The 144,179-nt window shown below is 36.5% G+C and overlaps 4 pseudogenes across 1 annotated transcript; 1 reads left to right on the forward strand and 3 right to left on the reverse strand.

The window, feature by feature from the left end:
* Positions 1 to 25,147: 25,147 nt before the first annotated feature.
* LOC149225409 (serine/threonine-protein kinase PEPKR2 pseudogene) lies at positions 25,148 to 66,659 on the reverse strand (annotated as a pseudogene). Its single transcript, XR_016248266.1, has 4 exons — positions 65,921 to 66,659; positions 65,499 to 65,798; positions 25,828 to 26,313; positions 25,148 to 25,699 (listed from the first exon to the last, which is right to left on the reverse strand). The product of XR_016248266.1 is annotated as a serine/threonine-protein kinase PEPKR2 pseudogene (transcript).
* On the reverse strand, positions 26,453 to 27,920 carry LOC149225410 (serine/threonine-protein kinase PEPKR2 pseudogene; annotated as a pseudogene).
* Positions 66,660 to 70,635: 3,976 nt separating the features above from the next.
* Positions 70,636 to 71,196, forward strand: LOC149225411 (molybdopterin synthase catalytic subunit pseudogene; annotated as a pseudogene).
* A 30,122-nt stretch (positions 71,197 to 101,318) lies between these two features.
* LOC149225412 (serine/threonine-protein kinase PEPKR2 pseudogene) lies at positions 101,319 to 103,033 on the reverse strand (annotated as a pseudogene).
* Positions 103,034 to 144,179: the final 41,146 nt, after the last annotated feature.

A 144,179-nucleotide genomic window follows, 5' to 3' on the forward strand; every position in this document is an offset into this window, starting at 1 on the left:
GGGCGAGCGAGAAGAAAAGTAGCTGGGAACCCTCAAAGAGAAGAGAGACCGGATCGAGGGACAAACGGAAGACACCGGTTAGTCCATCTATCTCTCTTCATTCTTATTTCATAAAGGAAGAATACTAGAATAGCTGTCTCTGTTTGTTGCTAAGGCACTGTCACACCTTAGGTGGATAGGATCGTCCTGCATAGGCATTTTTCCCCACAAAAAATTGGCGACTCCACTGGGGAGATCTTTTTAGTCATTTTATTTGTGTTTCTATCATCATTTGTTTCATAGACTCGACAACAACAATCGAACTGCATCTGTTATTCCCGAATGCAAAGTAGACAGTTGCTGCTTTGATCCAATCACTGGACTTGTCTATGATCTGAACCATGGACTCACAAATAATTTGATGATCCTTTGTGATAGGTCTTAGTACTCCCTCAAAGCATCCCTTTGATTGCACCTTGCTTGTTGCTTTGATTTGGCCTGAAACAGTAGATTAATCAGCAATCTATGACCCAGAACCCAGTGAGAAACTCTCGTTTCTCCTTCAGCGCGACCCCTGTGAAGAGGTTCTGCATTTCAACGCAGGTCCCATGAAGGCTACCTGCGTTGAATGTCAAAACCCCTGTGTTGAGGTTGCGCTGATCTAGTTAGGCCTTGTGCAGCTGGGGTTCTCTGCTCTGTTTTGCCCTGTTTTGATCTCTGATTTTTGCAGCCTGTAACCAGCATAGGTACCAGTCTGATAACTCCTTTTCTCTGCTTAAATTTTGCCTCCTTTTGTACAAAAATACTGTGAGTGTTTTTATGTGTTTTTGGCATCATTTACAGTTTTCCTTTGCATGAGTGAAATAATCATCCTGTAGCCCTTGATTCAGATCTGCTGATTGTGATCTTAGGAGAGAGTTCATTGGTTGTTTGCAGTTGATTATCCATTTACTTTTGCTTATTGGTTTGAGTTTGTCTCTTTTAAGTGTCGAAACAAGTATTCATTTCGAAAATCGTTAAGTGTTGTAATCTCTTCTACCCTCTCTGATTTCGAAAAAGTAAACTTGTTTGTATTTGTCATTTAAAAGCAAATTCAAAGTTGTACAAAAATCTTTCTTTGTAGGCATCAATACTAAGAAAGCGGAAAACAAACACCTGCATTGTGCATTTGCATCTTGATAGTTTGCATGTTTGATTTAGGAAAAGTGCATTAGAGTGTGTTGATTGCTCTTTGAGAAAAGATGGTGTCTTTCTTTCCCTTAGTAGCTAGGATTTTCATAAGTTGAAAAGATATAAAGCTTGCTAATCATCTTTAGACTGCATTTAGGAATTGTATCATACATCTCGTGGTGAACCTCAAAAGGCAAACTTCTAAAAAGATCAACTTAAAATAAATTGAATGAACTTAACAATGCTTTGCAACATAACGCACAACATAGAGGTCTAGGCTAGAGACGTGTTCCGGCGTCGTAAAGCCTGGTGACTGTCAATCTCGTTGATGGTGGGTGATTCCTCCTGAGAGACGATAGCGCCAGTACGGATTGTGCTCCCACGTACCGTCGCGTATATATTGGGAGACCCCTATAGGCATAAAACCTTTATCCTTAGGAAGCTGTGTCGGCCGCCCTACTGATCGCAATGCACTGAACACAGCATTCAGGAAGATCGACCGCCCGTACCCTAAAAAGTATTCTGCAGTTTTGCGAAAAGTTTGGCACACCCTCTGCCTAGAACTCCAGAGCAGTTCCTTTTGGCCTTTTTCAGACTCTATAACAGAAAAAGTCCATCCGAGCATTTGTCACTTTGGGCTCGTTAAAACATCGAAGGAGACTAGAGCCATCTTTAGCTTTTTCTCGACTCTTTAAAATTGAAAAAGCAAGTTGTGTCTAAAGCGTCGTTAAAATTTATTTTAAACGGAACAATCACCCTTATTCCTACGTTGATCTTTAGGTTGAGAAAATGGAGCCCACCAACCAAGGAATTCCCCTTGGCGGAAATCCTAGTCCCTTCTCCTCTTGGGGAGATGTTGGTGCGCCCCATATGGCCACATTGTTGCTTCCAGGACTGACAATTGGCTTGCCGGTCTGGCTCTTTTCAACCAATGTCGTTCAGAACACCACTATTCCTGAACAGTCGAGTCAACAGTTAGACCAGACCAGAGTTGCCCATCAGCCTTCTACTTCATCTAATTCTTCCTCTCCTCCTTCCTCTTCGCTTGACGGAACTGGTAAAACAAAAAACCAAGTTCCTAAGGAGAAGAAGGAAAAGAAGAAGAAAGAGAAGAAGAAGAAGGAGCCAAAAGCAACTGGGGGAAAACAAGTGTCGTCTGACAAAAATCCACACACAGCACTGACTATGCCTAAATCGCCATGTGTCATATGCAAGGGAGACCACTTCCACAGAGATTGTCCCTGCATCCCTTGGATACTAAGGGACTGGTCTCCCCGTTTGCACAATTCGGTGGCGTCAACCTCTGATAGCCATGTTGACTGCACACCGTCAACTAGTGAAAGTGAAGCCACAGGACAGAGAGGGAAAGCTAGATTTCCCTGCAAACTGTGTGAAGGCGACCACGCCATCCACCGTTGTCCCTTCTTAGACGAGGCTAAAAGAGTTTTGGAAGATCGCCCGATCTTACGAGCGCAACTTCCTCCTGGATATCAAAAACTCCTGCCAAGTCCTTCACTAGTTGAGAACCCGGCTGGCCCGCCCAGGTGGTCAGCCAAAGCACCTATCATTGAAGATGAACCATCTGGATCCATACCTGACGAAAATCAAAAGGTTGAGGTGGCAGTTGACCCGGTTTTGCCTTCAGAGGCTCTATCTTCGAATGATACCATCACAGAGGAGAATAAAGATGACACCGTCCAAATTCTCTTCATCAACACCGACTCCGACGAACAAGGGGGAAATTTTCCCATTCCTTTATCGCAGGAAGGAACTTCGTCAGAGTCATACCCGGCCGTCTATTCGGTCCCACCACCAAGCAACCTAGTTGTCTCGTTCGACTGGAACCAACTAGGCAGACCTCGGTTGCCAGCAAGCATACCATTCAGAATTATCGTTCAAATATACAGAATGGTCATGGCTGGCACTATCATTGATGAGGGGGCATCTGTGAGTATCCTTTCCTCTATTGCTTGGAAAGCGCTTGGTTCGCCAACGCTTTTGCCTGAAATGAGAAATCTATCAGGCTTTGATAAAGGAACCAGTCGACCTTTAGGGATCCTCCCCAATGTGCCCATAACATTGAAAGGGAAGACCGTTCAAATGAACATGATGGTCGTTCAAGGACCCTTGGATTATAACCTACTCCTTGGACGAGACTATATATATTGCATGAGAGCCATCGTCTCATCACTCTTTAGAGTAATGTGTTTTCCGCACGAAGGAAGAGTGGTCAAGCTCGTGGACCAACTTTCATTTCCCGGATCACGCATCGCAAATAGTCATATACCATCCCTAAATGGTCTCTTCACGCAAGAAATGTCTCAACCCACGGTCCGTCCTCCTGATGAGCGCGAGTAATCCGGGAGGATATGACTGGAACCCAGGGGGCATGCGTCCTGGCCTGCTTCGGCAGGAAAACTTTGGGTATAGGGTAGGTTTCCGCGGGAGAATATGACTAGTCTGTACCCCGCCCATGCTGGAAGAGGGTTATTCTAGAATAAGATTCTTTTGTCAAAGTTATGTGAGTTGGCGGGCATCGTCGCTCACCTTTGTCTATTCTGGTAGACATTTCCGAGGAAGTGTTTTGTTTGAATGATTAACGAGACAATCTCTGGGTAACCTGAAAGAGGTAGGCCTCTCTCGGCAAAACAATTGTTTTGCCGGACTAAAGTAGGGGTAATCTTGAAATCGTACTTTATGCCTGGGGGCATGCAAACCTTTTGGAGTGCAAGCAAGGGGCGGCTATTTATTTTTTAAATTTTTAGGTCCTCCCTTTAAACCTATAGGTCTAACCCTTTAAACTCGTAGGATTAGTCGTTTCCGAACTTGCATAACGAAAGGATGCGGGGCATAGCTTTATAAGATGAAGCTCCATAAAAAATAGAATCTTAATGAGACATTTTTATCATATGACTGGGTAATCGAGCAGTTTTAGCACACAGTTCATGCTCGTTAAAAAATAAACGCAAGATCCGAGCAGTTTTAACGCGGACTTCATGCTCGTTAAAAAATAAACATAAGCAATGAGCAAGTGTTTCCCCCAGCGTTTAAGCTCATTTTAAAATAAAAAATGAACCACTACCCGGTAAATAACCACCGTGAATGTAACCTTATCAGCCATTAAAGCCTTGGTCATGTTTGCACCGTCACCTCCACTTTTCCATTGGCCGATCGTTCACCTCCATATGTTTGTTTACCCATTTTGAGGAACAGCTGCGAAGAGTGATTTCACTAGCCATCCTTGTGACACTGTCGTGATTGGAAAATTCCAACCTATACCTGGAATCAGCTGCTAACCTGTTTTATCACTCATTCCTCAAAAGACGAGTCTTCTTTAAGCTCTTTTCTTCTGACTCGTAAAACATGAAAAGATTGCCGAGTCCTTGGCCTTCCAGCTCGTTAAAGGGACAGGAAGTGCTATCCCTCCTCTAGATTTTAATCTTTTTGGACCTGAGGGATTATTGCACAAAAAGATCGAGCGCTTGTTTTATTCGGCTCATTAAAACTATCGAAAACTCATCCCTTCTGTATTGTTTTATACTTTTTCAGACCTAAGGGATTAGATGACGAAAAAGGACTTTTGGAGTTAACTTTATGTACCTTTTCAGACTCTCTAAAAATGAAAAGGACCGAGTTATCCTTGTCGTTAGACTCGTTAAAATCATTAAATAGCGACAAACTTTTCTTTAGACGAGAACGAGTTTCACTATCGCTAGGCTCGTTAAAACATAGCGATGGGCTTGCCCGAAGGGCAGGTTATAGAACAAGCATATGTTATCCTCCTCAAGCTTGACAAAAATAAAGAGGTATTGGTCAGCAATGACTGGGGAAGAATTGGGAGAAACTCAAGAAAACTTTGATGGTAGCAAGTCGCTCTTGAACATGACACTTTTCCTCCGTACCACAATCGGGTTGGGTTGTTTTCATTCACCGGTCACATCCATGGTCTCGCCATACCATCCATATTTGGGTAATGCTACCAATCCATCGCATCAGTGTCGCCATATGTTCAAGAGAAGTCGTTCAGAAAAGTCAACTGTGTCCCATCCACTGCTGTACATTATCCTTCATCCTTTCATGACCGCCACCCTGAATCATATGTCACAGATCGTTTTCACCTCCATCAAAATCATTAGCTCCGTTCCATGTCACTGATGTGGGATTCATTAAGGCCCTCCTTTGACGGATCGCTTCTTGTCGACATCAGCTCATTATCCAAGAAGTTGATCTAGGAACAACCCCTTCAGTACTTTGAAGCTTTCATGCCTCAATGGCAAGTTTCTCACTTCCGGCGACAGGTATACATTAATGACCTTCGACCGAAAGATTTTGCGTGGTGTTCGACGCCAAGTCTTTTATTCACACCACGTGAATTTTACTGTAGTACCTTGAGGGTCATTATCATTATCGGTGATTCCTCTCGCGCTTGTTAACGGTTTACCTCATTGACCAGTAATCAAGCGATGTCTTTCCATGTTCGACTTCAGAACATTTCTCACATGGATCGACTTGTACTTAGAGTGAAGATCGAACGCGTTTGAAGACCCCGGATCTAGTTTCATCCATCTGGGCTGCGATATATATTCAGGAAAGATAAAGACATTGACATGTACATCATTGCAGCAGATAATCATCCTACCCAAAGGATGATAATTTCATCAAAATTATCAATCTACCATCAGACGATTGTCTGTTCTATGTACAAAAAAATGAATTTATAAAGCTGAGCATGGGAATGCCCGCCTCAGCTAGATCATGAAAGCAGTATGAAAAATAATGTATTGTATTGTATTTTATTACAGGTCTCCTCCTAGCATTGGATGAACTTCGGATCCCCCTGATAAAGCATTTCACCCGATAAACGGCCTCATACTTTAGGGGGCAACTGTTATAGACATTTTTGTGCCTTACAACATTGAGCATGAAATGTCCATAATCTAAGGGATCCAAAGTCCCTAAACATGTTTTTCCTACCCCTAGAGGAACAAGGCTAACAAACCACAACAATTCACAGAAGTTCTCCACTAGAAACTGCTCAAAAACAAGTCAATTCAGGATCAATTCAGTGGCTCCACTAGCTGTCTGCGCTGAATGTCAAAGCCGACACTGGCTACCTGCGCTGAATGTCAAAGCCAACACTGGCTACCTGCGTTGAGCGAGAATTGCCAAATGGCAAGTTCATTCCAAGAGGTGTCAAGACCCAGGAAGCTTCCAGAATCTTCCTCAATGACACTTGCCTCAGTGAATTCGACTAGTGATGAGTAAGAGGTTCCTAATCTCCAAGTGGAAGCAAGAACCTCCAAGTGGAATCAAGAACTGACAAAGAGAGAGGACACTAGTCAGATCTCAAGCTGACTCATCCTCTCTCCAAACATCTATATATGGATCTCTCCTCCATGAGATCGGGGGGCGGGAATTTTGTTATTGCAAAGAATTGTTGTTGGTTTGAGATTGGAATCATTGGGTGCTTAATGCTTTGAAGGGGGTGAAGATAGGAATTCTATTTGCTGGGAAGGAGATGCTGGATTGGAGCCCTCTGGGTTGTATCTCTTCCTGAACCTTGTTATTCATCAATAAAGCTATCTTGGTTTCTCCTATATACTGATGTATTTTTGATGTATGATTGCATTAGTATGTTTAGTTTACTTCTAATCCTGAACTAGTTATGAATATGAATCCATGTCTTTTGTAGTGTTCTCTTCTTGTGATCTCGCAGAAACCTCTTGAAGCTGGGCGAGCGAGAAGGCAAGTAGTTGGGAACCCTCAAAGAGAAGAGAGACCGGATCGAGGGACAAACAGAAGACACCGGTTAGTCCATCTATCTCTCTTCATTCTTAGTTCATAAAGGAAGAATACTAGAATAGCTGTCTCTATTTGTTGCTAAGGCACTGTCACACCTTAGGTGGATAGGATCGTCATGCATAGGCATTTTTCCCCACAACACACTTGTTATAATTGGTTCCACAAGAGAGGGGAATTGGAGATGGTTTCCTAATTCTATTGGACATCCTTGGGCGAATTCAGAGAGGCAAGTGGCACAACAGAAGTTTCTAGAAGATTCCATGAGCAACCAACTAACAAATTGTCATGGAAATTTGTCCATCCTTGCCCATCACACCCTATAGAAGACCTAAACAGTATGCATCACACTTTGACAGTGTAGCATTCATTATGCATCACACTTTGATAGTGTAGCAGTCAGTATGGTTTATTTTAGGCACTTTATGGATGATTTCTGAGATGGAACTTTTGGGGAATGATGTATTTAAATGAATAAGTTTCTTTAGGGTATGGAACAACTCTTTTAGGGGTTGGTGAGCCCTAGTACATCGACATATAAGTTTGGGGTTGATGTTCCCAAATATGTCTATAACACCTCTATGCTAAGAACAAGGGTGAGTGGTAGTCCCTTTATGCCATATGTGGAGAGCAATGGGATGAAGTGGTTTCATGATATCTCATGTTGATGGCCTCTGTTTCAATAATCTGTCATTGTCCATGCTAGTGACACCCTGTATCTAGTCTCTTCATTCCTTTGATGTTTGAGAGGTGGAGTTGTCAACCAAGTAGGCCTTGAAGGTCCTTGTAGGGCACATTGTCTATTAGTAACTACAACTTGCATTATTGGGGTAAGCATCTATGGTTTGGGTTTAAAAAAAAAGGTCGCAAGGGACTTGCTAGAGTCTCTATAGAAGCAATGCAATCTCCCTAGTATCTTGTATTAGATGGGGCACTTGAAACATGAAGTGCTCTTTAGTCTCCACCTCCTATAAGGAGGAGTGTCGACAAATCTTGTCCTCTTAGGGAATCTAATGATACATATCTTGACATGTAAATGGTGGTAGCATGATCTTAGTTGATGATGGGAATCTTGAGTCCAAGGGATTAGTGCCTTCATATGTAGTTGGACAAACAATTGACTCTTAAGTTGCAAAAAATTCTTAGCATAAAATGCTAGCTTAGATCTAAGACATTGTTGGGAGAAAACTAGGTGATTAGAATGTACTGTCATTAGATGTCCTCCTTGATTGATTCATTATTCTATGCCTTGCGTGGGAGAATTAAAGGGAACCTATAAAGTAGGGAGTCAATAAATGGAGATAATGGAAAAATGAAGAAAAATAGTGGCCTCAAAGTCTCAGTATTTCATTCAACCAGAATGACCCAAGGAGACCAGATATTTATAGGAAAGGAACCTCATGGAATAGTTCCTAGAGTCATGGATTTGACCCCTAAGAGTGGGGAGATGTTGTTTTGGTATTTATGTATTAGTTTCTCAGTGATAGAATGGGTTGGATTTCAGAGGAGAGAACTATGGTAGCTTGTACTTGGACATTTTCTGGAAATCAAAGGACACAGTTTGCAACTATTATCTAGGAATTCGCGTGCAGTAAGTTTGTGATGTTATTTTTTTCTCTGTTATAGCTTTATATGAAAGATATTCATCTTCTCTTTCTATTCATCAATTCTTCAATGGTTTTCCTTACTATTTATAAACAAAATTATTTGCATAAAGCTTTATTTTGATGGCAAAATCATTATCGTATGTTGCTTTCTTTCTTGCTTAATGAATTCATGTTTCATGCTCATTAAGACCTTTTGCTTCTTCTAAACACTACACTACACTAACAAACCCTAAGTTCCATCACAAAAGTAATTCGACCTTGCTCCTTTATATCTTTTTTGTTGTAACCCTTTGATCCTCTGACCTAGCTACCTAGTTTTTCTCCCTTATCTAGCAACAAAACCCTAAATTTTCCAAAACCCACCTAAGCCTACCTATCTAGCCTTAAATAATTTACATTCTAGTCATCTCTTTGCTTTGATTTCATAGAGAGAGCCCTCTCTGGTTTAGTAGGGCTAGCTACCAAACTAAAATCTTAGTATGTGGTTACCTCTGTTGATCTCCTCATCATGTTGGGACATTGTGGAGGATAATAGAGGGCATGCAAACTAGGGAATTCCAAGGTGTTCTAGTGAATGTAAGGTTCCAAAGTCATGGAAAAATGTAATTCTAGTTGTGAGGTCATGACTGCCAAGGTGTGTAAGGGAATTCTAGGGCATGCTAACATGATCCAGATAGTACAAAGACATTTCAAATAAGCTAAGATGTGCCAAGTGCTAAGACATGCCAAGATGTACAAGGGTGTGACAATGCATGCCAGGGACTGTCAAAGAAACAAAATGGAGGAACAAGTTAAACTACAAGGAAATGAGAACATAATAGGGTTAATAAGTCATCAATTTACCTTTTCGATGAGGGGCATGCTAGGCACACCAACACTAGGTGCCAATAGGTTCCAAGTGCCAAGTGACAATGTATTCTAAGTGCCAAATATTCCTCCATTTCTTCTCATCTAGTTTCCAATAATTTATCTCAAATAATGTTATTATTAAACCATGCCAAAGCATACCAAGTCATCTCAATGCATGCCAAACATGATAACACTTTCCAAGTGCCTGCAACACGTGCCAAGTGTCAATTTGCGTCAGGGAGTGTGATACATGCTATGAATTGGAAGAGCATATCGAAGAGTGCTAAGGTGTGCTAGAGAGTGCCAATGAATTTTGAGGAGTGTTAGCGAGTACTAGGACAACACAAGGGAGCACTAGGTCAAAATGCGTGGAAGTGAATAAATATGAGGGTGTGTCGGGGAGTGTCAATGAGTGTTAGCTATCATGCCAAGGAGGGAGTGACAAGGTATGCTAAGCACACGTAAGGCATGCTAGGGAATATCAGGGAATTTCAATAAGTGCTAGAGTGTGCTAGTTAGTTCTGGGGTGTGCTAACATATGCCAAGTAGTGCCAAGGCATGCCAGGTGCTAAGACATGCTAGGATGTGCAGGGTGCGAGAGTATGCCAATATGCATCAAGGATTTTCAAGGCAATAAAAGGAATAACCAAGCTAAAATGCAAGGAAATGAAAACATAAGAGGGTTAATAAGTTAGGACTTTATCTTTTTCAAAAGGGGCATGCTAGGCACACTAATAATATGTTCCAATACATGCCAAGTGCCAATGTGTGCAAAGTGCTAATGTTTGTTAATGAAATATTATGCCAAGGTGTTCTAGGGCATGTTAGGGACTATAGGGCATGCCAACACATGATAGGGGAGTGTTATTATATACTAGGGCATGTCAACATGTGCTTGGGCATCCTATTCATGGACATATGTTCTAGGTACAAAGATGATCCAGGTACAAAGATGTTCCATGACATGCGAGGTGCCAAGGAATGTTAGTGTATTGTTCCAAAACATGTTAAGGTGTGCCATGAGTGTTGAGGAGTGTTAGGTCTCTCTCATTAATAAAATTCGCAGAGCTTGATTATGTATTAAATAATATAGTTCCTACACACACTAGTGGAACTTTAGTTAAAGGAAATTTGCTAGATAATAAATCTAATAGAGATGAATCATGTGTTGACTCATAGGAAAACTATATTCTTATGACTTTAGGGAAATGATACACACTAATTACTTCGTAACAATTTGACTGACTATTATAACCACTATGACCTTGGACACATAATGAAAAATACTCCACAACAATGGTCTTAAATCATTATCTTTTGACAAAAAATATAGTAACAAGTACATAGCATCATAAAAAACTCATTGGAATGATCAATGATAATGAACATTTTTTTACCGTCACCAAAAGCAACCAAAAAGAGCATTGGTGAGGGTCAATAAAATATCGTCACTAGAAGTGTTACCAAAGAGCGAATTAGTGATGGGCCTTTAACGACCCTCACCAAAAGTGTCACCAAAGAGAGAATTAGTGATGAGCCTTTAACGACCCTTACCAAAAGTGTCATTGAAAATGACTTTGGTGACCAACCTTAAAGGACCATCACTATATACACTTACAACAACAATTTTTTAAAGACCACCACCATATGAGACATTGGCGACGGACCTTAAAGGTTCGTCACAGGCATGAAGCGTCATAAAAAACTCATTGGAATGATCAATGATGGCGAACATTTATTGACCGTCACCAAAAGTAACCAAAAAGATCATTGGTGACGGTCAATAAAACATCGTCACTAGAAGTGTCACCAAAGAGAGAATTAGCGATGGGCCTTTAACGACCCTCACCAAAAGTTTCACCAAAGAGAGAATTAGTGACGGGCCTTTAACGACCCTCACCAAAAGTGTCATTGAAAATGGCTTTGGTGAAAAACCTTAGAGGACCATCACTATATACACTTACAACAATGTTTTTTTAAAGATCGTCACCATATACGACATTAGTGACAGAGCTTATAGGTCCGTCACAGACATGACCCTCACCAATGACCTTTTTGCTTGTAGTGTTAGGGCCTGGGAGAGTCACGCTTTGCAAGTGATGAGCAAGCAGCACATCAACATCAAGCAGTTGGGCCTGTAGCACAACGAGGCAGTGCAATAGAATAAGAAGATCATGGAGGTAATGGAGGAAGCCTATCGAAGGGTCCCAGAGTTAGACATTCAGGCAGAAGAATCGGTGGAGGCGTGCATCCGCAAGTTAGCCATAGGGGTGCGCGACACTCGAGTAGAGATGGCTAGGGTTTAGCTAAAGCTGAACCTGTAGATCACCAAATTGCAGTTGAGGGCTTAGCCTTCAACTTCGCCAGAAGTTAGGAAACAATGTACCACTGCTATTACAACAGCAATAGCGGCAGTCGACAGTACAGTAGCAGAATGCATGCAACTTTTTGAATAGTCATTCGAGGTCCTAACCACCCTGTAGGAGGAACCGAATGTAGAGCACCTGGAGATAGAGGCGCGCAAGCTACAACAAAGGTATGATGAGGTCAAAGGGACCATATATACGGTCACCCTTACACAGGGGCTCGCACGGATGCAGGAGGCAAAGGCACTCAAGGAACAGTTGGATGCCGCTCGGCACAAAGAAGTGGTCTTAAAAGTGCACCTATAGCCATGGATAGACGAGGTGTATACAATCACAACCTCCATTGAAGGAAAGCTTGCGAAACTATAGGAAAGTCAGCAGAAGGTTCAGGGCAATAGTTTAGTAGCAGTCACTGAGCAGCGAGTGGAAGAAGTCCAGAAAGCGACCGCTCAATGCGCTACCAAGGTTGCGGTTATCTAAATGGAGTTGGGAGGTCTTCACACTAAGATCTCCGCACTTGTAGAGTGACTCGAGGGTGAGTCACAATGTTTTTGTTGGCAACCTGTTGGGCACGGGATCCCCCAAGGGCATTTTTAGGGCTAAAAGCCCATATTTTGATCAAATTTTGTAATCCAAGTGTAAAGACTCCACATTTTGTGGTCGTGGAGTGCATAGGTGATAAAGAGTCATAGGGTTGTCCGACCTTATTTTGGAAATGTAATGTCAGCTATAAAAGATCTACCCATGGTCCCTGGACCATGGGATTGTAGAGCTAAGCTCTAAGTAGTTTAAGAATCAATCAATGAAGAATGAAGATATGATGTATGAGAGATAGCTCTGAAGTAGAAGTCTAAGTTTGGGTTGTAGCATAGGTAGAGGCTCTGCAGCTGAGTGTGCAAAAGCCTAGATTTCTGCAGCTGAGTGCACGAACCCCTGCAGCTGAGTGTGCATGGTGGTTTGAGTCTATATTTGCTCAAAAATATCAATAAAGATAAGCATTCTACAATTTCTGCGTCTTTATTTCTTGTTTATGCATCTGGTTATGTTGGGTATGAATTTCACTTATAATTCTTATATGATGCATTAATATATGTAATTGTGTTGGTTAAGTGAACGCAAATAAGAACATTTATTTACACGAAGCTAACCAAGATCTGTGAATAAGATAAGTAAGACACTTAGCATAGTTTGGGAGATATCGTAACTCACTTCCCTGACAGCGTGAAACTACCTTAGCCCTAGGTTAGGGCTACGTAAAAGCCTATTGTACCTTTCGCGAAGGTGTTGAAGGGTGGAACAGAGGGCTAACCAAACTGCGTGCAGGTAGGTATAGCCAGGATAAACCGACATCACATCCATCTCAAGGGTGTGGAAACTTGGTTCCAACATCCCCCCATACTACTTCGGGTGAGACTTCAGTCTGCGCTTCGCGGGCTGATGCTGAAGAGGCCAAGAGTGTAGGGGCTTTTTTGGCTAACTAACGTTGAACCTGGGTCAGGCCCCCTCAAGCCAATAATAAGGTAGACAGTTAGTTAATTAAATTTTTCTTTTTTGGATCATGAGAATTCTTGTTTACATGACTTTTTGGAAATTGCACATGTTTGATATAGAGCAAGTGCTTCAGAAGTAGAAAGAGATCTCATAGAAAGCAACCACCTTCCAACTTCATCCACCCATATTCATTCCTTGTTTTCATCAATACCTTCACCAATTTCATCATTTTACATGGAAATTCACCCAAGCATGTTGAACAAATCCAACCATCTCTTAAACTTGGTTTTCAGTTCTGAGTAATCCTAAGCCTTTTCTCACTCCATTCCACCCATCAACCACCTTCCCTAAGCCTTCCATCACCTACAAGACCCATCGCTTTGCTCTCGGTTGTATCCTATAGAAATACAGGGAATCCTATAGGTTTCCAGTACGTCTAGTAGGTTTTCCTGTAGTGGCCAGTTTTGAGGCCAAATTGAGGGAAAACCACTAGGAAGCCACCAAAGGTCACCCAAGGGTCTTCCAAACCTTCCAACCATCCACCAGCTTCCCTAAGCCACCTGCCACATCACCAAAAGAGATTAGCTTGCACACTTGATTTTTCATGAACAACATAAAAAGACAAAACAAATCTATTACAATCCTTTACATGCATAATAGTGACATTTGATGTTTTTAACTTCCATGCTTAGGAAAATAGCATTTTGTTCATGTTAATTTAGCATTATTGCAAAGCATAGCTCTTAACAATTAATTAGGAAATGGTGTGCCTTATCATTGAATTTAAGTCTTTTTCATTATTACGGTAGATAAGCTCTCCCTTAGAGTATATTTCTATTTATTTCATCAAAGAACCAAGCTTCTTTTGAATCCATAGAAGTCTAGCTTGAAAACACTAGTGGTCTCTTGCCAGCTGAATAGTGAAAAAAAGAAGAACCATCACTTTTACTTGTGTATACAACATTGTCACCTCCAAGTTTGTGCAAATCCTGGGTTGATAAAGTAAAGTTGGTAGCCGAAGAGTTGCAGCATTCTTGCTATAATATTGGTGCTCATCAATTTTTGTTGCTTTTGTCGGGGAGGTGTCTAAGTAATACGTGATTATTGCTTCTTTCTTCTATTTCTTGTTTCTAATATTTTTCCATTAGTTTCATTTCTGCAAAAGTTATTTAGTTGCTTCCTTTTTCATTCTACATTCTCTGCTTTCCTTTCCATTTTTCAAGTAAGATTTCAATTCAGCAATTAGTTTTTTATTCATTCAATAGTTTTCATTCAATCTGCAATTTTAGTTCTATAAATTACTTCTCAAAGTTTGAAAAAAACACAAAACCAAACCAAAAACATCTCCTTTCATGCCTTGTAGGAATAGGGATAACTTAGGGAAACTTTTTCCAAATATCCCCACTGCATCAAACAACCAACCTTCCCTCTTCTTCGGTGGCTGTGAACTGGAGGAACCCTTAGGTGAGCAACCAGACATATTTGAAGAACCTACAGGGGAAGAAGAAGAAGAAGAAGAACCCATTCCTACCGAGCCAATGGCTGAAAACAGAAATGACAGAGGGAATAGAGAGAGAGTTGAGGGTGCCTTCCCCATCAGGGAAACCAATGGGGACACTAAGATGAAAAATATAAGCCCCTCTGCCCTTCCTCATTTCCATGGCCTGACCATAGAAGATCCCGACACTTTCCTATTTGAGTTTTTTGTTATATGTCGAACCTATGACTACACAAATGATGAGCAGAAGTTGAAACTATTTCCATCTACCCTCAAGGATGCAGCTTTGCACTGGTTCATGGGTTTACCTGGGGATAGCATCACAACTTGGGCTCAGATGCAGCAAGCCTTCAACAACAAGTATCGAGACTACTATAGGTCTAAAGATACTAAAGAGGAAATTTTTAGGATGACCTTAGGTAATGATGAATCCCTAGAGGATTATGAAGAAAGATTCCAGCTTAGTTACAAAAGGTCCAGGTGCACACTTGACCCTGAGTCACTAAAGTTGGTCCTACTTAGAGGAGTAAGGGAATGCCTTTTAGGTACCCTATACTTGTTAGAAGGAGGATATATATACCAGTTACCCTATGAGGATATCAAGACTATCTTTAGAAGCCATTCTAGGGAAGCTAGGAAAAAGGGTAGGGGAAGTAAACCTATGGTCAGTACATCCTCTTCCAATTCATCCATCAAGGGTGAAATTGGAAACATGCTGGAATATTTCAAGAGTGAGATGTTGCAAACCCTTGCAAATGGACACTATGCACATTAGGAGAAAGCATGGGGAAGTAGAGAGAGCATTGGCCATTCTATGTCATAGATGCACCTAGAGGCACCCTAGGAATGAATGTCCATTGAATTCTATTGAATTTTCTTAGTTTGTGAAGAAAACCACTCCACAGACAAGTGCCCTTCTTTGCCTGTACTCAAATTTTTATATCAAGGAGCTGAAGGTGTCACTGAGCAGCTCTGCTACATAAACGAAAGGAAACCTCATGGGCCTAGGCCATACCAGCAAGGCATGAAAGGGTCATCACATGCATATTACAACCCCAACCAAACCACATCCATACCTTCTTGGGGACCTCCTGCTCATCCTTCCTGATATACACCTCCTCCTTGTTCCTTTTCATCTCAATATCATTCCCAGCTAGCCAGCTAGTCATTTCAACCATATGCTCCGCCACAACCTCAGTGGAATGCACCACCCTAGGGGTGGTGTTGTGGGGAAAAATGCCTATGCAGGACGATCCTATCCACCTAAGGTGTGACAGCGCCTTAGCAACAAACGAATACAGCTATTATGATTTCTTCCTTTATGAAATGTGAAAGAGGGGAGATCGGCAGACTTACCGTTGTCTTCCGGTTGTCCCTCGAACTAGATCCTCTTCTCTTTGTGTGTCCACAACTACTTGCCTTCTCGCTTGATCAAGAGAACAGCTACTTGAATCCCATGAGATCACAAGAGAACAGCTACCTGTGACAAGAGAACAGCTACTTGCGACAAGAGAAGAACACAATACAAAGGCAAATATACATATTCATAAATGATTCAGGATTAGAAGTAAATCAAATATACTAATGCAATCATACATTTTACATCAGTATATAGGAAAGAATCAAGATAGCTTTATTGATAAGTAACAGGGTTCAGGAAGAGATACAACCCATAGGGCTCCAATCCAGCATCTCCTTCCCAGCAAAATGGAATTCCTTCTTCAGCTCCCTTCAAAGCATTAAGCACCCAATATTTCCAGCCACAAACCAACAACAATTCTTTGCAATCACCAAATTCCAGCCCCTAGATCCCATGGAGGAGAGATCCATATATAGATGTTTGGAGAGAGGATGAGTCAGCTTGAGATCTGACTAGTGTCCTCTCCCTCCACTTGGAGGTTCTTGCTTCCACTTGGAGATTTGGAACCTCTTACTCATCACCAGTCGAATTCCTTGATGCAAGTGTCATTTTGGAAGCTTCCTAGGCATTGACACCTTGAGGAATGACTCTGCCACATGTCCAAACTCGCCCAGCACAGGTAGCTAGTGTTGGAGTTTACATTCAACGCAGGTAGCCAGTGTAGCAGTTGACATTCAGCGCAGATGCTCAGTGGAGCAGTTGACATGATCAAGAATTGGCTTGTTTTTGAGTGTTTTCAGGTGGAGAACTTCTGTGAATTGCTGTGGTTAGTTTGCCTTGTTCCTCTAGGGGTAGGAACAACATGTTTAGGGACTTTGGATCCCTTAGTTTATGGACATTTCATGCTCAATGCTATAAGGCACAAAAATGTCTATAACAGTTGCCCCCTAAAGTATGAGGCCGTTTATTGGGTGAAATGCTTTATCCAGGAGGGTCCGAAGTTCATCCATCTGCTGGGAGGAGACCTGTAATAAAATACAATACAATACATTATGATTCATACTGCTTTCATGATCTAGCTGAGGCGGTCATTCCCATGCTCAGCTTTATAAATTCATTTTTTGTACATAGAACAGACGATCGTCTGATGGTAAACTGATAATTTTGGCGAAATTATCATCTTTTGAGTAGGATGATCATCTGCTGCAATGATGTACATGTCAAATGTCTTTATCTTTCCTCAATATATATCGCAGCCCGGATGGATGAAACTAGATCCGGGGTCTTCAAACTCGTTCGATCTTCACTCTAAGTACAAGTCGATCCATGTGAGAATTGCGCTGAAGTCGAACATGGAAAGACATCGCTTGATTACCGGCCAATGATGTAAACCGTTAACAAGCGCGAGAGGAATCACCGATAATGATAATGATCCTCAAGGTACTGCAGTACAATTCACGTGGTGTGAATAAAGGACTTGGCGTCGAACACCACGCAAAATCTTCTGGTATACCTGTCGCCGGAAGTGAGAAACTTGCCATTGAGGCATGCAAGCTTCAAAGTACTGAAGGGGTTGTTCCTAGATCAAATTCTTGGATAATGAGCTGATGTCGACAAGAAGCGATCCGTCACAGGAGGGCCTTAATGAATCCCACATCAGTGACACGGAACGGAGCTAATGATTTTAATGGAGGTGAAAACGATCTGTGACATATGATTCAGGATGGCGGTCATGAATGGATGAAGGATAATGTATGGCAGTGGATGGGACCCGGTTGAATCTTTCTGAACGACTTCTCTTGAACATATGGCGACACTGATGCGATGGATTGGTAGCATTACCCCAAATATGGATGGTATGGCGAGACCATGGTGATGTGACCGGTGAATGAAACAACCCAACCCGAATGTGGTACGGAGGAAAAGTGTCATGTTCAAGAGCGACCTGCTACCATCAAAGTTTTCTTGATTTTTCCCAATTTTTCCCCAGTCATTTCTGACCAGTACCTCTTTATTTTTGTCAAGCTTGAGGAGGATAACATATGCTTGTTCTATAACCTGCCCTTCGGGCAAGCCCATCGCTATGTTTTAACGAGCTTAGCGATAGTGAAACTCGTTCTCGTCTAAAGACAAGTTTGTCGCTATTTAATAATTTTAACGAGTCTAACGACAAGGATAACTCGGACCTTTTCATTTTTAGAGAGTCTGAAAAGGTACACAAAGTTAACTCCAAAATTCCTTTTTCGTCATCTAATCCCTTAAGTCCGAAAAAGTATAAACAATACAGAAGGGATGAGTTTTCGATAATTTTAACGAGCCGAATAAAACAAGTGCTCGACCTTTTTGTGCAATAATCCCTCAGGTCCAAAAAGATTAAAATCTAGAGGAGGGATAGCTCTTCCTGTCCTTTAACGAGCTGGAAGGCCAAAACTCGGCAATCTTTTCATATTTTACGAGTCAATTGAAAAGAGCTTAAAGAAGACTCGTCTTTTGAGGAACGAGTGATAGACAGGGATAGCAACTGATTCCAGGTACAGGTTGGAATTTTCCAATCACGGCAGTGTCACAAGGATGGCTAGGTGAAATCACTCTTCGCAGCTGTTCCTCAAAATGGGTAAACAATCATATGGAGGTGAACGATCGGCCAAATGAAAAGTGGAGGTGGCAGGTGCAAACACGACCAAGGCTTTAACGGCTGATAAATTACATTCACGGTGGTTATTTACCAAGGATAGGTTCATTTTTTAATGAGCTTGAACTCTGGAGGAAACTCTTGCTCACAATCGCTTTTCTATTTTTTAACGAGCATAAATTCCGCGTTAAAACTGCTCGATCTTGCGTTTATTTTTTAACGAGCATGAACTTTATGCTAAAACTGCTCGATTACCCAGTCATTTGATAAGAGTGTCTCATCAAGATTCTATTTTTTATGGAGCTTCATCTCACTAAGCTTTGCTCCCCATCCTTTCTTTATGCAAGTTCGGAAACGGCTAATCCTACGAGTTTAAAGGGTTAGACCTACAGGTTTAAAGGGAGGACCTAAAAATTTAAAAAATAAATAGTCGCCCCTTGCTTGCACTCCAAAAGGTTTGCATGCCCCCAGGTATAAAACAGAGTTTCAAGGTTACCTCTACTTACCCTCCGCCAAAACATTTGTTTTAATCGAGAGAGGCTTACCTCTTTCAGGTTACCCAAAGATTGTCTCGTTACTCTTTCAAACAAAACACTTCCTCGGCAATGTCTACCGAAATAGACAAGGGTGAATGACTCTGGTGCCAAACACGTAACTTTGACAAAAGAATCCTATTCTAGAACAACCCCTCTTCCAACCACGGACGGGGTACGGACTAGTCATATTCTCCCGCGGAAACCTACCCTATACCCAAAGTTTTCCCGCCGAAGCAGGCCAGGATGCATGCTCCCTGGGTTCCAGTCATATCCTCCCGGATTACTCGCGCTCATCAGGAGGACTGACCGTGGGTTGAGACACTTCTTGCATGAATAGACCATTTAGGGATGGTACATGACTATTTGCGATGTGTGATCCGGGAAACGAAAGTTGGTCCACGAGCTTGACCATTCTTCCTTCATGCGGAAAACACATTACTCTAAAGAGTGAGGAGACTACAGCTCCCATGCAATATATATAGTCTCGTCCAAGGAGTAGGTTATAATCCAAGGGTCCTTGAACTACCATCACGTTCATTTGAACGGTCTTCCCTTTCAATGTTATAGGCACATTGGGGAGGATCCCTAAAGGTGATTGGTTCCTTTATCAAAACCTGATAGATTTCTCATCTCAGGTAAAAGCGCTGGCGAACCAAGTGCTTTCCAAGCAATCGAGGAAAGGATACTCACAGATGCCCCCTCATCAATGATAGTGCCAGCCATTACCATTCTATATATTTGACAAATAATTCTGAATGGTATACTGGCTGGCAACCAGGGTCTGCCTAGTTGGTTCCAATCAAAGGACACAACCAGGTTGCTTGGTGGTGGGACCGAATATACGGCCAGATATCGCTCCGATGAACTTCCTTCCTGCGATAAAGGAATGGTGGCATTGCCCCCTTAATCATCAGAGTCAGTGTTGATGAAGAGAATCTGGACGGTGTCGTCTTTATTCTCCTCTGTTATGGTGTCATTCGAAGATGGAGCCTCTGAAGGCAAAACCGGGTCAACTGCCGTATCAACCTTTTGACTTTCGTCAGGCATGGATCCAGACGGTTCTTCTTCAATGACAGATGCTTCGGCTGACCACCTAAGTGGCTCAGCCGGATTCTCAACTAGCGAGGGACTTGGCAGGAGTCTTTGATATCCAGGAGGGAGATGCGCTCGTAAAATCGGGCGATCTTCCAGAACTCTTTTTGCCTCATCTAAGAAGGGACAACGGTGGATGGCGTGATCGCCTTCACACAGTCTGCAGGGAAATTTAGCTCTCCCGCTCTGTCCTGGAGCTTCACTCCCACTAGTTGACGGTGAGCAATCGACATGGCTATTAGAGGTCGATGCTACCGAATTGTGCAAACGAGGGGACCAGTCTCTTAGTATCCGCGGGATACAGGGACAATCTCTATGGAAGTGGTCTCCCCTGCATATGACGCATGGCGATTTAGGCCTTACGAGTGCGGTGTGTGGATTTTTGTTAGATGACACTTGTTTGCCCCCAGTCGCCTTAGGCTCCTTCTTCTTCTTCTCTTTCTTCTCCTTAGGAACCTGGTTTTTAATTCGACCAGTTCCGTCAAGCGAAGAGGAAGGAGGGGAGGAAGATGAAGTTGAAGGCTGGGAGGCAACTCTTGGCTTATCTAACTGTTGACTCGACTGTTCAGGAATGGTGGTATTCTGAACGACATTGGTTGAAAAGAGCCAAACTAGTAAGCCAATTGTCAGTCGTGGAAGTGACAATGTGGCCATGTGGGGCGCACCAACATCTCCCCAAGAGGAGAAGGGACTAGGATTTCCACCCAAGGGAACTCCTTAGTTGGTGTGCTCCATCTTTTCAACCTAAAGATCAACGCAGGATTAAAGGGTGATTGTTCCGTTTAAAATAAATTGTTAACGATGCTTTTAGACACAACTTTCTTTTTCAGTTTTAAAGAGTCGAGAAAAAGCTAAAGATGACTCTAGTCTCCTTCGATGTTTTAACGAGCCCGAAGTGACAAATGCTCGGATGGACTTTTTCTGTTATAGAGTCTGAAAAAGGCCAAAAGAAACTGCTCTGGAGTTCTAGGCAGAGGGTGTGCAGAATACTTTTTAGGGTACGGGCAGTCGATCTTCGTGAATGTTGTGTTCACTGCATTGCGATCAGTAGGGCGGCCGACACGGCTTCCTAAGGATAAAAGATATATGCCTATACGGGTCTCCCAATATATACGCGACGGTACGTGGGAGCACAATCCGTACTAGCGCTATCGTCTCTCAGGAGGAATCACCCACCTTCTTCGAGATCGACAGTCACTAGGCTTAACGACGCCGGAACACGTCTCTAGCCTAGACCTCTATGTTTTGCGTTATGTTACAAAGCGTTGTTAGGTTCATTCAGTTTATTTTAGGTTGATCTTTTTAAAGTTTGCCTTTCAAGGTTCACCACGAGATGTATGATACAAATTCCTAAATGCAGTCTAAGATGATAAGCAAGCTTTATTATCTTTTCAACTTTGAAAATCCTAGCTACTAAGGGAAAAGAATAACACTATCTTTTCTCAAAGAGCAATCAGCACACTCTAATGCACTTTCCCTAAATCCAACATGCAAACTATCAAATGCAAAATGCACAATGCAGCTGTTTGTTTTCCACTTTCTTAGTATAAATGCCTACAAACAAAGCTTTTTGCACAATTTTGAATTTGCTTTTAAGATGATCAATACAAACAAGTTCACTTTCTTCGAAATCAACAACGGTAGAAGAGATTACAATCACTTTGCGATTTTCAAAACAAAGACTTATGCTGCTCATAAATCGATTATGCACCTCATGGGGAAGGGAATCATGGATACCTGGATGATTTTATTCAGGCATCGAAACACCATCTGCACAAGTTGTTATAGGGCAGGTCTCGACTAAGGGTTACAACCCCATTTCCAGTAGCATCCCAAATTATACGCAAAACCTTTTTGTTCTAGTGTTTAAAAATATTGAGGGCTTTGAATCTAGGGGAGGTGAGTAGGATGTTCAAAGAATTGAGGGTTTCAAAAAACCTCATTCAGTGGATTCAAGCCAAGCATCTAAGGGAGAAAAAGATAGGGTCATCAAAAGAAAGAAAACTCACACAAAATTCATCATTAGCTTAGAGGTGGATGTGCGGATACAAGAAGTGACAATGATGACAGGCAAAACCCTAGTTAGTAAGATGCAAGGCTAGAAGTTCAACATCAAAATGTTGGAAGCTTGGGTGGTTGTCGAAGTAAGTCCAATTGTTTCAAACCCCCATGATGTTTTTCTTTTGGCCAAAAGGTGGATATGGATATGGAGTATAGACTCAACTCCAGTTATATTCAAATTTTGGACACCCCTTTTCGATGCGAGTAGGGAGAGGTTGGACGTAACACCAATCTAGGTGTGGCTCCTTAGTTGGCTGCCAAAGTTATGGAAAGAGGAGATTTCCAAAGATGTGGGGAATAGTCTAGATACCTTCCTAGTGGTAGATTACTCTTTTCTGCTAACCAAATACAAATTGATGGCAAGGGTTTTAGTAAATATTGACTTGCGAGAGGGCTGATTAGAAGACCTGGATATGGGGGATGGAAGAAATAATCTACAACCTTTGGACTATGAAGGGATTATGTTCAAATGTTGAAGATGTCACCAATATGGACATAACCTAGAGAGCAAGGCAACTAGCATAGAAATAAGTTATATTAAAAGCCATGGATGACCAAAGCTCAATGGAATGGAAAATTATAGAGTTTGTTACATATAGTCAAGTGGAAATTACAGTTATCTAAAAACTTTGAAAAAAGCCCTTGACAATGCATTCCTGCAGCTCTTGGACCATCTACCCAATATTTTTATGCTTTTTGGAAATTACATTACGAAATCTGAATCACATTCAATGAATGGTTGCACAAGGGTCATAGCACCACAATGATTGAAGGGTTTTGAAACCCTATAGAATGTTTGCTAGCCACCAAAACTCATCAAGAAATTTTTATTATCTTATCTTATCCACTACAAAAACTAACAAGTAATGGGGACACACATTGGAAGCCTCTTCAGCATGGTAGAGCATTCTGCTCAATTCAATAATGTCACCCCAAGTGGATACCCTAACTATAGGAAACATACAGGCCCATACGAAGAACATATGTACACAAATCCATAATACAATTACATAATATGTTGGAAAGGAGCACCCACATGGATTGGCATTCCAACATGGCAAGCAAAGGAAATTCCCTTTCATAAAGTTGGTAGGTACCCTGCAAGAGAAGGTTATCATGTTCCTTCCATATCAAATGGTCATTTATTGCTTTATTTGTATAGCGAAGAGAAGGCACTTTCATGTATGTTTTTAGGAAATGGAAGGTTGAATTCATTATTACTTTCTACACACTGAAACAAGTCTTGTTGAGAGAATCCCGGCAACTTCCTTTGCCATTCAACTTCATCAACTTTGGATACCATAGGAATGGACTTGTTGTCTATTATAACAATATTCCATCTCTTTTTACCAATGTTCCATTGAGTTTTTGGGATGGGGAAATGCGGGAGCGGGGATAAACACAAGGGGGGCATATATAAGCAACCCCAAAATTTAAGGAAATTTTGGGGAAACGGGGGGACATCAAAGTAATCAAAAATATAAAATTATTAAAAATTTAATATATAAAATAAAAAATAAAATCCCAACAATGTAAAATTGACATTTCTGAAATCATCAATGTAAACTTGTAAATGTAAAAGTAAATTACTAAATTGAATCCATCATTTGACATTATGCAATGTTCCATCTAAATTCATCATTTGGCAATGGGCAGGTGTATCAAGATTAATAGCCCACTCTGTGTTCATTTAGCACTTTAAATGAACAACATTGTCTAGCCATAGCAAGTAAGGACACAATACAAATTATGAAAGTAAGTGTCTTCATGGGAGGAAATCCCATTGACTTCTATAGCAATTTTATAACAGAACTTATACCATCAACCAATCCAAGAAATGAAAAATGGGAAGGTTGAGCTGCATTCAAATAAAATTAAAGCTTGAGTTAATAGTAACAAAAAGATGGTAAGTTCAGACAATTCCATTTAACTATGATACATGACCAATTGGTCCAAGCTAAGAATTTCTGAGATTTAATGGAAGATTCCTTAGAGATATTTGATGCATATCCTAAGGGGTTTTTTGTTGTTCCTTTCTCAACAAACTCCACACATGCTAAAACCAGGTATAAAGTCCAGCAAGCTACGTTATCAGAAATTGAATATAAGGTTCAAAAACCATCAAAGACTAACTTATGGAAGTTATCTGTTCACTGAGTCATTAATAAACATTGGTATTAAATTGTTTGCTAACATTTACCAATACTATACAATCTATAAATACCAAATCTTAGAGAAAATATATCAATGACATTCTAAAATTTCCAATTAAAAATTAAATTGCATTATATCATTCTAACCCATTCATTTTTCTCCCTGCTAAAATCCTCATAAGCTCCAACATGGAAAATCCATGGAGCAACAATATCTAACTCAAATAATGTCTTGAACACACAGAAGAATAAATCTATAATGAATTACAACAACAAAAGAATAAATCTATGATGACTTACGGCAACAATGAATTATAGCAACAATAAACCTAATGAATTGTTAAAGAAGATGCAAAAGCTCCGTCAAGTAAAAGACTAAATGACTAAATGCAATATAAATATTTTGAATTTTCCCAAATCTATTGGGAAACGATATGTATAAATGATAATATACAAAAATGCAATTCTGATATCTTGCATTTTTCTAGCTGCTTTCTCACTTCATTTAAGTGAGACTTATGTATAAATGACAAAAACAAACTATTCAATTCCTGTACATATATTGATATCAGTGGGCTCAATAGCAGGGCACTCCTTAACCTGGCACAAGCAACGGAGTCATTCATGTTAAGATATTTTTTAGTTTTCACTTCTGTTAGTCAGTGAATGGATCAATCAACATCTTAAGCCGCGCAATCAACATAAATAATGATCACTATCTGTCAGTAACAGTCAGCAATGGCACGCTTTCAAATGCTGTACACAAGCTGTAACTTAAGCACTGGAGTGGAACAGGGCATGCAGGAACACAGGGTCTACTCCATTTAGGCTCAAATAATTCTATAACTAAAATGGCAGATGCGAGAGCATCTACAAGATCATATTTCCCTGCTGCTTGGACATCAAGTGCTAGGTGTTTTGGATGTGGGAAACCCTGCAAAGGCCAGAAGAAAGATCCATGTTCTGTGTGCTGTCTCCTTTTTCTAAATGGAGGTAATGGAAGTGGAGATTAGTCTAGCCATTCACCCTTAACAACCAGGATAAGCTTTTTTCTTTTTGACAAGCTCGCCGGAATCTATACATTAGAATCTTGATCCCAGGGTGGCCTGTAGCAGTAGAGGAAAATATTGTCAGAATGATTGAGTCGTATATTGATAATTGAATTTAAGAGAAAATAAAGATAGCACATATATGCAGAATGTTTAGTGCCCAGCAATTCAACAATTTTACTTACTGTAAGGTCAGCAACAGTCATCAATAGCAATGGCATGCTTTCAAAATGCTGTACACAATCTGCGTTTTAAGTGAGACGACCACTGCTGCGGAACAGGGCCTGAAGGAACACAAGGTCTGCTCCCTTTTGGCTCAGATAATCTCATCTGTGAAATACCAGCTGCAAGGGCATCTACAATTTCACATGTCCCTGCTGCTTGGATATCAATTTCTGGCTGTCTTAGACGTGAGAAACCCTGCAAAGGCCCAACGAAAGATTCATCTTCTCCATACTCTGTTGGAATTGAATTTGCAAAATGTGCTCTTTTCTCCCTTTTATATGAAGACAATGGAAGTAGGGTTTCTTCTAAGCATTGATCCTTCACAGCAAGGAAACAGTTTTTCCCTTTTGGAATGCTGGCTGGAATCTTTACATTAGACTCCGTGTAAGGAATGCTGGCTGGAGTCTTTACATTAGACTCCGTGTAAAACTTGATCCAAGGGTGGCCTGCAGCCACAGATATGAAAATATGATCAATATATTCATAATTACATTTTAAGAGAAAATGAAGATAACAGATAATACAAAATATTTAATTCTCAGCAATGCAACAATTTTACTCACTCAGTACTTCCTGCGGAGAAAGTCACTTTTCCACATCCCTTGAAAGCATCCTTGATAGCAAATCCCTTGCTAGCCCTGATATGGGCTGCCACACTTGAGAATGAAAATCTAACTGTACTAGTTTTATTGCCTCAAATATGGCTTCAATAGATCCTCCTTGAAATGGTAATATGCCTATCAAAAGGGCATGTAGGAGGACACCAGCCCCCCAAACATCAACCTTTTCTGAATAAGTCGTCCCTGCCAAAACTTCAGGGGCAACATATGAAGGACTCCCTACCACTCCAGATAGATTTTGACCTGTTTGAATGTGAAAATGTACTCTCAGTCAAATACATAAAGAAAACTGGTGAATTATTTAATAGTGATGATATGTTCTTGTGTACATGTTTAGTGAGCAGAACCAAAGGACAGACAAATACCTTTTGCAAACCGCGTGGACAAGCCAAAATCAGCTAGCTTCAGTTGTCCAGAACTGGTTCTGAGAACATTCTCAGGTTTAATATCCCGATGGACAACACCCAACTCATGACAGTATTTAATGACCATTATTAATTCCTTGATCAAGTTTGCTGCCTGATGCTCAGAGTAGCGTCCAGTCCGAGACATCTCGTCAGTGAGGCGTCCACCAGTGCATAACTCCATCACAAGATGCAAAGATTCTTCATCTTCATACACCGCTCGCAGTGTGACAACATTAGGATGGCCTGACAGATGCTGCATAATCTCAATCTCCTTATACACATTTTCTTCAGTCTTTTTTGGGAGAGTCTTACAGGCGAGCTCTTCCCCAGTAGCTTTGCTCTTGCATATTCTCACCAGACCAAATTTGCCTCGTCCTAATTCGAGGCCGAAATCATAATCTTTTTCAATCTTTCGCTTCCTACCAGTCCGGGTAGAAGCAAGAATACATCCAACCTTTCTCTTCAATCCTCTTTCTGGTGAATTAGGGAAACAACCCCTTCTTGGAGGAGGAGGAGCAACGGAAGCTGCTGTAGGATGCAAATCTAAGCCCTTTGTCCGCTTCCTCTGTTGTTGGAAAGAAAGGTGCGAGGCTAATGATGTGGAAGACTCGCCATCATCGCGTAGCCGAGGTGTGTTTTCTAAATTGGCACGGTTTACTGCTGCTCCTCTGTTCCGCTTCCTTGGTAATGAATCCATTTGAACTATGGACTTTGCAAAAAGAGTTTAACCAAAAGATCTGGGGCTACTCTACCAGACGAGATGCAAGGAATTGTTATGGCAAAGAGGAGTTTAGACTGATTGACTCCAATTAATTGCTGGGAAACGATAGCAAAAGATCTGGGGCTGCTCAACCAGATCGGATGCAAGGAATGTCTAGGGCAAAGAGGAGTCTCCACTGATGGACTCCAATTAATTGCTGGGAAACAATACAATCTGCGCACACAAACAAATAGCCTGTAAATAAAAACTAAACCACCTGCGCATACCATCTGAAAACGGCTTCGTCAACTACAACATGATAAAGAGTCTTAGCTACCTATTATATGCCAATACATGCCAAGTTCACGCAAATCAGAATTATTGTTCTATCGCAGCATTCTGTTCACATTCAGCTTCAACTGCTGCCATTCTTACAATCTTATTGAAGAAAAGTTACAGTAATATGGGTTCCTAATTTTGGCCCTCAAAATACATGACGGTGATGTAGCATGCCAACAAAAAAAATAGATATCAAATTTTAATTTAATATTAAACAAATTCTTTAATGATAATAATTTAATTTAAAATTTGTCAATATAATTTTTTACTTAGTAATAAAGGCTTAAAGCATAACTATTTTAACATATGAAAATTAATATAAATTTTAATGGCTAATTTAATATATTAATATAACTTTAAAGTTTTTAAATTCAAAGTTTTCAATATTTAAAATTTTATGAAATATTTGTAAATTTAGTTTTGTCAAATATTTGTTAACTTTATGAGAAAAACAAATATTGTTTTTGACTGGTAGCATGTGTGTTACATATGTTCAAAAATATAAATGGTATCATTTTTTAATAATAATTTAGTTTTATAAATTTATAAATAAAATATTAAATTATGAATGGGCCAAATGGTTAAGAGCATGTGTTTTCTCCTAAGAGGTCACATGTTCAAAATGTGTTTTTTCCTAAGATTTCACATGTTCAAAACGAGAGGGGGTAGAGTATGTATGTCTTAGTAGTCAAAACAAACAAGGGGATCTCATACACCAATTTGGTAATATAGAATTTAAATAATAAAATAAATTAAAATATATGATATGATTTTATTGTTGTATTTTTAAATAATAATAATAATATTCGTTTTATGACAATAACATTTTTATTTAAATTAGTTTTTGAGTTTTTCAACCAATTTAATGGGTAATAGTGAATTTAATTGGTAATGGTTTTGTAAGTTTAGTGATAATAATTATGTTATGGATTATTATACTAATTATGAAATGATAATAATAAGTTTAATTGATAATGGTTTCAGAAATTTAATAAATAATAATTTTGAGATGAATTATTATGTAATTTGCTAATAACCAGTTGGATTGGTAATGGCTTTGTCAATTTAATTGATAATAGTTTTGACATGAATTACTATATTAACTATGAAATAATAATAGTTTAATTGATAATGGTTTTATAAATTTAGTTAATATTAATTTTGATATGAATTATTATGTAAATGACGAGATTATAAATTTAAATTGAATGCATGACAAGTCTATATTAATCCAACTCACTTATTAATTAATAATAATTTATATAATTTTGATATACATTGTTATATAAACAATGAGACTAGAAATTTAAATTGGACGCTATGCCAAGGGCATGCTAAGCAAGTGCACTTACCCATTCTTACATATAAGGAAAAAGACTTTTTAAAGTTTTACTTTTAATTGATTAAAAACTCATCTAAAATCCAAAATGTATTTATGATATTTTACCAGCTCACAAAAAACATAATAACCAATTTATAAAAAGAATTTTCCAACTTGAATAATTTGAAACTATGGTCAAGAAAATATCACACATTTCTTCAAACCCCAATCAGATTGCGTAGCAAAACCATGAATGATAGTTTTAGAAAATGTTGTTGGTATGGGATTGTAGTTTTGCAAGCTTTTCAAAATTTCATTGTTCAATTGGGTCTCCTTGCCAAACTTTGGGGTTGGATTTAGATTAAGGTTCAGATAGATAGATGGATAGTTCCCGCAATGCTTCGCTCTCTTTGTTTTGTTATGTTTGATTTAAAGGGAGACACCCGTTGAATATTCGTGACATTTCTCTTTGTTTGGTTATGTTTTATTTAAAGGGTGACACCCGTTGAACAATGGTGATCAAATTAATGAGACTTGCATTGACGCATCGCCTGGGCGTTGTACCTCTTGGAGAAGAAAGTCCTTTTGTTGCAGTGTCCTATGTCCACAGGAGAGATTCTCTTGAACCCTGTGAGTCAAGTCTGAAACAACATAAAGCTCATCAACATTCCAGGTGTTGTGGCTGTAAAGAAAAAGTGTTTGAGAATGGTACTGATGACAATAGCCATTACAGATTAGAAGTTGTGTAGGAGACTGAAAAGAAACCAAACAGAGATTCACATTGTGCAGGGGATGTTATTTCAAACAATCATATAGAGAGGCAGCAAATTGATGCTCTTGAACTCGTAACTCACTTACTGCCGCAACCCTTAAAGACATTACAGAAACCAACTTATTGGACGCCAAGGATTCCAACAAATTCGGTGTACCAGAAATCGACTTATTGGACGCCAAGGATTCCGGCAAGTTCGCTGTAATACATGTCACTCAACAGGCAAAAGGGTTGACTCGCAGTAGACAAGTTAACGGTGGAAAACCAATTAGGAGTAACAACTGTACGGTAGCAAACAAAAGTAGACCATTTTAGGCATCTATCTGATTCAAAAAGGACACCTTTCGTGTAATTAAGATAGGGAATACTTTTTTTAATTTTATTAAAAATTAAATAATTTTAAAAATAGATAACTAATAAATAATTATTTTGTTGGTTAATGAAAATGGGAGATTCAGTAAATTGGGGTTTTTTTCTTCCCGACCCAGGGGTAAATCACTATTAGTAATATGATAAGTTATAATGTTTTGATAAATATTGTTGTAACAGTTGCTCCTATTGCAGCGATTGCTATGGTGTGAGTCATAAGGTATTAAAAAAAAGAGTAAATGGAAAAGGATAGATGACCTAAAGTTGTCTTTAATGGCATATTGTACAAAAGAAAGAAGACTTGGATGCCTAAAAATATCAAATGGTTTAGTAAATGGGGTATTTGCTTGAACATGTGTCCCACAAACAATAAAGAGACAATAAAGAGATAAAAACTTTTGTTATGGATAAGTTCCATCAGCATAGGTGGGATAAGGAGCTAGGGAAAAAGAGAAAGTATTATATTGAAGAGTTTAATCCCACTCATAATCATCAACAAAAAGAGTACATAGGGACCAATATCTCTTGGAGAGCCAAAATTCTTATTGCTCAGTTAAGGACTAATTCTCATCAACTCAACCCTGAAAGAGGGCGCTAGGAAAGGCCAAAAGAAATGTGAGAAGAAAGAGTATGTATTTTTTGCTCTTCCTAAAAACTGGAAAACGAAAATCATTTCATTTTAGAACATGAGGCCTTCAAAGGAAAAGTTAGGCAGATATGCTGGTAGCTAGCTCTCAGGATAATTTATTCAGCAAAGGGTTTGTCCACAAGCTGAGAGCGTTTATTGGATGACTACAAGACTCAGATGGAAAAGAAATCCCTAGTCTTCGAGCATTTATTGGGTGTCCCATAGGCTATTTTTAGCCTCGAAAATGTTAAAATAATTTATTTCTTGTTTTTTAATTAATTAAAATATTACAATAATTACCTAGTAAAAAAAATTGATATTAATACAGGCCTAAGATAAATGTGGGTAGTGTTTATATTTAAATTATTGGGGTGGTATTTATTTTAATATTTAAATTATTGTTGTCCACAGGGTCTTGGATAGATGGTGATCATGCGCTTTGTTAAGGCACTCCATGATGTGAAGTCACTGGTTCAATTCCTTGATCGAACACAAAGCACTCCATGATGTGAAGACACTAGTTCAATTCCTCGATCGAACACAAAGCACTCCATGATGTGAAGTCACTGGTTCAATTCCTTCATCGAAGAGGGTGATATATTGGACATGATGAAGATGTTCCTTCATCGAAGCACTCCATGATATGTGAAGTCATTGGTTCAATTCCTTCATCGAAGAGGGTGATATATTGGACATGATGAAGATGTAGTCCAGCCAAACTTACAAAAAAATATATTTAAATTATTGTTTTGTATATAATTTTATATCATTAAAAAATTACTTTTCTGATGTATCATTCAAATTTGAAATGAAAAGTTAAAATACTATACTTTTAAGGAAATTTTTATTTATATTAATTAACTAGAAAATAATATTTTGATTAATTAAATTTCAAATACAAATGATTGTTTACTTTTATATCAAATTTACATATCAATTAGAATTTTGTTCTTTTTTGAAAATTTTAATAAAAATAGAAAGCAATAAAAACATTGCATTATATAATAAATAAGTGGAATAAAATTATCTATTAATCTTCTAGTTTGTGAATCACATCCATCTATTTGACACATCTACTTTTTTCATAGTCAAACTAGCATGTAGAAGAAGATCAAATGAGGGCATCCCTATTAGAGTTTCTTCCTTCCTCTTCCTCCTCCCCTTCCCCCTCCACATTTCCCCCCTCATTATCCTTCAATGTTCATGCCAAAATTATTAATCTTTCTTCCGCTAGCCATTCCTCCCCTACCTTGAAGCTTTTGGAAAAAGGTTTCAATTTCGCCTTGGCTCCTAAGCATATTCCCTTTGAATACATCTTTTGTGTTATTAAACATATCACTCATTACCTTCCCTCTCAAGAAGCAGAGGAAAATTGTCAAGAGTGTGATAGGATTCTGAGGCATACTAAACCCTCGAACCCTAACCTTTCCATTGAAGAACTTCGGGCCATTCAGGATCTTAACAATAGCATGGACATCCTTGTCCTTAAAGCAGATAAAGGCAACTCTACCATTGTCATGAATTCAACTGATTATGAATCTAAGCTCTTTGAAATTTTATCCTCATCCTCTTATAGGCTGCTTTCCAGAAATCCTATCAAATCTATTACTTCTGCAATCACCAAAGTTATCACAGTTGCTTCTCCCCCCTCCCCCGCCCCCACCTAAAAAAAAAAATTAAAGCATCTCATCCCATCCCTCCCTATCACTCCTAGGATCTATGGATAACCAAAAATTCATCAAAATGGAATCCCCCTTCGATCCAATAGTCAGTGCCACTAGAGCACCTACTCATGCTCTCTCTAGATTTCTTCTTGATAAAATTCAACCCTTTGTTGCCTAATCCCCTTCATTTATTAAAGAATCAACCCATCTCATTCAAGAGACTACTCATTTTTGCCTTGATTCCAATAACGTCATGGTCATCTTTGACGTGGTCCCCTGTTTACAAAAATCCATGTTCCAAAAACTCGTAATCTAATCGGCAACCTTGTTGATCCTGAAACCCTTAACCTCATAAAAAATTGCCTCAACTCCACATTCTTTTCCTTCTGTGGAACATGTTACAAACAAAGTGAAGGCACCACAATGGAGTCTTCTTTGTCTCTTGTTGTTGCTAACATCTTGATGGAACATTTCGAAGTTAAAGCTATCAATTCATGGCAACATAAGCCAAAGTGTGAAACGTTTCGTAGACAATACCTTTATTATCTGGTCTCATGGGATTCTTTCCCTCCATGATTTTTTGAATGACCTCAACAACTTATCCCCCCACATCCAATTTACCATGGAATTAGAAGAAAACTCATCTTTACCATTTCTGGATGTCTTGGTCTCTCGTGATCATAATGGTTCACTTTCTCATCAAGTGTACCGCAAAAGACCCATACAAACCAGTACCTCCATACCCACTACCATCACCATCCAACCCATAAATTTGTTGTCTTAAAAACCCTCTTTTCAATAACTATTCACATCTCTAATCCCCAATTCCCCTCCCAAAAGAAATATCATCTTAAAAAAGCCCTTAAAAAACAATAGTTATTCCTCCACCCAAATCAATAAAGCTTTCCATGCAGGTTGCCATCCTTCCTCCAAACCCCCCAGAGCCATGATCTCACTTCCATATATAAAAGGAACCACTGATCACATCTCTAAATTTTTAGCCAAGAAAAACAATAAAACTTTATTCAAGTCTTCCAAGACTCTAAAACATTTATTTAAATCTCCTAAAGATCAATTGGATCCAATGACAGACCCTGGAGTTTATAAAATTCCATGCTCCTTGGTCATTCTGATATAAACCAAATTAGCAGATCCCTTAAAACTTGTCTAAAAAAACACATGGCAAATACATTCCTTCAAATCTAAACATCTCATATGCTTTTACCAAGTGAAAATCTTCGCCCCTCCTCTCTTCTATTCCATTCGGAGAGTATCAGCGAAGCCCTTGAGATCGAAAAACCTCAAAATAACTTTAATTGTGAAGATGGCTACAAAAATTAAGCCAATCTTGGAAACTTCTATTTCATAAATTTGAACACTAATTTTTGAGGTTTCCTTCCTTACCTCTTATTTATTCCTCCCTATTGTTAATAATTCTAATAATAATCTTAATTATTTCCTTTGATCATCTTCTTTATTTAATTTTCCTCCCCATACCTCCTAATATTTATTGCTTCCCATTCATTTTGCCCCGGTCTTTTTTTCTCTCTGCTTTAATTAATTTGTTTAATAGATTTTTATTTTTAAATCATTGGTTTATTTAATTCTTATTTAAATCAATAGTAATAATAATATTAATCTCTTCTCTAAAGTAATCATCCTTAATTTTTTTATTTATTTCCCTTGATTATATTTCTAATCAATAAATTACTTAATATTTATATATTTCATTTTTGGCCGATATATATTTTTCTTTATTATAAAAGTTTAATTTATTTTCGTATCATTAACAATAATTAATAATTATTGGATTAAAATCCATTATAGTACTTAATTTTGAATTGTTTATTTATTAATTACATTATTATAATTATTTCTTAACTAATTTGTTATATTCTAATATATTTTTTTTGCCTTGGCATTCCTAAAATCTCTCAATCTTCGCACCTTTAAAACTTTACATGCTCACTCTTTTTTAATCACTTAGCTTCATTGGTCCCTCAAGATGAGTGAAAGGATATTCCCAATCCACTCACATAGTAACAAAATCTAAAAATGATATCATATAAATATTAAATTATTAGTGTAGATGTCATTTTAATTCCGAATCTATGAGGTGTCTCTTTTTACTCTAAAATATGTTTGCATTTTAAAATATTTGATCCCTCTAAACCCTTGAGAGATATCTAGATTTAATTATTAATTATAATTATAATTATAATGATAAATATAATTTTATTTTGACGTAATCTAAATATTTAACAAAATATTACGACATTTTTATCATACTTAACTAAAAAAATTTAAAGATTTTTCAAAACCCATTTCACATGAGTGAAATATATCAAAAACCCTAATTAAAAATTCAAATAAAAAGAATCTAAATTTTTTTCCATTCCATCTTTTCAAATTCTATTCCTCAACCCTATGTCTTCATCCACTTCCCATATATTTCAATCCTCCTCTTTCCACCCCAGAAAAACATAGGAAAAAAACCCTCAGAAAACAAAACGAAAGATAAGGAAAAAATGCTCATGAATCTAATACGTTAAAGAATCGACTTCCCATATATTTCAATCCTCCTCTTCCTACCAAAAACATAAAAAGAAGAAAAAGAAACCCAGCAAAACAGAACCAAACATAAGAAAAGAAGTTCATGAATCTAATACATTAAAGAACCATTTACATATCACTGTAAATGAACAGAATTTCAGTGAATAAATCTGAATTTCTTCACCTCCAAAATATGAATGAATAAATCTGAAATTCTCGTGCAGCGACTGCTTGCACATGGGTCGCTTAACACCAAAGGAATTTAAATCCTCGATGTTTACAGAGATTTATTGCGATGGCCAGCATTCGTAAAGAATACTCGTTCCTCTTGGCTCCGAACGGCGCCTACCGGTGTCGACGCTGGAAACCGTACAGAAACATAACAGCGCCTACCGGTGTCGACGCTGGAAAGCGTGGAGAAATTCAACGAGACGGTCGTGGGGAAGTAAGAGTTTGTGACAAAATGCAACGTGAACTGAAACAGGGCGATAAAATGGAACGAAGGAAAGCCGCAAAGTTAATATTTTGTGGACGCCGTTGGGTATTTATGATATATTGTGTGTGTATCTCACATCGTCTTTTGGGTTGGCATGCAAAGTTTTAAAAGTCTTAATTGGTTAGCAATAGATTTGAGTTCTTAATTTTGGTCCAAAATTTCCCTCAAATTACACATTATGCACATCACAGTTGATTACTTTAAACCCCACGTTAATTTTTATGCACATCACAGTTGATTATTTTAAATTCCAGATTAATTTTGCTAAAAATGACGGTAGATATTAAGTTATTAGTCTAGGTTCTATTTAATTTTATCAAAAATAATGGTAAATATTAAATTACTAGTTTAGATTTCATCTTAATTATGTATTTATCATGTATTTATCGCAAGAGTGAGATGGATCAAATCGTTTTTTCTCTCCAACATGTCTGTGTTTTAAAAGATTTGATCCATGTAGGCTTGGGTAGATTTAGAGTTAAGATGTATCAAGATTTAATTATTACTTATAAATATAATTTTATTTTGACCAAATCAAAATGTTAAACTAGATATTACAACATGTACTATAATAAGCTAGAAAAAATAATTTGTTTTCTTTTAACCTAATATAAATATTTAACAAAATATTACATCTCTACCATACTACCATATTAAACTAAAAAACACTATAAACCTATAAGTTATCTTTAAACTAATAGACTTACAAGAATTTCTGAATTTCTTTCTTCTTTTTATAAACCCAACAAAACTTTAAAAAAATTTCAAAACCCACTTCAAATTTGTAAAACATATCAAAAACTCTTACCTAAATTCAAATAAAAAAAATCTAAAAAAAATTCTATACCATCTTTTTGAAATCCCATTCGTCAACCCCACGATTTGAAATATATTTCAATCCTCTTTTTCGAAGAAAAAAAAACACAAGTACCCAAAATATGATATATTAAAGAACCAGTTACATACCACCGTAAATGAACTGAAGTTGAGCGAACGAATCTTGACCTCCAAAATATGAATGAAGAAATCTGAAAATCTCATCCAACGAGTGAGTGCACACGGGTCGCGGAACACCAATGCAATTTGATATCCTCAATGTTTCCAGAGATTTATTGCGACCGCCAGCACTGGTAATTGGTTATGAATAGATTTGTGGGCGACTAATAGTCGATTCGTTTGTAGTTGGCGGGAAAGTCCACAATTTCCATCCAACGTGCCACGGCCAGAAATCTGAAATTCTTTTTGACCTCCAAAATATAAATGAAGAAATCTGAAATTCTCGTCCAGCGAGTGCGTGCACTCGGGTTGTAGAACACCAAAGGAATTTGATATCCTCGATGTTTACAGATATTTATTGCGACCACCAGCACTCGTAAAGATTTATGAATAGATTTGTGGGCGACACACAGTCGATTCGTTTATAATTGGCGCGGGAGTCCACAATTTCCTCCGAAACTGTCCATCCCTGCCAACTCAGCATTTATTCACTCAATTTCTTTACCACCTAAATGTATTTAATACCCTCATTTTTTAGTTGATTGACTCATAAGAAAAGCGTACTTCCTTCTGCATGGGTCACATTTGTAGCTCAAACTGAAGTGCTTCAAGAGAATAAGATCAAGTTTATAGTTCAAATATTATTATGAGACAATAATATTTGACTTTTCTATTTTTGACAGCCAGTCTAAAAATAGACTTTGATCACTCATACTGTGATCACTCATACTGTGATCACCCACACTGTGATCACTCATATTGTGATCACCCATACTGTGATCATCCCTGCTGGGATCAAAAATAAAACTTGCGCCATAATTTGCCTGCGGGCCCACTTAGTGAAGGCGACTCTTTTCACTAACCTCCATCATCTTGTTGCAATCTCATCATGTACAGGTCATAGAGACAGTGATATGCTATTCATAGAAACAATGATACGCTATTCATGATAAGACATTATACATTGTGTAAAGGTGACCGTAATAAGCCCTAGCTGCAGTCCCAAATGGAGACACCTAGCCGCAATAAGGGAAGAAATTCATACACTACAATGGAGACTATATACACACAACATGGAGAATATATACGTTCATGGAAAACACAGCATGGAAACTCTATACGTTCATGGAAACATTTGTATATAGGCAACTATGGAGACTATATACATACAACATAAAGACCTCTCTACGCAGTTAAACATTGATACACAATCAATGTAATGCCCTCATCATTTATATGCAGGGCAGAGGAACTCCACACGCAGTCATGGAAACTCATGCATATAATGTAGACTATATACGCATCAATGGAGAAAACACACAACTACGTGATGCCCTAATCCGTTGACAATGGAGCAAATGCACAGCTACATGAAGACCATAATCCGTTAGTCATGATATACGCATTGAGAACAAAGATCTCATGATATACGCATGGAGAGAACTATATACGTTGTTAAGAAATATGCAGCAAGAAGGCATCTTACTTTTTGGGCCAAAGCATATTTTGGCATACGTATAGATCAGTATATATATGTGTGTTGATCTGAGCTCCTGTTAGCTCGTATACCCTCAACAGTAATGAACGTTATTCTTCGTTATAGTATCAGAACTCAATCCTAATCATAATAATCTCGTCTCGGAATCAATTTAAGGATTAGCTTCTCAAACGTTGTCACAACTTTAATGGAAGTATATTCATTATACTAATTGAAGTCTGTTAACAGAGTGAGGTAGACTAGATGGACAACACGTAAACCTTTGAGTATTGTAGGTGACAGTGTGGCACATAAGGTAGCCTTAAGGCTTGAAGGGTTGTTAGCAAGGCTCGAAGTTACAGTCATAAAGCGCAGCATGATGATGAATGAGATCATGAACATGGGAAACATGATGATGAATGAGACCATGGAAGATGCAGCATAGTGAACATGATAAGTAAGGAGCAGCATCATGATGTGAGCAGATGAGAGCAGCTCGATCATCTAGGTCCAGCACTGTGATGGGGCAGCATGGTGCTACACAGTAAGGTGCAGCAAATGGATGAGATGTAGCACCTTAATAGGAGAAGGAGTCATCTTAGAGAATCAGTTGAAGCAATATGTCTTCAATTGATCTCCGCAAATATGAAAATTTAAAGTGTTGACTTCTATTGTAAATGTACTATCTCTCTCAGTTTCTCTGCTGAACTTTTAAGAACATAAAAGAAGAATTGATCAAGGGATTCCCCACATTGTGGGGTTTATCCCTGGATAGTGCCACATCTTGTGTCCTCTTTGTCTTGGCTTGTCTTCTGCGATTTATATTCATGTTCTATCCGCAGTTTACTTTAATGTTAAAGTGAATGCCAAATTGAGCTAACCGTGAAAATTGAAATAAATTGCTCTAGCATAGAACATACCTAAAATTTAACACTTCCCACCCGCCTTATCACATCGCAACCCTTCCTTGCTCGGAGGCCGAATTTAACGCCAACCTGCCTGTGATTGCAATTTGCGACATGCAGGGGCCAATACTGCCATGTGTCCAAGTCAAACCCCAACTTTGACTTGATCTAACTTCTGCATATGAGCTTGGATTTGAGTGTCGTTCACACCGTTGGAATCAGAGTGAAGAGCTATTTGATCTGAAGCTAAGTTTATCAAGATTCAAACACTTTGATTTTTGAGCCTAATTTTGAGCACGTGATCAGGTATCAAGAGAAGCCACACATCCGAGGGACTTGATTCTAAAAATGAATTCCATGTGCAGACAAATAGAAATGAATTGCAATGGTTCGAGTTGATCCCAACCTTGGGGTTTGATGTAAAGTAAAAAAAAAGAAAGGCAACAAGGAGACGTTAGGGGATCTTTATGATACCTAACTTCGACATCTATTTTATATAAATTTCATAGTTTTTCTTTATTTGTGTACATAAGTCATAAGGCTTATATGACCAAATGATTCAGGAATCTATAAAATGATTTTGTTCCTTATAAAATTACGGTTTTTTTTTTTTTTTTTTACGGATATATATATATATATATATATGACAAGTAAAAAAAATTAAAATAACTTTTAAGTTGTTTCATTAGTCATATGTTGTTATTATTTTATTATTATTGTTACTTATGAACTTTGATTTGTTTCATTTCTTGTTTCTATTTTCAATTCAATTTTGCAATAAGATTTCAATTATTTTCACCAGTTGAATGATAAAAAATAAAATTTTAATATATCATTAAAAAAATAAATAAATAAAACACATATTTGTATAATGTTTTACATTAATAAATAGTTATATATTTATAGTCAAGCATAACCAATGCAAAGTCAACGATGATGAATTGATTACTATGGTTTTTTTAATAAAAAAAACTAATAAGTTATAGACACATTAAGATGAGGCAAAAAAAAATGTGACATCATCTTTGATTTAAGATTGTGATCAAACTGCTCACGGGGCTTTGGATTGACAGTGAATGGGTGCACTGTTAAGGCACTCCTTGTGATAGCTCACCGGTTCAAATCCCCCGTGGGTACTTAGGTTAGTCTTAACTAGAAAAATAAATAAATAAATAAATAAAAATAAAAATTGTGATCAAACTCAGCACCCACATTAAGTGTGTTGTCTTTTTCAAGCAAACATCTTATCCTTAGTAGTGCATGGATAACTTAGATTCAAATTGGATATAAAAAAATGTAAATGTAACTTAGTTATTACCAGTGTTTCCCTTATACAAATACATAATTTCAATAGAACATGCATTTCTATCTTATATTGTGGAGAATTCTTAAATTTTTGTACACTTTAAAAGTGTTGTCAACCTTATCAATACAAAATAAAAGATAAAATGATAGAGGAAGAAGTCATAAAGTATTGACAATAAACCAATATTCACTAATAATAATATATTTAGCATATATAATATAATAAAGTATATATGTAATATAACGATACAAAATTTGATAGTCATAAATATTTTAGGGAATTAGATTTAGTCAAAATGACAATTAATTGAGTTAATGATAAAATAATAATAGATTTTAAAAAATTACCAGTGTAGCTCTATTTTAACTTTTGATCTACCAAGTGCCTAGAGGGATCAAATCTCTCCCTTGAGGTGTAAAACTCTTTTAGAGTGAAAAGAGATTAGATCTCTATTTGTGCTTGGTAGATTTGGAGTTAAAATGTGTTGTGTAGCAGAGGGCCTGTGTAATGGTTTTGGGGCTCAAAGCCCGCAATTTTGGGGAAAGGTATGGTAAGGACTCTGCGAAGTGCGCGGAGCGCGAACTGTAATGAGTCAAGTCAAAGGGTTGTCCGCCTAAAGATAATGTAAAATAATAGGAAGTGAGTTGGCCTGCCACCGTGAACCATGGAAATGTATAAATAGAGCGAGGCTCTATGGTTAGAGGGCAATGAGTCTTTGATATGCATTGTGGATCTAAAATGTAATGGATTTATAAGGCCAGAAGTTTTGGAACGTCTGTAAGTTTGAGTCAAGGGTGTTGGTGGGTAGATAGAGGCTCTGCAACTATGTGCGCAAAGGCCTAGTAGAGTCTGCAGCTGTGTGCGCGGACCCCTGCAACTGAGTGCGCAAGATAGATCTGGATGTACTGGCAAAAGAGTTGAATAAAGATAAGTTGGTTCTGAAATATTGTGTTGAATCTAAAATATTGTGGATATGGTTAACTTATGGTTGATATATCTGTTTGATCTGTATGCTTATGCTTATGTTATGAGTTTATGAAAATCTATCCCTTTCTTAGATGCACGCACTGGTTATTTCTATTCAATGTTTGCTTAAAGACCGTAAAAAGTAGATCTGATCTATAACAACTCATTAATAATAAGTATTAATGGATTGCCTTGTTCCGGATCTATGCAGAAATAGAGTGGCGCAAGGCCACAAAACGACACTTGAACCCTCCAGACCACATCGCGACATCCCAAGGGTGCGGAAACCTGGTTCCAGCACTCTCCCCTACTACCTCGGGTGAGACCTCAGTCCGTGCTCCATGGGTTGTTGTCGAAAGGGCCGGTAGCTACGGGATTTGTTTGGTTAAATAACTCTTCCGAACCTGGGTCAGGCCCCTATAAGCCAACAAAATGGACCTAGGTTGGTTTAATTATTAGCCTTTAAATAGACCACAAAGATGAATACCATAAGAAAAAATCATGGGCTACAAAATTTTGTTTTTTATTTTGTTTTATTTGGGTTGAGCCAAAATGTTAAACATTACAACATCTCTACCATACTAGGCTCAAGAGCCTCGAGAGTAAATATTATATTGTATTATATTAAGGGATGGAATAATCACTATAATAAAAATATAAAATAGTATACCAAGGTTATGGAAAAAATTGATATTAGGGTTTATGTAAATGGTTTTTATAGTGGGTTTTGACAAAAATCAAAGATCCATCACAAGTTGATTATTGTGGGTGGATGGATCTTCTCCCTATAGTTTACTCGCACATTCTAACAAAATCTTGTGCTTCTCAAGATAAAGCCCAAAATTTCAAGTGTAAGAGCCTATGTACGCATAGTCATGAGTATTCTTGTTTATCAGATGAGTGATAATGGCCATCACTTAAGTACATAGGGTCTTACGGTTGGATTTTGAGAATGTTTCATCGATTCTTTTGGAAATATCTCATGCCATTTGCTACCTATTATCACTAGCAGTTGGGGGCTCATTGGTCACCAATGTTTAGAATTTAGAGAAGTTTCATAGGATACTATCAAGTGGTGGGGCCATTTGTTAATGCGAGATTTGTGTTATTGTAGCTTTAGCAAAAGTCCATTTTTATTAGTATTATTTGATGCACTTGGGTTTTCTAAGAAGTGGCAAGGGTTGCAACCCTAGTTTAGAAATGGCGACCAATTTTAACATTGAAGGGGACTATTATTTTCTTAGAGATGATGTCAAAGGAAGAGTCATCCAAAAACAACTTGGGATCCTCCCATCATTTTTGAATTTTCTTAAAGGAATTGATGGGTGGCCAATTTCTTTTTGGGTGGCTAGATCTAATTTGTGGTAGTCCTTAAAGATGGATTGGAATAGAGTTGTGGATTATTTCCTTTTAGCAATGCCTTGTCTATAAGTGGAAATAATGGCAAGATTATTCCCAATTGTTAGATTAAAAAAATCTATAAGGATGTTATAATTTTTCTAGTGTCGTGTGTGTGAGGAGGAGTTATTAGGTTCAGAGCATTGTCTCCTTAAAGCCTAAGTATTACAAACATACAACTCATCTTAAGGTTAAAGCGTCATCAACTCAGTGTTTAATTTTGCCTACTCCATATGTTGTTGAGAAGCTACATGAGTTGTTAGAATTGGAGACAAAGCATGTAGAATTAAACGAACTCTTCGTATCCCTTAAAGCTAAAGCAATGATGTGTAGATTTAATGAGGTTTGGCCTCTACCAACCTCAATCAAATGATTTTTACTAGTGGATGCATTCCAATTGGACTTAGCATTGTGAAATACACTGTGCTTCAAAGGGTATTTTTCTGTTCAATTTGATACTTCTATTGAATATCAAAAAAATCTTGGACATGGTCCCTCATTTTAAGGCAAAGTGAGGATCGTTATTACCCCTTGGTTTCCATATTTTTATTCTTCTTCAATAGTTGTATTGAAAATGTCAGTTTGAGTTAGACTCCCAAATTTGGCTCTTCCATTTATGCACCCTTTAACATTTAAAGACATCAAAAATGTTTTGGGTGGAAAAAAAGTATGATATGGAGTAGACTGCATAAGCTTCTTCACATATCCTCAAATTTGTGTGTATATTGATCTTAGTAAAGTTCTTCTAGATGGAATGGTACTAAAACTTGACAAGTTTAGATGAATCACTTTTGATTATGGAAATACAACATTTTTTTTTCATATGTCACGATACAATACATTTATATCACTCATGTCCTCAAGCCTTGTGGTCCCAAGAGGAAAAAGGGACATTCCTTTAAATCCAAAAGCTAGCAGCATTATGAACCTCCCATTGTGAATGATGAAGATGATAAAAGCTAAACAAATTTGCAGGTTTCATTATTTGCATTTACCATCTCTTATCAACACCTGAAGGTTACATTAGATAAATTCCTGGTTGTGGAATGTGATCTAAAGGTGCACAATCCTTCTTTGGCTTAGAAAAAAGTGCCATGTTAGAGAATACATGGCATCACTCTTTGTCTTAGTCTATTACTTTATATGGCTATCATTGAGTGTAAAACTATGTTCCTCCTTCTTGTGTTTGAACAAGTGGTTTGCTCAAATGTTGATGGTACCACACTTTGTCTTATCTATTGCTTTAAATCAATTATTGTAAAGTGTGTGGCCATCTGCCTTTTTATTGGTATGGAAAATTATGGATTACACCTTTGGAACCCTTACTTTTAAATTCCTTATTTAAGTTGTTGAGGCAAATAAATTGATGCCCTAATTTTCTATCAATAAAGCATTTTCTTCCTGATTAGTGGAAAATGATTATTGCTCATCCTCTCTCTTGGTTGTTGTTAAGATAGGTGTCAAAAGTAGAACCAATGCTTAAAAAACAAACAAAATAACTTTTTCCACCACCATAACAAATAGAGCTACAAAAAGAAAATCATTAGCAAGCACATCAAACTAGTGAGTGATAGAAAAATAAAGCATTCTCACAAAACAGTCCTACAAAATGCAACCAAAATAGACGATTGCAAACTACGAATCGACACGAGTATATCATTAGCCACATAATTGGTCAATTTAGTAGATATGAGGCTAAATAATGGATAAATTGCAAGCTTATTATCTTTGAATACCAGGTTAGATTATCTTTGCAGATTCTCCAATCTGTGAAGCCATCAAAAGAATACATGATGAAAAATACCACAGTTACATCTAGTCAGACAAAGCTAAGCCTAACCAAGAAACACATGAAGAAATATGAATATGTGCATCCTTCTGGTTGGTTATGAGTTGATCTTTCTATGCTCAAGATATACTTTGTATCACAGGGTTGAAATGTCAGCGTCAATTTCTTAAACATAGTGAATCTGGAAACGTAAAATATCTATACACCACACTGATTTCAGAAAGCTTTGAATGTTCTCAAAATCTTAGATGAGAATAATTTAACTTCTGTGGATTCAGATGGTTAATTTATTCTACAACAAAGATTTACCAAGAAGTGAATTTTCACTATGAATCACTACAAACAAAACAAATGATTCTATTCACTACGTACGAGTAAAGTGGAAAACCATACTAAATAAGTTTTTCAATATATGGGATCACAAAAACAAGGAAAATAATTCAAGGTTAAAGATAAACACCCATATTTCATCATAAAGCATCTTCTCCCAAGCATAAAGTCTCTCCAGGGTTGAGCGATGGCTTCCGCATGTTTAAGGCTCATTAGTGTTGAAGAATTAAAAGGTATCTTTACCGACAAAATATGATTTCGAAGACCAACTCCAAGACAAGGCATTGAAAACTTCAGCAAAGCAGTTATTGTTGCCTATACTACATACAAGAAAATTGATTGAGCCATGTAAAAGTTCTTTATCTCAAATAAAACAGGTGTATTTTAGATTCAAAAACAGGCATATTTTAGATTCAAAATCAGAAAAAAAAAACCACATATGTATAGATGCATGCATCATGGATGTTTCAAATTCATCTCATATTAGGGTTCACAAGAAAACGTGAACAAATATTTGGGTTGTAAGTTCAGAAAACAATCCTCATCCTTGAAGAAGTTAATTTAAGCAAGCAGAGAGAGCCTCATATTTCTGAAGCAGCTACAGTTAACCTAATTTGTCATGAGTTATAAAAAAAAACAGGTACACAAAAGTTTGCTTTCAATAGATTATAAGAGTTTACACTAAATGAGATGCTCATTTGGATTGTTCGAGAGCCTGAAATTTGAATCTCATATTGATATACATCAAAACCTCTTCACAATATAGAGACGAAGGGAACAGGATAGAAAGAAATTATATTAACGTCCATGGATGACCAGCGCTCAATGGGATGGAAAATTACATAGTATGTTACATATAGTCAAGTGGAAATTAGAGTGATAGATATCTTACTTAGACTTTGCTAAAATTATGTTCTTTTGAAACCTCTTTACCTCCTTTAAAGGCCTTGATAATGTATTCATCCAGCTCCTGGACCATCTCCCCAAGATTTTTATGTTTTTTGGAATTACCATTGTTAAATTTGAATTTCACATTAAGTGATGGCATGGACAAGGGTCACAGAACTAGAATGGTTGAAGGGTTTTGAAACCTTTAATATCTACAGGGATGTTTGCCAGCCACCAAAACTCATCAACAAAGAAATAGTTGTTCTTATTATCTTATCTACTACAACAACTCACAAGCTATGTAACTGGATTCGTATCCCAGGCTCGTCGTGTCCTAAATCCGATGAATCAGACACGATTCGGGCAGATTCGAATCCGAAAATTTGGATTCGTCACGTTTGATTGGGACACGATCGAATCTGAATCGTGTCTCGATCGAACACGACGAATCCCGATTTTCATATTCGAATCCGGAAAAAGGGATGTCGCGTGGCGTTATAAAGGTAGTTTTTGTCTTTCTCTTTGCACATTCACTTGTTTAGTTTGTTGTGGGTGTTTGGGAGCAAGGAGCAAAGGGTGTGGGAGAATTTTCAACGAGATTCAAGCAACAGGTAAGTGCATTTTCTCTCTTTTTTTTTTTCATTTTTGTTACAGTAGTTTGCATGCACATTTCTTTTACAATTTTTTGCATTTTTTGTTTTTTCTTACAACATTCATGGCTCAATCAAGGGCAGTAGGGAAGGGGAAAAGGAAGGGGAAGATTGTCCCCATTGGAGATGCCCCTCCTCTCCCATTTTCATCAGGGGCTGCAAGTGTTCCCTCTATTGCAAGTGGGGCTACAACAACAACTTCAAATGTTGAGGGAAGACTTCCTCCTTAAGGTAACAAATATCCCTTGTGGAAATATGTCGCAAGCGAACAAGGGCCACCCAACAAGGTGAAGGGAGGAGGCAATATGAGTTGGAAATGTAGTTATTGCCACAATACTTTCACGAGCACATGTTTTTGTGTGAAATGTCATTTGTTAGCTTTACAAGGCTGTGGAATTGGAGCTTGTACAAATGTGTTGTTACCAAATAGAAAATAAATGCTAAGAGAGTCCAATGTTGGTATGGAAAATGTGGCTGCAAAATAATAAAAAAAAACAAGAATGATGAACCCCTTTCGTTTTTCAGGAAAAGCAGCAAAAAATTCCCATTTGAGAGTTTTGGTGGGGGACAAACAGCAAAAAGAAAGACAATTTCACTTAGTCCAATGGACAAGATTTTTTAGAAGGAGAAACAAGTAGAGCTTGATCTCACCATTGCCTTTTGTTCTATAAAAACTTAATATCCTTTAATGTTGCAAGCTCACCTCTATTTATTGAGATGTGTCAAGCTCTAACTCAAGGGGATCCATCAGGGCATGTGCCTCCTGGGTCAGAGAAGCTTAGAACCACATTGTTGACGAAGGCAAAAAAACGGTGGAAAAAATGCTTAAGCCTATTAAAGCATCATGGCCAACATCTGGGGTGAGCATTATTTCTAATGGATGGATAGATCCAACACAACACCCACTCATCAACTTCATGGTTTCTTCCTTGAATGGTTCAGTTTTCTTGAAAGCAGTGGATGCACTTAGACAATACAAGGATGAACAATATGTGGGTGAGTTGTTTATTAAAGTTATTGAAGATGTAGGAGTTGATTCTTGTGTGCAAATCATTACAGATATTTCACCTGTTTGCAAGGCTGTTGGCATGATTGTGGAAGCCAAATATCCACAAGCGTTTTGGACACCTTACATTGTCCATTCATTGAATTTAGCATTGAAATCTATTGCTTCTGATGTGCTTTGGATTGGTCACATTATTGAGGATGCATGGCATATCCTCAACTTTGTACTATAAGATGAATAAGTGAAATAATGAAGAAAACAAGAAACTCAACAAAATAACCAAGATAAGAAACTAAATTAGAAACTGAATTTGTTATTCATCAATGATTCTCTGCATTACATTTCATGGGCATTTGATAGTTTTATATCACCAACTATCGTTACATAACTAATTATTCGGTATACAATTGTCTATTTACATTTTACTTAAAGTTACTAATTCGTTGTCAAACTAACAAACTCCACCTTGACAACAATTTTCCCATTCATCATCTTTCCTGCAAGCCAAGAGAAGCTAAACACCACCGCAGCTTCTCTACTGCAACTGGCTTTGTGAATATGTCTGCACAATTTTCTTGTGTATGGACCTTTTTAAGAGCTACTTTTCCGCCATCGATCACATGTCTCAGAAAATGATACCTTACATCAATGTGCTTGGTTCTACTGTGATAGGCAGGGTTTCTAGCCAAGTGAATAGCACTTTGACTGTCACAAAGTATATTCACTTTCTCCTGCGTTCTTCCAATTTCATCGAGCAGACCCTTTAACCAGATTGCTTCTTTACTGGCATCTGAAGCAGCAATATATTCGGCTTCGGTAGTGGACAATGCAACCGTGTCTTGAAGCTTTGACATCCAACTAATTGCTCCACCTGCAAGAGTAAAGACGTAACCTGTAGTAGATCTTCTTTTGTCCAAATCACCTGCATAGTCAGCATCTACATATCCGCAGACTGATCCTTCACTACCATTAAAGACGATGCAATGATCACTTGTGCCTCTTAGATATCGAAGCACCCATTTCACTGCTTGCCAGTGTTCTTTACCTGGATTTGCCTTGAACCTTCTGACAACTCCAACTGCATGTGAAATGTCAGGTCTTGTAGATACCATCGCATACATTAAGTTGCCTACCGCATTTGCATATGGTACATGAGACATATACTGCTTTTCTTCATCAGCTCTAGGACTCAAAACCGAAGAAAGCTTAAAATGGGAAGCTAGAGGAACATTAACAGGTTTCACATTATTCATAGAGAACTTTTCAAGTATCTTCTCCACATACTTCTGCTATGATAACCAAAGCTTACCATTTTTTCTGTCTCTGTGTATCTCCATGCCCAAGATATGTTTTTCTGCTCCAAGATCCTTCATATCAAACGTCCTAGAGTGTTGAGCCTTTAACCTGTTGATTTCTTCCATGCTTTTGCTTGCAATAAGCATATCGTCAACATACAAAGCTAAGATAATGAATATTCCATTGAAACTTTTGAAGTACACACAATGATCATACTCACTTCTTATAAAGTTCTGGCTCACCATGAAGGAATCAAACTTCTTGTACCATTGTCTGGGAGACTGCCTCAAACCATACAATGATTTCCTGAGCTTGCAAACTAATCTTCTGCTGCGACCTCATACAAACCTTCTGGTTGTTCCATATATATCTCTTTGTTCAAATCACCATGTAGAAAAGTTGTTTTAACATCTAACTGTTCTAACTCAAGATTAAGCAACGCAGTTAGTGCCAACACAGTATGTATAGAAACAAGTTTTACAACTGGAGAAAAAATCTCATGAAAGTCTATACCTTCAACCTGAGAATACCCTTTTGCTACCAGTCATGCCTTATACCTTTCGATACTTCCATTAACTTTATGTTTCAGCTTGAAGACCCATTTACATCCAACAACACTTCTCCCTTCAGGATGCTCTACAAGATCCCAGGTTTGGTTCTTGGCTAAGGAGTCCATTTCTTCTTCCATAGTCGCTTTCCATTTGTCGCTATCTATATCATCTACTGCTTCCTGATAACAAGAAGGTTCCCCATCTTCAGTAATCAAAGCAAAAGATGAAGCAGAATCTTCATACCTTTTGGGAGTTTTCCTTTCCCTTGTAGACCTTCTAAGAGCGACCTGTTGCTGAACTGGTTCAGAAACTTGCACTGGTTCAGAAGCTTCAACGGCTTCCTTTGTGTCTTCAACACCTTTTTCTCCAGAAGTCTCTCCTTCCTTTCAACTGTCACCGAAAGGTCTAGCCTCCAACTGAACTCGTTGACTCGACGATACCTGTTCCTGTTCAATTCTTTCAACATTTGATTTTAACAAAGAGGATTCATCAAATGTTACATCTCTACTAATGACTATCTTCCACAATGTAGGATCACACAACCTATATCCTTTCACTGCATAGTCATACCCAACAAAGACATAACATTTCGACTTTGGATCTAATTTTGAACGCTGATTTTTCAGAATAAGAGAATAAGCATCACAACCAAATATCCTCAAATGTGAATAGTCACAAGACTGACCTGTCCAAACTTCTTCAGGAATTTTACAATCAATTGCTACTGAAGGTGATCTGTTAACTAAATAACAATCAGTAGATACTGCTTCTGTCCACAATTCCTTTTGCAAGTTAGCATTGCTGATCATGCTTATGGCTCTTTCCATAAGAGTCTGATTCATACGCTCAGCAACACCATTTTGCTGAGGAGTATAAACAACAATTTTGTGTCTAACAATGCCCTCATCCTTACAGTATTGTTCAAATTCAACAGAAGTGAACTCACCACCATTGTCAGTTCTTAGACACTTAATAGATTTGCATGTTCTTTTCTCTACCATTACTTTAAATTGTTTAAATACATTTAATACATCAGCTTTCCTTTTTAGCATATAGACCCAAACTTTACTGGAGTAATCATCAATGAACGTTAAAAAATACAATGCACCTCCATATGACATAACAGGGGAAGGCCCCCACAGATCAAAATGAATGTAGTCTAAAACATATTTACTATTATGATTTCCAACTTTAAATCTCTGTTTACACTGTTTTCCATACACACAATGTTTATAGAAATCTAAATTCAAGGATTTCAGACCGGGAAGAGATTTACGTTTCATCAGTATATGAAGACCTTTCTCGCTCATATGACCCAATCGCTGATGCCACAGATGAGTACCTGCTTCTTCCTTGTCTGACGCAACCGCTGCTTCACTGACCTGAGTACTTCCTTTTAACCTGTAAAGATTTCTGACCTTTTCTGCCTTCATAACCATAAGGGCTCCTTTAAATACTTTCAAGACGCCATCCTGACTTGTAAACTTATAACCATATGAATCCAACACTTCCAAAGAGATTAAATTTTTCTTCAAATCAGGTACATGTCTAACACTAGTTAATGTCCTAACTATGTGTTATAGACATTTTTGTGCCCTATAACTCCAAGCATGAAATGTCCATAAATCAAGGGCTCCTAAGTCCCTAAAAGTGTTGTTCTAACCCCTAAAGGAACAAGGTCAACATATTACAGCTTCTCCCAGAAGTTCTCCACCAGAAACTGCTCAGAATGGGTCAAAAAGGATCATTTCAGCTCCTCCACTGGCTAGGTGCGTTGCATTGCACCTAAATACATTGTGAGGGTGCGTTTCATTTCAAAAGTCCCTTCTGTAGGGTGCGATGGGCGAGAAATGACAAATGGCACTGTCATTCCGCGAGGTGGAGAGACAATGGAAGCTTCCAGAATCTTCTCCTGTGACACTTGCCTCACTGAATTCGACCAAGGATGAGTAAGAGGCCCTCAGTTTCCAAGTGGAAGCAAGAACTGACAGAGAGAAGACACTAATCAAATCACAAGCTGACTCATCCTCCTTACAGATATCTATATATGGATCCCTCATCTCAGAGATCCAGAGGCTGGAATTTTTCATATTGTAAGGAATTGTTGTTGGCTTCTAAAGACAAACATCAGATTGTTGGGTGATTTATGCTTTGTTTGAGGTGAAGAGGGGCTTCTTTGCTGGGAGGTTGATGCTGGGTCGAAACCACTGGTTGTAACTCCTCTTGGATATTTTCTTGTTTATCAATAAAAACTATTTGAGTTTTCCTCCATGCTTTTGTATCATTGATTCTTGTTACATTTTGTATGGTTAACTTAAATCTGATCCTAAGTTGTTTATGAATATAGATCCATGTCTTTGTACAGTGCTCTTCTTCTGTGATCTTACAGGTAATTTGTGAAGCTGGGCAAGCAAGGGAGCAGGTAGCTGGAGACTATCAGAGAAGAGAGGGATTGGATCAAAGGATTAGCGCAAGACACAGGTTGGTTCTTTCTATTCCTCTCTATCTATAATTCATAAAGGAAATACAAAATTAGTTTTTCTCTATTTGTTTCTAAGGCAGCTGTCACACCTTAGTGGGATAGAGCAGTTCTAAATAGACACTTTTCCCGGTAACAAAATGGCGACTCCATTGGGGAATGTCTAATTAGTTTGTTTGTGTATCATTCTTTGTTGTTTGTTTCATAAACTTATAAGTAGCTTTCTAACTACATTTTCCATAACAAATGCAAAGTAGATAACTGCTGCTTCAATCCGTTCACTGGATCTGTTTATGATTTAAACAGCTGATTCACAAACTATTTGATTGCCCTTGTGATAGCTCTTAGATCCTCCTTAGATCTACCCCTGATTGTTGCATTACTGATTGCTTTTTACTCGGCCAAAAACCAAGGACTAAACTGCAAACTGTGACCCGGAACCCAGACAGAGTCTCGTTTCTGGTCCAGCACAGGTACTGTTCAGAGATCCTGAATTTCAGCGCACTTCCCGAAAGGGAAACTTGCACTACATTTCAGATTCTCTGTGTTACAGGTGCGCTGATCAGACTGGCTCTGTGCAGTTGTGGTTCTTGTGCTTCATTCTTTCCAGTTCTATCCCTGAATTTTGCTGCCTATGATCAGTATATGTTTGTTTGAAACCTCTTTTCCTTGCTGTTATTCCGCCTCCTTTGTACAAAAGAACTGTAGATGTTTTTTTGTGTTTGTTGAGTCGTTTACAGTTTTCCATTGCAAAAGTAGAATAGTCGTACTGTCGTCCTTTGATTTGAATCTGTCGCAAGTGTCAATTTCGATCATAGGAGAAAGTTTGATTGCTGTTGATGGTCGATTATACTGTTACTATTGCCTTTGGTCTGAATTTGCAATTTTCTAGTGTCAAGAACGAGTGTTCATTTCAAAATCGTAAGGTGTCATAATCATCTCTGTTTTTTATTTCAGAAAAAGAGCTTGTTTATATTTGTCGCTTGAAAAGAAATTTAGATTTGTACATCAACTTTCTTTTTAGCATCAATACTAAGAAATTCGAAAACAAATACATGCATGTGCATTTGCATATAGACAGTCTGTTTGGCTTGATTTAGGAAAGTGCATTTACAGTCTGCTCTTTTCTCTTTGTGAAAAGATTCTGTCTTTCTTTTCCCCTAGTAGCTAGGATTTTCATTGCACAAAAGAGATAAAAGTTTGCTTATCATCTTTAGATTGCATTTTAGGAATTACATTTACATCTCGTGGTGAACCCGAAAGGAAAACTTCATAAACAAGATCAACTTAAAATAAATTCAATGAATCTAACAACGCTTTGGAACTTAACGCACAACATTTAGAGGTCTAGGCTAGAGACGTATTCCGGCGTAGTAAAGCCTGGTAACTGTTGTCCTCACTGATGGTTGGGTGATTCCTCCACTTTGAGATGATAAGTGCCAGTACGGACTTGTGCTCCCACGTACCATCAAGTATATTTTGGGAGACCCCTATAGGCTTAAATCCTTTATCCTTAGGAATCCGTGTCTGCCGCCCTATCGATCGCAATGCACTGAACACAGCATTCGGGAAGATTGACTGTAGTACCGTAAAAAGTATTCTGCAGTTTTGCGATTGGTTTGGTACTCCCTCTACCTAGATCTCCAGAGTAGTCCCTTTCATTCCTTTTCAGACTCCTTAATGGAAAAGGTCCATCTGAGCACTTGTCACTTCAGGCTCATTAAAAATCGAAGGAGACTAGAGTCATCTTTTGTTTTTTCTCGACTCTTAAAAACTGAAAAAACAAGTTGTGTCAAAGCATCTAAAAATTTATTTTAAACGGAATATTCATTACCCCTTTCCTACGTTGATCTTGGGTTGAGAAAATGGAGTCCACCAACCAAGGAATTCCCCTTGGAGGAAATCCTAGTCCCTTCTCCTCTTGGGGAGATGTTGGTGCACCCCATATGGCCACATTGTCTCTTCCAGGACTGACAATTGGTTTGCCTGTATGGCTCTTCTCAACCTCTGTCGTTCAGAACACCACTATTCCTTAACAATCGAATCAGCAATTAGACGAGTCCAGAGTTACCCACCAACCTTCTACTTCCTCTAATTCTTCCTCTCCTCCTTCCTCTTCGCTTGATGGGGCTGGTAAAGCCAAAGGTCAGGTTCCTAAGAAGAAGAAGGAAAAGAAGAAGAAAGAGAAGAAGAAGAAGGAGCTGAAAGCGAATGGGGGCAAACGAGTGTCGTCTAACGAAAATCCACACACTGCACCGACCAGGCCTAAATCGCCATGTGTCATTTGCAAAGGAGACCATTTGCACAGAGATTGTCCTTGCATCCCTCGGATCTTAAGGGATTGGTCTCCTCGTTTGCACAACCCGGTGTCGTCAACCTCTGATGATCATGTTGAAAACACACTGTCAACTAGTGAAAGTGAAGCCCCAGGACAAAAAGGAAAATATATATTTCCTTGTAAACTGTGCGAAGGTGATCATGCCGTCCACCGTTGTCCCTTCTTAGATGAGGCTAAAAGAGTTTTGGACGATCGTCCGGTTTCACTGCCACGACTTCCTCCTGGATATAAAGAACTCTTGCCGAGTCCGTCACCAGTTGAAAATCCGGCTGGCCCGCTCAGGTGGTTGGCTGAAGCATCTATCATTGAAGATAAACCATTTGAATCCATACCAGACGAAAGTCAAAAGGTCGAGGCGGCAGTTGACCTGGTCTTGCCTTCAGAGGTTTCATCTTCAGATGATACAGTCACTGAAGAAAACAAGGATAACACCGTCCAAATTCTCTTCATAAGCACAGACTCCAACGAACATGGGGGCAATTTACCCGTTCCTTTACCGCAAGAAGGAAGTTCGTCAGAGTCGTACCCAGCCGTCTATTCGTTCCCACCTCCAAGCAACCTAGTTGTCTCCTTCGACTGGAATCAACTAGGCAGACCCCGTTTACCAGCTAGTGTACCATTCCGAATTATTGTTCAAATATATATAATGGTTATGGCTGGTACCATCATAGATGAAGGAGCTTCTGTGAGTATCCTTTCCTCAACTACTTGGAAAGCGCTTGGTTCGCCATCGCTTTTGCCTGAGATGAGAAATCTGACAGGCTTTGGTAAAGGAACCAGTCGACCGTTAGGGATCCTTCCCAATGTGCCCATAACATTGAGAGGGAAAACCGTTCACATGAATGTGATGGTAGTTTAAGGACCCCTGGATTACAATCTACTCCTTGGACGAGACTATATTTATTGCATGGGAGCAATTGTCTCCTCACTCTTTAGAGTAATGTGTTTTCCACACGAAGGAAGAGTGGTCAAGCTCGTAGACCAGCTTTCATTTCCCGGATCACGCATAGCAAATAGTCATATACCACCCCTGAATGGTCTTTTCATGCAAGAAATGTCTCAATCTCTAGTTCGTCCACTCGATGAGCGCGAGTGATTCGGGGGGACATGGCTGAAACCTAGGGGGCATGCATCCTGGTCTGCTTCGGCAGGAAAACTTTGGGTATAAGGTAGGTTTCCGCGAGAGAATATGACCTCCGTACTCCCTTCCGTGATTGGAAGGGGGAGTTGGAATGGAACAAGATCCTCTTGTCAAAGTTATGTCAGGGATGGTCACGCCATACCATCCGCTCACCTTTGTTTATTTCGGTAGACATCGCCGAAGAAGTGTTTTGTTTGCGCTGTGAATAGAACAATCTTTGGGCAACCTGTAAGAGGTAGGCCTCTCTCGGTAAAACAAACGTTTTAACGGACTGAAGAAGGGGTAACCTTGAAACTCTATTTTATACCTGGGGGCATGCAAACCTTTTGGAGTGCAAGCGAAGAGCGACTATTTATTTTTTTAAATTCATAGGACCTCTAACCCTTTAAACTCGTAGGATTGGCCGTCTCCTAACTTGCATAAAGAAAGGATGTGGGGCAAAACTCTAAAAGTTGCCATTTTTATATGAGACATTCTTATCATACGACTGGATTAATCGAGTAGTTTTAGCACATAGTTCAAGCTCGTTAAAAAATAAACATAAGACATGAAAAAATGTTTCCACCCGCGTTTAAGCTCGTTAAAAAATGAATTATTCCCCGGTAAATAACCATCGTGAATGTAGTACTTCAGCCGTTAAAGCCTTGGTCGTGTTTGCACCATCACCTCCACTTTTCATTGGCCGATCATTCACCTCCATTTGATTGTTTACCCATTTTGAGGAACAACTGCGAAGAGTGATTTCACTAGCCATCCTTGTGACACTGCCGTGATTGGAAAATTCCAAACCTTACTTGGAATCAGATGCTACCCGTTTTATCACTCGTTCCTCAAAAGACGAGTCTCCTTTAAGCTCTTTTCAACTGACTCATAAAATATGAAAATATTGCCGAGCCATTGACCTCTCCAGCTCGTTGAAGGGACAAGAAGTGCTATCCCTCCTCTAGATTTTAATCTTTTTGGACCTGAGGGATTATTACACAAAAAGATCGAGCGCTTGTTTTGTTCAGCTCGTTAAAACTATCAAAAATTCATCCCTTCTGTATTGTTTTATACTTTTTCGGACTTAAGGGATTAGATGACGAAAAAGGAATTTTGGAGTTTCCTTTACGTTCCTTTTCAGACTCTCTAAAATTGAAAAGGACCGAGTTATCTTTGTCGTTAAACTCGTTAAAAAGATTAATAGCGACAAACTTGTCTATAGACGAGAACGAGTTTCACTATCGCTAGGCTCGTTAAAACATAGCGATGGGTTTGCCCGAAGGGAAAATTATAGAACAAGCATATGTTATCCTCCTCAAGCTTGACAAAAATAAAGAGGTACTGGTCAGCAATGACTGGGGAAAAATTGGGAAGAAAACTCAAAGAAACTTTGTTGGTAGCAAGTCGCTCTTGAACATGACACTTCCACTCCGTGTCCGAGTTGGGTTGGGTTGTTTCATTCACTGGTCACATCACCATGGTCACGCCATACCATCCACATTTGGGGTTAATGCTACCAATCCATCACATCAGTGTCGCTGATATGTTCAAGAGAAGTCATCTAGAGAAGTCACCTGTGTCTCACCCACTACCATACATTATACTCCATTCTTTCATGACTGCCACCCTGAACCTTATATCACCAGATCGTTTTCACCTCCATCAAAATCATTTGCTCCATTTCGTGTCATTGATGTGGGATTCATTAAGGCCCTCCGGTGACGGATCACTTCTTGTCGACATCAGCTCATTATCCAAGAAGTTGATCTAGGAACACCCCATTCAGTACTTTGAAGCTTGCATGCCTCAATGGCAAGTTTCTCACTTCCGGCGACAAGTTTACATCAATGGCCTTCGACCGAAAGATTTTGCGTCGTGTTCGACGCCAAGTCCTTTATTCACACCACGTGAATTGTACTGCAGTACCTTGAGGATCATTATCATTATCGGTGATTCCTCTCACGCTTGTTAACAGTTTACATCATTGACTGGTAATTAAGCGATGTCTTTCCATGTTCGACTTCAAAACATTTCTCACATAGATCGACTTGTACTTTGAGTGAAGATCAGACAAGATTGAAGACCCTGGATCTAGTTTCATCCATCCGGGCTGCGATATATATTCAGGGAAATAAAGACATTAAATGTACATCATTGCTACATAGATAATCATCCCCTCAAAAGGATGATGGCTCTACCAGAATCATCAATCTACACTCAGACGATTGTCTATCCTATGTACATGAAAATGAATTTATAAAGCTGAGCATGGGAATGCCCGCCTCAGCTAGATCATGAAAACAGTATGAAGATAATGTATTGTATTGTATCTTATTACAGGTCTCCTCCCAACATTGAAAGAACTTCGGATCCTCATAATAAAGCATTTCACCCGACACCAAAAGGTTAATGACCTCATACTTTAGGGGGCAACTGTTATAGACATTTTTGTGCCCTACAACTCCAAGCATGAAATGTCCATAAATCAAGGGCTCCTAAGTCCCTAAAAGTGTTGTTCTAACCCCTAAAGGAACAAGGCCAACAGATTACAGCTTCTCCCAGAAGTTCTCCACCAGAAACTGCTCAGAATGGGTCAAAACAGGATCATTTCAGCTGCTCCACTGGCTAGGTGCGTTGCATTGCACCTAAATACACTGTGAGGGTGCGTTGCATTTCAAAAGTCCCTTCTGTAGGGTGCAATGGGCGAGAAATGACAAATGGCAGTGTCATCGTTATCTCTAAGCTTCTCTTACCGTCTATAACTCTAAGTCTCCCATAACATCTCTAAACCTCTCTTGCCGTGCCTATCAGTCAGTAGCGAGTGTCCGTATGGGTGGCTTAGTTCCCCGTAGGAAGTTCTTTATACCCAAGCAGATTGATTCGTCCTGCTTCGTAGCAAGAAGTTTCTATTGCTCGATTCGGTGATAGCCAATCGTAAGGACGAATAAGGGAATTAATACCTGCCAACAGTCATTTGTCCATCTATTGTGGAATACCTATTCTGTTAGACCACCCCTCTTGAATACCTATTCATTCCGCGAGGTGGAGAGACAATGGAAGCTTCCAGAATCTTCTCCTGTGACACTTGCCTCACTGAATTCGACCAAGGATGAGTAAGAGGCCCTCAGTCTCCAAGTGGAAGCAAGAACTGACAGAGAGAAGACACTAATCAAATCACAAGCTGACTCATCCTCCTTACAGATATCTATATATGGATCCCTCATCCCAGAGATCCAGAGGCTGGAATTTTGCATATTGTAAGGAATTGTTGTTGGTTTCTAGAGACAAACATCAGATTGTTCGGTGATTTATGCTTTGTTTGAGGTGAAGAGGGGCTTCTTTCCTGGGAGGTTGATGCTGGGTCGGAACCACTGGTTGTAACTCCTCCTAGATCTTTTCTTGTTTATCAATAAAAACTATTTGAGTTTTCCTCCATGCTTTTGTATCATTGATGCTTGTTACATTTTGTATGGTTCACTTAAATCTGATCCTAAGTTGTTTATGAATATAGATCCATGTCTTTGTATAGTGCTCTTCTTCTGTGATCTTACAGGTACTTTGTGAAGCTGGGCAAGCAAGGGAGCAGGTAGTTGGAGACTATCAAAGAATAGAGGGATTGGATCAAAGGATTAGCGCAAGACACATGTTGGTTCTTTCTATTCTCTCTATCTATAATTCATAAAGGAAATACAAAAGTAGTTTTTCTCTGTTTGTTTCTAAGGCAGCTGTCACACCTTAGTGGGATAGAGCAGTTCTAAATAGACACTTTTCCCGGTAACACTATGTTATCATACATCTTAATCCTGATATCTCCCATCCCAACAGTCTGACATGACACATTGTTACCCATAAACAAAGAACTACCGTTTACATTTTCATACGAGGTAAACCAATTTCTATGTGGGCACATGTGATGCGAAGCACCAGAGTCTAACAACCAGCTATCAAAACTCTGAGAGACATTACATTTAGGTGAATTTTCATCTATCATACACAATTCTTCAGCAGATAAAACTTCGTCTATCATACCTGAATCGACCTGATTCGCTTCGTTCTTCGGGTTTTCGGACTCCTTCCATTTCCAACAGTCCTTCTTCAAGTGTCCAACTTTACCGCAGTTCCAACATTTTGCCTTACACTTCTTGCCCTTCGATTTTGACCTGGAAGACCCCCTTGGTTTTTCTCCTCTTTCCTTTGAGCATCCTCTAGCGACCATGGCTTCTGATGCAGCTGTTTCAGTGCTGGATTTCCTTCGTACTTCTTCAGACATAAGAGCTCCCACGACTGATTCAAACTTCAAAGAATCAACAGAGCTGAAACTGATTGAAGTTACGAAGTGATCCCATGATTCAGGCAGAGAACACAACAAGGTTATGGCTTTATCTTCTTCCTGTATTTTGACTTCCATATCTGTTAATTGACAAATTAGTGTATTAAAAACATTCAAATGTTCTGCAACGCTTGAACCTTCTTTCATTCGAAGACTGTATAACTGTCGTTTCAGATAAATTCTGTTGGTTAATGATTTTGTCATATAGAGGTTTTCAAGTTTTTCCCACAATCCTGACGCCATAGTCTCTTCAACAATGTTGAAGATAACTTCATCCGCTAGGCATAACCGGATGGTACTTAGAGCTCGGGCATCCAAGTCCTCCCAGTCTGAAGTAGTCATGGTTGCAGGTTTCATAGTTACCCCATCCAATGCCTTGTGCAATCCTTGTTGCATAAGCAGATCCTTAACCTTCAGTTTCCAAAGAGCAAAAATACTCTTTCCGGTGAATTTCTCCACCTCGAATTTTGCATTCGACATCTTGGCCATTTTCTAAGACTTTCAATCTTCAGTCTAGGGTTTAAAAAAAAAATATTTCAATTTTCTTCCTCCAAAAAAAAAATTCAAATGCCAACCAAGGATTTCCCAATTGTTGTAACTCTCCCTACTTCAATTTAAAAAAAAATATTTCTGAATATTTTTCAGGGAAAAACCTTTGTTTTTGTCAATTCAAAGAAAACCCTTTTAAAAAAAAACTTCTTTTCTCCTTTCCTTTTAAAAAAAAAAATGTCTTCTTTTCGTCACTATCTCACATTCACCACTGTATTCAAAACAATTTCTGAAACAAAAATTTCCTTTAAAAAAAAAAAATACCCGGATTCCTTTTGCTGATCGAAATCCTGACAGCAAGCAGAGTAGTCAGCGAATGTCTGGCAAATAGTCTGGAAAATACAGGTCACACCTTCCCAGCGTATACCTCACGCAGACTCAGGGGTTTTCTTTGCATGCAAAGCAGCCCACACTCTGGTCTTCAGACGCAGGAGAAACAGCGTTCTAGTTTCTGGTCTTTATACGCAGGTTCTGTTCATACGCAGGAGAAACAGCGTTCTGGTTTCTGGTCTTTATACGTGGGTTCAGAACACTTCAACCTCACGCAGCCTCACGCTCTGATACAACACAGCACTGAAACTCCTCACGCAGGTCTTTCAGCCTCACGCAGGGCTTGCCAGCCACCAGCTCTGTGCCTTTTTTAATAACACGCAGCACTGAAAACTCCTCACAGAGTTCTTTCAACCTCACGCAGGGCTTGACACAGTCACGCAGGTGGTTGAATTCCTCACGCAGGCTTGACACAGTCACGCAGGTGGTACAACCGCTTTATTCACAACAGACAGACAACCTTTCACGCCCTCGAAGCTCTGATACCACTTGTAGGATGAATAAGTGAAATAATGAAGAAAACAAGAAACTCAACAGAATAACCAAGATAAGAAACTAAATTAGAAACTGAATTTGTTATTCATCAATGATTCTCCGCATTACATTTCATGGGCATTTGATAGTTTTATATCTCCAACTATCGTTACATAACTAATTATTCGGTATACAACTGTCTATTTACATTTTACCTAAAGTTACTAATTCGTTGTCAAACTAACATGTACGAAATCATACAAATGCCCTCACTATCTACAAGGAGTACAAAAATCTATCATTGTTGAAAATTGTGGATACATGGTTTGCCTCTTCATTCATCATGTTGAAGAGGTTGAAGGAGGTCAAGACCGCTCTTGGGGCCATGGTTATTTCAGAGTTTTGGACTTTTGGAGAAAGACAGATCAAGTAACCTCTAAAAGAGTGAAGGACACAATGTTAGATGATGCTTGGCGAGAGGGGGTACATCTACTTATTCAGATCATGAACCCTATCATTTCTTTGCTTTGTTTTGCAGATACAAACCAATCCATCCTAGGAGAGTTTTATGAGGGTTGGGATTCCATGATTGAGTATGTGAGAAGCATTATTTTACAAAGTGACTGCTCCAAGTATGAGACATCATCAGAGGCCTTCTTCACCACTATACAGGATATTCTTGTCACCAGATGGGACAAGAATTGCACACATTTACATTGTTTGGCTCACTCATTGAACCCAAAATACTACAACCATGAGTGGCTGAATGGTGGACCTTCCCGCAAATTCCCTCCTCACATGGATGGTGAAATCTCACAGGGGAGAAAAGATACATTCAGGCAGGTTTTTCAGGGTCGACCATCCCTTGATGAGGTGGAGGATGCCTTTACAGAGTTTTCCACTAGCACTGGTTGTTTTGCATGATATGATCTAATTAGAGATAAGGGGGCTAAGAAGCCTTATTCTTGGTTGGAAAATCAAGGGGAAACAAGCCCTCCTCTACAAAAGTTAGCTATGAGGCTCCTCTCTCAGGTGACTTCATCCTCTTGTTGATAGAGGAATTGGAGCACATATGGGAATTTGTATAGTGTCAAGAAGAGCAAGCTTGAGCAGTGCAAGGCAGAGACAATGGTGTATGTGCACACCAACTTTCGTCTTATTTATAGGCAGAGGGATGAATGGTTGAAGGGAAAGACAAAGATGTGGGATGTCTTACTTGATGATATGAGTCTAGACAACAGTGTTGAGTTGGCATTGGCCAACTTGGATCTCAATGATCTAGTGCTAGAGCCTATCAAATTTGATAATGATGATATTGTAAAGGGGTCATACTCCACCCCTGAATATGCAGAGATGACTTTGGATACAAAGGAGGAGGATGCAACAGAGGAGAGTAGTGGTAACCATGATGATGAGGACAATGATGCTGATTTTGATGATGACTATGAGGATTGATGACTCATGAGTCATGAGCTACCTACTGCCTTGAGGCTTGTATACTTGTAGACTTGTAGTTGTAGTTATTTTGTATTTGCTATTTCTATTTGCCATTGCCATTGCATTACCTATGTAAACGGTAACAGATTTTGATTTTTATGACTTAATGAGAAAACTACAGTATATTTATCTTACTATCTTGTCTTTCTCCTATTGGATCATTGATGAATTGAATATGTAATATAATTTATCATTTATCATTTATGTCACAATTGTATTTGTAATTTTGTATGCATAATGTTACTTTGTAAAACTTACATCTAGATGAAGATCTACGTTTCAATCAATGAATTTGTATCATGAATGAGAATTTGTGTAAGAAATATCTAATTTTTAATATATATATATATATATATAACGTATCCGAACATGTCCTATTCCCACGGGGTCAACGTGTTTGTATCTGACACTTGAATCCTTGTATCCATGAATCCTGGATCCCCATGTTAGGTGACTTAGCTCACAAGCAATTTTATTTCTATCCTCTAAACCCAATAGTATTTGTGTATTTCAACCACAAAGAAGTGAACAAAGTGATATGTTCTACATTAACAATTAGGTTTTATTGCCAACAACACAATACTCAAGATTATATTTTTAAGTGATGGGGACACCCCTGGAAACCTCTTCAGCATGGTAGAACATACAGACTCATACAACAACCATAAGTGCACAAACAGAAAAACAATTGCATAATTTATTGGAAAGGGACACCCACATGCATTGGCATTCCAACATGACAAGCTAAGAAAAGGCCTTTTCACAAAGTGGGTAGGTACCTTGCAAGAGAAGGGAAGATCATCATGTTCCTGCGAGAGCAAATGGTCATGTAATTGTCATTTATTGCTTTATTTGTAAGAGAAGGCACTTTCATGTCTAAAAAATGGAAGGTCGACTTTTTCTTGTGAAAAATGAGAAGGTTGAACTGCATTCATATAAAATTAAAGCTTGAGTTAATAGTAACAAAAAATGGAAGGTTGAATTTTTCTTGTGAAAAATGGGAAGGTTGAACTGCATTCATATAAAATTAAAGCTTGAGTTAATAGTAACAAAAAATGGTAGGTTCAAACAATTCTATTTAACTCTAATACATGACGAATTGGTCCATGCTAAGAATTTCTGAGATTTAATGGAAGATTCCTTAGAGATATTTGATGCATATTCTAAGGGATTTTTTGTTTTTCCCTTCTCAACAAACTCTACAAATACTAAAACCAGGCATCAATCCCACCAACCTACCTCATCAGAAATTGCATATAAGGTTGAAGAACCACCGAAGACTAACTTCTGAAAGTTATCTGTTCATTAAGCCATTAATAAACATTGGTATTAAATTGTTTGCAAACATTTGCCAATAGTATACAACACATAAATGCCAAATTCTAGAGAAAATATATCAATAGCATTCTAAAATGTCTAATAAAGGTTTGGATTGTGTTATATCATTTTAACTAATTCATTTTCCTCCCTGCTAAAATCCTCATAAGCTCCAACATGGAAAAATCTATGAAGTAACATCTGACTCAAATAATATCTTAAAACACACAAAAAGAATAAATCTATGATGAATTATAACAACAATGAATTGTTAAAAAAAATACAAAACCTCAGTCAAATAAAAGATTAAATGCAATGTAAATATTTTGAATTTCCCCAGCTCTATTGGGGTTCTGATATCTTGCATTTTTCCAGCTGCTTTCCAACTTCATTTAAGTAAGAGATAGGTATAAATGACAAAACAAACCATCCAATTCCTCTACATATATTAATATCAGTATTTATCAATGTTTGGTGCGCTCAATAGCAGGGCACACCTTATACTGGCACAAACAATGGAGTCATTCATGTTAAGATATTTTTTAGTTTCCACCTTCTGTTAGTCAGTGAATGGATCAATCAACACATAATGAATGGATAAATCAACCCATGATATTAGTCACACCTCCATTATAAACATCTTGAGCCGCGCGACCAATAAGTAATGATCACTATCTGTCAGTAACAGTCGCCAGTGGCTCGCTTTCAAAATGCTGAACACAAACTGTAACTTAAGCACTGGAGTGGAACAGGGCATGCAGGAACACAAGGTCTACTCCTTTTAGCTCAAATAATTCTATAACTAAAATGGCAGATGCATATTTCCCTGCTGCTTGGACATCAAGCGCTAGGTGTTTTGGATGTGGGAAACCCTGCAAAGGCCAGAAAAGAGATTCATGTTCTGCATGATCTGTCCCTTTTAAATGGAGGTAATGGAGTGGAGATTACTCCAACCATTCACCCTTAACAACCAGGATAACTGTTTTTCTTTTGACAAGCTCTCCGGAATCTATACATTAGATTCTGTGTAAAACTTGATCCAAGGGTGGCCTGTAGCAGCAGAGGAAAATATTGTCAGAATGATTGAGTCGTATATTGATAATTTCATTTAAGAGAAAATAAAGATAACACGTATATGCAGAATGTTTAATGCCCAGCATTTCCACAATTTTACTTACTGTAAGTCAGCAACAGTCATCAATATCAATGGCATGCTTTCAAAAAGCTGTACACAAGCTGCGTTTTAAGTGAGACGAACACTGCAGTGGAACAGGGCCTGCAGGAACACAAGGTCTGCTTCCTTTTGGCTCAGATAATCTCATCTGTGAAATACCAGCTGCAAGAGCATCTACAATTTCACATGTCCCTGCTGCTTGGATATCAATATCTGGCTGTCTTAGACGTGAGAAACCCTGCAAAGGCCCGACGAAAGATTCATCTTCTCCATACTCTGTTGGAATTGAATTCGCAAACTGCGCTCTTTTCTCCCTTTTATATGAAGACAATGGAAGCGGGGTTTCTTCTAAGCATTGATCCTTCACAGCAAGGAAACAGTTTTTCCCTTTTGGAATCTTTACACTAGACTCTGTGTAAGGAATGCTGGCTGGAGTCATTACATTAGACTCTGTGTAAAACTTGATCCAAGGGTGGCCTGCAGCCACAGATGATGAAAATATGATCAATAGATTCATAATTACATTTTAAGAGAAAATAAAGATAACAGATATACAAAATATTTAATTCTCAGCAATGCAACAATTTACTCACTCAGTACTTCCTGCGGAGAAAGTCTCTTTTCCACATCCCTTGAAAGCATCCTTGATAGCAAATCCCTTGCTAGCCCTGATATGGGCTGCCACACTTGAGAATGAAAATCTAACTGTACTAGTTTTATTGCGTCAAATATGGCTTCAATAGATCCTCCTCGAAATGGTAATATGCCTATCAAAAGGGCATGTAGGAGGACACCAGCCCCCCAAACATCAACCTTTTCTGAATAAGTCGTCCCTGCCAAAACTTCAGGGGCAATATATGAAGGAGTCCCTACCACTCCAGATAAATTTTGACCTGTTTGAATGTGAAAATATACTCTCAGTCAAATACATAAAGAAAACTGGTGAATTATTTAATAATGATGATATGTTCTTGTGTAAATGTTTAGTGAGCAGAACCAAAGGACAGACAAATACCTTTTGCAAACCGCGTGGACAAGCCAAAATCAGCTAGCTTCAGTTGTCCAGAACTGGTTCTGAGAACATTCTCAGGTTTAATATCCCGATGGACAACACCCAACTCATGACAGTATTTAATGGCCATTATTAATTCCTTGATCAAGTTTGCTGCCTGATGCTCAGAGTAGCATCCAGTCCGAGACATCTCGTCAGTGAGGCGTCCACCAGTGCATAACTCCATCACAAGATGCAAAGATTCTGCATCTTCATACACAGCTCGGAGTGTGACGACATTAGGATGGCCTGACAGATGCTGCATAATCTCAATCTCCTTGTACACATTTTCTTTAGTCTTTTTTGGGAGAGTCTTACAGGCGAGCTCTTCCCCAGTAGCTTTGCTCTTGCATATTCTCACCAGACCAAATTTGCCTCGTCCTAATTCGAGACCGAAATCATAATCTTTTTCAATCTTTCGCTTCCTACCAGTCCGGGTAGAAGCAAGAATACATCCAACCTTTCTCTTCAATCCTCTTTCTGGTGAATTAGGGAAACAACCCCTTCTTGGAGGAGGAGGAGCAACGGAAGCTGCTGTAGGATGCAGATCTAAGCCCTTTGTCCGCTTCCTCTGCTGTTGGAAAGAAAGGTGTGAGGCTAATGATGTGGAAGACTCGCCATCATTGCGTAGCCGAGGTGTGTTTTCTAAATTGGCACGGTTTACTGCTGCTCCTCTGTTCCGCTTCCTTGGTAATGAATCCATTTGAACTATGGACTTTGCAAAAATAGTTTAACCAAAAGATCTGGGACTACTCTACCAGACGAGATGCAAGGAATTGTTATGGCAAAGAGGAGTTTAGACTGATTGACTCCAATTAATTGCTGGGAAACGATAGCAAAAGATCTGTGGCTGCTCAACCAGATCGGATGCAAGGAATGTCCACACAGGAGTCTCCACAGATGGACTCCAATTAATTGCTGGGAAACAATACAATCTGCGCACACAAACAAATAGCCTGTAAATAAAAACTAAACCACCTGCGCATACCATCTGAAAACGGCTTCGTCAACTACCAAGTTCACGCAAATCAGAATTATTATTCTATCGCAGGATTCTGTTCACATTCAGCTTCAACTGCTGCCATTCTTACAATCTTATTGAAGAAAAGTAACAGTAATGTGGGTTCCTAATTTTGGCCCTCAAAATACATGACGGTGATGGTGATGTAGCATGCCAACAAAAAAAAATAGATATCAAATTTGAATTTAATATTAAACAAATTCTTTAAGGATAATAATTTAATTTAAAATTTGTCAATATAATTTTTTAGTTAGTAATAAATGCATAACCAATAACTATTTTAATATATGAAAATTAATATAAATTTTAATTGTTAATTTAATATATTAATATAACTTTAAAATTATATTGAAAATTTTATGAAATATTTGTAAACCTAGTCATTTGTTAACTCTATGAGAAAAACAAATTTGCTTTTGAATGGTAGCATGTGTGCTACATATGTTCAAAAATATGAATGATATCATTTTTTAAATAATAATTTAGTTTTATAAATTTATAAATAAAATATTAAATTATAAATGGGCCAAATGGTTAAGAGCATGTGTTTTCTCCTAAGAGGTCACATGTTCAAAATGTGTTTTCTCAAAATGTTCAAAGAGTATATATGTCTTAATAGTCAAAACAAACAAGGGGATCTCATACACCAATTTGGTAATATAGAAATTAAATAATAAAATAAATTAAAATATAAGATATGATTTTATTGTTTTTTTTTTCTCAGTAGGAAAAAATCATCATATTATATATTGAGAAATATATCATGTTTACATTGAGACCGCAGTCCTGGAAATATGGATATATGGCGTCGAGAGGACGCAAGAGGAGATGCATCAGACAGCATCAATCAGATATAATCAGCATCTAAGATATGATTCATAATTTTGTATGTAGGATCGGCAGCATGAGTAAATATTCAAGGCATATACATATGAGGAAAACCTGTATAGAGAGAGGATAAACAGATGAGATCAAAACTGTAACCGCCATAGGAAAAGTGTGTTCATATAAAAAGCCCTGTGCATCAGTGTTGATATAGAATGGCGTTGGAAGGGCGCATATGTAGCTGCATCAGACAGCATCAATCGGATGTAACAGCATCAAAGGTCTGGATCAAAATATAGGATGATAGATCGGCGGCATGAGATAGCAGCCGAGGATATTCGTTTTATGACAATAACATTTTTATTTAAATTAGTTTTTGAGTTTTTCAACCAATCTAATGGGTAATAGTGAATTTAATTGGTAATGGTTTTGTAAGTTTAGTGATAATAATTATGTTATGGATTATTATACTAATTATGAAATGACAATAGTAATTCTAATTGATAATGGTTTTAGAAATTTAATAAATAATAATTTTGATATGCATTATTATGTAATTTGCTAATAACTAGTTTGATTGGTAATGGCTTTGTCAATTTAATTGATAATAGTTTTGACATGAATTACTATATTAACTATGAAATAATAATAGTTTAATTGATAATGGTTTTATAAATTTAGTTAATATTAATTTTGATATGAATTATTATGTAAATGATGAGATTATAAATTTAAATTGAATGCATGACAAGTCTATATTAAACCAACCCACTTATTAATTAATAATAATTTATATAATTTTGATATACATTGTTATATAAACAATGAGATTAGAAATTTAAATTGGACGCTATGTCAAGGGCATGCTTAGCAAGTGCACTTACCCATTCTTACATATAGGGAAAAAGAATTTTTCAAGTTTTACTTTTAATTGATTAAAAACTCATCTAAAATCCAAAATGTATTTATGATAAAAACATAATAACCAATTTATAAAAACAATTTTCCAACTTGAATAATTTGAAACTATGGTCAAAAAAATATCACACATTTCTTCAAACACCAATTGGATCGCGTAGCAAAACCATGAACGATAGCTTTAGAAAATGTTGTTGGTATGGGATTGTAGCTTTGCAAGCTTTTCAAAATTTCATTGTTCAATTGGGTCTCCTTGCCAAACCTTGGGGTTGGATTTAGATTAAGGTTCATATACATAGATGGATAGTTCCCGCAAGGCTTCACTCTTTTTGTTTTGTTATGTTTTATTTAAAGGGAGACACCCGTTGAACACTGGTGACATTTATACCTATTCATTCATTTTCTTACATTATTTATGATGATCAAATTATTGTCACTTTTTTTTGTATTTAATTAATAAATGAGTAGAGGGCCAATGTTCCAATACAAAATGAGCAAAATATATTTACAAGGACGCCATGAAAAAGGAAATGGAGGTACAACACATGCCAAAAGGAACGATTTTGAGTTTGCCAAAAAGCCACTACATGTCTCTTTGCTTACTCCTTTAAATTCAAACAAAAAATAAAATATAAAACACAAAGTTACTAACCATTAATGCAGTTACATACATGCTAGACATGCTAGTCACTGTAAAACCAATGACTCACATAGAATCATGGAGATAGCATGTTTACTTGTGACATTAGATATTATAAATACGTCCTAAAGAAAATTTTAAAAGCTTATTTAATGCTTTAGTACTCATTGTACCACTACTTTTTAAGTTTACTTGCTTCTTTTAGACCTTCATTAATATTTACATTGACAATTAGAATCTTCATATTAATGTTGTTTTTCCTGGCCGATGAGCTTCAAAATCGTGTGCTCGCACTGGGCAAGGGCCTGCAGGTGGTTGGTCACGTGCCGCACATCTTCTTTCCTCGTGCTCAAGAACGCCATCAGGCAGTGGTGCACGGGCAACTGCACCTCGCCCACAAAGTGAAGCTGATGGCAGAGGAGCAGATCATAGTTGCGGTGGATCTTTCTGCCAAGTGAGTTCTCCACCGGCAGCACCACCCGGTCCGACAGTTTGTTTGATTGTCTTCATATTCAATTTCTGCATCTACCTCACAAAATGTACTCGTAACTCAAGTATTGCCACAACCCTTACGCAACAATGTCCGATGTTTCAAACACATTGCAGAAACCGACTTATTAGACGCCAAGGATTCCAACAAGATCGGTGTAACAAGTGATGACCAGTGATTACAAAGCGATTGTACTAAAACGAATTCAGTCAACCATTGTTTCAAATTCAAACTATCACTCGCAGATTCAATTTTCCTCAAGAATGGAAACACGTGTTTGATTTGCTGGTTAGTAAGCGGTTTCTGCCAACTAATAAATCACAAACCTAATATTCGATGATATCATGCCCCTTTTAAACATGCTACTGGCAACCACATAGATCACATGAGCCAGTGGGTGTGACTAAGTGATTAGTATGTAACATTGGCTCCCAGTGATCATAAATTCAGTCGAAAGTCACCAAACTTCCTTGCCTGATGTTATACAAACACCATTCTGTGCTTGTAAATTGTAAGCCACTAACATTCTCAAAGTGGATTGGGAGGTCTGCTCGAAAGGCTCATGAATTTCTGATCATCAAATTTCATATGTTTACAACATTGCTCTGCTAGTCTTACAGGTCGAAACCCTCTTTGTTGATAATAGTAATTGGATGCTTCCAGGGAAACTATTTTATTGTTATTCCTGTAAGTTTTCTGCAAACTGTGTTGGGAACACTCTTCAGGCTCAACCACTTTGTGGTGAGAAGTTATAGAAAAATTCGTCTACTGTACTCCTCAAAAGAATGGCTAAAGCAGAGCAAGATTTTTTGGAAATAGTTGATGGTAGCTTGGATATTAAAAAATATACAGATTTAGTAAGGATTCCAGTAGCAGAAGCGATAACTACCTTTATTGGAACAACAAGGGATATGTTTGAGGATAAGCAGGTTCTAGAGCTTAGATGCGAGGCTTATATCCCCAAAGCCCTTAGGAATATCAAAGCCATATGCTCTAGAGCTAGAAACCGAAGGAAATTAATGAGACTTGCATTGGCGCATCGCCTGGGCGTTGTACCTCTTGGAGAAGAAAGTCTTTTTGTTGCAGTGTCCTATGTCCACAGGAGAGATTCTCTTGAACCCTGTGAGTATGTTATAGATGAAATCAAAGCATCAGTTCTTATTTGGAAAAAGGAAGTTTATACTAATGGTCAAGTCTGAAAGGAGAATTTTGAGTTTTTCTTGCAAAAACCAGGGGAAAGTGGAAAGGAGTCAAGTCTGAAACAACATAAAGCTCATCAACATTCCAGGTGTTGTGGCGGTAAAGAAAGAGTGTTTGAGAATGGTACGGATGACAAGATGCTTTAAAAGAGTAAAAACTTATTTTTAAGGTATTAAAAAAAAAAGAGTAAATGGAAGAGGATAGATGGCCTAAAGTTGTCTTTAATGACATATTGTGCAAAACAAAGAAGACTTGGATGCGGAAAAATATCAAATGGTTTAGTAAATGGGGTATTTACTTGAACATGTGTCCCACAAACAATAAAGAGATAAAAACTTTTGTTATGAATAAGTTCCACCAGCAAAGGTGGGATAAGGAGCTAGGGAAAAAGAGAGAGTATTATATTGAAGAGTTTAATCCCACTCATAATCATCAACAAAAAGAGTACATAGGGACCAATATCTCTTGGAGAGCCAAAATTCTTATTGCTGAGTCAACTCAGCCCTGAAACACGGTGGTAGAAAAGGCCAAAATAAATGTGAGAAGAAAGAGTATGTATTTTTTGCTCTTCATAAAAACTAGAAACAGAAAAGCATTTCATTTTAGGACATGAGGTCTTCAAAGGAAAAGTTATGCAGATATTCTGGTAGCTAGCTCTGGGGATAATTTATTTAGCAAAGGGTTTGTCCACAAGCTGAGAGCGTTTATTGGGTGACTAAAAGACTCAGATGGAAAAGCAATCCGTCCCATAGGCTATTTTTAGTCTTCGAGCGTTTATTGGGTGTCCCATAGGCTATTTTTAGCCTCGAAAACGTTAAAATAATTTATTTCTTGTTTTTAATTAATTAAAATATTACAATCATTACCTAGTAAAAAAATTGATATTAATACAGGCCTAAAATAAATGTGGGCAGTGTTTATATTTAAATTATTGGGGTGGTATTTATTTTAATATTTAAATTATTGTTGTCCACAGGGTCTTGGATAGATGGTGATCATGCGCTTTGTTAAGGCACTCCATGATGTGAAATCATTGGTTCTCATGCACTTTGTTAAGGCACTCCATGATGTGAAGTCATTGGTTCTCATGCGCTTTGTTAAGGCACTCCATGATGTGAAGTCACTAGAAGAGGGTGATATATTGGACATGATGAAGATGTAGTCCAGCCAAACTCACAAAAAAATATATTTAAATTATTGTTTTGTTTATAATTTTATATCATTAAAAATTTACTTTTCCAATGTATCATTAAAATTTGAAAATGAAAAGTTAAAATACTATACTTTTTAAGGCAATTTTTATTTATATTTTTTTTTTCTACGTAAAACTGCACTAATTTATATTACAAAAATCAAAATTACATCCAAAATTACAAAGGGCTGAAGCCTTGCATCTCCAAAGAGAATTTCCCAAGATAGACCAATCTAAGCAGCAGGCAAAAAAGGACCTGTTTCTTTCCTCCAACATAACCAGCATATTATCGACACAATGGGCGTTTGAGCCAACACAGCAGACTTATGACTTGACACGATGAACACATAACTGAACACATTTGACACGTAAACTAGCACAGTGGACACGCAATCCTTCGCGACAGACATTGACTTCATACCAAACAAACAAACGCAGAAAACAGAAGGAAATGGATGGAGAGCAGCATTCCTGGCCATGGGGACAGCGGCTTCAGAACTAATCCTCATCAGTGAGGTAGGGCTCATCCGTTGCCAAGCCCTTGAGTTTCTTATCATCCTCTGCATCTTGGCGCGTCAGTTTCGGAACTGGCTCACTGGGTCCAACTTCGTCTACTTGCATGGGTCGCCTCATATCCACTCTGGGAACCTGCATATCCACCCTTGAAACTGTCAGATTGTCCCCAGGCCTCCGGAGGTCGCTGCAGTGCTCCACAGTGACTGAAACAATGAGTGTGTTGTTCTCCAGCGTACAGGGGATGCGATATCTGACTGCTAGATGCTCCCTGTGTCCACAGTCCAGAATTTCACCCCTCTCTCGCTCAATGTTATGGCTAACAGTGCCGCTCAGGCTTCTGTTCTGCCCAGAAGAATTGTCCACAGAGGCGGTGGGTGAAGCAGCGGGCCTCTGAGAAGCAGGGCGACCCCTTGTTCCCCCACGACGACTGCCCATCCTGAGTCTTTCAATCGGCATCCCACAACGTCCTTCCTTAACTGAATTCCCTGAGGAGAGCTTACACTTTGCCAGAGATTGCTGAAACCGCTTGGAAGAATGCAGGAAAATATCATGGAGTCCGAATTTATTGATCGCCATATGCTTTGTCCTGAGCTGCGCATTGAATGGCGCCTGGACCGTAATGGACATCCCAAGAAAAATCCCCTCTGCCATGAATGTCACTTGAGCCGAACTGAGCCTCCCCATGGCTTCCACCCTTGGCGCCTGAACCGGAATGGATTTCCCAAGGAAAAACCTCTCCGCAATGAATATCGTGTGAGCTGAACTGATCCTCCCTGTGGTTATACCCGTCCTCACATTTATTACCTCGGCACTTTGATGGATGGTGGCTTGTCCGGGCTGCCAGCTGCCCATGTGACAAGCCACCTGCCGTTCATCCACTATAAACACCCGCATCCGGGGGCAATTTTTATTTATATTAATTAACTAGAAAATAATATTTTGATTGATTAAATTTCAAATACAAATGATTGTTTACTGTTATATCAAATTTACATATCAATTAGAATTTTGTTCTCTTTTGAAAAATTTAATAAAAATAGAAAGCAATAAAAACATTGCATTATATAATAAATAAGTGGAATAAACTTATCTATTAATCTTCTAGTTTGTGAATCACATCCATCTATTTGACACATCTACTTTTTTCATAGTCAAACTAGCATGTAGAAAAAGATCAAATGAGGGCATCCCTATTAGAGTCTCTTCATTCCTCTTCCTCCTCCCCTTCCCCCTCCACATTTCCCCCCTCCTTATCCTTCAATGTTCATTCCAAAGTTATTAATCTTTCTTCTGCTAGCCATTCTTCCCTTACCTTGAAGCTTTTGGAAAAAGGTTTCAATTTCGCCTTGGCTCCTAAGCATATTCCCTTTGAATAGATCTTGTGTGTTATCGAATGCATCACTCATTACCTTCCCTCTCAAGAAGCAAAGGAAAATTGTCAAGAGTGTGATAGGATTCTGAGGCATACTAAACCCTCGAACCCTAACCTTTCCATTGAATAACTTCGGGCCATTCAGGATCTTAACAATAGCATGGACATCCTTGTCCTTAAAGCAGATAAAGGCAACGCCACCATTGTCATGAATTCAACCGATTATGAATCTAAGCTCTTTGAAATTTTATCCTCATCCTCTTATAGGTCGCTTTCCAAAAATCCTATCAAATCTATTATTTCTGCAATCACCAAAGTTATCAAAGTTGCTTCTCCTCCTCCCCCGCCCCCCACAAAAAAAAATTAAAGCATCTCATCCCAACCCTCCCTATTGCTCCTAGGATCTATGGATAACCAAAAATTCATCAAAATGGAATCTCCCTTCGGTCCAATAGTCAGTGCCACTAGAGCACCTATGCATGCTCTCTCTAGATTTCTTCTTGATAAAATTCAACCCTTTGTTGCCTAATCCCCTTCATTTATTAAAAAATCAACCCATTTCATTCAAGGGACTACTCATCTTTTCCTTGATTCCAATAACGTCATAGTCATCTTTGACATGGTCCACTGTTCACAAAAATCCATGTTCCAAAAACTCGTGATCTAATCGGCAACCTTATTGATCCTGAAACCCTTAACCTCATAAAAGTTTGCCTCAACTCCACATTCTTTTCCTTCTGTGGAACATGTTACGAACAAAGTGAAGGCACCACAATGGAGTCCTCTTTGTCTCTTGTTGTTGCTAATATCTTCATGGAACATTTCGAAGTTAAAGCTCTCAATTCATGGCAACATAAGCCAAAGTGTGAAACGTTTCGTAGACAATACCTTTATTATCTGGTTTCATGGGATTCTTTCCCTACATGGTTTTTTGAATGACCTCAACAACTTATCCCCCCATATCCAATTTACCATGGAATTAGAAGAAAACTCATCTTTACCATTTCTGGATGTCTTGGTCTCTCGTGGTCATGATGGTTCACCTTCTCATCAAGTGTACCGCAAAAAGACCCATACAAACCACTACCTCCATGCCCACTACCATCCAACTCATAAATTTGTTGTCTTAGAAACCCTCTTTTCAATATCTATTCACATCTCTAATCCCCAATTCCCCTCCCAAAAGAAATATCATCTTAAAAAAGCCCTTTAAAAACAATAGTTATTCCTCCAACCAAATCAATAAAGCTTTCCATGCAGCTTGGCATCCTTCCTCCAAAAAACCTCCAAACCCCCCAGAGCCATGATCTCCCTTCCATATATAAAAGGAACCACTGGTCACATCTCTAAATTTTTAGCCAAGAAAAACAACAAAACTTTATTCAAGTCTTCCAAGACTCTAAAACATTTATTTAAATCTCCTAAAGATCAATTGGATCCAATGATAGACCCTGGAGTTTATAAAATTCCATGCTCCTTGGTCATTTTGATATAAACCAAATTAGCAAATCCCTTAAAACTTGTCTAAAAGAACACATGGAAAATACATTCCTTCAAATCTAAACATCTCATATGCTTTGACCAAGTGAAAATCTTCGCCCCTCCTCTCTTCTATTCCATTCGGAGAGTATCAGCGAAGCCCTTGAAATTGAAAAACCGAACCTCAAAATAACTTTAATCGTGAAGATGGCTACAAAAATTAAGCCAATCTTGAAAACTTCTATTTCATAAATTTGAACATTAATTTTTGAGGTTTCCTTCCTTACCTCTTATTTATTCCTCCCTATTGTTAATAGTTCTAATAATAATCTTAATTATTTTCTTTGATCATCTTCTTTATTTAATTTTCCTCCCCCATACCTCTTAATATTTACTGCTTCCCATTCATTTTCCCCCGGTCTTTTTTTCTTTTTGCTTTAATTAATTTGTTTAATGGATTTTTATTTTTAAATCATTGGTTTATTTAACTCTTATTTAAATCAATAGTAATAATAATACTAATCTTTTCTGTAAAGTAATCATCCTTAATTTTCTTATTTGTTTCCGCTAATTATATTTCTAATCAATAAATTACTTAATATTTATATATTTCATTTTTGGCCTATATATATTTTTCCTTTATTATAAAAGTTTAATTTATTTTCATATCATTAACAAATAATTAATAATTATTGAATTAAAATCCATTATAGTATTTAATTTTGAATGGTTTATTTATTAATTACATTATTATAATTATTTCCTAACTAGTTTGTTATATTCTAACATTTTTTTGCCATGGCATTCCTAAAATCTCTCCATATTTGCACCTTTATAACTTTATATGCTTACTCTTTTTTAATCACTTAGCTTCATTGGTCCCTTGGGATGGGTGAAACAATATCCCCAATCCACTCACATAGTAACAAAATCTAAAAATAACACCATATAAATATTAAATTATTAGTCTAGATGTCATTTTAATTCCGAATCTATGAGGTGCTAAGATGGATCAAATCTCTTTTTACTCTAAAATATGTTTGCATTTTAAGAGATTTGATCCCTCTAAACCCTTGAGAGATATCTAGATTTAATTATTAATTATAATTATAATTATAATGATAATTATTATTATAATTTTATTTTGACCAAATCAAAAAGATATTACAACATCTAATGTATAAGCATAAAACACTTATATTTTTTATTATTTTATTTTATTTTTATTTTGATCTAATCTAAATATTTAACAAAATATTACAACATTTTTACCATACTAACTAAAAAATTTAAAAAAATTTCAAAACCCATTTCAAATAAGTGAAATATATCAAAAACCATAATTAAAAATTCAAATAAAGCGAATCTAAAATTTTTCCATTCCATCTTTTCGAATTCAATTCCTTTTTCCATTCCATCTTTTCGAATTCAATTCCTCACCCCTATGTCTTCATCCACTTCCAATATATTTCAATCCTCCTCTTTCCACCCCAGAAAAACATAAGGAAAAAAACATATATATTTCAATCCTCCTCTTCCTACCAAAAACATAAAAAGAAGAAAAAGGAACCCAGCAAAACAGAACCAAACATAAGAAAAGAAGTTCATGAATCTAATACATTAAAGAAACATTTACATATCACTGTAAATGAACAGAATTTCAGTGAATAAATATGAATTTCTTCACCTCCAAAATATGAATGAATAAATCTGAAATTCTCGTGCAGCGACTGCGTGCACATTGGTCGCTTAACACCGAAGGAATTTGAAATCCTCGATGTTTACAGAGATTTATTGCGACCGCCAGCATTCGTAAAGAATACTTGTTCCTGTTGGCTCCGAACAGCGCCTACCGGTGCCGACGCTGGAAACCGTACAGAAACAGAGATATTTGAGGGAAAAGCGTGGAGAAATTCAACGAGACGGTCGCGGGGAAGTAAGAGTTTGTGACAAAATGCAACGTGAACTGAAACAGGGCGAAAAAATGGAACGAAGGAAAGCCGCAAAGTTAATATTCAGTGGACGTCGTTGGGTATTTATGATATATTGTGTGTGTATCTCACATCGTATTTTGGGTTGGCATGCAAAGTTTTAAAAGTCTTAATTGGTTAGCAATAGATTTGAGTTCCTGATTTTGGTCCAGAATTTCCCTTAAATTACACATCATGCACATCGCAGTTGATTACTTTAAACCCCAGGTTAATTTTTATGCACATCATAGTTGATTACTTTAAATCCCAGGTTAATTTTGCTAAAAATGACAGTAAATATTAAATTATTAGTCTAGATTTTATTTAATTTTACCAAAAATAATGGTAAATATTAAATTACTAATTTACATTTCATCTTAATTATGTATTTATCATGTTTTTATCATAAGAGTGAGATGGATCAAATCTTTTTTTCTTTCAAACATCTTTGTGTTTTAAAAGATTTGATCCCTGTAGGCCTGACTAAATTTAGAGTTAAAATGTATGAAGATTTAATTACTAATTATATTTATAATTATAAATATAATTTTATTTTGACCAAGTCAAAATGTTAAACTAGATATTACAACATGTACTATAATAAGCTAGAGAAAATGATATGTTTTTTAACCTAATATAAATATTTAACAAGATATTACATCTCTACCAAACTACCATATTAAACTAAAAAACACTATAAACCTATAAGTTATCTTTAGCCTAATAAACTTACAAGAATTTCTGAATTTCTTTCTTCTAATTTTCAAAACCCATTTCAAATTTGTAAAACATATCAAAAACTCTTACCTAAATTCAAATAAAAAAAATCTAAAAAAAATTCTATACCATCTTTTTCAAATCCCATTCGTTAAAGCCCACGATTTCAAATATATTTCAATCCTCTTTTTCGAAGAAAAAAAAAACACGAGTACCCAGAATATAATATATTAAAGAACCATTTACATACCACTGTAAATGCACTGAAGTTGAGCGAAGGAATCTTGACCTCCAAAATATGAATGAAGAAATCTGAGAATCTCATCCAACGAGTGCGTGCACACGGGTCGCAGCACCCCAGAGAAATTTGATATCCTCAATGTTTACAGAGATTTATTGCGATCGCCAGCACTGGTAATTGGTTATGAATAGATGTGTGGGCGACTCACAGTCGATTCGTTTGTAGGTGGCGGGGAAGTCTACTAGTTTTAAGGAAAGCTTTCAGACCTTGGTGCCTACTTTATCCATTATTAACAAAAGCATTAAGGAGATGGGCTTTCTCTTTATCAAGGTTATTTTCATCAGAGATTCTCAGCACACGAGTAGCTAGTGTGTTGAGAACACCCAACTTTTGAGCAAGGAAATGATGAGAGTTGGCATGAAGATACTGCTGAGTATGAGTTTGTTAATTTTTTTCTTTTGAGAAGTGACTACTATGTACAAGGAACCGTTATGAATAAAATATACTTATGCATTGTTTTAACTTTGAATAAAATAATACTTTGCATTGTTTTTAACTAAGATTGCATACCACCTAAATGTATTTAATACCCTTATTTTCTAGTTGACCGATATGCAGGTCAAATTTGAAGAAGAAGATAAAACCATAACATTGTTATGCTCCTTGCAGAGTATTGAGACCATTTTTTGTCTTTTATCATTTTGAGCATAAATAAATATCTAGAATTTGATGCAGTTGTAAGAGCTCTAATATCTGAAGAAGTGCACATGAAAAGCCTAGAATTGAAACTTCCATGCCAGAAGTTATGGTAGATAGAGGTTAGTCTAGGGAGAAAGGAGAAAAATAAAAAAGCTCTTATAGATCAAAGTCAAGAGGAAATAAGTGTAAATCCAAATGTTGGTTCTTCAAAAAAAGGGGGCATCTCAAGAAGGGTTGTTCGAAAAGACAAGAGTCTGGTGAAAACCCAAAGAAGGAAGCACTTCAAGTCGAGTCAAGTATGATATACAAGGTTTTGTCTATTGAATCGGGTATGATAAATGAAGTTTTGTCTATTTGTAATTTTTTTCAACATGTTGAAGACTGGCTGTTAGATTTTGGCGCTTCTCATCACATGAGTCCACACAGAAACTAGTTCACTTGATATCAAGCTATGAATGGTAGTTTTGTGCTTATGGGTAATAATGTACCTTGTTAAAATGTTGGTGTAGGAAATGTCAAAATAAAAATGTATGATAGTATGATTAGAACATTGACCAATTTTAGACATGTACCTGAAATAAAACACAGTTTGATTTCTTTAGGATTATTGGATTCAAAGGGTTACAAATTCACAATTCAAGGTGGAGCGTTGAGAGTTTTCAAGGGCACTTTAGTTTTTATGAAGGAAAAGAAGATCATAAACCTCTATAGAATTAAAGGAAGTACTCAGGTTAATGAGGCAACAATTATATCTGAGGAGGTAGGAGAATTTAATCGCTTATGGAATCAATGGCTAGGTAATGTGAATGAGAAGTGCCTTTAGGTATTGATGAATCACAAGCTACTACCTAATATAAAATAATTGAGTTTGGATTTTTGCAAACATAGTGTATATGTAAAACAATGTAGACAAAAATTTGAAGTTGCTAGTCATAATAGTAAAGAAGTTTTGGCTTATGTTCATTCCGATCTCTGTGGACCATCTCCTATGGTGTCTTATGGAGATGAACCTTATTTTGTAACATTTATTGTTGAATACTTCGAGAAAGTTTGGGTTTATATGTTTAAATTAACGGTTGATGTATTTAATGATTTTAAACAATTTCAAGTTATGTTGGAAAACAAAACATGCAATACAATTAAATATTTAAGAACTCACAATGGTGGTGAATTTACTTCCTTAGAATTTGAACAATGTTGCAAGGATGAAGGGATTGTTAGACACAAAATTACACTATACTCCTTAACAAAAATGCCATTGTTGAACCTATGAACATGATTTTTATGGAAAGAGCCAAAAGCATGATCAATAATGCTAATTTACAAAAGGAGTTGTGGGTAGAAGCAGTATCCATTACTTGTTATTTGGTAAATGTAGCACCTTTCGTTGCTACTAATTGTAAAATTCCTAAAAACATTTGGTCGGGTCAGTCTTGAGATTATTCATATTTAAGATTTTTTTGTTGTAATGCTTATTCTCTTATTCCAAAGAATCAATGTTCTATGTTAGACCAAAAATCGAAAAGTTATGTCTTTGTTGGGTATGACGATGATGTGAAAGGATATAGGTTGTGGGATCCTTCTATGCATAATATCATCATTAGTGAAGACATAACATTTGATGAATCTTCTCTTCTAAAAGTCGATGTTGAAAAAGTCGAACAAGAACAAGTATCACAAAATCAACAAATTCATATGGAGACTCAACCTTTTTTGGAAATTCGGAAGGAAGAAGAAGCTTATGAAGAAAACAGTGAAGAAGATATAAAGGAAATTGCAGAAATTCAATAACCAATCACTCTTAGGAGGTCTACAGGAGAAAGAAGAGCACCCAAGAGGTATGAGGACTCGGCTTGTTTTTTGCCCTGATTTCTGAGGATAGTGAACCTTTGTGTTATTAGAAAACAATGAATGATGTGGATAGTGAAAATTGGAAGAAGGAAATGGGCGAGGACATAAATTCCTTGGCCAAGAATGAAACCTAGGATCTTGTAGAACTCCTAAAGGGAGAATTGTTGTTGGATGTAAATGGGTCTTCAAATTGAAGAGAAATATGATATATAGAAAGCGACGTTTGTAACAAAAGGGTACTCTCAGATAGAAAGTATTGAATTTCATGAGATTTTTTCGCCAGTTGTAAAATTTGTTTCTATTCATATTCTGTTAGCACTAACTGCATTACTCAAACTTGAGTTAGAATAGTTAGATGTTAAAAAAAAATCTTCATGGAGATTTAGATGAGGATATCTATATGGAACAACCAAAATATTTTGTACAAGGTAGCAACAAGAGACTTAATTTGCAAGCTCGGGAAATCATTATATGCCCTAAGATAATCACCCAAGAAATGGTACAAAAAGTTGATTCCTTCATGGTTAGTTAGAACTTTACTAGAAGTGGATATGATCATTGTGTTTATTTTAAAATTTTCAGTGGGATATTCATTATCTTGGTTCTGTATGTTTACGATATGCTTATTGCAAGAAAAATCATGGAAGAGATCAATAGGTTAAAGGCTTAGCTTGCTAGGACATTCAATATGAAGGATCTTGGAGCCGCAAAATAGATCTTGGTCAAGGAGATACACAGAGATAAGAAAAATGGAAAGCTATGGTTATCTCAACAGAAGTATGTGGATAAAATACTTGTAAAGTTTGGTATGAACAACGTGAAACCTGTTAATGTTCCTTTAGCTTCCCATTTTAAGATTTATTCGGGTTTAATTCCTGGTATTGATGAATAAAAATAGTATATGTCTCGTGTACCGTATGCAAATGCAATAGGAAACTTAATGTATGTGATGGTTTCTACAAGACCTGACATTTTGACCTAGCATTTCACATGTAGTTGGCGTTGTCAGCAAGTTCACATGCAACGTTTCATCATTCCAGTGTTTTATGTGTTAACGGTTTCAACATATGAAGTTTTCTAAGTGTACCATCAACGCGTGGACGGGCCCTACGTGGGGACTAGTATACTTTCATTTCATTTTCATAGCATTTAGACTTCAGATCTGAATAGTGTTTGATGCCATTTCTTTGTTTGTGAGTTAATTAATTCGATTAGAAGTTCTTGCAAGTGTTATTGTATGATTCATGGTGATAGCTTGAAACTTCAATTGCTAAATTATTGAACAAGTTCTTGTAAAAGATTTAATTGAGCACTGAATTTCGAAGTATCTCTGTGGACTCCGTTTTCATGCATTTGAGTTTTAGTATGCTTAAAAGAGTCTTTAGTTTTTATGAATTTGATTGTTAGGGTGCTTAGTGTGTTACCGAGAAAGAGTTTTTGTGAATGATATCCTTGTAAGAGGATTGAAAACTCAGATTAGTAACACACTGTGTTTGTAGAGCAGTTAATTAAATTAGATGATCTGAGTGTTTAAAGTGTGAAAGGAAACATATTCCAATCTCTTGTAAAAGAGTGTTGTAGCCTATCACGGTAGACACTTATCTAGGTAGATGAGATCCTTTTAGGTCTATAGATTGTAGACACACGCCTCTAAGTTTACCTACCTTGGTTGACATTAAATTTAGTCTAATCTAGACCCTTGGATTGGTCACTACATTTTGGCGCCATTGCCAGGGAGGCGCAACTAGAGGATTTCTAAAAACAAAATATAAAATAGATAAAATAAACAAAAACATAGATTTAATTTTAATTCATCATTTTAAAAGTCATGTTTACTTATGTCTAGATCTAGAGATGATAAAGGTAGATTCATAAAAACCCCCCATCCAAACTAATCTACCACTAGGAGCAGACCCTTTAGGAAAAGTTGAACACACAACACCAGCTGGGAAAGTCACCATACAAACATTAGAGGATAAACATAAATCAGGGTAAAGACTCACACTCATTGAGCGAAAAATTCTATTGGCACATGAATCATAGAAGAAACATCTCCTTGAATCCTCTATAAAAAGAGAAAGTAGCACAATAACTCAACAATCTCTCCTTGAACCTACTGATTTTGAAAAATCTCAAGAAGGCGAAAAATCATTACAACAACTTCTCTTTGAAACAAGTAACATTGAACAAGAAATTAAATCAACAGAGGAACCTATCAAAATGGCTGAGGAAGGAGATGGATCAGTAAGAGGACCACAAAATCAAGGTCGAAGAGAGGAGGAAGAGTCAACCTTTAAATTTCCTATTCAAGAACCAGAAGAAGATGAGGAAATAAAAATGAAAAACATACCTCCATCTGTGCTACCAAATTTTTATGGCATGGCTTCAGAAGACCCAGATTCATTCTTATTTGAGTTTGACATAGTATGTCGAACATATGGTTACACAGATGATGCCCATAGGCTTAGACTCTTCCCAGCAACACTAGAAGCATCAGCATTAAGATGGTTCATGGGACTTGGTGAACATGCAATAACTGATTGGGATGGCATGAGAAGAATATTCCTAAAGAAATACCAACCTTATTGCAGATCGAAAGATTCTAAAGATGATATCTTTAGGATGAATCAATAAGAGGATGAAAATTTAGAGGAGTACTTTGAACGATTTGTTTACAATTTGCAAAAATCAAAACATAGGACCATGTCTCTTGATTTGATTCGAACAATATTTTTGAAGGGCATTCGAGAGGAATACTTAGATGATCTTAGTTTGATGGGAAAAGGTGATATTTCCACTTTACCTTTCGAAGAAATTGTTGATTTATGTGAAAAGTACTTAAGGAGCAAAGCTAGATATGGAAAAAGAGCTCTATCATCTAAAGCCAAAAAATCTGCTTCAGCAAGTGTCACAAGGGCTGAAATAGGAAACTGTTAGAAGATTTTCAAAACAGATCTATTAAGTACCTTAGGAACTTAAATTGACACTCTAAAAGCCAAGAAAAGAAAAGAAGAGGAAGATCAAATAATGGATGTCTTTTGTCCAAAATGCCGGAAGAAACATGCCTTGAAAGACTGCCCATTAGAAAACATTCAAGTTTGTGCCTTTTGTACTGAAAATCATGATATATTTCATTGCTCTAAAGTCAAGATTTTCCATAATTGTAATGTGGAAGCAACTAACACAGATATGGAGAATGTGTATTTCATGGGCACTAAGAGACCGTGGCAACCCAAACCTCCACCTCTAGGTATGTTTCCAAACCAAAATTTGCAATTTCTTGCACAAGATCAGTTGTATGCTCAGAATTCTTGGAATGTGCCCATGCCATGGAAACACCAAAATTACCCACAGCAACGATGGAGACCATTTCAGCAGTGTTCTCAACAATATCAACCATATCCTCAACCATACCAACAATATTCTCACCCATATCAACAGTATCATCAGCCACATTCACAATATCCTCAAACATATCAGCAATATCTTCAGCAGCAAGTTGTTTATCAACCCCAAAACACTCAACAAGCATTGCCTGCTCCTCCACCAATAACTCCACCTCACTTAAAACTCCCATCTAACCAACGACCTCCTAGACCCACTCAGATTCCTGATCAACCTATACCAAATCCAAATAACAGAGCAGAGAGACCAGCCTATAATGTAGATGAGGGACCATCATATCCCACATTACCTTTACAAAATATCAATCTGAGGTCTGGTAAGGTACTTCAAAAAGAACCTCCAATAGCTGAAAAACAAGAAGAAAATGAAAATAAAACCCCAACTCAAAGGAAACAAAATGATGACATCAACAATAAACAAATGCAACCGTTGCATCCACCACCTTTTCTAGAACGATTGGTTCAAGCAAAACTTCCCATGTCTATACCACAGTTTGATGTTTTAGATGAGTTAAAGAATGTCTATATAAAAATTCCACTATTGCAAGCCATAAAAGACATTCCCATATATACTAAAGCAGTCAAAAAACTGTGCGTCAAGAAACCTACTAGGAAAAGAATTGATCCAAAAACTATTCATGTTATTGGACATTTAGTTGGCCTTATGACAAACACCATTTCAATGGAAAAGTATGTTGATCCTGGTATTCCCAGAGTCACTACAATCATTAACAACATACATATTCCAAACACCTTAATTGACCTTGGGGCCGCAATAAATGTGATGACTCTTGAAACAATGAAGACATTGCAGCTCACAAACTTGCAGCACACAACAATTGTTCTAGAACTATCTGATAGGTCTAAAGTGATTCCTGAAGGGATTTTGGAGGACATAATTGTTTCACTGGACTCTTGGGAGTATCCAGTGTACTCTTTAGTTCTTCAGCCAAAATCTAATTTAGGAGGACACCCTATCATCCTTGGTAGACCATGGTTAGCAAGTGTTGATGCATTCATAGGATGTAGATCGGGTAATATGATTATTTCACGGGGAACTGAAAGAAGAGAACTCACTCTTTACCCATCAACACAATCACCAACAGTAGCACACAATTTATGGCTTGACGATAAATATAATGACAAGGAAGAAGTTCAATCTGTTTTCAGCATCAATCAAATCTATGATTTTCAAGAACATAATAATGATGATTTGGTAGAATTGTTACTTTCTCAACCTGATATTTCTGAAGAATTAAGAAATGAACAATACCATACTGCAGATGAACTTTTGGCACATAATTTTCAGGAAACATGCACCATTCGTTCTTTTCAAACCACATTTCAGAACATTTTTCCCATTCAATCTATCACAAATACACAGAGCAAGACCATAGAGATTAGTCCAAGAAAAACTTTGAATATTAGCACTCACCTAGACTCATCTTAGGAGGAAAAATTGATTCAATTATTGAGAAAATACCAGAAAGCATTTGCTTGGGACTACACCGATATGCACGGAATTCACCCTGAAACATGCACTCACCATATTTATATGGATAGTAATATCAAACCAGTGAGGCAACCGCAGAGAAGAATGAATCCTATGCTTCAGGATATTGTTAGAGATGAATTACAAAAACTATTGAAAGTCAATTTTATTTATCCTATCTCTGACAGTCAGTGGGTATCCCCATTGGTAGTAGTGCCCAAGAAAAATGGAAAGTGGAGAATTTGTGTTGATTACAGACAATTGAACAAAGCAACCCTCAAAGATTATTTCCCACTACCATTTATTGACCAAGTGCTAGACACATTAGTTGGGAAATCATCATTCTCTTTTCTTGATGGTTTCAGTGGCTATAATCAGATCAGGATAGCCTTAGAGGACTAGGACAAAACCACTTTTACTTGTCCCTGGGGCACTTATGCCTATAATGTTTTACCATTTGGACTTTGCAATGCTTCAGCTACATTTCAGAGAGCTGTATTAGCTATTTTTGTTGATTTAGTTCATGATTGTGTTGAAGTTTACATGGATGATTTTTCAGTGTATGGTAATTCATTTGAGCATGAATTAGAGAACCTTGAAAAAGTTTTGAAGAGATGTATTGAAGCTAATCTATCCTTGAGCAATGAAAAGTGTTTTATGATGTTAAATGAATGGATAGTATTAGGACACTATATTTCTTCTCATGGCATTAAAGTTGATCCATCAAAAATCCAGATCATTGTCAATTTTCCAATTCCGAAGACTCAAAACGAGGTAAGAAGTTTTCTTGGGTATGCAAGCTATTACAGAAGGTTTATTGAACATTTTAGTAAAATAGCTTCACCTCTGTTTAAACTTCTAGCAAAAGATACACCTTTCAATTGGAATGAGAATTGTCAGCAAGCTTTTGAAACACTCAAAGAAAAATTATCAACCACACCAGTCTTAAAAGGACCTAACTGGACCCTACCATTTCACATCTTTACAGATGCATTGTTAGGACTCTAGACACCACATATCTCCACAATGGTATGATATTGTCCACTTTGGGCCTAAGCCCTCATGGATTTGTTTTTGGGCTTTACCCCAAAAGGCCTCATACCAATGGAGATATTTGTCCATCCTTATATATCCATGATCCTCCCCACCTCTAGTCAATGTGGAACTTTGGTCGTATACCCAACGATCCTCCCCTCGAACAAAGGACCATTGAGCCTGCCCTCAAACGATTATCCATCCGTCCACTCTCTACCAACCAGGATTCTCCGCTCCAATGCGTTGGAACCACACGCTTTACATGGAGCACCACCTGCCTTGAGAGCTTGCGGTCAACTCCTCTTCACCGTGTTGGGACCAGGACACGTCCATGAAGAATCCGGAGCACACCGCCTGTCTAATCGAGCTCATCCACGTATCCCATCATGATATTACCGGGGCCCACCACCTTCGTTCGGTATTCTGAGGATTCATCCACTTGGCTAACTTCGGGGCATGGCTCTGATACCACTTGTAAGGAATCTGGACACCACATATCTCCACAATGTTATGATCTTGTCCACTTTGGGCCTAAGCCCTCATGGATTTGTTTTTGGGCTTTACCCCAAAAGGCCTCATACCAATGGAGATATTTTTCCATCCTTATATATCCATGATCCTCCCCACCTCTAGTCAATGTGGGACTTTGGTCGTATACCCAACATGCATCTGATACTGCAGTAGGTTCCTCATTAGGCTAAAAAGAAGAGTGTTTCAACTATGCCATCTATTTCATTAGCAAAAATCTAACACCTGCGGAATTAAACTACACAGTCACTGAAAAAGAAATGCTTGCCATCATACATGCTGTGAATAAATTCCGAAATTATATCACTGGTTATGAGGTTTTTGTACATATTGATCACTCTGCCATTAAGTATTTAATGAATAAACCAATCACTAATGGCAGAGTTACCAGATGGCTGTTATTATTACAGGAATTTAATATTACAGTGTTAGATAAACGAGGTAAGGAGAATCGGGTGGCAAATTTTCTTTCTAGACTGCAAAATTTAGGTGAGGTTGTTCCGATTGAAGATTCTTTTCCAGACGAAAATTTATTTGCAATTTCAATAGTGAATCCTTGGTATGCTGACTTAGCCAATTATTTATCCACGGGAAGAACACCTCCATATTTTACTCCAAAGGAAAAGAAGAGGCTGATCAAACAAAGTGCTAGATACTCATGGGTTAATGGAGATTTATTTTACACCGGTTATGATATGATTATTAGACGATGTGTAATAAATCATGAAATAATTGATATTTTAAAATACTGCCATGATGAACCGTGTGGTGGGCATTTTGCAGCCAAAAGAATAATGTTCAAAATTCTCAGACTTGGATACTATTGGCCATCTACTTTTAAGGATTCCAAGAAGTATGGGAAAAGTTGTGATAGCTGTCAAAGAATGGGTAGACCAACATCTACAGATGAAATGCCACTTCAGCCTCAAGTACATTTAGAGCCATTTGAAAAATGGGCTCTAGATTTTATAGGACCCATCAATCCAACTTCAAAAGGTAAAAAGTACATTCTAGTATGTACTGATTACGTGACAAAGTGGGCTGAAGCCAAAGCACTAGTCCGGGCAACTGAACAAACAGTGGTAAAATTCCTTTTTGAAGAAATTTTTGTAAGGTATGGAGTACCAAGGGAGATAGTGACGGATCAAGGTACCCAGTTTACCTCAAAGCTGGTCAAAGACATCACAGAAAAATATAAAATCAATCACAGGAAAAGTACACCTTACCATCCACAGGCCAATGGCCAGGTGGAATCTACCAATAAAACATTGGAAGGAAATATCACTAAGACAGTAGCAATGAACAGAAAGAATTGGGAAGAGAAGCTCAAAGATGCACTCTGGGCTTACAGAATCACGTGGAAAAACACTACAGGATTTACACCATATCAGTTGGTGTATGGAAAAGAGGTAATGCTTCCTATTGAATTTCAAATACATACTTATAAGATGGCTGTAGATTTAGGAATTGATCTCAATGAAGCACAACAAGAGAGAATTATGCAATTGAACCACTTAGATGAAATGAGGCAGCAAGCAGAGGAGACAGTAATCCTAATGCAGAAACAAAGGAAGCAGTGGCATGATGCACACCTCAAAAAGAAACAGTTCAAAGAAGGAGACTGGGCTTTACTATTTGACTCTAAATTCAGAGATCATAAAGCCAAATTTACCACACATTGGATGGGCCCATATGAAATAGTTCAAGTATATGAAAATGGATCAATCAAGCTTACTACCATTGATGGAGAAGACAACAACTTTCTTGTCAATGGCCATCGGTTGAAACTCTATCATAAGCCCATCAGCAAGGAGGATTTTATTCACACTGTATCTCAGCAACGGGAGGTTGAGATATTGCAGCCTTCAGCTGTGATATCTCTACCTTAGTTCATTCAACTTCATTTAAAAAAAAAACACATAACAAAAAAAAAAAAAAATAATGGTTTAGATGTGAAAACCAGATTCTGGCACACTCTAACCCAAAAGAAAACCATGGCTCGTAAAAATTCCATTGTTTTGTTCATCACTTCAATAATGACCTGAGGACAAGTCAAAGCTTTAGTGCAAGAATCAACATCCCTATCTCATCTCCTCAAAATATTCAAGGAATTTGTTTCAATACTTCAGTATTTCAATAAAAGAGTTGTTTTTGTTTTTTTTTCTAATCAGAGGGACCTGTTCGAGCAATATGCAGTGGGACCTGTTCAGAAGACTATGTTACCAGTACCAATATTAGAGGGACCTGTTCAACAAATATCATAGGGACCTGTTAAAGACTGCATTCAAGATACATTAGGCTACTTTAACAAAATTTTCAAAGGTTGCTTATCGTCAAGGCTACATAAACAACAAGGATAAAAGAAGCTGCAAAAACATAGTTCACATAGTTCTTCAGAGTTCTTCAGATTTTAAAGGGGCATGTTATATTCAATTTCATTTCAAAGGGACCTGCTTTGGACAGTGAAGACCAGTCATATTTGGACAGTGAAGATCAATCCTAACTGTGCACGCCAAATCAGCCATTGTCAACCAACAAGTGTAATATATTAGTGAAGTTTTTATTTTTAACATTTAAAATTCTTGAATTATTTTAGTGTTAAAAATGATGATTATGATTGCTTGTTATCAATTTCAAAAACTCCTATACCCATCACCCTTGTAACATTCCTAACTACTCAACTCTGCTATCGCTTTGCTATCATTTCCCATCACACTTTAGCCTATTGCCATATTCCTACTACGATTTTCAAACCTTGTCATCAACTCCTCATTTTTAAATCGGACATCAAACCTTGTCATCGATCCATCATTTTTGAATCGGCCAAGTACCAACACGTAGTAGACAAGTGGTAAACCATTGGAAAGACAAGTGGTAAATCATTGGAAAGACAAGTGTTAAATGATTTCGTTCATTTTGAATGTGGGAGTTATAAAACAGTCTTTTGACCCAAGTCGGCTCATGAAACATATATCTGTTATCATCATTACAGCACTCTTTGCATGTATATGGTGTTCTCATGATTGTACCTATGCAAATCAATACCGCTCCTTTGTCTTTATGATGTGAATGCGCCTTCAACTCTACATTATCATTATAGCAATTGGGTGAAGGTCGGATGTTAAGTTTTCACTTTATAAAACTCTCATCTCATAAAGTGCGTTACCATGTGAGTATTCAAACTCTGAGTTTTCAAAGAGGGGCGAGATAGCAAGCGCTACAAAGGGAGAGCATAGCAAACAGGCTTACCACGAGTTTCTACCGCCGCCCAAGCAATTAAAGAAGGAAACCCTGAGAATCGAGGGCGTTACCAAGTCGGCTAAGTGGAACGTAGGAAAAGAGGTAACACATTGAAAAACCCTGATTGAATTATTAAGCATAAACAAAAGGGTTAGAACAGAGATTTTTTTTTTTAAATGACCAATAGAGCAGAGCCTGAAACATTTGATAGTTCACAATATCATGATGACTATGTCACGATTTTAAGGGAAAAACACTGGTTATCCTTTCTAGAGAAATTCAATGGAAACAATGAAGAAGTGACAAAGCAATTTGCATTCACATTCAATGGAGAGAAAACATTAATAGGAAACTTCTCTTTTAGAATTTCAGAGGATACCATAGCACAAACATTGGGAATCAGTCCAGAAGGGGAAAAGTATTTCAAAACCAAACAATTTAAGGAAAGATCATGGACTCAGTTTATATCTAGGTCAAGGGTTTCCTCTGTCAATTGGAAAACGGGTGTTCCCAGAAGTTGGCTAATTCACCCTTGGGACGAAATGGTATACATTATTCAAAAATTTGTTACATGTGAAGGGCGTTACAGTATAGTGTACCTATATCACATCAAACTTCTGTTGCACTTAAAAGGTTAATGCACTATCGGTTTACACTACTTCCTCTTGCAAAGTTTGACTAAAATGTCGAAGACCATTCAGAACGAAAGGGTAATGAAGATAAGAGTTTGTGTCATTTTGGGTTGATCAAAATTCTAATTGAATTTGAGTTGTAGAGGAGAGGAAAAACATGGAAAGAATTTTTAATTGCCAATCAAATTAAAGAAGATGAACAAGAACAACAACAAGAACGCATGGAGTTTATGCTTGATATTGATGAAGAAATCCCTGAGCGTAAGTCAAGCAATGTTCCTCAACCCAGCAGTGGTGTAAAAACAAGAAGGATGAAGCAAGAAACTGCCAAGAAAATTGAACAAGACAAAATCTTCACTACTTATACGAGAAGATCAAGGAGAATACAAAAGAACCAAACACAAGATGATCAACCAGAGTCAAATGCAAATGCACCAATGGAAATTGAAAGCAGTGCTCATTCACAGCCAAAACAGGAAGCCGAAATGGAAATCGAGAGTAACAAGGGAGAAAGGAAAGAGCCAGCACCTACAAACAAGAAACATAGAAGGTTAGAGAAACAAATTGAAGAGCTAAAAGAGCAATTGATGGAAGCAAACATGTTGGAGAAGGTCATAAAGAAGGAAAATGAAATGTTGAGAGCTCAAAGCAAGAAGATTCAGCAGAAAAATGAGAAACTGAAGCAGAAAATCAAAGAACTTAGGACTGATCAAACTGAAACATGCAAATGGGCGACAAAATGGTACACTCAGAAAAATCTCTCAAAGAAAAATTTAATAAACTGAAACATGAGTTCCAAGTTCAGAAGAATGCCCAAGTTCAGAGGAGTATAGATGTCTTGCTACAAGCGGCAGAGGCACAAGCAAGAACATAATATAAAGGGATCATATCAGGAGCACATCAGGATTAGCATGAGGACATGCTAAATCATCGAGCTTGGGGGAGATGTTGGTACTATTTTATTGCCATCCTTTTCTTTTAAGAATCCTTCATTCATCTATCATTTTCTCCCATAAACCCCTCATATTCCATTGAAATTGATCAATTAAGCATTATAATTGTTATTTTACATTAAATTTAATTTGTGGATTTTTATGTTAAAAATTAGAAATTTTCAACAAAATTACGAGATGTCATGACTTCCTATAATTGGTTTATGTTGTGACACGTGGCATGGCAGGAAAATCAAAACAGAGGAGAGGGACGTGATCACAGATGTACATACATGGTGAAGGATCTATTCAGCATCGCATCTGGAGCTCCTGGATACATGGTCAATGCTGGTCAAACCTAGCCTTTTTGGTCATATAAGTAGAAAAAAGCCAGAGCTACCTAAACTGATTTCATTTTGTTTTGTAAACCAGTTAAGATTAGAAAAAACAAAAATTTCCTTTTTGACTGTAAAAGCAGAAACATCTGCATGATAATGTATGTACATTCGATTGCAAATAGGACTGTGTGATAAGAGACATAGAGCAGGCTTAAGATTACGTATTGTATTGTATTGTATTGTTACCAGAACTCTGTTCTTGCATGTAATTGATTTCCAGACTTCAATCACAGGCAGCATTTAATCATTCCAATGTTTTATGTGTTAACGGTTTCAACATCTGAAGTTTTCTAAGTGTACCATCAACGCGTGGATGGGCCCTACGTGGGGACTGGTATACTTTCATTTCATTTTCATAGCATTTAAACTTCAGATCTGAATAGTGTTTGATGCCATTTCTTTGTTTGTGAGTTAATTAATTCGATTAGAAGTTCTTTCGAGTGTTATTGTATGATTCATGATGATAGCTTGAAACTTCAATTGCTAAATTATTGAACAAGATCTTGTAAAAGATTGAATTGAGCACTGAATTTCGAAGTATCTCTGTGGACTCCATTTTCATGCATTTGAGTTTTAGTATGCTTAAAAGAGTCTTTAGTTTTTATGAATTTGATTGTTAGGGTGCTTAGTGTGTTACCGAGAAAGAGTTTTTGTGCATGATATCCTTGTAAGTGGATTGAAAACTCAGACTAGTAACACGCTGTGTTTGTAGAGCAGTTAATTAAATTAGATGATCTGAGTGTTTAAAGTGTGAAAGGAAACATATTCCAATCTCTTGTAAAAGAGTGTTGCAGCCTGTCACAGTAGACACTTATCTAGGTAGATGAGATCCTTTTAGGTCTATATATTGTAGACACGTGCCTCTAAGTTTACCTACCTTGGTTGACATTAAATTTAGTCTAATCTAGACCCCTGGATTGGTCACTACAACCTCTAAAGATATTGAATCATAAAACTTATGAACCAAAAAATATACTACCCGAAGACATTCTGAAGATCTGCTATCATATTACAAATTTCTGAACAGATAACAGCAAAAGATCGCCCTTCTTACTCAATCCACCAGTCAGACAGTTTCAATCTCCTTATATAATCAATTTTACATAAGATATAATGAAGACATCATTAGCAAACAACAGTAAAACAACAACACTGATCAGATAGATCAATCATTTCTGAACAACAAGCCCTTCCTCTGCATACACTACTTGGAAGTGTCGAACCCGCGTATATACGTGCCTTCATCGAGGCAAACCTGTGCATAGATCTGCAAATAATGACTTATAACTTCACAACTTTTCAAGACTTTAGATATACCTAGATCATAGCATTTAAATGATAAAACATGCGTTAACACTTAGATCTAGCCTATCCATTATCAGATCATACAATGATAAGTCATTTCAAGTCTCATGATCCTAATCCAACATTGTATCCAAGGGTGCATAAGATGTTTCAGATCTATATCATAACCATAACCCTTACAACACAAAATATACTTCAGATAGAAGTATTCATGAAAAACCCTTTCACTTGCACACTTAGCCCTTTGATCTTCTCCTCCTTATATACTTAGAGCCTTTGTCAATACCATACACCAAAACAACACTTAGAACCTATGGTATTCTTAGACGGAATCAAGTAGTTGTTATTCCGTGCAATATTGTGGGCTAATACCATGGTATGGACCCTTGGTATTTTTTGACCTTAATTTTCCATTCCATACGCATTTTTATTTCTGTGTAACTGTGTGCATACGTATACACTCATTTTATTATGTGTACCCGCGTGTATACGCAACTTGGACTAGGTTAAATAGCGTATACAACTTAAAACATTCTCTTTCCTCAATTTCTTGATTATGATTTGTAAGCCTTTGTCCCATCATCATGTTCTTCTATACCATTACTATGTTACCTCTGAATAGACCTGTTACAATGTGAGTTTCCCTTTATCATTTCTGAACTGACCTATATGTGGGTTGCCATCAAGGACAACACATATACCATAATGCCAACACCATTTTGTAAGAAAAATAATTAATGGTGACAAAGTAGCTCTTAAAAAGGTCCACATACAGGAGAATTGTGTAAACATGTTCATGAAACCAATTTTGGTAAAGAAGTTGTAGTGGTGTTTGACTTCTCTTGGGTTGCAGAAAATATGATGAATGGGCATAGACAATGGATTAGGAAAATTATTGTCCAAGCGGAGATTGTTAAGAATGACAACAAATTAAAAGATTTTGTAATTACCTTAATCAGATGATTGCATAGTGATAAGAAGTTTTGTAAGGATGTCTTCCTATTAAAATGTTGGAACCTGAGAAGCCTATTGTATTGGAGAGTCATTGTTGACCTTGAATAATAAAGTAGTTATGTTAAAAGGGTAAACATAACATTACTACTTTAAGTAGAAATATCAACCTTTGATTTGTGTATACTACTAAAAATATTCTATAGAGATTAAATCCATATCCTCTACTTAATGATTATTGATAATTAAATTAAAATTCTAACCAATCGATTTCAAAATAAAAAATAAAATAAAAAACTTATCAACATAATTATTTTTTTCTTACGACCATAATTTAATAAGAAATATTAAATAAAACCATAACTAAGTTATTGTTATATAACTTTTATTAAATATATATATATATATATATATATATATATATATATATATATATGATGCCTTCTAACATTGTAGGCAACTTTATTTGAAATTTGAAAGTGTGTTTGATTGGAACCATGCACCAATTAGATTATCAAAAGACAATTGTTTTTGACAATTGTTTATGAAGTGACAACTATGCACCTCGTAATATCCCTAATGAAAATGATAACTATGTTGGGGGACTTTGTAAAAACTATGCACCAAAAGGCATTCATTGTTGTTGCTCTATGCTCTTTATTTTTTCTCTTTTTATGTTAATGAATTTTAAATGTTCAATAAAAAAAAATTAGTATGATTTTTTAATTGAAAAATGCAAATGTTAAAATAGATATGAGTAGAAACATCAAAATGCGGAAAAACAATTGTGTTATTATTTTTCATTTTATTGATATGTATCTATATTTTAGAATAAGTTTTTAGAATTTTGTTTATTTCGTAATAAATTTTCGAAAATTTTAATTAATTATTGGGTAGATGTTAAAGATTTAATCTGCATGGAATATGTCAAAATATTCACAACATCAATATTATATTCAAGTTAGTTATACTCTTTTAATGAATTTATCTCAAATTAATTAATTAAAGAAAATATCATATCTACACGTGTCACATTGGCATGTGGTATTGATAAGTCATTTTGTTGTCTCATGGCATTATAACAAACATTATTTACAAGTAAAAAATTCCATAGTAATCCCCTATGGTTGTGGATAAAGGCTTGGAAACTAGGCATCGAGGCTATGCCCTTCTCCCATGCGGCAAACATGCTAGTTATTAATTATGGATCATGATGACAGTACTCCTATCATGCGAACTCTCTAGACGCTGAGTTTTGGAAATTAAATGGTGCTTAGGGTAATCACTCAACTTTCGTAACTTGGGTGATGAGTTTATGGCATTGGGAGTGCAGTAAGGTTCATGACGGAGACCAAGTGTGCTCGCATGGGTGTTGGCTCAGCTGGCGCAATGCAGTGGCTCACCATCTTGATGTAGTATGGATTCACTATGATTTTCAAATCAGTATTTGGGACCTGAGCTCGACTTGGAGACGCAGAATTCTTCTCAGCACCGAGCTAGGAAGGGAAATAAGGCAAATTTTCATCAACTCTGAAAGAAAGTTTAAGGTGGACTGTTTCTCATGCTTCGTGAAGATAACCCCTCTGCTTTGTTTTTTGTTCTCCGACTGGGTTCTTTATTATTCAATGGATGTTCTTTGAGTTATTTCCATATGGAGTCTTTTGAAGTGGAAAAGTGACCAGGAGAGTGACATCGGTAATTCTCACTGTGGGGATTTCGGGGGTCTGAGTCGGAGGGTTTCAACTGCTCAAGCCCTAGATGCTGGCATTTTTTCTAGCTTGTGTTTGCCTCCAATCGAATTTTACCACCTTCTTTGTTCCGGTCTGGCTCTCGTGTTCACTGTCTTCATTGTCCTGAGTCAGTGAATGCTTATAACTCTCTTTTTCCCTCTAAATTATTGCTGGTATGGGGTTAATTCCATGTGGGTGGGGTCTCTAGTTAATTGGGTGCATGCAACGATCATTTAGAAGGTTGTTCACCTAGTTACAAAAGGCATCCGTGTCATAAGTTTAACTTGGAGTAAGTCTATCTCTTATCGATCCAGGGCTTCTCCTCGATGGGTGTGTAGTGCTTCGAAGCTGGATAGACTCCCTTGTGTTTTTGGTAGGGACTCTATCTTCTGCTCTGAAAGGGGGTGTCTTGTCCCTTTCCACATCCCATTCTATAATCTTCATAGTCTGATCAATATCATGCGCCATCATGGGCAACCATGCCATGGGGGTGGCCACCATTTCCCTTCAGGTCATCTGGCTCTCAGTCAAATCTCTTCTTCAGGTAATTCTGGAGGTATGGAATGTGATGGTGAGGTGGCTCCCTCTCTGATTCATTCTCCTAGCCGGGTTGACGCTCCAACTTCATTGAAGTCCATTGCAAAGAAACTTAGATGAATTCAGGAAAATATGGACCATTAGAGAATGTCGATATGAGGACCGTAATGAGGTGGTTGCATATATGAATGATATTCAGTTTATCTGGAATGAGATTTTGGAGCAGCTACACAATCTTCGTTAGAGCCAATGTTGCACCAATGGGCATCTTCGTGATCTGGAAGCTCGAGTTGAACACATCGACTTCCATATGCATGAACATGTTAGCTTTCATGTTGCACCTCCTGTAGTCCCTCCCCGCCCCCCTCCTTGATATGTTGATGTCAATATTTGTGCTCTTTTTGTCTCTCTTTTGTGATGTATGGCTCTTAAACCTGGCGGAAATAATGCTTGTAAGGTTCAATCTTTTGAATACTCTGGCCCTTTGTGCCAATAGGTCTAGTCGGAATGAGGTTTGGGGGGCCATAGAGACCCATTTTGTAATATATGTTTTTATGATAATATAATCAAAGAAATTTTACTGACAAAAGAAAAACATGGTAAAGTGGGAGTGGATATCCATGATTAAGAATGTTGTTTAAATCATATATTAATTCATTTTATAATAATGATAATAATAATAATAATAATAAAGCTATAATTTAGTTAATTTTTATGATATATTTTAATCTAGGCAATGTCAGATGTATCGTGGGGTATGTGTTTTTATGCTTATCAACATTTATATACATGTACAAATGCATGCATCATGGAAGTTTCAAAGTCATCTCATATTAGGGTTCACTAGAAAATGTTAACAAATATTTGGGTTGTAAATTTAGACAACAATTTTCATCCTTGAAGAAGTTAAGAAGGTTAGGAAATCAGAGAGAGTGTCATATTTGTAAGGCATCTACAGTTCAACTCAATTTGTCATAAGTTAAATAAAAGGCGGGTACACAAAAGTTTGCTTTCATTAGATTATAAGAGTTCAGACTGAACTTCTCATTTGGACTCTAAGGGAGCCTGAAAACTTTGAATCTCATATGGAAATATATCCAAACTTCTTTACAATATAGAGAGCAAGGCAACCAGTATAGAAATAAGTTATATTAAAATCCATGGATGACCAAAGCTCAATGGAATGGAAAATTATAGAGTTCGTTACATATAGTCAAGTGGAAATTACAGTTATCTAAAACCTTTGAAAAAAGACCTTGACAATTCATTCTTGCAGCTCTTGGACCATCTACCCAATATTTTTTATGCTTTTTGGAAATTACATTACGAAATCTGAATCACATTCAATGAATGCTTGCACAAGGGTCACAACACCACAATGATTGAAGGGTTTTGAAACCCTATAGAATGTTTGCTAGCCACCAAAACTCTTCAAGAAATTTGTATTATCTTATCTTGTCCACTACAAAAACTAACAAGTAATGGGGACATGCATTGGAAGCCTCTTCAGCATGGTAGAGCATTCTGCTCAATTCAATAACATCACCCCAAGTGGATAGCCTAACTATAGGAAACATACAGGCCCATACGAAGAACATATGTACACAAATCCATAATACAATTACATAATATGTTGGAAAGGGGCACCCACATGGATTGGCATTCCAACATGGCAAGCAAAGGAAATTCCCTTTCATAAAGTGGGTAGGTACCCTGCAAGAGAAGGTTATCATGTTCCTTCCATATCAAATGTTCATTTATTTCTTTATTTGTATAGCGAAGAGAAGGCACATTTCATGTATGTTTTTAGAAAATGGAAGGTTGAATTCATTATTACTTTCTACACACTAAAACAAGCCTTGTTGAGACAATCCGGGCAACTTCCTCTGCCATTCAACTTCATCAACTTTGGATACCATAGGAATGGACTTGTTGTCTATTATAACAATATTCCATCTTTTTTTACCAATGTTCCATTGAGTTTTTGGGACGGGGAAATGCGGGAGCGGGGATAAATACGAGGGGGGCATATATAAGCAACCTCAAAATTTAAGGAAATTTCGGGAAACAAGGGGACATCAAAGTCATAAAAAATATAAAATTATTAAAAAATTTATATATAAAATAAAGAATAAAATCCCAACAATGTAAAATTGACATTTCTGAAATCATCAATGTAAACTTGTAAATGTAAAAGTAAATTACTAAATTGAATCCATCATTTGACATTATGCAATGTTCTATCTAAATTCATCATTTGGCAATGGGCAAGTGTATCAAGATTAATAGCCCACTCTATGTTCATTTAGCACTTTAAATGAACAACATTGTCTAGCCATAGCAAGTAAGGACACAATACAAATTATGAAAGTAAGTGTCTTCATGGGAGGAAATCCCATTGACTTCTATAGCAATTTTATAAGAGAACTTATACCATCAACCAATCCAAGAAATGAAAAATGGGAAGGTTGAGCTGCATTCAAATAAAATTAAAGCTTAAGTTAATAGTAACAGAAAAATGGTAAGTTCAGACAATTCCATTTAACTATGATACATGACCAATTGGTCCAAGCTAAGAATTTCTGAGATTTAATGGAAGATTCCTTAAAGATATTTGATGCATATCCTAAGGGATTTTTTGTTGTTCCTTTCTCAACAAACTTCACATATACTTAAACCAGGTATAAAGTCCAGCAAGCTACCTCATCAGAAATTGCATATAAGGTTGAAAAACCATCAAAGACTAACTTATGGAAGTTATCTGTTCACTGAGTCTTTAATAAACATTGGTATTAAATTGTTTGCTAACATTTACCAATACTATACAATCTATAAATGCCAAATCTTAGAAGAAATATATCAATGGCATTCTAAAATGTCCAATTAAAAATTAAATTGCATTATATCATTCTAACCAATTCATTTTCCTCCCTGCTAAAATCCTCATAAGCTCCAACATGGAAAATCCATGGAGTAACAATATCTAACTCAAATAATGTCTTGAACACACAAAAGAATAAATCTATAATGAATTACAGCGACAAAAGAATAAATCTATGATGAATTACAGCAACAATGAATTATAGCAACAATAAACATAATGAATTGTTAAAGAAGATACAAAAGCTCCGTCAGGTAAAAGACTAAATGACTAAATGCAATATAAATATTTTGAATTTTCCCAAATCTATTGGGAAACGATATGTATCAATGATAATATACAAAAATGCAATTCTGATATCTTGCATTTTTCTAGCTGCTTTCTCACTTCATTTAAGTGAGACTTATGTATAAGTGACGAAACAAACTATTCAATTCCTGTACATATATTGATATCAGTATTTATCAATGTTCAGTGGGCTCAATAGCAGGGCACTCCTTAAGCTGGCACAAGCAATGGAGTCATTCATGTTAAGATATTTTTTAGTTTTCACTTCTGTTAGTCAGTGAATGGATCAATCAACACATGATATTAGTCACACCTCCATTATAAACATCTTCAGCCGCGCAATCAATAAATAATGATCACTATCTGTCAGTAACAGTCAGCAATGGCATACTTTCAAAATGCTGTACACAAGCTGCTCCTTAAGTTACACGAGCACTGGATTGGAACAGGGCATGCAGAAACACAAGGTCTACTCCTTTTAGGCTCAAATAATTCTATAACTAAAATGGCAGATGCATATTTCCCTGCTGCAAAGGCCAGAAGAAAAATTCATGTTCTGTTTGCTCTGTTCTGTATGATCTCTCCCTTTTAAATGGAGGTAATGGAAATGAAGATTAGTCTAACCATTCACCCTTAACAACAAGGATAAGCTTTTTCCTTTTTGACAAGCTCGCCGGAATCTATACATTAGATTCTGTGTAAAACTTGATCCAAGGGTGGCCTGTAGCAGTAGAGGAAAATATTGTCAGAACGAGTCGTATATTTATAATTGCATTTAAGAGAAAATAACGATAGCACATATATGCAGAATGTTTAATGCCCAGCAATTCAACAATTTTACTTACTGTAAGTGAGCGACAGTCATCAATGGCATGCTTTCAAAATGCTCTACACAAACTGTGTTTAAAGTGAGACGACCACTGCAGTGGAACAGGTCCTGCAGGAACACACGGTCTGCTCCTTTTTGGCTCAGATAATCTCATCTGTGAAATAGCAGCTGCAAGAGCATCTACAATAGCTGCTTGGCTATCAATCTCCGGCTGTCTTAGACGTGAGAAACCCTGCAAAGGCCCGACGAAAAATTCATCTTCTCCATACTCTGTTGGAATTGAATTTGCAAACTGCCCTCTTTTCGCCCTTTTATGTGAAGACAATGGAAGTGGGGTTTCTTCTAAGCATTGATCCTTCACAGCAAGCAAAGAGTTTTTCCCTTTTGGAATGCTGCCTGGAATCTTTACATTAGACTCCGTGTAAGGAATGCTGGCTGGAATCTTTACATTAGACTCCGTGTAAAACTTGATCCAAGGGTGGCCTGCAGCCACAGATATGAAAATATGATCAATAGATTCATAATTACATTTTAAGAGAAAATAAAGGTAACAGATAATACAAAATATTTAATTCTCAGCAATGCAACAATTTTACTCACTCAGCACTTCCTGCGGAGAAAGTCTCTTTTCCACATCCCTTGAAAGCATCCTTGATAGCAAATCCCTTGCTAGCCCTGATATGGGCTGCCACACTTGAGAATGAAAATCTAACTGTACTAGTTTTATTGCCTCAAATATGGCTTCAATAGATCCTCCTTGAAATGGTAATATGCCTATCAAAAGGGCATGTAGGAGGACACCAGCCCCCCAAACATCAACCTTTTCTGAATAAGTCGTCCCTGCCAAAACTTCAGGGGCAACATATGAAGGAGTCCCTACCACTCCAGATAAATTTTGACCTGTTTGAATGTGAAAATGTACTCTCAGTCAAATACATAAAGAAAACTGGTGAATTATTTAATAGTGATGATATGTTCTTGTGTACATGTTTAGTGAGCAGAACCAAAGGACAGACAAATACCTTTTGCAAACCGCGTGGACAAGCCAAAATCAGCTAGCTTCAGTTGTCCAGAACTGGTTCTGAGAACATTCTCAGGTTTAATATCCCGATGGACAACACCCAACTCATGACAGTATTTAATGACCATTATTAATTCCTTGATCAAGTTTGCTGCCTGATGCTCAGAGTAGCATCCAGTCCGAGACATCTCGTCAGTGAGGCGTCCACCGGTGCATAACTCCATCATAAGATGCAAAGATTCTGCATCTTCATACACAGCTCGGAGTGTGACGACATTAGGATGGCCTGACAGATGCTGCATAATCTCAATCTCCTTGTACACATTTTCTTCAGTCTTTTTTGGGAGAGTCTTACAGGCGAGCTCTTCCCCAGTAGCTTTGCTCTTGCATATTCTCACCAGACCAAATTTGCCTCGTCCTAATTCGAGGCCGAAATCATAATCTTTTTCAATCTTTCGCTTCCTACCAGTCCGGGTAGAAGCAAGAATACATCCAACCTTTCTCTTCAATCCTCTTTCTGGTGAATTAGGGAAACAACCCCTTCTTGGAGGAGGAGGAGGAGCAACGGAAGCTGCTGTAGGATGCAAATCTAAGCCCTTTGTACGCTTCCTCTGCTGTTGGAAAGAAAGGTGCGAGGCTAATGATGTGGAAGACTCGCCATCATTGCGTAGCCGAGGTGTGTTTTCTAAATTGGCACGGTTTACTGCTGCTCCTCTGTTCCGCTTCCTTGGTAATGAATCCATTTGAACTATGGACTTTGCAAAAAGAGTTAAACCAAAAGATCTGGGGCTACTCTACCAGACGAGATGCAAGGAATTGTTATGGCAAAGAGGAGTTTAGACTGATTGACTCCAATTAATTGCTGGGAAACGATAGCAAAAGATCTGGGGCTGCTCAACCAGATCGGATGCAAGGAATGTCTAGGGCAAAGAGGAGTCTCCACAGATGGACTCCAATTAATTGCCGGGAAACAATACAATCTGCGCACACAAACAAATAGCCTGTAAATAAAAACTAAACCACCTGCTCATACCATCTGAAAACGGCTTCGTCAACTACAACATGATAAAGAGTCTTAGCTACCTATTATATGCCAATACATGCCAAGAAATCAGAATTATTATTCTATCGCAGCATTCTGTTCACATTCAGCTTCAACTGCTGCCATTCTTACAATCTTATTGAAGAAATGTTACAGTAAGGTGGGTTCCTAATTTTGGCCCTCAAAATACATGACGGTGATGGAGCATGCCAACAAAAAAAATAGATATCAAATTTTAATTTAATATTAAACAAATTCTTTAAGGATAATAATTTAATTTAAAATTTGTCAATATAATTTTTTTTACTGAGTAATAAATGCCATAACTATTTTAATATATGAAAACTAATATAAATTTCAATTCTTAATTTAATATATTAATATAACTTTAAAATTTTTAAAGTCAAAGTTTTCAATATTTAAAATTTTATGAAATATTTGTAAACCTAGTCTGGTTAAATATTTGTTAACTCTATGAAAAAAACAAATTTGCTTTTGAATGGTAGCATGTGTGCTACATAGGTTCAAAAATATGAATGGTATCATTTTTTAAATAATAATTTAGTTTTATAAATTTATAAATAAAATATTAAATTATAAATGGGTCAAATGGTTAATAGCATGTGCTTTTTTCTAAGAGTTTACATGTTCAAAATGTGTAATAGCATGTGTTTTTTTCTAAGAGGTTACATGTTCAAAATGTGTTTTCTCCTAAGAGTTTACATGTTCAAAACCAGAAGGGGTAGAGTATGTATGTCTTAGTAATCAAAACAAACAAGGGGATCTCATATACCAATTTGATAATATAGAATTTAAATAATAAAATAAATTAAAATATATGATATGATTTTATTGTTATATTTTTAAATAATAATAATAATATTGGTTTTATGACAATAACATTTTTATTTAAATTAGTTTTTGAGTTTTTCAACCAATTTAATGGGTAATAGTGAATTTAATTGGTAATGGTTTTGGAAGTTTAGATGATAATAATTATGTTATGGATTATTATACTAATTATAAAATGATAATAGTAAGTTTAATTGATAATGGTTTTAGAAATTTAATTAATAATAATTTTGATATGAATTATTGTGTAATTTGCTAATAACTAGTTTGATTGGTAATGGCTTTGTCAATCTAATTGATAATAGTTTTGACATGAATTACTATATTAACTATGAAATAATAATAGTTTAATTGATAATGGTTTTATAAATTTAGTTAATACTAATTTTGATATGAATTATTATGTAAATGACCAGATTATAAATTTAACTTGAATGCATGACAAGTCTATATCAATCCAACCCACTTATTAATTAATAATAATTTATATAATTTTGATATACATTGTTATATAAACAATGAGACTAGAAATTTAAATTGGACGCTAGGTCAAGGGCATGCTAAGCAAGTGCACTTAACCATTCTTACATATAGGGAAAAAGACTTTTTAAAGTTTTACTTTTAATTGATTAAAAACTCATCTAAAATCCAAAATGTATTTATGATATTTTAACAGCTCACGAAAAAACATAATAACCAAATTATAAAAACAATTTTCCAACTTGAATAATTTGAAACTATGGTCAAGAAAATATCACACATTTCTTCAAAGCCGAATTGGATCGCGTAGCAAAACCATGAACGATAGCTTTAGAAAATGTTGTTGGTATGGGATTGTAGCTTTGCAAGCTTTTCAAAAATTCATTGTTCAATTGGGTCTCCTTGCCAAACTTTGGGGTTGGATTTAGATTGAGGTTCGGATAGATAGATGGATAGTTCCCGCAAGGCTTCACTCTCTTTGTTTTGTTATGTTTTATTTAAAGAGAAACACCCGTTGAACATTAGTGACATTTCTCTTTGTTTGGTTATGTTTTATTTAAAGGGAGACACCCGTAAAGCAAAATGTTTTTATTTTAGATTTTGAATATGTGGTAGAGATCGTACATATATTATAAATAAATTTTAATCAACCTTGCTCTTATTGAAATTAAACAATTAGAATCTTCATATTAATCTTGTTTGTCCTGGCCGATGAGCTTCAAAATCGTGTGCTCGCACTGGGCAAGGGCCTGCATGTGGTTGGTCATGGTCCTCGTGCTCAAGAGCGCCATCAGGCAGTGGTGCACGGGCAACTGCACCTCGCCCACAAATTGAAGCTGATGGCAGAGGAGCAGATCAAAGTTGGGGTGGATGTTTCTGCCAAGTGAGTTCTCCACCACCCGATCCGCAACCCAAAGCTCCACCGCCTGAAACAACCACCTCGAACTGGTCACAACAGTTTGTTTGATTGTCTTCCTATTCAATTTCTGCATCTACCTCACAAATGTACCCGTAACTCAAGTATGTCCAATGTTTCAAACACATTGCAGAAACCGACTTATTAGCCGCCAAGGATTCCAACAAGATCGGTGTAACAAGTGATGACCAGTGATTACAAAGCGATTGTACTAAAACAAATTAAAGCCATATGCTCTAGAGCTAGAAACCGAAGGAAATTAATGAGACTTGCATTGGCGCATCGCCTGGCCGTTGTACCTCTTGGAGAAGAAAGTCCTTTTGTTGCAGTGTCCTATGTCCACAGGAGAGATTCTCTTGAACCCTGTGAGTATGTTATAGATGAAATCAAAGCATCAGTTCCTATTTGGAAAAAGGAAGTTTATACTAATGGTGAAGTCTGAAAGGAGAATTTTGAGTTTTTCTTGCAAAAACCAGGGGAGGAAATTGGAAAGGAGTCAAGTCTGAAACAACATAAAGCTCATCAACATTCCAGGTGTTGTGGCTGTAAAGAAAGAGTGTTTGAGAATGGTACTGATGACAATAGCCATTACAGATTAGAAGTTGTGTAGGAGACTGAAAAGAAACCAAACAGAGATTCACATTGTGCAGGGGATGTTATTTCAAACAGTCATATAGAGAGGCAGCAAATTGATGCTCTTGAACTCGTAACTCCCTTACTGCCGCAACCCTTACGGACCAATGTCGATTGTTTCAAAGACATTACAGAAACCAACTTATTGGACGCCAAGGATTCCAACAAATTCGGTGTACCAGAAATCGACTTATTGGACGCCAAGGATTCCGGCAAGTTCGCTGTAACACATGTCACTCAACAGGCAAAAGGGTTGACTCGCAGTAGACAAGTTAACGGTGGAAAACCAATTAGGAGTAACAACTGTACGGTAGCAAACAAAAGTAGACCATTTTAGGCATCTAACTGATTCAAAAGGACACCTTTGGTGTAATTAAGATAGGGAGTACTTTTTTAATTTTATTAAAAATTAAATAATTTTAAAAATAGATGGATAATAAACTAATAAATAATTATTTTGTTGGTTAATGAAAATGGGAGATTCAGTAAATTGGGGTTTTTTTCTTCCCGACCCAGGGGTAAATCACTATTAGTAATATGATAAGTTATAATGTTTTGATAAATATTGTTGTAACGGTTGCTCCTGTTGCAGCGATTGCTATGGTGTGAGTCATAAGGTATTAAAAAAGAGAGTAAATGGAAGAGGATAGATGGCCTAAAGTTGTCTTTAATGGCATATTGTACAAAAGAAAGAAGACTTGGATGCTTAAAAATATCAAATGGTTTAGTAAATGGGGCATTTGCTTGAACATGTGTCCCACAAACAATAAAGAGATAAAAACTTTTGTTATGGATAAGTTCCACCAGCATAGGTGGGATAAGGAGCTAGGGAAAAAGAGAAAGTATTATATTGAAGAGTTTAATCCCACTCATAGTCATCAACAAAAAGAGTACATAGGGACCAATATCTCTTGGAGAGCCAAAATTCTTATTGCTCGGTTAAGGACTAATTCTCATCAACTTATAATATTTTGATTAATTAAATTTCAAATACAAATGATTGTTTACTTTTATATCAAATTTACATATCAATTAGAATTTTGTTCTTTTTTGAAAATTTTAATAAAAATAGAAAGCAATAAAAACATTGCATTATATAATAAATAAGTGGAATAAAATTATCTATTAATCTTCTAGTTTGTGAATCACATCCATCTATTTGACACATCTACTTTTTTCATAGTCAAACTAGCATGTAGAAGAAGATCAAATGAGGGCATCCCTATTAGAGTTTCTTCCTTCCTCTTCCTCCTCCCCTTCCCCCTCCACATTTCCCCCCTCATTATCCTTCAATGTTCATGCCAAAATTATTAATCTTTCTTCCGCTAGCCATTCCTCCCCTACCTTGAAGCTTTTGGAAAAAGGTTTCAATTTCGCCTTGGCTCCTAAGCATATTCCCTTTGAATACATCTTTTGTGTTATTAAACACATCACTCATTACCTTCCCTCTCAAGAAGCAGAGGAAAATTGTCAAGAGTGTGATAGGATTCTGAGGCATACTAAACCCTCGAACCCTAACCTTTCCATTGAAGAACTTCGGGCCATTCAGGATCTTAACAATAGCATGGACATCCTTGTCCTTAAAGCAGATAAAGGCAACTCAACCATTGTCATGAATTCAACTGATTATGATTCTAAGCTCTTTGAAATTTTATCCTCATCCTCTTATAGGCTGCTTTCCAGAAATCCTATCAAATCTATTACTTCTGCAATCACCAAAGTTATCACAGTTGCTTCTCCCCCCTCCCCCGCCCCCACCTAAAAAAAAATTAAAGCATCTCATCCCATCCCTCCCTATCACTCCTAGGATCTATGGATAACCAAAAATTCATCAAAATAGAATCCCCCTTCGATCCAATTGTCAGTGCCACTAGAGCACCTACTCATGCTCTCTCTAGATTTCTTCTTGATAAAATTCAACCCTTTGTTGCCTAATCCCCTTCATTTATTAAAGAATCAACCCATCTCATTCAAGAGACTACTCATTTTTGCCTTGATTCCAATAACGTCATGGTCATCTTTGACGTGGTCCCCTGTTTACAAAAATCCATGTTCCAAAAACTCGTAATCTAATCGGCAACCTTGTTGATCCTGAAACCCTTAACCTCATAAAAAATTGCCTCAACTCCACATTCTTTTCCTTCTGTGGAACATGTTACAAACAAAGTGAAGGCACCACAATGGAGTCTTCTTTGTCTCTTGTTGTTGCTAACATCTTGATGGAACATTTCGAAGTTAAAGCTATCAATTCATGGCAACATAAGCCAAAGTGTGAAACGTTTCGTAGACAATACCTTTATTATCTGGTCTCATGGGATTCTTTCCCTCCATGATTTTTTGAATGACCTCAACAACTTATCCCCCCATATCCAATTTACCATGGAATTAGAAGAAAACTCATCTTTACCATTTATGGATGTCTTGGTCTCTCGTGATCATGATGGTTCACTTTCTCATCAAGTGTACCGCAAAAGACCCATACAAACCAGTACCTCCATGCCCACTACCATCACCATCCAACCCATAAATTTGATGTCTTAAAAACCCTCTTTTCGATAACTATTCACATCTCTAATCCCCAATTCCCCTCCCAAAAGAAATATCATCTTAAAAAAGCCCTTAAAAAACAATAGTTATTCCTCCACCCAAATCAATAAAGCTTTGCATGCAGGTTGGCATCCTTCCTCCAAAAAACCTCCAAACCCGCCCCGAGAGCCATGATCTCACTTCCATATATAAAAGGAACCACTGATCACATCTCTAAATTTTTAGCCAAGAAAAACAATAAAACTTTATTCAAGTCTTCCAAGACTCTAAAACATTTATTTAAATCTCCTAAAGATCAATTGGATCCAATGACAGACCCTGGAGTTTATAAAATTCCATGCTCCTTGGTCATTCTGATATAAACCAAATTAGCAGATCCCTTAAAACTTGTCTAAAAGAACACATGGCAAATACATTCCTTCAAATCTAAACATCTCATATGCTTTGACCAAGTGAAAATCTTCGCCCCTCCTCCTATTCCATTCGGAGAGTATTAGCGAAGCCCTTGAAATCGAAAAACCTCAAAATAACTTTAATTGTGAAGATGACTACAAAAATTAAGCCAATCTTGGAAACTTCTATTTCATAAATTTGAACATTAATTTTTGAGGTTTCCTTCCTTACCTCTTATTTATTCCTCCCTATTGTTAATAATTCTAATAATAATCTTAATTATTTCGTTTGATCATCTTCTTTATTTAATTTTCCTCCCCATACCTCCTAATATTTATTGCTTCCCATTCATTTTGCCCCAGTCTTTTTTTCTCTTTGCTTTAATTAATTTGTTTAATAGATTTTTATTTTTAAATCATTGGTTTATTTAATTCTTATTTAAATCAATAGTAATAATAATATTAATCTTTTCTCTAAAGTAATCATCCTTAATTTTTTTATTTCTTTCCTTGATTATATTTCTAATCAATAAATTACTTGATATTTATATATTTCATTTTTGGCCGATATATATTTTTCCTTTATTATAGAAGTTTAATTTATTTTCATATCATTAATAATAATTAATAATTATTGAATTAAAATCCATTATAGTACTTAATTTTGAATGGTTTATTTATTAATTACATTATTATAATTATTTCTTAACTAATTTGTTATATTCTAATATATTTTTTTTGCCCTGGCATTCCTAAAATCTCTCAACCTTAGCACCTTTAAAACTTTACATGCTCACTCTTTTTTAATCACTTAGCTTCATTGGTCCCTCAAGATGGGTGAAACAATATCCCCAATCCACTCACATAGTAACAAAATCTAAAAATGACATCATATAAATATTAAATTATTAGTCTAGATGTCATTTTAATTCCGAATCTATGAGGTGTTAAGACGGATCAAATCTCTTTTTACTCTAAAATATGTTTGCATTTTAAAAGATTTGATCGCTCTAAACCCTTGAGAAATATCTAGATTTAATTATTAATTATAATTATAATTATAATGATAAATATAATTTTATTTTGACGTAATCTAAATATTTAACAAAATATTACGATATTTTTACCATACTTAACTAAAAAAATTTAAAGATTTTTCAAAACCCATTTCACATAAGTGAAATATATCAAAAACCCTAATTAAAAATTCAAATAAAAAAAATCTAAATTTTTTTCCATTCCATCTTTTCAAATTCTATTCCTCAACCCTATGTCTTCATCCACTTCCCATATATTTCAATCCTCCTCTTTCCACCCCAGAATTCCACCCCAGAAAAACATAGGAAAAAAACCCTCAGAAAACAAAACGAAAGATAAGGAAAAAATGCTCATGAATCTAATACATTAAAGAATCGACTTCCAATATATTTCAATCCTCCTCTTCCTACCAAAAACATAAAAAGAAGAAAAAGAAACCTAGCAAAACAGAAGCTCATGAATCTAATACATTAAAGAACCATTTACATATCACTGTAAATGAACTGAATTTCAGTGAATAAATCTGAATTTCTTCACCTCCAAAATATGAATGAATAAATCTGAAATTCTCGTGCAGCGAGTGCGTGCACATGGGTCGCTTAACACCGAAGGAATTTAAATCCTCGATGTTTACAGAGATTTATTGCGATGGCCAGCATTCGTAAAGAATACTCGTTCCTCTTGGCTCCGAACAGCGCCTACCGGTGTCGACGCTGGAAAGCGTGGAGAAATTCAACGAGACGGTCGTGGGGAAGTAAGAGTTTGTGACAAAATGCAACGTGAACTGAAACAGGGCGATAAAATGGAACGAAGGAGAGCCGCAAAGTTAATATTTTCTGGACGCCGTTGGGTATTTATGATATATTGTGTGTATCTCACATCGTCTTTTGGGTTGGCATGCAAAGTTTTAAAAGTCTTAATTGGTTAGCAATAGATTTGAGTTCCTAATTTTGGTCCAAAATTTCCCTCAAATTACACATTATGCAGATCACAGTTGATTACTTTAAATCTCAGGTTAATTTTTATGCACATCACAGTTGATTATTTTAAATTCTAGGTTAATTTTGCTAAAAATGACGGTAAATATTAAATTATTAGTCTAGGTTCTATGTAATTTTACCAAAAATAATGGTAAATATTAAATTACTAGTTTAGATTTCATCTTAATTATGTATTTATCATGTATTTATCACAAGAGTGAGATGGATCAAATCTTTTTTTCTCTGTGTTTTAAAAGATTTGATCCATGTAGGCTTGGGTAGATTTAGAGTTAATGTATCAAGATTTAATTATTACTTATAAATATAATTTTATTTTGACCAAATCAAAATGTTAAACTAGATATTACAACATGTACTATAATAAGCTAGAGAAAATAATTTGTTTTCTTTTAACCTAATATAAATATTTAACAAAATATTCCATCTCTACCATACTACCATATTAAACTAAAAAACACTATAAACCTATAGATTATCTTTAAACTAATAGACTTACAAGAATTTCTGAATTTCTTTTTCCTTTTTATAAACCCAACAACATTTTAAAAAAATTTCAAAACCCACTTCAAATTTGTAAAACATATCAAAAACTCTTACCTAAATTCAAATAAAAAGAATCTAAAAAAAATTCTATACCATCTTTTTGAAATCCCATTCGAAGAAAAAAAAAAAAACACAAGTACCCAAAATATAATATATTAAAGAACCATTTACATACCACTGTAAATGAACTGAAGTTGAGCGAAGGAATCTTGACCTCCAAAATATGAATGAAGAAATCTGAAAATCTCATCCAACGAGTGCGTGCACACGGGTCGCAGAACACCAAAGCAACTTGATATCCTCAATGTTTACAGAGATTTATTGCGACCGCCAGCACTGGTAATTGGTTATGAATAGATTTGTGGGCGACTAACAATTTCCATCCAACGTGCCACGGCCAGAAATCTGAAATTCTTTCTTGACCTCCAAAATATGAATGAAGAAATCAGAAATTCTCGTCCAGCGAGTGCGTGCACTCGGGTTGTAGAACACCAAAGGAATTTGATATCCTCGATGTTTACAGATATTTATTGCGACCACCAGCACTTGTAATTGGTTATGAATAGATTTGTGGGCGACACACAGTCGATTCGTTTATAATTGGCGCGGAGTCCACAATTTCCTCCGAAACTGCCAACTCAGCATTTATTCACTCAATTTGTTTATTTATCGCTGTCCGTACACTTTTACACGGTTCAAGTTCAACGGTCAACCAAAGTATATTCATTCCCTCTTACAAATTAAATTTTAAAACGATAAATTAAGTTCAGTTTCAACTAGTTTAACTGCCAGTGATTTCTTTAATCTCCCTTTTTGGAATTATAAATTATCTGCTTGTTGAAACCATAGTTTAGTGAAATATATTGGTTTTAGTTCAACTTAATTTATTGTTCTGTGGCTTTTATTAACAGATTGTTTTCAAGAAACATCATGAAGAGATACTGATTCGAGACGAGCCTTAACAACTATACGTGGCTTTTATTAACATAATTTTTTCAAGAAACATGAAGAGATATTGATGGTCCTTTCCAGACGAGCGTTAACAACTATATTTGAAAATAATGGGTTGATTAGAACCATATATTAATTATTTTTTCTAAATCTTGTGTTTTTATTGAATTTAGGCTTTTGTGATTTATATCAAGTTTATTGAGAAGGTTTTTGGCAATAATCACATCAAAATTTATTTGTCATTTCAAACCACCAAGCGTGATTCATTGTCAGCACAAGATAAAGAACCAGAGCATGGCAACAAGTTAAACAAAGAGACGGATGAGCAACAACTACATTTCACTGGACCAAAATAGAAAAAAGATATTAAATAGTTAATTAATAATTAATTTGTTTGTTTGTTAAATCTATTTATTATTATTATTTTTATTTTTAACTAAATAAATATACTTATATTTTATTAAATTGTTTTAATGAATTTAAACTCGGAACTTGAAACCTAAATAATTTATTATTCTCTTTATTATTTTAAAACTAAATCAACTATATAAAGATTTGTGTTATTATAGGAATTCATAAAAAGATAATTAAGTAGTTAGCTTGTTTACTTAGAATATTTATTTCATTATATATGTAACTAAATATGTAATAAATAAGTGTTAATTATATCCATTATTATGGGATAAATTGTTTATAATTAATTACTTTATTTTGATTGTTAAATTTATTTATTTCATTTATTAAAGGCTTTATAATTAATTAGTTTATTTTGATTATTAAATTTATTTGTTTAATTTACTAAAGGTATCATGGGATAAATGGGGATTAAACCTAAATGTTTATTAATTAATCAACTAATTAGATAATTTGATTTTATATGTGTATGTTTTATATATATATTTTTTAATTATGACTAATAAAAACTAGGTAAACCCTAAATTTTTTTAGAGCTTAAACTAAGAAATTTAACCTAATAAATAAATGAAAAGGGGAAGCTTTATTAAAACCTTATTTTTAATTTAAAAATGAAATATAAGAGAACTAATATGAATAAAATATGAATAATATTAAATAAATAAATAAATAAAGGAACGAAACAGGGGGGAGAGGGGAAAGGGGGTCATGTGGTAGGAAAGGGCAGGGATCCAACAACTGCTAATCTTCTAGCCGTCATCCCTGTTGGGATTTCTCGACCTTCTTTCAATTTCAATGGCCTCCATAAACTTCTCGTGATGAAAAGGAGCAATCTTAGCAATAACCTGGGCCTCCTCAATACATATATGATGCTTATTCTTCTCTGCGTGTTTTGGCAGGGCTGAAGACCGAGTCCTTCCATGTTTGATGTCGGCGGCGTGCTCATGAATCCTATGATTAATAGAGCGCCCAATTTCACCAACATAGGGGGTCCCACAGGAACAACGAATAACATAAACACCTTTCCTGTCCTTGGGCTCAATAGGGTCTTTTACAAATCTTAGGGAACTACGAATGGTGTTAAGGGGTCTAAAGCTTGAGGGAACATTATGCTTCCTAAGGAATTTCACAATCGTGTCAGTGGTCCCTTGGATGAAAGGGAGATGAACGCCTGAGAATCGATCTTTAGGGTCTTTCTTAACCTTGGAACCTCTACTAGTTTTAAGGAAAGCTTTCATACCTTGGTGCCTACTTTATCCATTTTTAACAAAAGCATTAAGGAGATGGGCTTTCTCTTTATCAAGGTTATTTTCATCAGAGATTCTCAGCACACGAGTAGCTAGTGTGTTGAGAACACCCAACTTTTGAGCAAGGAAATGATGAGAGTTGGCATGAAGATACTGCTGAGTATGAGTTTGTTAATTTTTTTCTTTTGAGAAGTGACTACTATGTACAAGGAACCGTTATGAATAAAATATACTTATGCATTGTTTTAACTTTGAATAAAATAATACTTTGCATTGTTTTTAACTAGGATTGCATACCACCTAAATGTATTTAATACCCTCATTTTCTAGTTGACCGATATGCAGGTCAAATTTGAAGAAGAAGATAAAACCATAACATTGTTATGCTCCTTGCAGAGTATTGAGACCATTTTTTTTCTTTTATCATTTTGAGCATAAATAAATATCTAGAATTTGATGCAGTTGTAAGAGCTCTAGTATCTGAAGAAGTGCACATGAAGCCTAGAATTGAAACTTCCATGCCAGAAGTTATGGTAGATAGAGGTTAGTCCAGGGAGAAAGGAGAAAAATAAAAAAGCTCTTATAGATCAAAGTCAAGAGGAAATAAGTGTAAATCCAAATGTTGGTTCTTCAAAAAAACAGGGCATCTCAAGAAGGGCCCCTGGAAAAGACAAGAGTCTTGTGAAAACCCAAATATGGAAGCAATTCAAGTCGAGTCAAGTATGATATACAAGGTTTTTTCTATTGAATCGGGTATGATAAACGAATTTTTGTCTATTTGCAATTTTTTTCAACATGTTGAAGGCTGGCTGTTAGATTTTGGCGCTTCTCATCACATGAGTCCACACAGAAACTAGTTCACTTGATATCAAGCTATGAATGGTAGTTTTGTGCTTATGGGTAATAATGTACCTTGTTAAAATGTTGGTGTAGGAAATTTCAAAATAAAAATGTATGATAGTATGATTAGAACATTGACCAATTTTAGACATGTACCTTAAATAAAAAACAATTTGATTTCTTTAGGAGTATTGGATTCAAAGGGTTACCAATTCACAATTGAAGGTGGAGCGTTGAGATTTTTCAAGGGCACTTTAGTTTTTATGAAGGCAAAGAAGATCATAAACCTCTATAGACTTAAAGGAAGTACTCAGGTTAATGAGGCAACAATTATATCTGAGGAGGTAGGAGAAATTAATCGCTTATGGAATCAATGGCTAGGTAATGTGAATGAGAAGTGCCTTTAGGTATTGATGAATCATAAGCTACTACCTAATATAAAATAAATGAGTTTGGATTTTTGCAAACATAGTGTATATGTAAAACAATGTAGACAAAAATTTAAAGTTGCTAGTCATAATAGTAAAGAAGTTTTGGCTTATGTTCATTCTAATCTCTGTGGACCATCTCCTATGGTGTCTTATGGAGATGAACCTTATTTTGTAACATTTATTATTGAATACTTCGAGAAAGTTTGGGTTTATATGTTTAAATTAAATGTTGATGTATTTAACGATTTTAAACAATTTCAAGTTATGTTGGAAAACAAAACATGCAATACAATTAAATATTTAAGAACTCACAATGGTGGTGAATTTACTTCCTTAGAATTTGAACAATGTTGCAAGGATGAAGGGATTGTTAGACACAAAATTACACTATACTCCTTAACAAAAATGGCATTGTTGAACCTATGAACATGATTTTTATGGAAAGAGCCTAAAGCATGATCAATAATGCTAATTTACAAAAGGAGTTGTGGGTAGAAGCAGTATCCATTACTTGTTATTTGGTAAATGTAGCACCTTTAGTTGCTACTAATTGTAAAATTCCTGAAAACATTTGGTCGGGTCAATCTTGAGATTATTCATATTTAATATTTTTTTGTTGTAATGCTTATTCTCTTATTCCAAAGAATCAATGTTCTATGTTAGACCAAAAATCAAAAAGTTATGTCCTTGTTGGGTATGACGATGATGTGAAAGGATATAGGTTGTGGGATCCTTCTATGCATAATATCATCATTAGTGAAGACATAACATTTGATGAATCTTCTCTTCTAAAATTCGATGTTGAAAAAGTCGAACAAGAACAAGTATCACAAAATCAACAAATTCATATGGAGACTCAACCTTTTTCGAAAATTCGAAAGGAAGAAGAAGCTTATGAAGAAAACAGTGAAGAAGATATAAAGGAAATTGTAGAAATTCAATAACCAATCACTCTTAGGAGCTCTACAGGAGAAAGAAGAGCACCCAAGAGGTATGATGACTCGGCTTGATTTTTTTCCCTGATTACTAAGGATGGTGAACCTTTGTGTTATTAGAAAACAATGAATGATGTGGATAGTGAAAATTGGAAGAAGGAAATGGGCGAGGACATAAATTCCTTGGCCAAGAATGAAACCTAGGATCTTGTAGAACTCCTAAAGGGAGAATTGTTGTTGGATGTAAATGGGTCTTCAAATTGAAGAGAAATATTGATATATAGAAAGCGAGGTTTGTAACAAAAGGGTACTCTCAGATAGAAAGTATTGAATTTCATGAGTTTTTTCGCCAGTTGTAAAATTTGTTTCTATTCATATTCTGTTAGCACTAACTGCATTACTCAAACTTGAGTTAGAATAGTTAGATGTTAAAAAAAAAATCTTCATGGAGATTTAGATGAGGATATCTATATGGAACAACCAAAATATTTTGTACAAGGTCGCAACAAGAGATTAATTTGCAAGCTCGGGAAATCATTATATGCCCTAAGATAATCACCCAAGAAATGGTACAAAAAGTCGATTCCTTCATGGTTAGTTAGAACTTTACTAGAAGTGGATATGATCATTGTGTTTATTTTAAAATTTTCAGTGGGATATTCATTATCTTGGTTTTTTATGTTTACGATATGCTTATTGCAAGAAAAATCATGGAAGAGATCAATAAGTTAAAGGCTTAGCTTGCTAGGACATTCAATATGAAGGATCTTGGAGCTGCAAAATAGATCTTGGTCAAGGAGATACACAGAGATAAGAAAAATGGAAAGCTATGGTTATCTCAACAGAAGTATGTGGATAAAATACTTATAAAGTTTGGTATGAACAATGTGAAACCTGTTAATGTTCCTTTAGCTTCCCATTTTAAGATTTATTAGGGTTTAATTCCTGGTATTGATGAATAAAAATAGTATATGTCTCGTGTACCGTATGCAAATGCAATAGGAAACTTAATGTATGTGATGGTTTCTACAAGACCTGACATTTTGACCTAGCATTTCACATGTAGTTGGCATTGTCAGCAAGTTCATGGAAAATCCAGGAAAATAACATTGGAAAGTAGTGAAATGGGTGCTTCGGTATTTGAGAGGCACAAATGACAATTGTATCATCTTTAATAGTTGTGGTGATTCAGTCTACAGATATGTCGATTCAAATTATGTTGGTGAATTAGACAAGAGGAGATCAACTACAAGATATGTCTTTACTCTTGAAGATTGTAGGTTTTAACCCTATACAGAAATTACCTGCATACGAATTCTAAAACGCAGAAAATAAACAATGCGAGAGCATAGCACATAAAACACATATACACAAAGATTTTCCCCTAGATCCCAAAACCGGGACTACCAGATTGATTTTTCATTATGTTCCTTTCAATGTTACAATACATATATATACATGTCGAAGCATCCAATACCACGGACCGAAAACCATCGCATCCAAAACCATGTGTGAAAACCATGCACAAAACCATAGGTAGGTATGCCCAACCTAATATAGGGTCCAAAAAAAAAATTCCCCGTGGCGCTGCTCCAAACCCCATAAAGGGGGGCTACCCACCCACCTCAAACCCCCTGTGACTCCCCCGCTATGCAATCGGCGCAACGAAGGGGGGGCTGCGCCACCCCTCTAACCCCCTGGTTAACTACGGGGCTAGTCGTGAAAAGAATATAACACAACCCAACAAAGATGGTGCGATTAGTTGGATTTCAAAGCTTCAGGAAACAGTTTTTTTGTCCACTACTGAAGAAAAATATGTAGTTTCTTCACATGCTTGTAAAGAGACGATCTGGCTGAAGGTTCTACTGGGTGATCTTGGAAGGATGCAGAAGAAAGTGAATGTATTGTGTGATAGTTAGGCCGCTATTCATTTGGCAAATAATTTGGCTTATCACAACAATACCAAACATATTGATGTAAAATACCATTTGTTGGGAAAAATACTTAGAGGGGGGGGTGAATTAGTATTGAAACTTTCACAATAATAAATTTTTTTCAAACTGTATATGCAATTTTACAGAAACCAAATATCGTATATTCGTGACTATAATGAATGAAACCAACGTATAGATAATAAACTTGTAAAATAACTAATTCATTGTCTATTGAACTTAAATCAGAGTGTGATGCATTTACTAAGAAGTAAACAGATGTAGTAAGAACAAAATAAATCAACACACATAAGCAACACACATGAACACTAGGATTTTTCAGGTGGAAACCCAATGTGGGAAAAAACAACCATTGTTGTCGTCTCAGTCTTCAATCTTCTTATCATAAAAAGTGTTTACAAGTTTTGTACTGGTGTAGACTTTTTCTAGTGTGCAAGCATATCCCTGCTGAAGGTTACAACCTTCATTTGTTTTCCAGTTTCTACTGGAAGGGAGCTTCAACCCCATAGCTCTTGTATTGGTTGATATGTTTAACAGTACGTGGGCGACGGCCTACAAAAGGCTACAACCTTCACTCGTTCTCCAGTTGCTACTGGAAGGGAGATACAACCCCCTGGTTTATGTACTAGTTGATATGTTTACCAATACGTAGGTGTTGGCCTACAGAAGGCTACCACCTTCACTCTTCCTCCAGGGACCGCGTTTCATAAATTTTTAGACTGGATACTCCTAGTACACATCAACACAATATGTAGGTCACGTTTCATCAAATTTTCGTACGGGACCCATCAATAACATTAAAGCTCAAAATCAATCACCACAACTGTAATACAACAATCAAATACAATTGCATCAACTAATCACTAAAACCCATCAACTCTGAAGCAATACACAATCAATCAATCTGAACAGTCAGATCATTGTCACTAGAACATATAGCTGAACCCAGAACATTGCATCAACAACCAGAACCAACTTCAACCTCAAAAATCATATGTCAGAATCGAATGTATACGCTACTTAAATGAGGACAACTTGCATGTATACGCTACTTTCTGTAACCCAACCTGCATATACCTATGTTGGTACTATTTTATTGCCATCCTTTTCTTCTAAGAATCCATCATTCATTTATCGTTTTCTCCCATAAACCCCTCATAATCCATTGAAATTGATCAATTAAGCATTATAATTGTTATTTTACATTAAATTTAATTTGTGGATTTTTATGTTAAAAAATAGAATTTTTCAACAAAAGTACGGGATGTCATGACTTCCTGTAATTGGTTTATGTTGTGACACATGGCATGGCAGGAAAATCAAAACAGAGGATAGGGACGTGATCATAGATGTACATACATGGTGATGGATCTATTCAGCATCGCATCTGGAGCTCCTGGATACATGGTCAATGCTGGTCAAACCCAGCCTTTTTGGTCATAAAAGCAGCGAAAAGCCAAAGTTACCTAAACTAATTTCGTTTTGTTTTGGAAATCAGTTAAGATTAGAAAAAAACAAAAATCGCCTTTTTGACTGTAAAAGCAGAAACATCAGCGTGATAATGTATGTACATTCGATTGCAGATAGGACTGCGTGATAAGAGACATAGAGCAGACTTAAGACTACGTATTGTATTGTATTGTTACCAGAACTCTGTTCTTGCATGTAATTGATTTCCAGACTTCAATCACAGGCAGTGTTTCATCATTCCAGTGTTTTATTGTTAACGGTTTCAACATCTGAAGTTTTCTAAGTGTACCATCAACGCGTGGACGGGCCCTACGTGGGGACTGGTATACTTTCATTTCATTTTCATAGCATTTAGACTTTAGATCTGAATAGTGTTTGATGCCATTTCTTTGTTTGTGATTTAATTAATTCGATTAGAAGTTCTTGCAAGTGTTATTTTATGATTCATGGTGATAGCTTGAAGCTTCAATTGCTAAATTAATTAACAAGATCTTGTAAAAGATTTAATTGAGCACTGAATTTCGAAGTATCTCTATGGACTCCGTTTTCATGCATTTGAGTTTTAGTATGCTTAAAAGAGTCTTTAGTTTTTATGAATTTGATTGTTAGGGTACTTAGTGTGTTACCGAGAAAGAGTTTTTGTGAATGATATCCTTGCAAGAGGATTGAAAACTCAGACTAGTAACACACTGTGTTTGTAGAGCAGTTAATTAAATTAGATGATCTGAGTGTTTAAAGTGTGAAAGGAAACATATTCCAATCTCTTGTAAAAGAGTGTTGTAGCCTATCACAGTAGACACTTATCTAGGTAGATGAGATCCTTTTAGGTCTATAGATTGTAGACACATGCCTCTAAGTTTACCTACCTTGGTTGACATTAAATTTAGTCTAATCTAGACCCTTGGATTGGTCACTACATTTTGGCGTCGTTGCCAGGGAGGCGTAGCTAGAGGATTTCTAAAAACAAAATATAAAATAGATAAAATAAACAAAAACATAGATTTAATTTTAATTCATCATTTTAGAAGTCATGTTTACTTATGTCTAGATCTTGAGATGATAAAGGTAGATTCATAAAACCCCCCCATCCCAAAACTGATCTACCACTAGGATCAAACCCTTTAGGAAAAGTTGAACACACAACACCAGCTGGGAAAGTCACCATACAAACATTAGAGGATAAACATAAATCAGGGTAAAGACTCACACTCATTGAGCGACAAATTCTATTGGCACACGAATCATAGAAGAAACATCTCCCTGAATCCTCTATAAAAAGAGAAAGTAGCACAATAACTCAACAATCTCTCCTTGAACCTACTGATTTTGAAAAATCTCAAGAAGGCGAAAAATCATTACAACAACTTCTCTTTGAAACAAGTGACATTGAACAAGAAATTAAATCAACAGAGGAACCTATCAAAATGGCTGAGGAAGGAGATGGATCAGCAAGAGGACCACAAAATCAAGGTCGAAGAGAGGAGGAAGAGTCAACTTTTAAATTTCCTATTCAAGAACCGGAAGAAGATGAAGAAATAAAAATGAAAAACATACCTCCATCTGTGCTACCAATTTTTTATGGCATGGCTTCAGAAGACCCATATTCATTCTTATTTGAGTTTGACATAGTATGTCGAACATATGGTTAGACAGATGATGCCCATAGGCTTAGACTCTTCCCAGCAACACTAAAAGCATCAGCATTAAGATGGTTCATGGGACTTGGTGAACATGCAATAACTGATTGGGATGGCATGAAAAGAATATTCCTAAAGAAATACCAACCTTATTGTAGATCGAAAGATTCTAAAGATGATATCTTTAGGATGAATCAACAAGAGGATGAAAATTTAGAGGAGTACTTGGAACGATTTGTTTACAATTTGCAAAAATCAAAACATAGGACCATGTCTCTTGATTTGATTCGAACAATATTTTTGAAGGGTATTCGAGAGGAATACTTAGATGATCTTAATTTGATGGGCAAAGGTGATATTTCCACTTTACCTTTCGAAGAAATTGCTGATTTATGTGAAAAGTACTTAAGGAGCAAAGCTAGATATGGAAAAAGAGCTCTATCATCTAAAGCCACAAAATCTGCTTCAGCAAGTGTCACAAGGGCTGAAATAGGAAACCTGTTAGAAGATTTTCAAAACAGATCTATTAAGTACCTTAGGAACTCAAATTGACACTCTGAAAGCCAAGAAAAGACAACAAGAGGAAGATCAAATAATGGCTGTCTTTTGTCCAAAATGCCGGAAGAAACATGCCTTGAAAGACTGCCCATTAGAAAACATTCAAGTTTGTGCCTTTTGTACTGAAAATCATGATATATTTCATTGCTCTAAAGTCAAGATTTTGCATAATTGTAATGTGGAAGCAACTAACACAGATATGGAGAATGTGTATTTCATGGGCGCTAAGAGATCGTGGCAACCCAGACCTGCACCTCTAGGTATGTTTCCAAACCAAAATTTGCAATTTCCTGCACAAGATCAGATGTATGCTGAGAATTCTTGGAATGTGCCCATGCCATGGCAACACCAAAATTACCCACAACAACAATGGAGACCATTTCAACAATATTATCAACAATATCAACCATATCCTCAACCATACCAACAATATTCTCAGCCATATCAACAGTATCATCAGCCACATTCACAATATCCTCAAACATATCAGCAATATCTTCAGCAACAAGTTGTTTATCAACCCCAAAACACTCAACAAGCATTGCCTGCTCCTCCACCAATAACTCCACCTCACTTACAACTCCCATCTAACCAACAACCTCCTAGACCCACTCAGATTCCTGCTCAGCCTATACCAAATCCAAATAACAGAGCAGAGAGACCAGCCTATAATGTAGATGAGGGACCATCATATCCCACATTACCTTTACAAAATATCAATTTGAGGTCTGGTAAGGTACTTCAAAAAGAACCTCCAATAGCTGAAAAACAAGAAGAAAATGAAAATAAAACCCCAACTCAAAGGAAACAAAATGACGACATCAACAATAAACAAATGCAACCGTTGCATCCACCACCGTTTCTAGAACGATTGGTTCAAGCAAAACTTCCCATGTCTATACCACAGTTTGATGTTTTAGATGAGTTAAAGAATGTCTATATAAAAATTCCACTATTGCAAGCCATAAAAGACATTCCCATATATACTAAAGCAATCAAAGAACTGTGCCTCAAGAAGCCTACTAGGAAAAGAATTGATCCACAAACTATTCATGTTATTGGACATTTAGTTGGCCTTATGACAAACACCATTTCAATGGAAAAGTATGTTGATCCTGGTATTCCCAGAGTCACTACAATCATTAACAACATACATATTCCAAACACCTTAATTGACCTTGGGGCTGCAATAAATGTGATGACTCTTGAAACAATGAAGACATTGCAGCTCACAAACTTGCAGCACACAACAATTGTTCTAGAACTATCTGATAGGTCTAAAGTGATTCCTGAAGGGATTTTGGAGGACATAATTGTTTCGCTGGACTCTTGGGAGTATCTATTGGACTCTTTAGTTCTTCAGCCAAAATCTAATTTAGGAGGACACCCTATCATCCTTGGTAGACCATGGTTAGCAACTGTTGATGCATTCATAGGATGTAGATCGGGTAATATGATTATTTCACGGGGAACTAAAAGAAAACAACTCACTCTTTACCCATCAACACAATCACCAGTAGTAGCACACAATTTATGGCTTGACGATAAATATAATGACAAGGAAGAAGTTCAATCTGTTTTCAGCATCAATCAAATCTATGATTTTCAAGAACATAATAATGATGATTTGGTAGAATTGTTCCTTTCTCAACCTGATATTTCTGAAGAATTAAGAAATGAACAATACCATGCTGCAGATGAACTTTTGGCACATAATTTTCAGGAAACATGCACCATTCATTCTTTTCAAACCACATTTCAGAACATTTTTCCCATTCAATCTATCACAAATACACAAAGCAAGACCATAGAGATTAGTCCAAGAAAAACTTTGAATATTAGCACTCACCTAGACTCATCTTAGGAGGAAAAATTGATTCAATTATTGAGAAAATACAAGAAAGCATTTGCTTGGGACTACACCGATATGCACGGAATTCACCCTGAAACATGCACTCACCATATTTATACGGATAGTAATATCAAACCAGTGAGGCAACCACAGAGAAGAATGAATCCTATGCTTCAGGATATTGTTAGAGATGAATTACAAAAACTATTGAAAGTCAATTTTATTTATCCTATCTCTGACAGTCAGTGGGTATCCCCATTGGTAGTAGTGCCCAAGAAAAATGGCAAGTGGAGAATTTGTGTTGATTACAGACAATTGAACAAAGCAACCCTCAAATATTATTTCCCACTACCATTTATTGACCAAGTGCTAGACACATTAGCTGGGAAATCATCATTCTCTTTTCTTGATGGTTTCAGTGGCTATAATCAGATCAGGATAGCCTTAGAGGACCAGGACAAAACCACTTTTACTTGTCCCTGGGGCACTTATGCCTATAATGTTTTACTATTTGGACTTTGCAATGATTCAGCTACATTTCAGAGAGTTGTATTAGCTATTTTTGCTGATTTAGTTCATGATTGTGTTGAAGTTTACATGGATGATTTTTTAGTGTATGGTAATTCATTTGAGCATGCATTAGAGAACCTTGAAAAAGTTTTGAAGAGATGTATTGAAGCTAATCTGTCCTTGAGCAATGAAAAGTGTTTTATGATGTTAAATGAATGGATAGTATTAGGACACTATATTTCTTCTCATGCATTAAAGTTGATCCATCAAAAATCCAGATCATTGTCAATTTTCCAATTCCGAAGAGTCAAAAAGAGGTAAGAAGTTTTCTTGGGTATGCAAGCTATTACAGAAGGTTTATTGAACATTTTAGTAAAATAGCTTCACCTATGTTTAAACTTCTAGTGAAAGATACACCTTTCAATTGGAATGAGAATTGTCAGCAAGCTTTTGAAACACTCAAAGAAAAATTATCAACCACACCAATCTTAAAAGGAACTAACTGGACCCTACCATTTCACATCTTTACAGATGCATTGTTAGGATTGTAGACACCACATATCTCCACAATGGTATGATATTTTCCACTTTGGGCCTAAGCCCTCATGGGTTTGTTTTTGGGCTTTACCCCAAAAGGCCTCATACCAATGGAGATATTTGTCCATCCTTATATATCCATGATCCTCCCCACCTCTAGTCAATGTGGGACTTTGGTCGTATACCCAACAATCCTCCTGTCGAACAAAGGACCATTGAGCCTGCCCTCAAACGATTATCCATCCGTCCACTCTCTACCAACCAGGATTCTCCGCTCCAATGCGTTGGAACCACACGCCTTACATGGAGCACCACCTGCCTCGAGAGCTTGCGGTCAACTCCTCTTCACCGTTTTGGGACCAGGACACGTACATGAAGAATCCGGAGCACACCGCCTGTCTAACCGAGCTCATCCACGGATCCCATCGTGATATTACCGGGGCCCACCACCTTCGTTCGGTATTCTAAGGATTCATCCACTTGGCTAACTTCGGGGCATGGCTCTGATACCACTTGTAAGGACTCTGGACACCACATATCTCCACAATGGTATGATCTTGTCCACTTTGGGCCTAAGCCCTCATGGATTTGTTTTTGGGCTTTACCCCAAAAGGCCTCATACCAATGGAGATATTTGTCCATCCTTATATATCCATGATCCTCCCCACCTCTAGTCAATGTGGGACTTTGGTCGTATACCCAACATGCATCTGATACTCCAGTAGGTGCCTCATTAGGCCAAAAAGAAGAGTGTTTCAACTATGTCATCTATTTCATTAGCAAAAATCTAACACCTGCGGAATTCAACTACACAGTCACTAAAAAAGAAATGCTTTCCATCATACATGCTGTGAATAAATTTCGACATTATATCACTGGTTATGAGGTTTTTGTACATACTGATGACTCTGCCATTAAGTATTTAATGAATAAATCAATCACTAATGGCAGAGTTACCAGATGGCTGTTATTATTACAGGAATTTAATATTACAATGTTAGATAAACCAGGTAAAGAGAATCGGGTGGCAAATTTTCTTTCTAGACTGCAAAATTCAGGTGAGGTTGTTCCGATTGAAGATTCTTTTCCAGATGAAAATTTATGTGCAATTTCAATAGTGAATCCTTGGTATGCTAACTTAGCCAATTATTTATCCACAGGAAGAACACCTCCATATTTTACTCCAAAGGAAAAGAAGAGGTTGATCAAACAAAGTGCTAGATACTCATGGGTTAATGGAGATTTATTTTACACCGGTTATGATATGATTATTAGACGATGTGTAAGAAATCATGAAATAATTGATATTTTAAAATCCTGCCATGATGAACCGTGTGGTGGGCATTTTGCAGCCAACAGAATAACGTTCAAAATTCTCAGACTTGGATACTATTGGCCATCTATTTTTAAGGATTCCAAGAAGTATGTGAAAAGTTGTGATAGCTGTCAAAGAATGGGTAGACCAACAGCTACAGATGAAATGCCACTTCAGCCTCAAGTACATTTAGAGCCATTTGAAAAATGGGCTCTAGATTTTATAGGACCCACCAATCCAACTTCAAAAGGTAAAAAGCACATCCTAGTATGTACTGATTACGTGACAAAATGGGCTGAAGCCAAAGCACTAGTCCGAGCAACTGAAAAAACAGTGGTAAACTTCCTTTTTGAAGAAATTTTTGTAAGGTATGGAGTACCAAGGGAGATAGTGACGGATCAAGGTACCTAGTTTACCTCAAAGCTGGTCAAAGACATCACAGAAAAATATAAAATCAATCACAGGAAAAGTAGACCTTACCATCCACAGGCCAATGGCCAGGTGGAATCTACCAATAAAACATTGGAAGGAATTATCACTAAGACAGTAGCAATGAACAGAAAGAATTGGGAAGAGAAGCTCAAAGATGCACTCTGGGCTTACAGAATCACGTGGAAAAACACTACAGGATTTACACCATATAAGTTGGTGTATGGAAAAGAGGTAATGCTTCCTATTAAATTTCAAATACATACTTATAAGATGGTTGCAGATTTAGGAATTGATCTCAATGAAGTACAACAAGAGAGAATTATGCAATTGAACCACTTAGATGAAATGAGGCAGCAAGCAGAGGAGACAGTAATCCTAATGCAGAAACAAAGGAAGCAGTGGCATGATGCACACCTCAAAAAGAAACAGTTCAAAGAAGGAGACTGGGCTTTACTGTTTGACTCTAAATTCAGAGATCATAAAGCCAAATTTACCACACATTGGATGGGCTCATATGAAATAGTTCAAGTATATGAAAATGGATCAATCAAGCTTACTACCATTGATGGAGAAGACCACACCTTTCTTGTCAATGGCCATCGGTTGAGACTCTATCATAAGCCCATCAGCAAGGAGGATTTTATTCACACTGTATCTCAGCAAAGGGAGGTTGAGATATTGCAGCCTTCAGCTGTGATATCTCTACCTTAGTTCATTCAACTTCATTTAAAAAAAAAAAACACATAACAAAAAAAAAAATTAAAAAATTATTAAAAAAAAAAAAAAAAAAAAAAAAAAAAAAACAATAATGGTTTAGATGTGAAAACCAGATTCTGGCACACTCTAACCCAGAATTCTTACTAGAAAACCATTCATTTGGCTCGTAAAAATTCCTTGTTCTTCTTGTTTATTGTTTTTTTCATCACTTCAATAATGACTTGAGGACAAGTCAAAGCTTTAGTGGGGGAGAAGAATCAGCAAGAATCAACATTTTGTTTTCCTTATCTCATCTCCTCATTTGTAAATTTTCAAGGAATTTGTTTCAATACTTCAGTATTTCAATAAAAGAGTTGTTTTTGTTTTTGTTCTAATCAGAGGGACCTATTCGAGCAATATGCAGTGGGACCTGTTCAGAAGACTATGTTACCAGTACCAATATTAGAGGGACCTGTTCAACAAATATCATAGGGACCTGTTAAAGACTGCATTCAAGATACATTAGGCTACTTTAACAAAATTTTCAAAGGTTGCTTATCATCAAGGCTACATAAACAATAAGGATAAAAGAAGCTGCAAAAACATAGTTCTTCAGAGTTCTTCAGATTTTAAAGGGACCTGTTATATTCAATTTCATTTCAAAGGGACCTGCTTTGGACAGTGAAGATCAGTCCTACCTGTGCACACCAAATCAGCCATTGTCAACCAACAAGTGTAATATATTAGTGAAATTTTTATTTTTAACATTTAAAATTCTTGAATTATTTTAGTGTTAAAAATGATGACTATGATTGCTTGTTATCAATTTCAAAAACTCCTATACCCATCACCCTTGTAACATTCCTAACTACTCAACTCTGCTATCGCTTTGCTATCATTTCCCATCACACTTTAGCCTATTGCCATATTCCTACTACGATTTTCAAACCTTTTCCTACACCACTCTTCAAACCTTGTCATCAACTCCTCATTTTTAAATCGGCCATCAAACCTTGTCATCGATCCATCATTTTTCAATCGGCCAAGTACCAACACATAGTAGACAAGTGGTAAACCATTGGAAAGACAAGTGGTAAATCATTGGAAAGACAAGTGTTAAATGATTTCGTTCATTTTGAATGTGGGAGTTATAAAACAATCTTTTGACCCAAGTCGGCTCATGAAACATATATCCGTTATCATCATTACAACACTCTTTGCATGTATATGGTGTTCTCATGATTGTACCTATGCAGATCAGTACCGCTCCTCTGTCTTTATGATGTGAATGCGCCTTCAACTCTACATTATCATTATAGCAATTGGGTGAAGGTCGGCTGTTAAGTTTTCACTTTATAAAACTCTCAACTCATAAAGTGTGTTACCATGTGAGTATTCAAACTCTGAGTTTTCAAAGAGGGTCGAGATAGCAGGCGCTACAAAGGGAGAGCATAGCAAACAGGCTTACCACGAGTTTCTACCGCCGCCCAAGCAATTAAAGAAGGAAACCCTGAGAATCGAGGGCGTTACCAAGTCGGCTAAGTGGAACGCAGGAAAAGAGGTAACACATTGAAAAAACCTGATTGAATTGTTAAGCATAAACAAAAGGGTTAGAACAGAGATTTTTTTTTAAAAAATGACCAATAGAGCAGAGCCTGAAACATTTGATAGTTCACAATATCATGATGACTGTGTCGCGATTTTAAGGGAAAATCACTGATTATCCTTTCTAGATAAATTCAACGGAAACAATGAAGAAGTGACAAAGCAATTTGCATTCACATTCAATGGAGAGAAAGCATTAATAAGAAACTTCTCTTTTAGAATTTCAGAGGATACCATAGCACAAACATTGGGAATCAGTCCAGAAGGGGAAAAGTATTTCAAAACCAAACAATTTAAGGAAAAATCATGGACTCAGGTTATATCTAGGTCAAGGGTTTCCTCTGTCAATTGGAAAACGGGTGTTCCCAGAAGTTGGCTAATTCACCCTTGGGATGAAATGGTATATTACATTATTCAAAAATTTGTTACATGTGAAGGGCGTTACAGTATAGTGTACCTATATCACATCAAACTTCTGTTGCACTTAAAAGGTTAATGCACCATCAGTTTACCCTACTTCCTCTTACAAAGTTTGACTAAAATGTCGAAGACCATTCAGAAACGAAAGGGTAATGAAGATAAGAGTTTGTGCCATTTTGGGTTGATCAAAATTCTAATTGAATTTGAGTTGTAGAGGAGAGGAAAAACATGGAAAGAATTTTTAATTGCCAATCAAATTAAAGAATATGAACAACAACAACAACAAGAACGCATGGAGTTTATTCTTGATATTGATGAATAAATCCCTGAGCGTAAGTCAAGCAATGTTCCTCAACCCAGCAGTGGAAACAAGAAGGATGAAGCAAGAAACTGCCAAGAAAATTGAACAAGACAAAATCTTCACTACTTATACGAGAAGATCAAGGAGAATACAAAAGAACCAAACACAAGATGATCAACCAGAGTCAAATGCAAATTCACCAATGGAAATTGAAAGCAGTGCTCATTCATAGCCAAAACAGGAAGCCGAAATGGAAATCGAGAGTAACAAGGGAGAAAGGAAAGAGCCAGCACCTACAAACAAGAAACAGAGAAGGTTAGAGAAACAAATTGAAGAGCTAAAAGAGGAATTGATGGAAGCAAACATGTTGGAGAAGGTCATAAAGAAGGAAAATGAAATGTTGAGAGCTTAAAGCAAGAAGATTATATAGAAAAATGAGAAATTGAAGCAGAAAATCAAAGAACTTAGGACTGATCAAACTGAAACGTGCAAATGTGCGACAAAATGGTACACTCAGAAAAAATCTCTCAAAGAAAAATTTAAGAAACTGAAACATGAGTTCCAAGTTCAGAAGAATGCCCAAGTTCAGAGGAGTATAGATGTCTTGCTACAAGCGGTAGAGGCACAAGCAGGAACATAATATAAAGGGAGCATATCAGGAGCACATCAGGATTAGCATGAGGACATGCTAAATCATCGAGCTTGGGGGAGATGTTGGTACTATTTTATTGCCATCCTTTTCTTCTAAGAATCCATCATTCATCTATCATTTTCTCCCATAAACCCATCATATTCCATTGAAATTGATCAATTAAGCATTATAAATGTTATTTTACATTAAATTTAATTTGTGGATTTTTATGTTAAAAATTAGAAATTTTCAACAAAATTACGGGATGTCATGACTTCCTGTAATTGGTTTATGTTGTGACACCTGGCATGGCAGGAAAATCAAAACAGAGGATAGGGACGTGATCACAAATGTACATACATGGTGAAGGATCTATTCAGCATCGCATCTGGAGCTCCTGGATACATGGTCAATGCTGGTCAAACCTAGCCTTTTTGGTCATATAAGTAGCAAAAAGCCAGAGTTACCTAAACTGATTTCATTTTGTTTTGGAAATCAGTTAAGATTAGAAAAAAACAAAAATTTCCTTTTTGACTGTAAAAGCAGAAACATCTGCATGATAATGTATGTACATTCGATTGCAAATAGGACTGTGTGATAAGAGACATAGAGCAGACTTAAGACTGCATATTGTATTGTATTGTTACCAGAACTCTGTTCTTGCATGTAATTGATTTCCAGACTTCAATCACAAGCAACATTTCATCATTCCAGTGTTTTATGTGTTAACGGTTTCAACATCTGAAGTTTTCTAAGTGTACCATCAACGCACGGATGGGCCCTACGTGGGGACTGGTATACTTTCATTTCATTTTCATAGCATTTAAACTTCATATCTGAATAGTGTTTGATGCCATTTCTTTGTTTGTGAGTTAATTAATTCGATTAGAAATTCTTGCGAGTGTTATTGTATGATTCATGGTGATAGCTTGAAACTTCAATTGCTAAATTATTGAATAAGATCTTGTAAAAGATTTAATTGAGCACTGAATTTCGAAGTATCTCTGTGGACTTTGTTTTCATGCATTTGAGTTTTAGTATTCTTAAAAGAGTCTTTAGTTTTTATGAATTTGATTGTTAGGGTGCTTAGTGTGTTACCGAGAAAGAGTTTTTGTGAATGATATCCTTGTAAGAGGATTGAAAACTCAGACTAGTAACATGCTGTGTTTGTAGAGCAGTTAATTAAATTAGATGATCTGAGTGTTTAAAGTGTGAAAGGAAACATATTCCAATCTCTTTTAAAAGAGTGTTGTAGCCTGTCACAGTAGACACTTATCTAGGTAGATGAGATCCTTTTAGGTCTATAGATTGTAGACACGTGCATCTAAGTTTACCTACCTTGGTTGACATTAAATTTAGTCTAATCTAGACCCTTGGATTGGTCACTACAACCTCTAAAGATATTGAATCATAAAACTTATGAACCAAAAAATATACTACCGGAAGACATTCTGAAGATCTACTGTCATATTATAGAGTTCTGAACAGATAACAGCAAAAGATCACCCTTCTTACTCAATCAATCAGTCAGACAGACTCAATCTCCTTATATAATCAGTTTTACATAAGATCTAATGAAGACATCATTGGCAAACAACAGTAAAACAACAACACTGATTAGATAGATCAATCATTTCTGAACAACAAGCCCTTCCTCTGCATACACTACTTGGAAGTGTCGAACCTGCGTATATACGTGCCTTCATCGAGGCGAACCCGCGCATAGATCTGCAAATAATGACTTATAACTTCACAACTTTTCAAGACTTCAGATATACCTAGATCATAGCATTTAAATGATAAAACATGCGTTAACACTTAGATCTAGCCTATCCACTATTAGATCATACAATGATAAGTCATTTCAGGTCTCATGATCCTGATCCAACATATTATCCAAGGGTGCATAAGATGTTTCAGATCTATATCATAACCATAACCCTTACAACACAAAATATACTTCAGATAGAAGTATTCATGAAAAACCCTTTCACTTAAACACTTAGCCCTTTGATCTTCTCCTCCTTATATACTTAAAGCCTTTGTCAATACCATACACCAAAACAACACTTAGAACCTATGGTATTCTTAGATGGGATCAAGTAGTTGTTATTCTGTGCAACATTGTGGACTAATACCATGGTATGGACCCTTGGTATTTTTTGACCTTAATTTTCCATTCCATACACGTTTTTCTTTCTGTGTAACTGTGTGCATACGTATACACTCATTTTATTATGTGTACCCGCGTGTATACGCAACTTGGACTAGGTTAAATAGCGTATACAACTTAAAACATTCTCTTTCCTCAATTTATTGATTCTGATTTGTATGCCTTTGTCCCATCTTCGTGTTATTCTGTACCATTACTATGTTACCTCTGAATAGACCTGTTACAATGTGAGTTTCCCTTTATCATTTCTGAACCGACCTATATGTGGGTTGCCATCAAGGACAACACATGTACCATAATTCCAACACCATTTTGTAAGACAAATAATTAATGGTGACAAAGTAGCTCTTAAAAAAGGTCCACATACAGGAGAATTGTGTAAACATGTTCATGAAACCAATTTTGGTAAAGAAGTTGTAGTGGTGTTTGACTTCTCTTGGGTTGCAGAAAATATGATGAATGGGCATAGACAATGGATTAGGAAAATTATTGTCCAAGCAGAGATTGTTAAGAATGACAACAAATTAAAAGATTTTGTAATTACCTTAATCAGATGATTGTATAGTGATAGGAAGTTTTTTAACGATGTCTTCCTATTAAAATGTTGGAACCTGAGAAGCCTATTGTATTGGAGAGTCATTGTTGACCTTGAATAATAAAGTAGTTATGTTAAAAGGGTAAAAATAACATTACTACTTTAAGTAGAAATATCAACCTTTGATTTGTGTATACTACCAAAAACATTCTATAGAGATTAAATCCATATCCTCTACTTAATGATTATTGATAATTAAATTAAAATTCTAACCAATCTATTTGAAAATAAAAAATAAAAATAAAAAACTTATCAACATAATTATTTTTTTCTTACGACCATAATTTAATAAGAAATATTAAATAAAACCATAACTAAGTTATTGTTATATAACTTTTATTAAGAAAATATAAATATATATATAGAGCAATAATGATGGCCTTCTAACATTGTAGGCAACTTTATTTGAAATTTTAAAGTGTGTTTGATTGGAACCATGCACCAATTAGATTGTCAAAAGACAATTGTTTTTGACAATTGTTTATGAAGTGACAACTATGCACCTCATAATATCACTAATGAAAATGATAACTATGTTGGGCAACTTTGTAAAAACTATGCACCAAAAGGCATTCATTGTTGTTGCTCTATGCTCTTTATTTTTTCTCTTTTTATGTTAATGAATTCTAAATTTGCAATAAAAAAAATTTAGTATGATTTTTTAATTGAAAAATGCAAATGTTAAAATAGATATGAATAGAAACATCAAAATGCGGAAAAACAATTATGTTATTATTTTTCATTTTATTAATATGTATCTATATTTTAGAATAAGTTTTTAGAATTTTGTTTATTTCGTAATAAATTTTCAAAATTTTAATTAATTATTGGGTAGATGGTAAAGATTTAATCTGCATGGACTATGCCAAAATATTCACAATATTAATATTTATATTCAAGTTAGTTATACTCTTTTAATGAATTTATCTCAGATTAATTAATTAAAGAAAATATCATATCTACACGTGTCACATTGGCATGTGGTATTGATAAGCCATTGTGTTGTCTCATGGCATTATAACAAACATTATTTACAAGTAAAAAATTCCATAGTAATCCCCTATGGTTGTGGATAAAGGCTTGGAAACTAGGCATTGAGGCTATGCCCTTCTCCCATGCGGCAAACATGCTAGTTATTAATTATGGATCATGATGATAGTACTCCTATCATGCGAGCTCTCTAGAAGATGAGTTTTGGAAATTAAATGGTGCTCAGGGTAATCACTCAACTTTCATAACTTGGGTGATGAGTTTATGGCATTGGGAGTGCAGTAAGGTTCATGACGGGACCGAGTGTGCTCGCCTGGGTGTTGGCTCAGCTGGCGCAATGCAGTGGCTCACCATCTTGATGTAGTATGGATTCACTATGATTTTCGAATCAGTATTTGGGACCTGAGCTCGACTTGGAGACACAGAATTCTTCTCGGGACCGAGCTAGGAAGGGAAATAAGGCAAATTTTCATCAATTCTGAAATAAAGTTTAAGGTGGACTGTTTCTCGTGCTTCGTGAAGATAACCCCTCTACTTTGTCTTTGGTTCTCCGACTGGGTTATTTATTATTCAATGGATGTTCTTTGAGTTATTTCCATATGGAGTCTTTTGAAGTGGAAAAGTGACCAGGAGAGTGACATCGGTAATTCTCACTGTGGGGATTTCGGGGGTCTGAGTGAGAGGGTTTCAACTGCTCAAGCCATAGACGCTGGCATTTTTTCTAGCTTGTGTCTGCCTCCAATCGAATTTTACCACCTTCTTTGTTCCGGTCTAGCTCTCGTGTTCACTATCTTCATTGTCCTGAGTCAGTGAATGCTTATAACTCTCTTTTTCCCTCTAAATTACTGCTGGTATGGGGTTAATTCCATGTGGGTGGGGTCTCTAGTTAATTGGGTGCATGCAACGATCATTTAGAAGGTCGTTCACCTAGTTATAGAAGGCATCCCTGTCATAAGTTTAACTTGGAGTAAGTCTATCTCTTATTGATCCAGGGCTTCTCCTCGATGGTTGTGTAGTGCTTCGAAGCTGGATAGACTCCCTTGTGTTTTTGGTAGGGGCTCTATCTTCTACTCTGTAAGGGGGTGTCTTGTCCCTTTCCACATCCCATTCTATAATCTTCATAGTCCGATCAACATGCTGCGCCATCGTGGGCAACCATGCCATGGGGGTGGCCACCATTTCCCTTCAGGTCATTTGTCTCTCAGTCAAAGCTCTTCTTCAGGTAATTCTGGAGGTATGGAATGTGATGGTGAGGTGGCTCCCTCTCTGATTCGTTATCCTAGCCAGGTTGACGCTCCAACTTCATTGAAGTCCATTGCAAGGAAACTTAGATGAATTCAGGAAAATATGGACCATTAGAGAATGTCGATATGAGGACCGTAATGAGGTGGTTTCATATATGAATTATATTCATTTTATCTAAAATGAGATTCTGGAGCAGCTACACAATCTTCGTTAGAGCCAATGTTGCGCCAATGGGCGTCTTCGTGATCTGGAAGCTCGAGTTGAACACATCAACTTCCATATGCATGAACATGTTAGCTTTCATGTTGCACCTCCTGTAGTCCCTCCCCGCCCCCCTCCTTAATATGTTGATGTCAATATTTGTGCTCTTTTTGTCTCTCTTTTGTGATGTATGGCTCTTAAACCTGGCGTAAATAATGCTCATAAGGGTAAATCTTTCGAATACTCTGGCCCTCTATGCCAATAGGTTTGGTCGGAATGAGGCTTGGGGGGCCATAGAGACCCATTTTGTAATATATGTTTTTATGATAATATAATCAAAGAAATTTGACTGACAAAAAAAAACATGGTAAAGTGGGAGTGGATATCCATGATTAAGAATGTTGTTTAACTCATATATTAATTCATTTTATAATAATGATGATAATAATAATAATAATAATAAAGCTATAATTTAGTTAATTTTTAAGATATATTTTAATCTAGGCAACGTCAGATGTATTGTGGGGTATGATTTTTGATGCTTATCAACATTTACCAACCATCTAATTTATATGGATGTTCTAGTTAAAAGTTGTGCATAAAAAAAAAGGTATTTCTATCACTTCATAATTTTAAGATAATTTCACATCCATGTTTAACTTTTTAATTTTTCATGTTATTGAATTTGAAATTTTCGTTTAAAAGAAATCATTCATGAAAAGTAATTAGTATAACTTTTTAATTGGGAAATGAAAATATTAAAGTGAACAGGGTTTGTATGGCAGTTTAGTTCTTCTCGAAAAATTTAAAGTTAGAAAATATATAACAAATACTTAGCTTAATATGACTAAATACAAGTAAAAAGGAATCCATAACTTAAGATAACTTTCTTTCTTTATATATATATAGGAATCCATAATGCAGGATTGAACTGTATATCCTAAAGCAAAAGGAAATGTACGACTTTTGAAGAGAAAGTGCATATTAATGATTATAAATTAGGTGTAGACACCATTGTAACAAAATATATTCATACCATCTCATATATATTAGCTATTATTTTTTTGCAAAAGGTAAAAAAATAAATAAATAAAGTATATATAATAATATAATAAAGTATAACATATATTATGTTAATAATAAGTATATATGATATTAGATATCATTTTGGGATTCAACTGCGTTAAGTAAGTCATTCACGTATGACCATTTCCATGAGAGGTAGTCATAACTAACTAATTTCTCATGAATTTTGAATAGTTCACTTCGCACTCATTGCATCGGGTGATGTTCACAGGGGTGAAGAAGTGGGATTGAAACTAGTGAAATGAATCACTTCTGAGGCTTTCACCCAGTAACTAGGACTTCCCGGGAGGTCACCCATCCTAGATAGCCTTTGGCTCAAGCGCGCTTAATTGTGGAGTTTTTCCCCACAATCAAGCCCACTTAGCTTGCTACCCCATTTGCAAAACCTTAGCAAGTATTGTGCCTCATGAACCATTCAAGAAGAGATCTCTTCACTCTTTTTAAATTTAAGTATTAGGGGGTTTACACAGTGCATTATATTAGATATCATTTTGGGATTCAACTGCGTTAAGTAAGTCATTCACGTATGACCATTTCCATGAGAGGTAGTCGTAACTGACTAATTTCTCATGATTTTTGAATAGTTCACTTAGCACTCATTGCATCGGGTGATGCTCACAGGGGTGAAGAAGTGGGATTGAAACTAGTGAAATGAATCACATAGCGTCAATCATCACTTCCAGGGCTTTCACCCGTTAACCAGGACTTCCCGGGAGGTCACCCATCCCAGATCACCTTTGGCTCAAGCACACTTAAGTGTGGAGTTTTTCCCCTAATACTTACATATAATATTATTATATTTATATTATATATTAACATATATAATATTGTTGGGGTGAAATGTGGGAGGAGTGAAGTGGGAGGTCTAGTCCAGAATGACGATGGGCTAGGGTTTTGAATTTTTAACCAAGGGGAAAGTTTCTTTCCTCCTTAGTAAAACTCTCTCATTTTTCATTTTTCACCTAGTAAGTTTGTGTATTTCTCCTGTTATAGAGGAGAGGAGTCAATGGGGGTTTATTTGTTAATGCATCGAGTCCTGTAGATAGAGGTAAACGAAGAGATAACTGTTAAGGGGAGATCACATTTTTGGTGGGCCTGACAACCTTTGATCTGGAATTTTTTGCTATGGAAGCTTCTAGCATGGTCATGGAGGATTTGATGGACTTCAAAAAAGAAAGTTATGACTAAATTCCCATTTTTAGAAATTTTGAGGAGATTATAGCCTACTGGGAAGAAAGGAGACAAGGAATAGAGGGGTCAGCCTCCAATCAACATTTTCCACAGGCCTAGGCCTGGTGGAAGTTTGGAGAGAAGGTTTGCAACTAGAAGGGATACAATCATAGACAATTGTTTGCCTATGGAAGGAACCCGTTATCTCCCTTGGTCAGATAAGGGTTCAGTCTCTTATTGAGGGGTTATGGGAAAAAACCCCAGTAGCAATATTGTTTTCTGGGACTTTACACACTCATGCAAGCTTGGCTACAGAGGTCTCCTCTAAGGTAAATGCACCCTGCTCATAAATCGATTATGCACCTCATGGGGAAGGGAATCATGGATACCTGGATGATTTTATTCAGGCATCGAAACACCATCTGCACAAGTTGTTATAGGGCAGGTCTCGACTAAGGGTTACAACCCCATTTCCAGTAGCATCCCAAATTATACACAAAACCTTTTTGTTCTAGTGTTTCAAAATATTGAGGGCTTTGAATCTAGGGGAGGTGAGTAGGATGTTCAAAGAATTGAGGGTTTCAAAAAACCTCATTCAGTGGATTCAAGCCAAGCATCTAAGGGAGAAAAAGATAAGGTCATCAAAAGAAAGAAAACTCACACAAAATTCATCATTAGCTTAGAGGTGGATGTGCAGATACAAGAAGTGACAATGATGACAAGCAAAACCCTAGTTAGTAAGATGCAAGGGTAGAAGCTCAACATCAAAATGTTGGAAGCTTGGGTGGTTGTCGAAGTAAGTCCAATTGTTTCAAACCCCCATGATGTTTTTCTTTTGGCCAAAGGGTGGATACAGCTTGACTATAAATCTCATGAAGAATCCCTAGCCATATCTTAGAGGATATGGAGTATAGACTCAACTCCAGTTATATTCAAATTTTGGACACCCTTTTCGATGCGAGTAGGGAGAGGTTGGACGTAACACCAATCTAGGTGTGGCTCCTTAGTTGGCTGCCAAAGTTATGGAAAGAGGAGATTTTCAAAGATGAGGGGAATAGTCTAGATACCTTCCTAGTGGTAGATTACTCTTTTCTGCTAACCAAATACAAATTGATGGCAAGGGTTTTAGTAAATATTGACTTGCGAGAGGGCTTATTAGAAGACCTGGATATGGGGGATGGAAGCAATAATCTACAACCTTTGGACTATGAAGGGATTATGTTCAAATGTTGAAGATGTCACCAATATGGACATAACCTAAAGTTTTGTAAGTTGTTAAAAAAAAAGTTTCAGAAAGATCATCAGCCGAAGGAGACCACTAAGGTAACTTCATCCAATGTTGGCCCGAGTGCACTCAGGAATGATACCTCACACTCCCCCTCAGATACTCCCATGGACGAAACTTTGATTCCTTCTCAATGAGCTAAGGATCTAACAGAGGAAATCTCTCTGACACTAGAAGGAGGTAATCGAGTTCACCCTGCACTAATTGGATTTCCAGCTGCCTCCTCTAGTGGTATGTTGGTATCTAAGCCTCCTCTTACTTCTCTTATTGAATCCTTTTCTAATTTGGGTAAAGAATGGGTGTTAGTTTGTGAGAATAGGTCCTCTGTGATTCCTTGTCACTTGTCACATCCCTTTCCTTGTCCAATGTTGCATGTGACTTACATAAGGGATCTGCCAAAATTGATATTAAGGTTTTTCCAAAAATAAAAGATCCATCACAAGTTGTTGGTTATTTTGGGTGGATGGATCTTCTCCATATTATTTTGGCATGTTCTAACAAAATCTTGTGCTTCTAGAGATAAAGCCCAAATGCTCAATTGCAAGAGCCTATTTACCCATAATCGTGAGTATTTTTTCTTATCACGTGAGTGATAATCGCTTTAGTACACAAGTCTTACGGTTGAGCTTTTGGACTTCATCTAAAAAAATATAAGATTTTACTATAGCAAGGCACATAAGGCAAATGAAATTTTAAGAGTTAGAAAATTTTGATAGAAAAATTTCCTTAATATTTTCTCTATATGATTTGAGAAGGCTTTGATGCTGACAAAATTTCACATGAGAAGAATGTGATTTCTCTCTATTTAGGTAGTTAATTTATATCACAACAAAGATTACTAGAAAGTAAATTTGCCCTATCGATCACTACAAACTTAACAAATGATTCCATTCACTATGTACGTGTAAAGTGGGAAACATTATTTAAGTACTAAAGAAGTTTTCAATATATGGGATATGGGATTAGAAAAACAAAGAAAAAGAGTTCAAGGTTAAAGATAAATAACCCAACATCCTCATAAAGCCTCTTCTCTCAAGCATAAAGTCTCTCTAGGGTTGAGCAATGTCATCCTCTTGTGTAAGGCTCATTAGTGTTGAGGAATTCAAAAGCATCTTTGTAGACAAGAGGTAATTTCAATGACCAAATCCAAGACAAGGCATTGAAAACTTTAGAAAAGTTGTGATTGTTCCCTATAGTACATACAAGCAAATCCCAAGCAAATTGAATGAGCCATATAAAAGTTCTTTATCTCAAAGAAAACAAGCATATTTTAGATTCAAAATCAGAAGAAAATAAATAATAATAATATATATGTACAGATGCATGCATCATGGAAGTTTCAAAGTCATCTCATATTAGGGTTCACTAGAAAATGTTAACAAATATTCGGGTTGTAAATTTAGACAACAATCTTCATCCTTGAAGAAGTTAAGAAGGTTAGGAAAGCAGAGAGAGCGTCATATTTATAAGGCATCTACAGTTCAACTCAATTTGTCATAAGTTAAAAAAAAGGCGGGTACACAAAAGTTTGCTTTCATTAGATTATAAGAGTTCAGACCGAACTTCTCATTTGGACTCTAAGGGAGCCTGAAAACTTTGAATCTCATATGGAAATATATCCAAACTTCTTTACAATATAGAGAGCAAGGGAACTAGCATAGAAATAAGTTATATTAAAAGCCATGGATGACCAAAGCTCAATGGAATGGAAAATTATAGAGTTTGTTACATATAGTCAAGTGGAAATTACATTTATCTAAAAACTTTGAAAAAAGCCCTTGACAATGCATTCCTGCAGCTCTTGGACCATCTACCCAATATTTTTATGCTTTTTGGAAATTACATTACGAAATGTGAATCACATTCAATGAATGGTTGCACAAGGGTCATAGCACCATAATGATTGAAGGGTTTTGAAACCCTATAGAATGTTTGCTAGCCGCCAAAACTCATCAAGAATTTTTTATTATCTTATCTTATCCACTAAAAAAACTAACAAGTAATGGGGACATGCATTGGAAGCCTCTTCAGCATGGTAGAGCATTCTGCTCAATTCAATAATGTCACCCCAAGTGGATACCCTAACTATAGGAAACATACAGGCCCATACGAAGAACATATGTACACAAATCCATAATACAATTACATAATATGTTGGAAAGGAGCACCCACATGGATTGGCATTCCAACATGGCAAGCAAAGGAAATGCCCTTTCATAAAGTGGGTAGGTACCCTGCAAGAGAAGGTTATCATGTTCCTTCCATATCAAATGGTCATTTATTGCTTTATTTGTATAGCGAAGAGAAGGCACTTTCATGTATGTTTTTAGAAAATGGAAGGTTGAATTCATTATTACTTTCTACACACTGAAACAAGTCTTGTTGAGAGAATCCGGGTAACTTCCTCTGCCATTCAACTTCATCAACTTTGGATACCTTAGGAATGGACTTGTTGTCTATTATAACAATATTCCATCTCTTTTTACCAATGTTCCATTGAGTTTTTGGGATGGGGAAATGCGGGAGCGGGGATAAACACAAGGGGGGCATATATAAGCAACCCAAAATTTCCTGGGGGGACATCAAAGTAATAAAAAATATAAAATTATTAAAAATTTAATATATAAAATAAAAAATAAAATCCCAACAATGTAAAATTGACATTTCTGAAATCATCAATGTAAACTTGTAAATGTAAAAGTAAATTACTAAATTGAATCCATCATTTGACATTATGCAATGTTCCATCTAAATTCATCATTTGGCAATGGGCAGGTGTATCAAGATTAATAGCCCACTCTGTGTTCATTTAGCACTTTAAATGAACAACATTGTCTAGCCATAGCAAGTAAGGACACAATACAAATTATGAAAGTAAGTGTCTTCATGGGAGGAAATCCCATTGACTTCTATAGCAATTTTATAAGAGAACTTATACCATCAACCAATCCAAGAAATGAAAAATGGGAAGGTTGAGCTGCATTCAAATAAAATTAAAGCTTGAGTTAATAGTAACAAAAAAATGGTAAGTTCAGACAATTCCATTTAACTATGATACATGACCAATTGGTCCAAGCTAAGAATTTCTGAGATTTAATGGAAGATTCCTTAGAGATATTTGATGCATATCCTAAGGGATTTTTGTTGTTCCTTTCTCAACAAACTCCACACATGCTAAAACCAGGTATAAAGTCTAGCAAGCTACGTTATGAGAAATTGCATATAAGGTTGAAAAACCATCAAAGACTAACTTATGGAAGTTATTTGTTCACTGAGTCATTAATAAACATTGGTATTAAATTGTTTGCTAACATTTACCAATACTATACAATCTATAAATACCAAATCTTAGAGAAAATATATCAATGGCATTCTAAAATTTCCAATTAAAAATTAAATTGCATTATATCATTCTAACCAATTCATTTTCTCCCCTGCTAAAATCCTCATAAGCTCCAACATGGAAAATCCATGGAGCAACAATATCTAACTCAAATAATGTTTAACACACAAAAGAATAAATCTATAATGAATTACAGCAACAAAAGAATAAATCTATGATGAATTACGGAAACAATGAATTATAGCAACAATAAACATAAATGACTAAATGACTAAATGCAATATAAATATTTTGAATTTTCAAGTAAAAGACTTAATGACTAAATGCAATATAAATATTTTGAATTTTCCCAAAGCTATTGGGAAACGATATGTATAAATGATAATATACAAAAATGCAATTCTCATATCTTGCATTTTTCTAGCTGCTTTCTCACTTCAATTCCCTGCGAACTCAGCATTTATTCACTCAATTTCTTTATTTATCGCTGTCCGTACACTTTTCCATGGGTCAAGTTCAACGGTCAACCAAAGTATATTCATTCCCTCTTACAAATTAAATTTTAAAACGATAAATTAAGCTCAGTTTCAACTAGTTTAACGGCCAGTGATTTCTTTAATCTCCCTTTTTGGAACTATAAATTATCTTCTTGTTGAAACCATAGGTTAGTGAAATATATTGGTTTTAGTTCAACTTAATTTATTGTTCTGTGGCTTTTATTAACATAATGTTTTCAAGAAACATCATGAAGAGATACTGATGGTCCTTTCGAGACGAGCATTAACAACTATACGTGGCTTTTATTAACATAATTTTTTCAAGAAACATGAAGAGATATTGATGGTCTTTTCCAGATGGGTTGATTAGAACCATGTATTAATTATTTTTTCTAAATCTTGTGTTTTTATTGAATTTAGGCTTTTGTGATTTATATAAAGTTTATTGAAAAGGTTTTTGGCAATAATCACATCAAAATTTATTTGTCATTCCAAACCATCAAGCGTGATTCATTGTCAGGACAAGATAAAGAACCAGAGCATCGCAATAAGTTAAACAAAGAGACCGATAGACAACAACTACATTTGACTGGACCAAAAAATAGGAAAATGAATATTAAGTAGTTAATTAATAATTAATTAGTTTGTTTGTTAGATCTATTTATTATTATTTTTATTTTTAACTAAATAAACATACTTATATTTTATTAAATTGTTTTAATGAATTTAAACTCAAAACTTGAAACCTAAATAATTTATTACTCTTTATTAATTTAAAACTAAATCAACTATGTTATTATAGGAATTCATAAAAAAGAATAATTAATTAGTTAGCTTGTTTACTCATAGTATTTCTTTTAACTAAATATGTAATAAAATAAGTGTTAGTTCTATCCATTATTATGGGATAAATTGTTTATAATTAATTAGTTTATTTTGATTATTAAATTTATTTATTTAATTTACTAAAGGTATCATGGGATAAATGGGGATTAAACCTAAATGTTTATTAATTAATCAACTAATTAGATAATTTGATTTTATATGTGTATGTTTTATATATAAATTTTTTTAGAGCTTAAACTAAGAAATTTAACCTAATAAATAAATGAAAAGGGGAAGCTTT

This window comes from Pinus tabuliformis, chromosome J (assembly GCF_031772625.1).
Source record: "Pinus tabuliformis cultivar Carrire ecotype Pingquan chromosome J, CPIR1, whole genome shotgun sequence".
Lineage (NCBI taxonomy): Eukaryota > Viridiplantae > Streptophyta > Pinopsida > Pinales > Pinaceae > Pinus > Pinus tabuliformis.